The sequence below is a fragment of the Geotrypetes seraphini genome, chromosome 8 (genome assembly GCF_902459505.1).
Source record: "Geotrypetes seraphini chromosome 8, aGeoSer1.1, whole genome shotgun sequence".
Taxonomy (NCBI): domain Eukaryota; kingdom Metazoa; phylum Chordata; class Amphibia; order Gymnophiona; family Dermophiidae; genus Geotrypetes; species Geotrypetes seraphini.
The window spans coordinates 48,634,880-48,779,058 of NC_047091.1; the positions used below are offsets into that span (position 1 = coordinate 48,634,880).

The following is a 144,179-nucleotide window of genomic DNA, read 5'->3' on the forward strand; positions in this document are numbered from 1 at the left end:
TACCAAAGTATGGTTAAATGTGCCAAGAAAGTGATTCCATGAAAGAAAAGAGTTTTTGTTTGGTGGCCATAAGAAAGTATTGGAGCAGAGCCTGGAACAGAAGCTGTTTCGCATTACAATCCGGTTTTGTGTTGCCAATTTTGAAACTGTTGAAAAGCAAAGATTTGCCCAAATAAAAACACTTGTTGAGAGAGTACTTGTGCCATTAAAACTTCTAAATGTTACGGTATTATACTCTCTGTCACCTCCAGACATCCGCTCGGTTTGGCATATGAGCTGGGCAAAACAACTCAGCCTCACGCCCGGTCACAGTATTCATCAAGTGGTTTAAGGTGAAACGCCTTGGTATTTGACTCAAACTTTGAGGAAATACGTACCAAGCCAATGTTTGCGATCTCAGTTGGTTATGAGACTATCTATTGCAGTGATCATCACTCATTTTTAAGTGGGGGTCACTTTGGATCCAAATAAGCTGAAGGAGAGCCACCAAATATCTTCCAATGTGAGGCCACATGACTGCTGACAAGTGTGTGTCAATGACATCCGCCCCACCAGCCCGCCTTCAAAACCTTTTGCTGGGTGTATTGTCAAGGTGGTAGGCATTTCCAGATGCATTCCCTTCACCTATTGAGAAATGCCTTGTCCATCAAGCAAGTGGCTCTTCCTTCATCCAATTCCCCCTTTCTGTCATGAACTTAAATAGAGAGGCAAGGAATGGCAAAAGAAAAAGCCAGAATATTGCCGAGGGCCACCCCAGAGGTCTCCAGGGGCCGCCATTGGCTCCTGGGTTTTGCATTGAAGAGCACTGGTCTACTGAATTAGCGAGTGAGGTGCACTATGTGAAACACTGCTGTAGACCAAGTTATCGCAAACCATGTGCCACGGCGAGATTCCGGGTGTGCCACGAGACACTGGCGAGGAGGAGAGGTGCCAGCGCTGGCTGACTGCTTGCAGGACGTTCCTCTCACGCCGAGAGGCACTATCTGTAGGCAATCAGCCAGGGCTGGCACCTCTCCTCCTCCAACCCCCCCCCCCCCCCCCCCTGACCCTGCTTAGTGATAGCAGGCACAGGGCCCTGTCTGGAGGGCATTGATGTCCGTGCATTTCTGGATGTCCTCTAGCTGCAGCCCCAAGTTTACACTTCTCCCTCTGTATTTGTGGTGGATGCGGGCAGAACATAGCCGCGAATATGGAAAAACTGCAAATAACTTTTCAACTGTTATTCGTGGTTTTTGAAAACGGCCACTATTATTAATATTGAAATTTGCAATTTTGGTGGAATAACAATATTTATTGAACAACAATACAGTGGTGTACAGCTTTTAGGGCTTTTAGCAGGCAAACAGCGATTCCCAGTGATTTTCTGGGTAATAGCGGTTTTCTCCATGCATGCTGGGAAGCAGCCTTTCTCTCTATGGATGATGTGAAGCAGCGTTTTTCTCTGTCAACGCTGGGAAACAGCAATTTTCAGGGTGAAAGATTTGAAGCATCGATTTTGTTGGAGAAAGCATGGAAGCAGCGATTTTCAGAGTGAATGTTGGTAAACGTTAAACTTTTTTAGGAACAGTATAAGAAAAGGAACTTTAATCATGATGTAATATTGGGGGGGCGGAGTCAGCATGTAAAAAAATCGCAAATAAGTGAAACCGCGAATGCAGAAACCACAAATACGGAGGGAGAAGTGTAGTGTGCCACAGCTTCAAAACATTTGCGGACACTGGTCTACAGCTGAAGAATGCTTTGCCAGTGTCTTTAATATAATGTAATAATGTGAGAACATTTAAAACACTGTTTGTTAAAGCTTTCCACTAGAATAGATTGCTCTTAAAGCAGGTTTTTTGAGCTGTAAGTATATTATCTGCTTAAAAGGATGTTTTGAGTAGTCCTTTCAGTTAACAAATTTTCTGGAAAGTTCTCTTGAAGTAATAACTGAAAGGCTACTCTTATTGTATCATTTGCCTTAGAGTTTGACAGGGATTTGATTTTTAAAACATATTTCCAACTTATGAATGAAACTTTTTGGGGCTTAATAATTCGTATATTTCCTGATATATCTTGAGAGACGCAGAAGAGAAGAAAAGACTTTTTGGTTTATATACCTAGAGTAATTGCTCTGGGTGCTTCCTTTGTGTTTGAATTTCCTGCTAAGTGCTGTATCTCATTAGAAGGAAAATCCTTTCTATTTTTTGAACCCAAACAGTTGTTGCAATTTGTTGTGGCCAAGGAAGGGGTGGGGGGAGTAACCATAGGACCAATGGTGACTCCTATAGTCTACTCTAGAGAACCAGAAGCCCAAAGTGGTCTCTCTTACTTCTATTGTGTCCAGATAAATGAGTTTTGTAATTTCCTTTTGTTTTTTATTTGCTTAGTTCTTGGATCATTGTGGACGAAATAATGAATATTATGTTTTTCTTGTATTTTGATTCCAATCCATATTCAAGTTAAAATGCTTATTTAAAATGTAAAATCTGAATAAAAATGAAATTATAAAATATATATTTTTTTTTAAAAGGATGTTTTTGACAGCTAACATGGTTGGCCTGTAATGCTTGTATTGCTATACAGTATATTTGATGATGTCTTGATATATTTGGGATTTTGTAATCTGCTTAGTTTTAAACAGAACAGAAGTTTTAAAAATAAATGCATTTATAAAGAAGTTTATCAGTTAAATAAGACTGCAGAAAAGAGAGTCACTTATGTGGTTAAGTGCTGTATATTGCACTTAACTTCATAAGAGAGTTGGCTGCATAAACCTGGATATTCAGCGCCAGTTCCCAGACATGGCCCAGCATTGACTATCCGGGAATAATGACAATGACAGCTACTAAAAACCTGCTTACTGCCGCCAGCTGAATATCGACCCTAATATTGGTTTATTAAAAGTCAACAGAAATTCAGGCTGCAACAGTGAAGGCAGCTGTCTTTGCAGTGGAAGACGCCTGCTTTGTGATCTCAGCAAACATTTGGTTCCCTGATTGAAGCACAAAGATGGCGGGTTCTGCGAGGCCTACTGACACGTCATCAGCTGGTGTTCAGCAGCCTCTTAGCCCTGGGAAGTGAGCTGAGCAAGTCTCCTTGCTTTGCTGCAAAGTTCTTGAGTGCTCTTCTTTGCCAATACTCTTTGCTCTTTTTTGAAAGTGAAAGTACAACATGTACTTTCACTTTGCAGAGCGACAAAGAGCAAAGTGTGGGCTTTTTCGGGAAGTACGTTTTCAAACCAAAACAATGTGCATAGTTTTGAAAAGGCGAAATGCTCTGTTGCAATTCTGGGCTGGGGAACTTCTTGACTCAGGGCAGGTAAGAATGTACAATATGGGAAATGATGTGCATGCGTTATAGGCCCACAGCAAAGGCCGTTTTCAGATAGCTCAGGATTGCCCTCAGAATTATTACCATTTAAAGGGGGAGCTATCAAGCTGTGTTAGGGCTTTAAGTTGCCTTATTTACCCCTTAACAAAACTTAAAGGTCTCTAACACAACTTGCCACGCCCTACCATGGTGATATTTAGGTCACCGTTTGTTATGTAGTAATGAGATGAGCTGCTTTACATGTATTTGCATATTTTGCATTCTATTTAAATACTATACTGTGGCTTGCGGAGTGCCTCTGAATGCACACTGTAAGCTGCAGTATAACCTGTAAAATAATTAATCATAGCTTTTAGCTGGGGTTATTTTACTGCACAAGAGCACTGTGTCTCAAAGCCCTGGCTTGATGCTCTTGGCCACTGCTTACAGGGCCATTCAACTGGCAACTCCAACCCGATCCTTAAGCCTCTTACCTCCCAATCTTCACCTGATTCTCAATCCCACTCCACTGACCTTCATGCAACCCCCTTGATCCTCAACCCTCCCATTTTCTGACCCTTCACTCCAGAGTAGAGAATGACACAGTGGCAGTTACCCACGGGTAGCCGCAGGTAACCCACCGAAACGGTGGGGGGGGGGGAGGAAGTGCTCACTGCGGGCACAGGGACAAGGCCATCCACCACCCCGTGGAGCGGTGAATGGCCTTGTCCCCGCAGTTAAGGGAGGGAAGGCGCGCGGTCACCTCCCTACCTCCAGCCAAATCTATCTCCCTCCGCGGTGCTTTAGAAAAAATAACTGAAGCTGGCGAAGCCTGCCTGTGCCGCCCAGCAGTCGCGTGTGTGTGGGCGGAAGCTTCTCCTCTGACGCAACTTCCGGTTCCATCAGAGAAGAAGCTTCTGCCCACACACACGCGACTGCAGGTGGCACAGGCAGGCTTCGCCGGCTTCAGTTTCTTTTCTAAAGCGCCACAAAGGTAAGAGGGAGGGAGATTTGGCTGGAGGGAGGGAGGGAGGGAAGGGGCCGTGTGCGATTGGTGACCGTGCGCTTTCCCTCCCTTAAGTTTCTTTACGCTGTGAAGGTAAGGGGGAGGGAGGGAGATTCTCGGGCTACTGAAGGGTGGTGAGGGAAGGGGTGGATGCTGCGGAGACAGCGATGGGGCGGTGAAGGGGACGGTGGTTTGGTGACGGGGACAGATTTTTTTCCCCGTGTCATTCTCTACTCCAGAGGTCCCTCCACCTCTAAGAGGCCTACACCCTGAACTTGATGGCAAGGCTGGCATTTGGTGGTGGTGGAAGGGGCACAAACAGGGCAACTGCCTTGGGCCTCACAGCTCCAGGGGGCACCCATGGGCCAGGATATCCTTCCGTTCTACCCTCCCCATTCCGAAGCCTCCTCACCTTTTTAAAATGCAATTCTCTAGTGCTGCTCGCAGCTTCCTCAGCACTGTTCTAACCAGTAGTGCTGCCTGATTCAGGAAAAAAAATTTTGATTCAATTCGATTCAGCCTATTGAATTGTTTTTTTGATTCGATTCGATTTTCCTGCCCAATTGGGTGTTTTGTTCAAACATCCTGGTGGGTTTATTTTATAGCCTCTTCACCCCCTTTGCCTTCTCCTAACCACACTGGCGCTGTGGTGTAAACAAAATAAACAAACAAAAAAGACTTTTACTCTCTCTGTTAAATCCTAGCTCACCATCCCTTGTGTCCAACTTCACTCCCTTTCTGTTCCTTCCCTCCCTAAATCCCATTTTCTATCATCTCTCTCCCTCGCCTCTATTTTTAGACCCATTATTTCTTCCCCCCCCAAAGTCCGGCATATGCACCTCTCTTTTAACCCCCCCTTCCCTCCCTCCCTCCGTGTACTTCTACACCAGGGCCCCCCTTCCCTGAAGGTCTGTCCCCCCGAAGGCCTGTCCCCCCCTTGAAAGTCTGCCCCCCCCTTGAAGGCTTGTCCCCCCTGAAGGCCTATGCCACCATCCCTGGCCTGTCTCCCCTTTGAAGGCCTATCTCCCCCTTAAAGGCCTGTCGCCCCTTAAAAGCCTGTCCCCCCTTGAAGGCTTGTCCCCCCCCTTAAAAGCTTGTCCTCCCCTGAAGGACTGCCTGTCCCCCCTGAAGGCCCATGCTACCATCCCTGGCCTATCCCCCCTTTGAAGGTCTGTCCCCCCTTAAAGGCCTGTCCCCCCCCTTGAAGGTCTGCACCCCCCCTTGAAGGCCTGCACCCCCCCGAAGGCCTGTCCCACCCCGAAGGACTGCGCAACCCCCCCCCCCCCGGGAAGGCCTCCTTGTTCCCCCTGGCCTCTCCGCACCGTTTACCTTATAGGTGAAGCCTGCAGAGCAGATCGCGGTACTAACGTCTTTGCAAACAGCTTTGAGCTGTTTCCTCTGCTGCGGTCCTGCCCCTCCTCTGATGTCAGAGGCAGGATCGCAGTGGAGGAAACAGCCTTGAAGCAGTTTGCAAAGACACTAGTACTGCGATCTGCTCTGCAGGCTTCACCTAGAAGATAAACGGTGCGGGGAGGCCAGGGGAGAAGCGGGAGGCCAGGGGGGGAACCGGATGCTGGGGGGGGAAGCCAACAGCAGCACTTCACGACTGACCCTCCCTCCTCGCCCTCTAAAGCAGGTGCGGCAGCGGTGAGCCAGCAAGAGCAGCGCTGCCGCTCCTGCTTTAGGGGGTTAGGGGGGAGGGTCCGAATCGGGAAGCTGATTTTTGGGTGTTTTAAATCGATTCGAATCGATTCACCTGAAGTGAATCGGTGAACTGATTCGAATCATGAATCAGGCAGCACTACTAACCAGTCAGTAAAGATGAGGCAAACCAGCTTCCAAGACATTTATTGCCAGTTGGATTAATATGGCAATTTCACCGACATACGTTGCCTATGGCATGGATGTATGGAGAGTTTTACTCCACTATTTGAAACAGACCACTGACTGTTGTCTTTCTGACCATCTTTATGTTCTAACCAGTCAGTAAAGATGAGGCAAACCAGCTTCCAAGACATCTATTGCCATTTGGATTCATATGGCAATTTCATCGACATACATCGCCTGTGGCAAACAGCCACTTATTTCTCTCAAAGCTCATTTGACTAGAAGTATGATGGCTTCCCAGGCGTAGACCATGGCATTGCCAACTAAAGAAATCTGTAGAGCAGCTACTTGGTCTACTCTCCATACTTTTACAAGATTCTAGCCACTTGGGAGGATGCCGCTTTTGGATCCTCGGGTTTTGTGGGCAGGCTCATCTGTCCCACCCTAGGCATCTGCCACTGCTTTGGTACATCACCTACAGTACAGACTCCTATGTCCTTGCTACAGAATGGAAGATTAGATTCATTCCTGGATAATCTTTTTTCTGTTAAAGGACATAGGAGTCTGTACGGCCCACTCTGTCAATTTTCAATGTGCCTGTTTCCTACCTCAAATATATGATCCAGAGCTGGAGTTTTTATCCTGTCAGTTGGAAGAACATGTAATCATTTATGGTTAATAAAGCAATACATTGTTGCGTTCCTGAGCTCCATGTGTGTTTGTGTTTGTGTTGCACACAGCAGAGTGGTTCCCTGGTGCACCTATGTTATTAGTTCATGCTAATTATTGTTCTTTCTATGAGTTACAGAGCAGAATAGAAATGTACTGTTTTTTTTCAGGGAAGTTCCCCATGTCTTTCATTCTGCTTTCTTCTGTTAAGGTAGATATCGGTTGCTTTGGTACAAACTGAAGAGGGCACTATACTCCACTGGTGACGGAGGAGTTGCTGAAAGATGTGATTGACATCCTTCTGTAAGCAGCTCACAACCAGAGGTAGTTCACCTAGAGCAGGGCTGCCCAAGTCCGGTCCTCGAGATCTACTGGCAGGCCAGGTTTTCAGGATATCCATAATGAATATGCATGAGAGAGATTTGCTTGCACTGCCTTCTTGGTATGCAAATCTCTCTCATTCATGCTCATTGTGGATATCCTGAAAACCTGGCCTGCCAGTAGATCTCAAGGACTGGACTTGGGCAGCCCTCATCTAGAGTATACAGACTACTATGTCCTTTAACAGAAAGATTATCCAGGTAAGAACCTAATCTTCCATTATCATTTGATGACGTTCCTTAAAGTGGGCTGATGCTCAGTACTCCAGAGCTATAGCGAAAAGCGCCTGGGAATAGTGCTGAAAAATAGCTCCCTGATATTCCACACTAAATGCATGCAAATAATATGCTTGCTGTGAGACAGAGAGTAAGAGGGAGGAATGTGCCCGGTGTATGCGCACATTTTCATGGTAAGCGCGACTCTTCTATGCATATAGCAGGCTAACCCAAAAGTGAATCATACATTGGTGCTGTTCCTCTGCATCTTTAAATAGTGTATAAGCTTTTCAGTGAAGGTTTATATTAAGCACAGAAAACAGGTGCCAATGTGTGCTTTCATTTTCAGCTTTGCTCAGACTTGCACACATGTTTTATCCCAGGACAAGCAGGCATGATATTCTCACATGTGGGTGACGTCATCTACGGAGCCCCGATGCGGAAGCATTTTCAAGCAAACTTGATTGAAGATTTAAGTTTGCTCTGCTGCTCCACGCATGCGTGCCTTCCTGCTCCACTAGGGGGCGCATCCCCTCGTGGTCTCCAGTTCAAAATTTTCCGCTGAGCCTAGAAGTTGTGTTTTTCAGGCTCTGCCCCAACTGCCTTCTAGCACTGCAATTTTTTCTTGTTTTTTTCTCGATTAAGTCGCTGTGCGCGAATTCTTTACTTTTCAACTTGATTCCTGCTCGTTTTTGACGACCCGGAGGCTTCCGGGTCCCCGTGGCCGCGTGGCTACTCGAGCCGCGGCTACTTTCGATTCTATGTCCCGGCCTTTGACCGGCTTTAAAAAGTGCACCCGGTGTGAGCGGCTCCTTTCCATCACAGACCCGCATCGCGGGTGCATCCTCTGCCTGGGGGCGGCTCATCCAACCGACTCCTGCCCCCAGTGCGCTACTTTCCAGAACCGGGCCCTCCGTCGAAGAAAAGCCCGCATGGCGGACCTTTTCGCCCCGGACCAACCCTCTACCTCGGCCTCGAGGTCGGCCCCGGCCTCGGCCCCGGCCTTGACCTCGGCCCTGAACACCTCGGCATCGCAGCAGAAAGCTTCGGCCCCGGGTAAGTCCCCTCTTCCTCCTTCAGGTTCCGTAACATCGAAGAAGCCAGCCTCGGGGACACCGTCGACGCATGGCGGAAGCCCCATGCTTACAGCCCCGGCTAAGCCCTCCAAGCCTTCGGGCCGTGCCTCCACCACACGGGAATACTCTGATACGAGGTCGCCCCCGGTGGAGTGCACCGAGGCAGTGGACATGCCTTCGATGCTGTCCGTGCCCGTCTTCCAGGACCTACTCCGAGCGATGATCTCGTCGGAGCTGTCCGCTGCAATGGCCCAGTTACAATCGGCCTCGACCTCGACCCCGCAGGTGCCAGACCAGCCTAAGCCTCGCATCGAGCAACCTCGGGGAAAAGTGCGCAAGCTTCGCCGCATCCCATCCTCCTTGGACTCCTCGCCGAGGCGCCCGAGACGCTCTCCCTCCGCAGACCGCCGCGGGGCAAAACGTCGTGCTAAAACGACAGAAACCTCGATCAGCCGTACCTCCAAGAAGGCCCGAGGTTCACCAACTCTACGAGGCCGTTCTCCTACACCTCGTACGGGACCACTAAGGGTGGCTGAGTTATCACTCTCCAACCCGCGCATCCTCCGAACTCCCCCTCGGACCGGGAACCCGACCCGAGGTTGCAGGTACTTTCCGAGGGAGTCCGGGTCGAGGTCACCGATTCGACATCGATCGGTACCCCGAACCCCGGCATCGTCTCCGAGGGGCTCCTCGAGACGCCGAAGATCGACGACACCGGAACACTCTCACAGTGCTTCCCCGGTCTCGGAGCGTGGATCGGAGCAGGAACCTCGATACTCGAGGGAAGCCTCCCCATCCTTCTCCACCCGAAGGAGGTCCCGTTCACCGACCCCGCACGGGGCCCCGGGAACATCCCGCCCATCCTTCACTCGCTTTGTCCAGGACATGGGCCACGCTTTGGACTTAGACCTCCAGTCCGACTCCAAATACTCTAAGGAGTACCTAGCGGAGCTGGATATGCCATCACTGCCCAGAGAGTCCCTTCGCTTACCACCTAACCCGGTACTCCAACAGGCCTTCTTCAGGAACCTGGAGCCCCCCTACATGGTCACAGCCATACCCTCCAAAATGGAGGCCAAGTACCGCACAGTACCCTACCCGGGATTCGAACAACCACAGCTCTCCCACCAGTCGCTGCTAGTAGAATCCTCCTTGAAAAAGGCTCACCCATCCCGGGTCTCAGCTGCGGTCCCCCCAGGCCGAGAAGGCCGAACCCTGGACAAGTTCGGCAGGAGACTATATCAAAATGCAATGATGGCCTCTAGGGTGCAAAGCTACACTTTCACCTTCACATCCTACCTCAAACACCTCATTGGACTATTGAGAGCCTTTGAGACTGACCTACCGGCCTCCCGGCAAGGAGCATTTGGCCTGCTTTTAGAGTCCCTCTCCAACCTGCGCCTCCATCTATTCCACGCGGCCTACGATGGCTTCGAACTCTCCTCCAGAGAGGCAGCCTTTGCTATCGCTATGCGACGACTAGCTTGGCTGCGCCTGGTCGACATGGACCCCAACTTGCAGGACCGGTTGGCTAACCTCCCCTGCGTGGGAAAAGAACTGTTCAATGACACTATCGAGGCGGCTACAAAACGCCTCTCCGAACACGAACGCTCGTTTGCCTCCCTCGTCCAGCAAAAGCCTAAACCGACCGCGTCCAGGCTGTTCAGGGCCCCTCCGCGCCGATACCCACAAAAATCCACTCCTGCCTTCTCGCGGCCTCCACCCAGGCGCCCGCAGGCCCACCATCGGGCTCTACCCAAGTCCCAACCGCCTGCGACTACCAAACCATCCCCGTCCTTTTGACGGGATACGCGGAAGGGGGCGGGCCCCCTCCGCCGTAGTCCCAGGCCTCCTTCCCATCGGGGGTCGCCTCAAAGCCTTTTACCCTCGCTGGGAACAAGTCACGTCGGACGCATGGGTCCTTGGCGTGATCTCATCAGGATACTCTCTCAACTTTCGGGCCATTCCTCCAGACAACCCTCCAAGGAATTGCCCTCCCAACCGGACGCAGCTACCCCTGCTCCTCTCCGAAGCTCGAGACCTGCTTCGCCTGAGAGCAGTGGAGGAGGTTCCCCCCGATCAACGGGGGAAAGGCTTCTACTCCCGTTACTTCCTGGTACCGAAAAAAAGGGAGACCTACGCCCAATACTAGACTTGAGACGCCTCAACAAATTTCTGGTACGGGAAAAATTTCGGATGCTTTCCCTAATGACCTTCTACCCCCTGATCGACGAGGGCGACTGGCTCTGCTCCCTCGATCTGAAGGAGGCGTACACACATGTCCCGGTGCACCCCGCCCACCGCAAGTTCTTGCGTTTTCAGGAAGGGGACTGGCACCTACAATACCGTGTCCTCCCCTTCGGCCTAGCATCGTCACCTCGAGTCTTCACCAAGTGCCTCGTGGTGATCGCTGCTACCTTACGCTCCCAGGGCCTTCAGGTATTCCCCTACCTGGACGACTGGCTGATCAAAGCCCCGTCCAGGGAAGGGGTTATCTCAGCGACCCAACAGACTATTATCTACCTACAGAGGCTGGGGTTCGAAATAAACTTCCCAAAATCCCAACTACGCCCCTCGCAGTCCCTACAGTTCATCGGGGCCACGCTGGACACGGTTCGCCTCCGTTCCTTCCTCCCCCCCCGCGCCTAGAGGCGTTAGTAAGTCTGAGTCGAAGGATCTCCCTGCTGACCTCGGTATCAGCTCGACAGATGATGACTCTCCTGGGCCACATGGCCTCCACCGTCCATGTCACACCCTTCGCCCGCCTCCATCTGAGAATCCCTCAATGGACCCTGGCCGCTCAATGGCGTCAAGACCGGGACCCGATCGACCGTCCCATGACAGTGACTCCTTCATTGCAACGATCACTCCGCTGGTGGGCCGACTCTTCAAATCTTTCCAAAGGTTTGCTCTTCCTCGCCCCACCCCACAGCAAGGTACTCACCACGGACTCGTCGGAGTACGCTTGGGGAGCCCATCTGGACGGCCTACGCACTCAAGGGATATGGTCAGCAGAGGACCGTCGCTGCCACATCAACGTGCTAGAGCTTCGGGCCATCTATCTCGTAGCTGTAGCTTGTCAACATCTGCTCCACGACCAGGTGGTTCTCATCCGAACCGACAACCAGGTAGCGATGTACTACGTAAACAAACAGGGGGGGACAGGGTCTTGGTCCCTTTGTCGGGAAGCCCTGCGCCTCTGGAAATGGGCAATCTCCAACAACACCTTCCTTCGAGCGGTGTACATACAAGGAGAACAAAACTGTCTGGCGGACAGACTCAGCCGCCTCCTCCAGCCACACGAGTGATCACTACACTCTCAGACCCTACGACGGGTGTTCGAACAGTGGGGGACGCCTCAAATAGATCTGTTCGCATCCCCCCACAACCACAAGCTGCCTCTCTTCTGCTCCCGGATGTACTCCCCGGACCGGCTCGAGGCCGACGCCTTCCTCCTCGACTGGGAGGGAAGGCTTCTGTACGCGTTTCCGCCGTTTCCCCTGATACTGCGGACGCTGGTCCACCTAAAAACGGTGCAAGCCACCCTGATCCTGATTGCTCCTCGCTGGCCACGCCAGCCTTGGTTTTCCCTTCTGCTCCAACTCAGCGTCAGAGATCCACTACCTCTGCCTCAGTTTCCCTCTCTACTATCACAGGGTCACTGTTACATCCTAATCTTCAATCTCTTCATCTGAATGCTTGGTTTCTTTCCCCCTGATTTCTCTCCCCATGTCCCAGTCAGTCAAGGAGATACTGGAGGCCTCTAGAAAGACCTCGACGAGAACCTGCTACGCCCAAAAGTGGACCAGATTCTCAGCCTGGTGCTCCTCTCACAGCCAGGACCCGGTGTCGGTCCCTATCCCTCTGGTCCTGGACTACTTACTTCAATTATCTCATTCTGGCCTAAAGACCAATTCCATTCGAGTATACCTCAGTGCGATCGCGGCCTTTCATCAGCCCCTGGAAGGGAAAGCCCTCTCGCTCCATCCCTTAGTCTCTCGCTTCATGAAGGGTCTTCTGAATGTCCACCCCCCTCTCAAACCTCCTCCAGTGGTTTGGGACCTTAACGTGGTTCTGGCTCAACTAATGAAACCTCCATTTGAGCCCCTAGACAAATGCCATCCAAAATTCCTCACTTGGAAGGTGATTTTCCTGCTCGCGCTCACTTCCGCCCGGCGGGTTAGTGAACTACAAGCTCTGGTAGCGGACCCACCCTTCACTGTATTCCATCATGACAAGGTGGTACTTTGTCACTCATCCAAAGTTCCTGCCTAAAGTAGTGTCTGATTTTCATCTCAATCAGTCCATAGTCTTACCTGTGTTTTTTCCCAAGCCCCACTCTCACCCCGGAGAGGTGGCGCTCCACACTCTTGACTGCAAGAGAGCGTTGGCCTTTTACCTCCAACGCACTCAACCACACCGGAAAGTCCCACAATTGTTTTTGTCTTTCGACCCAAACCGGTTAGGTCACCCAGTTTCCAAGCGCACCTTGTCCAACTGGTTGGCCGATTGCATCTCCTTTTGCTATGCTCAGACTGGTCTCGCGCTGCATGGTCGAGTAACGGGACACAAGGTCCGAGCGATGGCAGCCTCCGTAGCATTCCTCAGGTCCACACCTATTGAGGAAATCTGCAAGGCTGCCACGTGGTCTTTGGTTCATACCTTCACCTCCCACTACTGTCTGGACTCACTGTCCAGAAGCGATGGCCGGTTCGGCCAATCGGTATTGCGAAATCTATTTGCTTAAATTGCCAACTTCCCTCCATCCCTTTTCAGTTAGCTTGGAGGTCACCCACATGTGAGAATATCATGCCTGCTTGTCCTGGGATAAAGCACAGTTACTTACCGTAACAGGTGTTATCCAGGGACAGCAGGCATATATTCTCACAACCCGCCCACCTCCCCGAGGTTGGCTTCTTTGCTAGTTAAGTGAACTGGAGACCACGAGGGGATGCGCCCCCTAGTGGAGCAGGAAGGCACGCATGCGTGGAGCAGCAGAGCAAACTTAAATCTTCAATCAAGTTTGCTTGAAAATGCTTCCGCATCGGGACTCCGTAGATGACGTCACCCACATGTGAGAATATATGCCTGCTGTCCCTGGATAACACCTGTTACGGTAAGTAACTGTGCTTTTTCACTCGCAGCACTTAGAGGCTTCTAGAGGCTTCCTTCTGCTTCCAAATTCAATCAAAACCAGTAGATTTTAAGGAAAAAAATCATGGGACATCTTCTCTTCAAATACCCTTACACCAGCTCCAAGCTGGCATTAGGTTTCCAGCAGTAAGGGTAGCTTGGTTTTGTTTGCTGTTCTCCGAGTATTGGGGAGGGAGTAGGAAATGACCTGTTTAACATCCATTTGATTACATTTAAATAATATTTGTGCTAATCATTGGTGCACATGTTATTTCTAGTTTTTCAAGTTTCAAGTTTTATTTAAAATTTTATTAATCTCTTAATCTTACTTCTAAGCGATGTACAAAAAAATAAAAAGTTTAAAAACACAGGGAGGTACAATATATGCGACATGGACTTAACATACAAGACTTACAGTGCCAGTGGGGAAGGGAGGTGAGAAATGCAATAGGAAATAGGAAAGAAACAAATATGGGAAAACCATAAGGTAGGGATTTGAGAAAGGAAAAGGAGAAATATAAAAAAGAAGAAGAAAAAGGTTATGAAATAGAGAGAAGATTGGAAAGAAGCTTATCCTAGCTTAAAGAGTCAGAGATTGAAGGCATCCTAAAAAAGAAAACATTTAAGATTGCTCTTGAACCTGTTGAGAAGGCATTCCTCTCTTAAATAAGTGGTGTTTGAGGTGCAGTGACTTCCTTGTCACTTTTTTTGTTTTGTTAATTTTTCTTTTGTAAGTTAATTATGGTGTTCCCCTCAAGATGCTGGTGGTAGTTTTTTTGTTCCCTTCTTTATTGTTTTTATCAGATTGCTGCTTTAAGTATGATTTACTTTTATTATTTTTATTTATTATGGGTTCCATTTTTTTTGTTCTTCTTTTTTCTATATTTACACTTATTTGGTCTCTCTTGCATTTTTCTTTAAGCATTATTACTTAGCCCTGTACTAACAAGGGCTTGTCTTCTGTGGTTTATTTTTATTATTTTTTTATTTGTTTACCTAACTGTTTATATTCATGATTCTCTGTTCTATCATCACTGGTTCTGTCCTTATTCATTTTTCTGGCTCTTTGGTTTCTCCTATCTGTTTTACTAATGTTATTATTTTTATTGCTATATTTAATGATTTAATGCCTTTATTATGTTTTTATGTTAGTGACCCCGATGCAGGCGTTTTGATTCGCTGAAACACAGTGCTGTGTCGGGTCCACAGTTATATATGTCCTTTTATTGGAATAAATAAGACTCTTACATCAGTGATCCTACGTGGAATGTTCATTGTCCGTTCCCACTGTTTCTTATGTGCTTTTATACCCGTGGGTTTTTGTCCTGTTGGACTTTTGTTGTTTGTCTGAAAAAATATGCTGCCATCTTGTACTAATGATTTTGAGAGAGGGGACTAGAGCCCTCTGAACATTCTGTGCAGATTAACACAGGCACTAGTCCAGCACTAAACTCTAGTGTCAGTATTAGGTTCTGGATGAATATTACAATTTTGTGTGATCTTTATAAATCATTTATCATTTGACATATCATCTTTTTGGATCATCGGAAACTAGCGCAGTAATCCTTCATATCTCTTTACAGAAATACTGCTTAAATCGTCATCGATCCTCTATTTATTTTCCTTTCCTTTTTTATATTTATTTAGCTTAATTCTTTAAAAAGTTTTTACTAAAGCACTTATCTTTCGCAACTGCCGATTTTGAGCAAAGGGAGAACATGAAGTTATGTTATTCATAGAGAGGACAACCTGTCCATGTCATGTCCTCCCTTTGCTCAGAACCGGCAGCAGTATGTGTTCAGCCAAAAGAAGGTAAAAGTTAACCTCGTATAATAAGATATATGTTTGAAGTTTTTGTTTAGAGGAATTACTAATGTTTACATGTCCTTATTTCTTAGCGTTGCTAAAAATATTTTCCCTGACGCAGCAGAGATGTAATGTGTCCCGCGAAACGCAGGCCGCATTGGATGATTATAAGTAACAAGCAAGGGCCTTGGTTATGTAGAGCAGGAATCATGCACTTTAAGCTTTACAAGCAGCAATGAATTAAAGAAGTTTATAGCACGAATGCACTTTCTAATACAGCACTTCTAAAGCACCAGCGCACTTTTTCAAGATAAGTACTTTTTCTGTCAGTTCTGTGTTCCAAAATGAGCTGTTAGGTTATTGAATAATGAATTTAATATGAACTAGAAGATTTACATATAGTTTTATGGAATTTTAAATTAGATAAAATAATGAATTAAAGTATTGAAGTATTAATTGAGTTAAAAGGTAGGTAGGATGGGCTCAAGCCAGTGATGTAAGTAGGAGTAAAGAGAACAAGTTGGTTGTCTCTTTAAAAAAACCCTGAATGGGTGTAACTCCATTATCTGAGGCTTGTTCCCTTATTTATTGAACCCTCTCAGCATTATTTTGTCCTATAATATAAGCACCAGAACCAAAGCTAGGAAGTTCTTCTTCACCCAAAGGGTGGTGGACACCTGGAATGCCCTTCCAGAGGGTGTGATAGGACAGAGTACGGTATTGGGGTTCAAGAAGGGATTAGATGATTTCCTGAAGGAAAAGGGGATTGAAGGGTATAGATAGAGGATTACTATACAGGTCCTGGACCTGATGGGCCGCCACGTGAGCAGACTGCTGGGCATGATGGACTCTGGTCTGACCCAACAGAGGAAATGCTTATGTTCTTATGTTCACCTATCTCTTGTTAATCACACTTAGGCGCATATTACAGAATCGTGCCTAACTTAAAACTTAGGCGCCTGTAATGTAGGCCAGGGTTTTAAAGGCCTACATTATAGGCGCCTAAGTCCTTTAGAGCAGTGGTTCCCAACCCTGTCCTGGAGGACCACCAGGCCAGTCGGGTTTTTGAGATAGCCCTAATGAATATGCATGAGAGAGATTTGCATATAATGGAGGTGACAGGCATGCAAATCTGCCCCATGCATATTCATTAGGACTGTCCCAAAAACCTGACTGGCCTAGTGGTCCTCTAGGACAGGGTTGGGAACCACTGCTTTAGAGAATCGTACCTAGTAGCGCTTAACTCCTTCTCCGTCCCTAAACACGCCTACTTTGGAGTTAGGCGCTGCTAGGTGCCATGCAATAGGCACCTGCCTTTTATAAAATAGCACCTAAGATAGATGCCCAGGGCGCTAAATGCTCCAACACTCATAGAAATTTAGCACTCTGGGCACCTATCTTTGAAGCAATTCTGCAATAGATAGGCGCCTGCCACATGGCGCCTAGCGATTCCTCTACCGCGGCATAGTAAAAAGTGTGTGTGTGTGTGTGTGGGGGGGGGGGGGTAAGATTGTTCTAGTAGAAGCCAATATAAAAAGATTTTGCAAAAACACCAGTATGTCATTCAGACATATCCAATATTGCACAAGAATTTGATTGTAACATTCATCAGAGTATGACTAAAGACAAGGTGCCTCTTCTAGCAAACTGCGCTAGCAGTTTGTGGCGGGGAGCCGTGCTGAATGGCCTGCGCTGCTCCCGGCGCTCATAGAGTTCCTATGAGCGTCGGGAGCAGCGCGGGCCATTCAGCGCGGCTCTCTGCCCTAAGAACTGCTAGCGCAGTTTGATAGAAGAGGCCCTAGGACTTGGAACGTAGCAGCATTTTATGGGGCTCTTTTTACCAAACTGCAGTAAAAAGTGGCCTTAGTGTGCCCTTCCACAGGTAATTCCTGCGTGCTAAAACCATTTTTACTGCAAGGGTAAAATGGATAAATTTCCTGTCTTTTGTATTAATGGCTATATATTAATATTTCTAAAACTCGTATCAACAACAACAAAAAAAACCCACTCTGTATTTCATGTATTTCACAACTGGAGTAGGTAAAGCTTCCGAGAAAAGGGCCATTCAGACTTCAATCATCAGCATAAAAACCTCCCCTAGTCCTCCTTCCTTATTTTATTTCTCAATAATCTTTTTTTTTTTTTCTCAACAAACAATTTTTCATTTACAGTTTTCTTTGTGTATATATATGTAAACTAATTTCTCTTCTGCATTTGCTTCTTCAGATAACAAATACCATTTCAATTTAAAAGCAACACTGGTCCTCTCCAGATCAGTAAAAGGAAAACCCACTTATCTTTCTCATCAGCAGTTTCTTCCACTGCTACCAATCATTCCACTGCTACCAATCATCTCTTCTGTATGCTTCAACGCGGCCAGCGTTTTGCGGCAACACTGCTGCTACGTCAGGGAACGCTATCATCGGCTTCCCTTATTGGAGGAGTGTATGGCGCAGTGGTTGAAGCTACAGCCTCATCACCCTGGGGTTGTGGGTTCAAATCAGGGCTGTGGAGTCGGTAGATAAATGTTCCGACTCCGACTCCTCAGTTTTTTGGACTTCAGACTCCGACTCCAGGTACCCGAAATTTCCTCCGACTCCGACTCCTCGACTCCGACTCCACAGCACTGGTTAATTTTCAGATCGTTAAAATGGAATGTCAAGTTGAGAGAAATGAGCATTTTCGACACCACCTTCTTTTTGCTTTTAATCAAGGTTCTAAGGCCGCAGAAGCTGCTCGCAACATTGGTGCTGTGTATATAGTGGGTGCTATAGCTGAAAGAATCGCTCGTGATTGGTATGCCAAGTTCAAAAATGGAGTCGGTAGATAAATGTTCCGACTCCAACTCCTCAGTTTTTTGTACTTCTGACTCCGACTCCGACTCCAGGTACCCGAAATTTCCTCCAACTCCGACTCCATAGCCCTGGTTCAAATCCCACGCTGCTCCTTGTGACTCTGGGCAAGTCACTTAATTCTCCATAGCCCCAGGTATGTTAGATAGATGGTGAGCCCACCGGGACAGATAGGGAAAATGCTTGAGTACCTGATTGTAAAAACTGCTTAGATAACCTTGATAGGCGGTATATAAAATCCTAATAAAAGTATTCAGCACAAATTCAAAGGCGTTCATCGATGCCAATCCACAGAGGGCTTTTTTTTGGTTGATGTACCAGTATAGGGCTAGATTCACAAAGCAAACCGATCGTGTACCGATCGGTTTGCGACCCCGGCCCGATTCACTCACCTGTCTTCCGACCATCCTCTGATTCGTGCATGCAAATGAGGGCAACGGCATGCAAAATAGGCAGGGACGCGATTCACTAAAGAAAACCCTGCAACACCAACTGAGCTGGCCGATCAAAAAAAAGCGACTGCTGAGGACCAGTCGCTGAAGCCCTTTCCGGCTGCCCTGCCTTCTGCCGCCCTGCTCTCTGCCCTGTCAGCCCCTATCCTGCAGCCCCAAACATGCTGCCTGCCTGCCCCAAACCTGAACACTCTGCCTGCCCTGAACTTTCCCACCCTTCCCCACACTGCAAACCCGTGGTTTTAACCCACAGGCTTAAGCGAGTTAAAACCAAAAGTTCCTCGATCCCCTATTAGTTCCTCGATTCGCCTAGTTCCCCTATTTCCTTGATCGCTCAAAAAAATAGAAGAAAAACAACTCCGACGACCCGGAGGTCCCACGCATGCTCAGACCATCTACAGATCCGTGCCTGCAGATGAGGGCGTTCCTCCAATCACCCTCATCTGCATGTTGGAGTTTGATGAATTCGTCGGACCTGCCCGGATTGATGAATCCTGGCCATAGTTAGATGTTTTTCTGACTACTACTCTGCTATAATTTATAGTGATTCTTCACCGAAGCATGTGTTAATAGTGCCATTAACGCATGGCCATTAAAACAGATTACCACATCTTAGTAAAAGGGCCCTTTTATTTTTAATAGTGTTCTGATCATTAGTTTATTGTGGCTTCTGTTTTCACTAAAATATCTGTAGCTCTGCTCTCTTCTTTACTGACATGGTTTGATGTGACTGGCAGCTGTATGCCTGCCTGTATCTTATTCTGAATACACCTCGTTTACAGACTTTGGGAATCCCCGCATTCAGCCTTGGAACTGAATGTATTTTGTTGTGTCGAAAACAAGATAGCACTGCCAGACCCAACTGAGGAATCCAAATTCCAGGGAGTGCGGCTTATAGCCCAGTATGGATGTCTGGTACCTCAGACATGTGGGTGTCAGTTGTCTCTGGCACCATTTCCCATTCCATCTGTGACATGACAGATGCAGTATACTCAATTCAGGTTTTCAGGATACCTGTAATGAATATGCATGAGAGAGAATTTTATGCACTATCTCCATTGTAAGCAAATTTATCTCATGCATATTCATTGCGGGTATCCTAAAAACCTAGGTGTGTCCCTAGGATGGGTTGAAAACTCCTGTTCTAAAGTGTGTTACCTGTAACAACAATTCTTATGAATATGTTGGGTAAAGTGTGGTTGCCATAATAGTCGGAGATATTCCCAGGTTTGAGACACAGTTAAAAACACACTTGTTCTCACAAGTCTTCTTCCTTTGGGAGTAAGCCAGTAAATATTGCAGGACAAACTGATGATATGATGTTTTTATTGGAATAAAGAGCGAGTTCTTCTTTTGATGTTTGTTAGTTTGTGTTTTGGGGACTGTGTAAGTTTCTGTTGTAATCCATCTAGGTGATAGGCACATAGAAGTAGACTGAAAAAATAAATAATAAAAAAGGAAAATAAGTGACTAACTTAATACATTTTTTGTATTAAGGTCAGAGCCTTCTTCCTTAGGTCAAGAATGAGCAATAAGTCAGTCCCCCCCCCAAAAAAAATATACATTTTGTTTCTCTTTTTTTTTTTTTTTGTTATTTAAGCATGTAGATCAAAAATCATAGAATCAGAGGGATACATATATAGCTGTCGGCAGGATTGTCTCTTACATGTTTAACGTACAGCGCTGTGTACATCTCATAAGAACATAAGAATAGCCTTACTGGGTCAGACCAATGGTCTTTCAAGCCCAATAGCCCATTCTCACGGTGGCCAATCCAGGTCACTAGTACCTGGCCAAAACCCAAGGAGTAGCAATATTCCATGCTACCGATCCAGGGCAAGCAGTGGCTTCCCCCATGTCTTTCTCAATAACAAACTATGGACTTTTCCTCCAGGAACATGTCCTAACCTTTCTTAAAACCAGCTACGCTATCCACTCTTACCACATCCTCTGGCAACGTGTTCCAGAGCTTAACTATTCTCTGAGTGAAAAAAAATTTCCTCCTATTGGTTTTAAGAGTATTTCCCTGTAACTTCATTGAGTGTCCCCTAGTCTTTGTAATTTTTGATGGAGTGAAAAATCGATCCAGTTGTACCCGTTCTACTCCACTCAGGATTTTGTAGACTTCAATCATATCTCCCCTCAACTGTCTCTTTTCCAAGCTCAAGAGCCCTAACCATTTTAGTCTTTCCTCATACGAGAGGAGTTCCATCCCCTTTACCATCTTGTTCGCTCATCTTTGAACCTTTTCTAGCGCCACTATATCTTTCTTGAGCTAAGGAGACCAGAATTGAATGCAGCACTATAGAAATAATAAGTAATAGTAGCATAGTAGTATGTCCCAGTATTCAATGCCAGGCCTTGTTCAGGCGCCAACACTGAATATCCAGTTTTGTACGTCCAGCTATCTGTTATGTTATTAGGTGTGATATTCAGCACTTAATTAGGGTTACCAGATTTTATGTATGTAAAATCCGTACCCATAGACCCGCCCCCAGGCCCATCCAGGTCCACCCAGGTCCCAGGCCTTGCCCCCTAGCCCCGCCCCCTCAGCCTGCTCTTGTCAGTCAGGAGGGCATCTGCGCATGCACATATGCAACGCAATGACATCACAAGCATGTTGCATGTGCATGCCCCTCCAGACGCAATCTGCTTTTCAAAACCCAGACAAAGTGCTGGATTTTGAAAAGCCGTCAGGATGCCCGGACATGCCCTGTAAAAAGAGGACATGTCTGGGTACATCCGGACATCTGATAACCCTACATTTAATGACTTAAATGAAACTGGATAAAAATAGGAGTGAGTTTTATGCGGTCTGATTTATCCAGTTCACTTAAGTCAGTTAAGTGTTGAATAGTGACACTTAACTGTGTGCAAACTCTACCTGTGTCTCTTGTGCTATTTATTTTGTGGGCTGTCCAGGGGCAATCTGCAGTACAGGATACAGAAGGACAGACCAGAAGAGCATACAAACTAGTTAGCGCTATTGCATAAAATGCCTGACGTGGTCATGTTTCACTGGCGGCTGCATCGGAGGCAAAGACAAAGAGTATGCAACCTTTCAAAAAGGCAACACTTACTTCTTACAGAAGGCACAGCCAAAATGAATTTGAAACCATTTCAGAGAGGTGAACAGCAACATGTGCTTCTCTCTGAACTAACAAAGACAAGTAAAACAGTGCAGCTTCCAACTCTTTACAGCATTTAATGAACCAATCGTCTGAATATGGGTGCACCTGAATCCCAGCTTTGTGGAGGTGCGCTGCTATCACTACCATCACCTTGGTGAAGGTGCAAGATGCCGTGACCAGGCCGAACGGGAGTGCGGAGGACTAGAAATGCTGCTCCAGCACATGAAATCACAAGTACCTCCTGTGGGCCAGGAAAATGGGAATGTGAAGATAGGCCTCCGTCAGATTGAGAGAGGCTAGAAATTCCCCCAGCACCACTGCCACTATGACTGACTGAATGGTCTCCATGCGGAAGTGTACCTTCAGAGCTACATTGACCCACTAGAGGTCTAGAATAGGTCTGCAGTCATCTGAGCCTTTCTTTGGCACGATGAAGCATATGGAGTCTCTGCCCAAGCCCAAGTCTGCATCCGGAACCGGCTCTATGGCCCAAAGAGCCAGTAGCCTTTTTACCTAGCCCGAAGTTTGAGGGCTTTCTCCAGCCAGCCAGCTGAAGAAGTTACAAAGTGGTCTGGCAGGTGCGGGAGGGAGGGGGGCACAGAACTCTATTTTGTACCCCTCCCAGATTATGTCTAGAACCCAGCGGTCTGCACCAATCTGAGACCAGACCAACCAAAAGGCTGACAGTCTGCCCCCTGTCTGGTGGAGCTTGGCGCCTGGCCTGGTGTCATTGTGTTTTTTAGTGGCTAATGAGGAGTGAGACCCCAAGGCTTATTGTCTCCTGCCCCCGATGAATCTCTGACACGATCCCTGAAAGGGTCTTTGCGCTGTTCGGCCTCCCAAATACATATGGAATCTTCGGTAGGCCAAATTGCCCTGTCCTGAACTCTGGGTCATCTGGGATCTGCTGTCTGGTAAGGACTAGGGGTGACGGTCTGTCACACTAGCCATCAGGTCATATTTTGCCAAATAACATCTGCCCCTGAAAGGGAAGCCTGCTTAATGTAGCTTTAGAAGTAGCATCTCCTGCCACTGTCTGATCCAGAGCATCTGTTAGGCAGAGATAGCATAGGCCGAGACCTTGCTCATAGCTCTGATAAGCATAAAGAGCATCTGCAATATAAATCACCCTATAGAGGAGCATTTAGGAATTTGCACCATCTATTGTGTCCGAGGACTGAGACAGGCAAGTGTGACAATCATGTGCCAGAAAGGAAGTCGCGGCTGTCACCTTAATCCTTAGGGCCAAGGCCTCAAATTGTCACTAGAAGAGCAAGTCCACTTTACGGTCCTGAGTATCCTTTAACATCACCCTCCACTAGGCAGGGAGGCTCATTTAATGACCTGCACCACTAGCAAATCCACTTTCGGCTGAACAAACAACTGCTTGAAATCTGGCGCCATCGGATACAGCTTGGCCATAGTTTTAGCCACTTGAAGGGATCCCTCTGATGACTCCCAGTGGTCAGTGACCAGCTTAGTGATATTCAGATATGAGGAATAAACACAGTCAAAGCCACAGAACTGCTCATAACTGAGCATTGAGAAAAGGAAGCTGACTAGACTTCCAGCTGTAACTCCTGTAGCGAGGTAAAAATAATGCTTGAAAATGCAGAGGCCCTGAACAGCTGACAAACTCTGGGCCAGATTAACCAATAAGCCCAGTAGGTACGTGTCTAGGGCCCAAAATGGTCAGGGGGGCCTGATGAAGGAGGGCATCAACATTGTTTTTTCCAAACGGCGATGGGCCCCTCCAGCATCGATCAGCAACGCGCCCTCCCCCCATCGACGGAAAGTAAGACAAGCAAGCAATGCGGGTAAGAAAGGCAACAGGAACTGTAATTTTGCAAGTGGTGCTGTTTGCCCAAAGCTTCCCTCTGACGCAGCTTCCTGTTTCCGTCTGGGTGCGTCAGAGGGAAGCTTTGGGCAAGCAGCACCGCTTGCAAAATTACAGTTCCTATTGCCTTTCTTACCAGCGTTGCTTGCTTGTCATACTTTCTATCGATGGGGAGGAGGTCCGTCGCCAATCGGTCTGTCGATAGGAGAGGTCCCGCGTTGCCAATTGATGCTTGGGGTGGGGGGGTGTCGCCGTTCAAAAAAAAAAAAAAAAAAAATCGCAGTGAAACATCAGTGGTGAGATGGGCCTGGGGTGGAGGGAGAGAGAGAAACGGGCAAGGCAGAGCAGGGCAGATGATGGAATTGGGAAGAAAGGGGCAGGGCAGATGATGGAAGTGGGAAGAACTTGTGCCCAGCCCTCACCTCCTCACCACTGCTACTGCTTTCCCACATGCTGGATGGGGGAAGAAGATAGCGAGATAGTGGAGGGGTGAAGGAAAGGGGTGGCAAGCTGTGAGTAGACACAGCGAAAAAAGGGAAATTGAGGGCTGAATAGTAAGAAATAATTTAATTTAGACAGAGGCAGAAAATAGAGAAGGTGTCAGGAAAGGGAAGAGAGAGGAGAGAGATGCCAAAGAACAGGGAAGGACACAGAGATATCAGATCTGAGTGGAGGAAATGAGTAGAGAGAGATGCTAAAAACCACAGGGGTAGGGAAGGAGAAAAATGCCAGACAATGAGGGGAACAGAGGGAAGATGAATGCCAGACCAAGGGATGGGGGATTGGGGGGGCAGGAGGAGAGATGACAGAGGGAGGCAGACATTTTCTGGAAGGGGCAGACAGTGGATGGAAGAAAGAAAATGACAAGAAGATGAGGAAAGCAGAAACCACATGACAAAAGAAGAAAAAATTCTTTTTTTTTTTTTTTGCTTTAGGATAAAGTAGTATTGTAGCTGTGTTGATAAATGTTTAGAAATAGAAATAGTGATCCTTCTATTGGACTAATTTTTATACATTTTTGATTAACTTTCAGAGACCAAATTCTTCTTCAGGTCAGGACAGGATACTGTAACAGCAGTATACTTTACTGAACTAAGGAAAGAGGTTTTGACCTCTGAAAGCTAATTTTAAAAATGTATTAGTTCGATAAAATGGTATCACTTGTTTTCCATTTTTTGTTTTATTTTTCTTTGTTAATTTGTAAAGTGATTTGTTATTTCTCTTTTTTCAAATTTATATCTGCTATCCTTATATTTTGTTCAGTATTGGGGGATATGCACCATTGTTTCTTCACCCCCCTAAACTGTACTATTTCTTTGGTTTGTAGCACAAGCCAGCATGCTGAATGTTCTGCACTGCGCCAATGGTCATAGAATTCTTATGACCGTCAGAACAGCGCAGAACATTCAGCCTGCCAGCCAGCGCTAAAAACCTCTTCTGTGCTTTTGTAAAAAAGGGTTTAGTTTATGGGTGGGGGCAGGGCTAGGGGGCCCAGTGTACTTGTGTGTCTAGGAGCCCTCGAAGAATTAATCCTGCCCTGGACGCACTGTGGGGTCTTCCCCCAATCTAGAGTCACCATCACCTTCATCTCTTGAACACCGTCCTCCTGCATGGAAGCAGACTCTACCAGGAAGACTTCATCCTGAGATAAAAGTGGCATGGAATCAGACTTGCCATCCTCCCAGTCTGTGATAAACTGAACCTCCTGATTCAAGTCTGCATCCTCATCTGGTCGGAGTCCCTGCTGAGGGGAGAACCCCTGTGCCGTTGCCAATGGTGCACTGCTAACAGATGCTGGGGACTCTCAGCATTCCATATAAGGCTCACAAAATCCAGGGTGAAACCTTATACTGGGGGTCTCGCCGACCCTGGCAGGTAGCCCCTGCCAATCCTCCTGGGCTCCACAGCCCCCATGCAACTGCACTTGGCCAATACAGTTTTAGAGGGTCCTGGGAAGGATCTCTTCCCCTGGGAATGCACCTCCTGCGGTGTCTAAATGTTAGAACATAAAGACATACTGGGACAGATCGAAGGTTCACCAAGCCCTGTATCCTGTTTCGAATGGTGTCCAAACCAGTTCACAAGTACCTGGGAAGATCCCAAAGATTTTATGTTGCTTATCCTAGAAATAATAATAATAATAACGGTTTATATACCACAGAACCGTGAAGTTCTATGCGGTTTACAATGATTATAAAAAATGTTACAAATTGAGTAGAATTGACATAGTTAATATCTATTGTTTAGCAGTTCTAGAGATATTGAGAGAGAGATTGTGCGAATCAGTTTCCTATGTACTTTAGGAACAGATATGTTTTCAGTTGTCTCCTAAACTCCCTACATGTATTGGCAAGCGTAAGTAGTTGTTTCAGATCGTTGCCCTATAATGCTGCTTGATAAGAGAGAAGATGGTGATAAATTTTGAATTTACATCCTCTAACGGGGGGGGGGGGGGGGGGAACAAAATTCAAGTTTGAGCTTCTTTTATGTCTATTGGTTGAAAAGGAGAATAGGTTGGTTATGTATTTGGGGACTAGACCGAATAGAACCTTGAAGCAAAAGCAGCCGAACCTAAACCTCACACGCGCCTCCATTGGCAACCAATGCAGGAGTCGGTAGGCGGGAGTTATGTGATTGAACTTCTTCAACCCGAAGATCAGCCTGACTGCTGCATTCTGCACCAGTTGCAATCGCCACATATTCTTCTGGGAAATTGGCAGATAGGCAATGTTGCAGTAATCCAGTTGGCTCAGTATGAGGGATTGTACCAGGATTGTAAATGGTGGTGTGTCAAAATATGCTCTAATGCAGTGGTTCCCAACCCTGTCCTGGAGGAACACCAGGCCAATTGGGTTTTCAGGCTAGCCCTAATGAATATGCATGAAGCAAATTTGCATGCCTATCACTTCCATCATATGCAAATCTCTCTCATGCATATTCATTAGGGCTAGCCTGAAAACCCGATTGGCCTGGTGTTCCTCCAGGACAGGGTTGGGAATCACTGCTCTAATGGACCGAAGATTCCAGAGAGTAAAAAAAACTTGTTTGACCAAGGAGTCTATCTGGTCTTTCATGGTTAGGCCCTGGTCCAGCGTTACGCCCAGAACCTTCAGAGTGGGTTGAATGGGGTAACTAAGGTTGTTGATGCGTAGTGGAGTTGTAGTATCTAGTGGGTGTGGCGAAGCTATGAAGAATTTTGTTTTTTATGAATTGAGCTTCAGTCAAAATTTAGTCATCCATTGTTCCATCGAGTTTTGTGCTTCTGTTGCATGGGAGTAACTTCTGAGAGAGAGGTGGCGAATGGGATGATGATCGTAAAGTCGTCTGCATAACTGAATAATTTTATTCCTAGTTGGGACAGTTGTGCACCTAATGTTGACATGTAAACATTGAAAAGTAATGGGGATAGTGGTGACCCCTGTGGGACGCCAGATGGGTTACTCCAGGTGTCCGAAAGATTGTAATCAAAACGAACTTGATAGGTACGGGATATAAGGAAGCCTCGGAACCAGTCTAACACCTCTCCTCTGATACCAATTGCATCTAAGCATTGTAGCAATTTCCCATGGTCTACTAAGTCAAAGATGGAACTCATATCAAATTGCATAATCAGGGCATTGAGGCCTCTACTAAACAAGGAGCGTAAGTTATCTAATATGGCTGCAATTACTGTCTCAGTGCTAAATAAAGGTCTGAAACCAGATTGGGTTTCATGTAGGAGAGAGAACTGGTCAAGATATTCCATCAATTGGGTGTACACTAATCCTTCCATGATTTTTACAAACAATGGAATGGAAGCTACCGGTCTGTAGTTGGTTACTAATGCTAGTGATTCTTTACGATTTTTTGGAATTGGGGTTATTATAATGTGACCATTATTCATAGGGGCTGTTTTCATAATTTCTGGGGGACAGGAGTCCAAAACGCAGTACAATTTTGTATACTTGTTGTATACTTTGATGTAATTATTCCATTCTAAATTTTGAAAGGAGCTCCAGATCATATCCACTGGTATTTCATTTCCTTGTCTGTTAACTATTTGATGTTCATGTATGTTGTTTGCTGAGCAGTTATTCCTTAAGTTTTTAATTTTTGAGTGAAAGTGTTGTGCTAGATCGTTTGCTGAAGGTAACTTAATGTTTTGCATGGGTTGAGTGTGGCGTGTGGTATCAAATAAATTTGTAACCAAGTTGAATAATTCTTTTGTATTGGATCCTGTTGAGTTAGTATTGGATGGGTCAATTTTGGATGAGTAGAATGCTTTGCGTTTATCTTTTATCGATTGTTTGTAACTTTTTATGTTGGATCTCCAGATATTCCGGTCTGACAGTTTTTCTGATTTTTTCCAGATCCTTTCAAGACGTCTTACTACTTGTTTCATTTTCAAAAGTTCAGCGTCGAACCATTTATTATGTTTATTTGGGCGGCGTTTACTATTACGTTTAGGGGCAATATTGTCTGGTGTCTAAATGTTAGAACATAAAGACATACTGGGACAGATCGAAGGTCCACCAAGCCCTGTATCCTGTTTCGAACGGTGTCCAATCCAGTTCACAAGTACCTGGGAAGATCCCAAAGACTAAAATAGATTTTATGTTGCTTATCCTAGAAATAAGCAGTGAATTTCCCTATGTTCTTCATAATACCACTTAGGTTTTAGGTGGTATATAAATTTTTAAATAAATAAAGGAAATTATCAGACCTTGTTTAAGCTGCTTTTACCACAATCTCTGGCAATGTATTCCAGAGTTTAATTACACATTGAGTGAAGAAATATATTCTCCAATTTGTTTTAAATTTATACTTAGTAGGTTCATTAAGTGCCCCCTAGTCCTTGTATTTTTGGAAAGAGTAAACAAGCAACCCATTCTGTTCCACTCAGTATTTTATAGACCTTTATCATATCTCCCCTGAGCTGTTTCTTCTCCAAGCTGAAGAGCCCGAGCCACGTCAGCCTTTCCTCATAGGGAAGTTGTCCCATCCCCTTTATCATTTTCATTGCCCTTTTCTGTTCTCACACGTAACTGCAAAGGGGGTGTTGACCCGGCCAGGAAGGGCATGGATTTTCCCACTATTCTAGTGCACGCTGTGTGTAATTCTTGCATTTACACGCGCAACCGCAGCTTTTAAGCACAACCATTTACACCAGCCTAAAGTTCAAGTTTCAAGTTTAATAAAATTTTGATTTGATCGCAAAATCTTGCTTAAGTGCGATTTACAAAAATGTTACAAATTAGGGTGACATAAAAACGAATAACATTTTGCTAAGATAATGATTCACACAACTATATTTCCAATCAAACACGAGGAAAAAATAAAATGGATTAAATACAATTATAAAGTAAATATAATAGGGTAGGAATTTGAAACAAAAGGAAGGGTAAAAGATTACCTGCTCGATTTTACTTATAACTCTTTCTAAAGAAAAGAAAGTCTAGGGGGAATTTAAAATGCATATAGCTTAATTAAAAGCTTCCTTAAAAAGCCAACTTTTTAATAGGTTTTTAAATTCGCCAAGTGATTTTTCATCCCTTATATTAGCTGGATATTTCAATGGGTAATTATTTTAGTATTCTATAAGTTTCCAAGTCTCTTCAGAGCTTGTTATCCTGCACATCAAAATAATTGTCCGAGCGGCTTGTACAATCACTAGATAGTAAGAGATAGAGGTAAAGGAGCATAAAGAGTAAGTGTGACAAGAAGGTAGGAGAAATATGAATTACAATTACTGACAGGACATGAAGGCCAGTATAAAGGAATTGGAGGAAGTGCATCCACAAACCCCTAACAGGGGGAAAACAGAACTAATAAAGCTAATATTAATACAGTAAAGTACTAGTATCATGCCAGAGAAAATACACTATTAAAAAAGGTTTTAAGTGGGATGAAAGAAATTCCTTAAGGTGAGGCCAACAACAGAGAAAATTGTATTCTGGGTATAGTCATATATACGAGTCTGTCTAGGGCAGTGGTTCCCAAACCTGTCCTGGGGGACCCCCAGCCAGTCAGGTTTTCAAGATATCCCTAATGAATATGCATGAGAGAGATTTGCCTACCTGTCACTTCCATTATATGCAAATCTCTCTCATGCATATTCATTAGGGATATCTTGAAAACCTGACTGGCTGGGGGTCCCCCAGGACAGGTTTGGGAACCACTGGTCTAGGAGATGGAACTGTTAAAGTATTCTGTAAGAGATTTGGTGCACAAATTTACAGTTACATAGTACTAGCTGAGCCCCCACATTTGTTAAGCTTAAGTTTTAGTACCCTGTGGAGTAGCCTAGTGATTAGTGCAACAGCCTGAGAAGCTAGGGAACTGGCTCTTTAGGGAACTGGGTTTTATTCCTGCTGCAGTTCTTTGTGACTTACTCTGGGTAGGTCACTTAAGAATATAAGAATAGCCTTAGTGGGTCAGACCAATGGTCCATCAAGCCCAGTAACCCATTCTCACGGTGGCCAATCCAGGTCCCTAGTACCTGGCCAAAACCCAGAGAGTAGCAGCATTCCATGCTACCGATCCAGGGCAAACAGTGGCTTCCCCCGTGTCTTTTTAAATAACAGACTATGGACTTTTCCTCCAGGAACTTGTCCAAACTCTTCTTAAAATCAGCTCTGCCATCCGCTCTTTCCACATCCTCTGGCAACGCGTTCCAGAGCTTAACTTTTCTTTGAGTGAAAAAAAATCTCCTCCTATTGGTTTTAAGAGTATTTCCCTGCAGTTTCATCGAGTGTCCCCTAGTCTTTGTAATTTGTGGCGGAGTGAAAAATCGATCCACTTGTACCCGTTCTACTCCATTCAGGATTTTGTAGCCTTCAATCATATCTCCCCTCAGCCGCCTCTTTTCCAAGCTGAAGAGTCCTAATCTTTTTAGTCTTTCCTCATACGAGAGGAGTTCCATCCCCTTTTTCATCGTGGTCGCTCTTAACATGCCGTTGCCCCAGATACAAAATAAGGCCCGGATTCTCTAAACAGTGTCATTGTCAGCAACGAAGGCACCGTTTAGAGCATCGCACCTCTGGAAATGTAGACCAGGGTTTTTAAGGCCTACATTTCCAGCACCTACCTTTGACGTGAATCGCACCTAAACAGGCACTTTATGGTGCCTAGTGCCACTTCTGGCATTAGCCATGCCTACAGTGGTGTTAGGCGCTGTAAAGTGACTCCGGAGGTGCAATTTCAGTGCGGATTTTCTAGGGGCTAGGGTCTTTTAGGTCCTTTTTTAAATGGCATTTTTGGCCTAAGTTAAGACGCCGTGTAGAGAATATGGGCCTAAGTACCTGTATATAATATGCAAACCACATTGATTGTAACCACAAAAAGGTGGTATATCAAGTACCGTTCCCTTGAATTGACCCCGTAATGCACATTTACCACCCCTCCCCCTTCTTACAAAACCACACAAGAGATTTTTAGCGCCGGCTGGTGCGCTGAATGCTCTGTGCTGCTCTGACGGTCATAGAGTTCCTATGAGCGTCGGAGCAGCACAGAGCATTCAGTGTGCCGACCAGTGCTAAGAACCTCTTGCAAAGGGGGGAGGGCAGGGCCGGATTTTCCTATAGGCTAACTAGGCTTCAGCCTAGGGTCTCAAGATCAAGAGGGGCCTATATTCAAATTGTTAGCAAAATTAAAATTACACTTTTCTAAAAACAGTGAACACTAAAACACTGAACCGAAAATAAGGAGAAATTCTACGCTTCGGGATCGGAACCGGCTCCAGCCGCAACGGGGCGCCGACTCGGCTTCTCCCTTTCTTTTTCTCGCCCTGGGAGGAGGATCGGGGAGGGAAAGACGTCAGTCCGGAAATAGCTGGGCAAAGCCCAGCCCCGCGGGGAGAGAGGCAAAACGTGGATCTGTCAGGATAGGGCGGCCCAGACTGACATCGGGGGTGGGGATGGGGTGGGGGATTTCAGTGGAAGGGGGATGGGAGGCAGGCAGGCTGGCATCGGAGTGGGGGGAGTGGGGGGGTTTAATGGAAGGCAGGCAGGCAGGATGGCATGGGGGGTGTTCAATGGAAGGGGGATGGGAGGCAGGCAGGCATTGGAGGGGGGGGTGAGGTGAGGAAGGACGCACTGGTGGCACTATGGACATAGGAAGGGACAATGTTGTGTGTTATGTTTGATTAGTTATTGTTACAAGTACTATATATGGTGCTGAGAATAAATGTCCAAATAAGTGTTCTCGACTTTTTTTTATTTATTATCCATGTCACATTTTTTTATGAAGGTTAGTACCAATAACAACATGATGTAATGATGTATTTTATTATCTCTCATGTAATTTACAAACTTAAAAATGGGAGGTGAAAGGGCCTCAGAAGTGGAATAGCCTAGGGCCTCTTTTCATCTAAATCCGGCCCTGGGGGAGGGGTTAATTAGCTTCTTTAAGTAGGGGTAGGGAGTGTTTCAGGTGCTCTCTATAACTGTGCTGCTGTGGAAAAGGTGTTCAATTTGAAAGATGAAAATTAAGATTCCCGCATAGGACCTCTGATATTTCTTCTGGTGCCAGCTACAGCTTTCTCCCTCCCTGATGATTCATAAGAGTCCAAAATTGTCCAAACAAGTTCGTAGAGGCTCAGACCTGGAGAAAGCGCCAGTTGGGAAGGAGAGGATTAGGGGGAATCTTTGACAGAGGCAGCCACAGATTGTGAGAACAGAGCCCTGGTAAGGAGCCAGCTAACTCTTGTGACTTTCTATCACCCTTTTGTTTACAGGTTTGGGGGTCGGAGAAAAATTTGCAGGAGAAAATCATTCAGCTGTTTGATGAATACAGACAGTCACGCTCCGCAGTCAGGAAAATAATGCTTAACTCAGCAGCTGTGCCCAGCTCATGAGAAGCAAATAAGCCTCTGTACATATTTTGTTTTAACGCCTGAAGCATTAGCATATCATTAACTTACTATATTGGGCATTAAGATATTTTTGTGATCTGTGAGCAAATGGAAAATCTGTTCTAAAAATTTGGGGCTTGATATTGAATATGATTTAGGGGGGCAGTTATCAAGCAGTATTAGGGCTTTTTAAGTCATGTTATTTGCCTCTTCACTTGACTTAAAGGGCCCTAACAGTGCTTGAATTAATTTCCCTTGGTGTCATTTAAGTTGCCACAAGCTACATAGTAATGAGATGCAAAACATGCATATTTTGTATCTCATTACTATGCAAATAGCATAATGTGACTTGTGGCAATACACCTCAAGTTGCATTAGGGCCAAAAAAGCATGTTTTAAAAAAACAGCTTTATGCCGGGATTATTTCATTGCAGTCAAATCGGACCACATAAAAGTCAGTCTTTATGCGTTGTTGCTTAGGTGGTTACGTTTTGAATAGTGCACTTAATTGCATTGAATATATGAGAATAATGCCACCAGCTCTGGCCAAAATAACGCTCATCGCCGCCAGCTGAATATTGACTTCTGTACTCACATTTTATTACACTGGGGCCATTGTAAGGAAATAGCTAAGAAAGTTACGTGGTAGCAGGCAGTGGATATTCTAAAACACCTGCCACAGAAACCCAAATAAAAATCTGAGCTAACGTTGATGCCTATTTTTACCTCATGAGAGTGTATTTGAAATCGTAATAAATTTGACATCTTTGGCCTGACATTCAGTGACTTGTGGTTAGTGTTTTGTACTTCTCTGAACACTGTAGGCAGAATTAGGCCCAGAGATAGTCAGTGACAGCATTTATTGAATTAGGCCTAGGAATATTTAATGACAGCAGCTATCCATGTATTCCATGGTGCCCGGCTATGTGGGTTTAGTATATACCTCGTAGCTGTCCAGGCATAGTTAGAACTGCTTTATATGTGTAGGGTTACAATATTTTGGGCTGCAAATAAATAAAAGTTTAGTTGTGACATTCTCTACTTTCAATAAACATACGTTTAAAAAAAAAAAAAAAGGTTGAACTAGCAGAAGTCCCACAATATTTCACAATTCCCCTTCCCAAAATATACTCTTTTCCCTACCCCAAACTACTGGTATAACAGCCAACTACCTTCTCTAACATAAGGAAGATAGTTTCCAAGTTTATTAAAATTTTGATATACCGCCTTATCAGAATTCAAAGCGGTTTTTACAAAATTAAAATTATATTAAGAAAATATACAGGATAAAGCCATTAAACGAAGACAAACGAATATACATGACATACTGGAACGAGAGGAGATGGGGAGGAACTACAATGTTTGGATAGTAAAGAACAAAAAACGGGAAAAACGAAAGGAGGAGAAAACGAAATAGAAGGGCCAGAATGGCCAGACTAGTATAAAATTCAAAACATCCTTAAAAGGATGATCAAACTTCCAAAGCATCTTTGAAAATAAATGTTTTTAAATTGGATTTGAATTTATCTATCTCTTAAGTAGCTGGGAGCTGAATTCCAAAGTGAGGGGGCCGTAACTGAGAAGATATTGGTTCTCACGGTATTGAAATACTTTAACGAGGGGATTGAAAGCAGATTTTGGTTAGAGGATCGGAGGGAACGCTGGGAGGAATGCGGAATCGGGATGACCTGCTCTAGTTTGAAATATCAACAGCATGATCTTATAGGTGATTCGGTGTTCGATGGGAAGCCAGTGTGCTTTAACTAAGAGTGGGGTGACATGATCAAATTTTCGTGCATTAAAGATGATTTTTATTGCAATATTTTGAATAATTTGTAAGCGCCTGATTTTTTTCTTGATACCTTTGTAAAGGATGTTACTATAGTCCAGACAAAAGATGACTAATGAATGAACTAGGGTGTTTAAAGAATGGTCAAGCAACTTGGCAAGTGAACGAATCATATGAAGTCGGACAAAACATTTCCTAACCACAAGGGGGCGTACACTTTGGCGAAGTATAGGTGGGCCTTGAGTGTATTTCTCACTTATGCATGTAGGCATCTTATGTGGAGTTTGGAGGATTTGATTAAGCACAGGTGGGGTATATAAAACTTAATTGAAGTAGTATTTAAATAGTAAAGGGAGGTAACTGCCATCTACAGCATAGTCATTTCCTGTATCAGGACAGAGAGTTAAGGCAGTGGCGTACCTAGCATATGTGACACCTGGGGCCCATCATTTTTTGACACCCACCCCCATCTGTATGAAAAATATGATTTTTTGTAACAATCCACACGACACACATGAATATCTAGGAAAAGGCAGCATCTTACATACTGCGGTGAGCAGTACATCAATAAACCCACTGTAAAACTAAACAAGCCAGACTAGTACAGATCAATCCTACACAGTCAATCCTAACAGAAAACCATGTCTTTTCGAACACACAGAACACAGAAAACACCTTCGCCTAGTATGTAATCACAAACTAACTCCTCCCCCTTTTACAAAACTGTAGTGTGGTTTTTAGCCACGTTGATAACAGCTCAGATGCCAACGCTAAAAAATGCTCTACAGTTTGTAAATGGGGAGATAGAATAAAAATACGTAGACAAAGGTTAAACTGAAGCACCAAGAAGCTGGACTCTGCATACAATGCAACATCACAGAAACAGCAATGCATCTCACCTAAAGCAAAAAATAAATAGAAGTTTTTTCTACCTTGTCTTCTCTGGTTTCTGCTTTCCTTATCTTTTTGTCACTCTCTTCCTTTCATCCACTGTCTACCCTCTCTCTGCCCCTTCTATATGGCATCTTCTCTCTTTCTATTCCCGTTCTAGAAACTTTATGCATCCCCCTTCCATTTCTCCCTTCACCTCCTTAGTCTGGCATCCATCTTCCTCCCTTCCCTCCTCCAATGGTCTGGCATCTCTCCTCTCCTCTTCTTCCCTTCCCTCTCCCACACCCACATGGTCTGGCATTTCACTCTCTCCTCTCGCTTCCCCCCACTTCCATCAGCATCTGCCCCTTTCTCTCCCTCCAACCCAGTTCCATGCAGTATCCTTCCCCCTTATGTCTCTTTCCCTGCAATTCCATCAGCATCTGCCCCTTTCTCTCCCTCCACCACGCTTCCATACCACCCTGACCCCTGTTCTCACCCTTCACCATGATTCCATACCACCCTGACCCCCTTTCTCACCCATCATGATCCCATACCACCCTGATCCCCTTTGTCACCCTTCACCATGATTCCATACCACCCTGACCCTCCTTTGTCACCCTTCAACATGATTCCATACCACCCTGACCCCCCTTTGTCACCCTTCACCATGATTTCATACCACCCTGACCCCCTTTGTCACCCTTCACCATGATTCCATACCACCCTGACCCCCCTTTGTCACCCTTCAGCATGATTCCATAAAACCCTGACTCCCTTTCTCACCCTCCACACCCTTCCATGCCACCCTGACCTCCTTTCACCACCCTACTATGCTCCTTTCTTTCTGCATCCCAAAGGTCCCACGATGACTGCTTCTGCTCCGGATGGAAGAGGTAAGTGACGTCGGAGGGGGCTGGGCCGGCAGACGCAGTTAGTTGCGGCAAGATCCCGCGATGAATGCGGCTGCCGGTCCACCCCCTTCCACCCCCCCGATGTCACTTACTTCTTCCAGAACAGAGGCGGTAGACGGCGCAGTCTTCGCGGGACCTTCGTTCACTTCAGCGCAGCTGCCGACTCTGCTCTAAGTACGTCAGCCGTGCTGAGGTGCCATTTGGAGCAGCGCGGGAGGTTCCGGATCTGGCCGGCTGTGCACCCCCTTGGAGCATGCACCCGGGGCGGACCCCCCCCGCCTCCCCCTGTTGGTACACCACTGAGTTAAGGAAGCATGAAAGGACGTTAATACCTACCCTGGACAACTACGAATGAAAGGTGAATTTAGATATAATAGAATTAATAAATAGTTACAAGATATATTTAAGGTTTTAGGTTTATTGAAACTATTTTTGTGAATGTTTAGATGAGACTGGGAGCCCCTTCCAGTTTTAGCTCCTGAAGACACTTTTTAGCAAAACACAGCTCAGTTAAGAGGAATAAGACTGACATGGCATTCAAACATTGAAGATCTAGAGGATTATTGTTGAATTTAGAATTCTGAACGGATTCAAATAAAGACGGACTGTAAGAGCAGTATGACATGAGAATCAGCAACACTGATTTAGTGGTTACTGTATAGTTAATTGAATTTCGAAGGGGATTTCCATTGTAAAATAAGAAAGTTTCACATTTATTAAAGATTTTAAGCATTAAATTATATAAAAGTAATTCATTTGGAATTAAAATAGAATGAGACAAGACAAATAGCTTATTTTAGTTAATGTTTTAAATTGTACTATAAGTCGCCTTGAACCTATTTTGGCCTGGTCCTACTCATAAATCCAAGATTAGATTAGATTTATATAAAGATCAACTATCAAGCCAAGGAACTAATATTTTGGCAGTCACATTTCAGAGGGGCCACTATTGTTTAGTTTGCATGCTTTTGAAACGTCACACAGAACATGGTGGGCATGGTTGACTTTCATAAAACAGGACTTGCCCAAGTGTCGTGGTTTAGAGTTAAAAACATTGTAGTAAAAGCAAGACATTCTTGGAAAACATTGTGTGATTAGCCAACTCCTGTATAAACTAGGGAGGAAATGATTTGTTGGGGGATGATGCATGAGGATTAAGAAAACATTTTATTGTAAGCTTGGGGAATTTATACATTTTGCTTTTTTAAAAGTCTTTTTCAGATTATAGCTTATGCTGTCTATTAAGATGTTTTATGTTGTACTGGGCTGACACTGGAAGTAGCATGCTATCAAGCTATAATGTGGACTATTATTTGAAAAAAATTTTTGTGCTGACAAAGTCTATTGCTTATGTCCAGATTGTTCTTGCTAAATACCACCCTGGATGAACTTCTGCAAAAAGGCAGCAAATAAATCCTAATAAATAAATACAAGAACAAAATCTTGAATTAAAGAAAAGACTAATAAGCTTACTTATATATATAAATCCCAATATAAACTCAATGGTCTGCCTTTGTAATGATAATCAGAATGTTAAAAGAGCATAATAGGATCTAATCCAAGGAATAGAAAAGGTGCTAAGACAATGTATATAACAATAAGGTGGTCGATATTCAGTGGGACTTATCCAGATAGGAGACGCTCCTACCTGCATAAGTCCCATTTGCTGGGTCATCACCAGATTTTCAGATGCATTTGCCACTTAATCTAGTCGGACCACCTTGGCACTATCTGGTTGATGCAACAGAAAAAGAGCAGACTAGCATGGAGTGACTATAATCCAGATATTTTCGCCACAAGCAACTAAAAGAATAAAAATAACCTCTCTAAAACATTAGAGTTACCATATTGGGAAAGACTTAAGGTTTATTCAGCCCAATATCCTGTTTCCAAGGTCACAAGCACTTGACAAGATCCCAAAGAGTAAAACTAATCTTATGCTACTTATCCTAGGATTTTGCCAAGTCCATCTTAATAATGGCTTATAGACTTTTCTTTTAGGAAGTTATGCAAACCTTTTTTTAAACCCTGCTAAACTAACTGCTTTCACCTCATTCTCTGGCAAAAGTGGAAGTCTGAATTCTGTAATAAGTAAAATAGAAAGGCTTTTAAAACAGAGAATAGTGAAGTTTCAGGAATCCAATGGATCCAGGATGCCAGCCAACATGGTTTCACTTAGAGATAGTCTTGTTAAACAAATCTGATCAATTTCTTTGACTGGGTGATGAGAGAGGGAGAGCGCTAGATGCAATATACTGAGTATCTTCGGTAAGGGCCTCAGTGACAGACTGGGTTAGGACCTGGTTGAATGGATGGTGACAGAGTATAGTGGTAAATGGGGCTCACTCTGAGGAAAGGGAAGTTACCAGTGGTATGCCTCAAGGTTCAGTTCTTGGAGGCCTAGTTTTTAAAAACATTTTTGTAAGTGATATTGCCAAAGGACAGTCTGGTAAGGTTTGCCTCTTTTCAGATGATACCAAAATCTGCAAAGCTTGAAGAATGGTCTGGAATTTGGCAGCTAATATTTATTGCTAAGAAATGCAGAGTAATGCATTTGGGCTGCAAAATCCTGAAGTACAGTTTATGGGATGAAGAACTTTTGTGCATGAAAGAGGAGTGGGACTTGGGTATGATCATAAATGGTAATCTTAAGGTGGCCAAACAGGTAGAAAACAGCAATGGTGAAAGCAGAAGGATGCTTGCATGCATAGGTAGAGGAATGGCCAGTAGGAAAAAGGAGGTAGTGATGCCCCTGTATAAGACTGGTGAGACCTCATTTACATATTGTGTACATAGTGAGGGTGTGCAATCTGCCGCCATTTTGTTCAAGAGATGGAATTAGAGTTCTTCTTTTCGATAAAGCTGGAGCGAAACACGATCGGTGTTGAAGAAGAGGGCTGGACTATGCTTGAGTTCTAATTGAAGTGGATTGTGGACTTTGATTTGAACTTTTTCTTGGATTATCTTTATAAATTTTGTTGTGGTGAGACAAGATGGCATCGTAGGGGAGAGGACACTGTGAGTTGTGCTCCCGCCGATAATCATATTACCTCTTTTGTTGTTCCTCGTGGTTACAATCAGTAATGCCGAAAAGAAGAGGCAGACTGGCTGCTTCATCCCAACAACCTGAATCTGCCATGATGAGGCAGGGAGTGATTACAAGCTTCTTTTCATCTTCGCCTAGGGGCGCTCCTGCTGAGCTGACTGTGAAGGAAACTTTGGCATCGGGAAGTGAGATTTCGCTAAGCCCCAAGGGACCTGAGCCTCCTTTGCAGCCAAAGGAAAGAGGGCAACGCAGGATGAGGAGCACCCTGCTGAGCCATCGGGCTTGCTGGCCTCCCAGATTCCTGCGACCGGGATATCTTCATCAAAGAAGGCATTAGGAGTCTTAGCAGAGGGAGGGGAATTTCCATCTATCCAGCCCCCTTCCTCCCTCCCTTCTGTGTCCCATATTCATGCCACCTCCTTTCCTTCTGAGTTGAGTTTATGCCCCCCTCTCTCTCTCTCTGCCTTTCAGCTGTCCCAGAATCGTGCCCCTCCAATGTGCTCCTTCCCCCCCCCTTTCTCCCAGAAAGATTATGTCCCCTTACTTGTTCGAGCCGCACTCGCTCGATCAGCCTTCAGCAGCTTGGGAGGATGCACAGGCAGTGTTTCGCACGCTGCATGTGGATGACCCACAAACCTTCCCTCCATCATCAGCTCTGACATCGGAGAGAAGGTTTCAGGGTCCAGCATCTCTCTTGGACTTTCAAGCACCACCACCCTTCCTGTGTACCTATTTAAAGTTTTACTTCTGGAGGTTGACAGCAGTGGACAGTGAACTGCATATGCTTTCTCTCTGATGTGGTTTCACCTAGGATTACCAGACATCCAGATTTACCCAACGTCTGGATAGGTTTTCAAAACCCGGCACTTTGTCCGGGTTTTGAAAACCATTGAGCTTGGGGCCACGTCTGGAAAGCATCTGTGATGTCACAAGCATGCACAAGACATCATAGCATCCGAAGAGGTGAGGTTTGTGTGGGGCTAGGGTTGGGGAGCGGAATGGGGCAGGGCCATGGGCGAAGCGGGGTGAGGCACAATGGGGCGGGGTCACGCGTCCTCTTCTGACAAAATCTGGCAACCCTAGTTTCACCTATGCAGAAAAACTTGCATAAGAGGGCAGGCTCTGGGGCCATCATGAAGAAGGTATGTGAGTCACTGTTTGCTGCTAGCAACCTCTAGAAGCAAAGTTTTTAAAAGGTAAATGGGGGAGGGGTTTGAGAGACCAGGAGAGATGCTGGATTACCAGCAGGTGACGGGAGGGAGAAATGTTGGATCACCAGCAGAGGAGGGGAGAAAGATACTAGATCACAGGCAGGAGTGGAGAGTGGGGACCAAAGAAAATTTCATGCCCATCCACTTTGGGCCTAGGCCCAACTAAAATTAAATATCTGGCTACACCACTGTTAACCTGTAGATAATCTATATTAGAGGTCTTTGATTTGGAATGGGACCATTCAGTGCGGCCATTTTCAGAGCAGCCAGTTCAGCGTGGCTCGTTCATCACCACCATTTCTGCGCCACCCTTTTATTGTGGCCATTTCATCGTGGTTCCATTCTTTGCAGCCATTTCTGCTGGAGCCCATTCATAACACAGAATGATTATCTCACATTGTCCTTAAAATTTGCCTTTTGTCAAAACAGTTTGTTCTGCATTAACTGCAGAATTAACATACTGACATAACTTTCAAATCCCCTCTTTCTGCACCAGTGGGAGAGTGAGGGGGGCAATGCCCCCACCTCTTTAAAACCTCAAAGCTGCTGTGTAGCTTTTGTTTCAGCACAAGAGCACCAGTGGGGCGGGCACTGTCTCTTTAAGAGTGCATGAAGCTTTGTGTAGCTGTCTCTTTAACTGGTGGGATGTGTTGTGTGTAGCTGTCCCCTCTTTCTGCACCAGTGGGAGGGCAAAGAGGGCAATGTCCCCCCCCCTTTCAAATTTCAAAACTGTTGTGTAGCTGTCAATTTTTTCAAACCTCAAAGCTGTTGTGTAGTTGTTTCAGTGCGTGTGCACCAGTAGGGGGACACTGTCTCTTTAAGAGCACACAAAGCTATGTGTAGCTGCCTCTTTAACTGGAGGGGGGGATGTGCTGTGTGCAGCTGTTGTCCTGTGGTTGGTTCAGGTCAGGGAGTCCTATAGTCTGACCCCATGTGATTGTAGGAGCAGCTCTCGATCTGTGTCATGCAATAAGTTTGTTTACATCTTGCACTTTGCAGTAGATAAACCAAATTACATTTTTTTCACCGCAGGATCCCATTTGCCTGGTATTTTTTTATTGTTATTAATCTGCAGTTTAACGCATAGAGCTCCCTTAGGTGAGGGCACAAGTCATGGCCATGTTTCAAACAAAGTAATTTCTTCAGCTCTGGAGCTGACTGCTGTACTTTAACGCTGAAATGGCCCAGTGAAACAGGTGCTCTGAACTAGGCTTGCTGAATTGACTGTACCGAACTGGCTGCAATGAAATTGACCTATTTCAATTTTTTAATAGTTAAACGCGTGGAGGGGCATAATCGAAAGGAACGTCTAAGTCCATTTTCGTCTAGGTCGCAAGTCGTCCAAAGTAAAAAAAAAGCTTAGGAAAACATTTTTGATAAATACGTCCATATTTTTTTTCATTTCGAAAATCCTCTAAGTATACGTCCTGCTAATCTGATCGTCCAAGTCACCAGATCAACCATCTTCATACCACATTTTCATCCAACTTTTTGTCCAAGTCAAAAATGCCTAGAACAAGCCCTGTTGGACGTGGGAGGGGTCTGCAAAGTGATGGACTGAACACCCAGACATGACAGCTAAGTAGTGGGGTACTTTACAAGGCACTGCTGTGAACTTCACAAAAAGGGTGCCATGCCTTCATCTCACCACAGCTCCCTTATAGGTCATGGTGAGCTCCCAAAACCACCTCCAGAATCTCCTAGACCCACTTATCTACCACCCCAATAGCCCTTTGCTGCAGGAGCCACTTATATGCCAGTAAAAAAGGGTTTTGGGGGTATATAGGGGAGTGCATATGTTTCAATATCAATGCAGTGATTACAGGGGCTTATGGGCATGGGTCCTCCTCTCCTTGGGTCCCTAACCCACCCCCAAGACGGCTTAAGACGCCTCTGTTCAGCACGACAAGGCTTTCCTATGCCAGGCTGCCAGGTGATGATGTTCTGGAGGCACAATTTTCAAGTTCTGATTAATATTTTTTGTGGGGATGGGGGTGGGGGAGAGTCGGTGAACACTGGGGTAGTGTGTGGGGCTCTGTAGTTTGTGTTTGGAGTGCTTATCTGGTGATTTTAGGTAGGTTTTTGTGACTTAGACCATGTTTTAAATGTCACAACGTCCAAGTTCCGTCGATCCTGTGCTGTATAACTTATACATGCAGTACGGCTAAATCTAAGCCTGCCCACGTCCCACCCAAATCCCGCCCTCGACAGTCCTCCTGAAATGCCTCGTTTAGCTCTGGTCATTTAGCGGCACTGTGAAGGCCTAGGTCGTTTTCAAATACGTCCAAAACCTGTTTCGATTATCGGCACTTGGACATATTTGACTTATGATTGTCCAAGTGCCAACTTAGGCCAATTTTTGGATGTTTTTTTCTTTCGATTATAAGCTCCTTAGAATTTATGATTAGTGTTTCATCAAATTTTAATAAACTTGAAACCTAGACCCTCTTTGATCTGGGGACAGGGATATAGTTACCATTAAGTGAACCTGGCAAAATGGCCAGAAATGCCCAATGGCAGGTGAAGCTGCTTCACCTGCAGGTCCAGCATCTCTTCCTTCCTCTCTCCCTCTCCCTCTCCTTCTCATCTCCTCCCCACCCCCACCCCACCCCACCCCACCCCCCTCCAGCTTCCAGTCTGGCATCGCTCTATCCCTCTCTGGCTTGCTGTGGCACGTGATCGACAGTGGCAGAGGCAGCCCTGAAAGTTGGTTGTATGTAGCCGTAGGGGCTTTTCCTCTGCTATGTCCTGCCCACAGGACCCTGCAAAGGAAAAACCCCACAGGCCAGAGACAGCCAGTTTTCAGGGCTGCCTCTGCTGCTGTCAGCCACCTACCACAGCACTGAGGAGAAGCCAGAGAGATTGGGGGTGGGGGGGGGGGTAATTGAGGGCAGGACAGATGTTGGCTGAGCAGAAAGAGAGATGGAGTTTTGTGTTGGTTTCCAGCTATCTGACTTCTTAAATGAGGTAGATGGGTTCTTAGATCCATGCGCAGTACAGAATCTATTGTTGCTAGAACTGACATCAATGACCAAATCTTATCTAAGCAAAGGCACACAATCTATACTTCTACAGATTGACATCTCAGCTGCATTTGATGCAGTGGACCACTCTCTGTTATTTTGTAGATTAAGTGAACTAGGTTTACAGAGTATGGCAATGAGTTTGTGGAGTTCCTGACCAACAGAACATATGAGGTAAGGAAGGGCAATGACAAATCTCAAGCCTGGAGAGCCTTTTATGGCATGCCACAAGGCTCACTGTTGTTTAATATATACCTCAGAGGAAATTCTCACTTCCACAAATCCACATATTCTCCTATGCAGACAATATTTTCTTGTGTCCAATTAAGGACACCTTTGAGGCCACCACCCAATATATAGGAAGGGTTGTTGAAGATCTCAGTGTATGAACAAAGAGAAACTTTCTAAAATTCAACAAACTGAAAACCAAGGTCCTCTGGTTTGGAAACTATGGGCTAGATTCACTAACCTTTTATCCGTGTCCGTTTGCATGCAGGCCAACAAATTCATGCCCCCCACCGACCACACGGATCGCTAGACATCGATCCTTGAGCATGCGCAGACCATCTTCCTTGCCTGTAGATGGTCTGCGCATGCTCTCAGCAGGAAACTTTTTTTAATTGCAAGCCCATGGTTTTAATCTGCTTTAAGCCTGCGGGTTAAAACTTCGGGCTTGCACTGCAGGGAAGAGCAGGAGAGTCGGGGCGGCAGGAGAGATTCAGGGCGAGAGCAGGAGATCGGGGCAGGCAGGAGATCGGGGCTGAGAGCAGGAGATTGGGGCAGACAGAAAATTGGGGCTTAAGGTAGGGCAGTCGGAAAAGATCTGAACGACTGGTCCTCAGCAGTCGCTTATTTTGGATCGGTCAGCCCAGTCGGTGTCCCTCTTTTTTTTTTTTTTTTTTTAGTGAATCGTGGCCCTGCCTACTTTGCATGCCGTTTCCCCTCATTTGCATGCACGGATCGGAATCGGATCGGTACACAGGTTAGTGAATCAGGTCGGAGGGAAATTGGGTCGCAAACCGATCGGTACACGATCAGTTTGCTTAGTGAATCTAGCCCTATAACTCCTTGCCTTATACAGAATTGGAGTTGGTAACCGGAGAAAAACTCAGGATCAAGAGAACATCAAAGGCCTTACCTTTGCTGATCAGATTAATTCCTTTGTTAGAAAATTTTTCTTCCGACTCAGACAATTAAGAACAATTAGATCTGCTCTGAGTGAAGCTAGCTTCAGGACAGTAGCACAAGTGGTCCTGCTCTCTTATTAGACTATTGTAATTCCTTGTATTGTGGTATTACTGAAAAAGAATATGTGAGATTACAACTACTCCAAAATACGACTGCCAGACTAATCTTCCAAGAAAGCCAATTTGAGAGAGTTACCCAGCTCTTAAGGGAATTACACTGGCTATCCATAAGAAAGAGAATTCAATATAAAATTGCATACATGGTCCACAAAGCCATTTATGGGAAGAATTCCATAGGACTGAACTCAGACATCGTTGTTACAAACTCTTTTTTCAACTTGAGATTGATGCAATGCTGTAAACTATCTTTCTTTTCATGTTCGCATGTACACCAAAAGAAGCTATACAGATCTACCTTCGCATTCCAAGGCCCCAAAATTAGGAATGACCTCCCCACAACACCTGCATCAAGTGAACACATATTACAACTTTAGAAGAATAAGAAAGGCACATCTCTTCTCTTCAAACCTGTAATTTAAAATGCAAAGGCATTTCTACTTCTTCAAACTTGTAATTCATTTTTCTCGACCACTGCTAAGAAATCTTGCTGTAAACCATACTGAATCTTTGTCAAAACTTGCGGTCTAGAAGAAAATGTATGGTATGGTATAGGGGAATATGAAAGAGGGGGGTGTACTGCTGGAAGGGGACAGATGGAAGAGTAAACGAGAGACCTGGACCAAAAAGGACAGAGAAGAGAGGGGGTAGATGCAGGACCTGGGGAGGGGATGGAGAACTGATGGAAGAGACAGACAGACAGACAGAGACCTGGACCAAAGGGGATGGAAAAGAAAGAGAGATGATGCTGGATGGGGGGTGGGGAATGAAGAAAGGGGATGGATAAGAGAGGGGGCAGATGCTGGACTGGGGAGAGAAAAGAGAGAGAAACTGAACTAGAGAAGAGAGTTAGAGACACTCGACCAACAGAGGGAGACAGAGAGAGTTGCTACGCAAAAAAGGATGGGGGTGCAGGAAATAGGAGAGAGGAAAGAAGCAGGGATACAGAAGAAATGTTGGCTGTGGAGGAAGCATAAGAACAGGGACACAGAGGGGCAATACTGGACCACAAGGGTAAGGGTAAGAATACAAAGGAGAGATGCTGAACATGGAGAGATGACAGAGGGGAAACACAGATAGGATGGATTGAGGCACACAGGAAAGATGTATGGTAGACATAGAGAGAGATCCTAGAGAGAGTTAAGAAAACACCCTCAGAAAAAAGCAGAACTGAGATACTAGAATGAAAACCTAGTTCAGACAACCAAGATAGAAAAAAAAATATGTTTGTCTTAATTTGGGACATGTGCATCCCAACCTCCCCACTATTTAGGAAGTGATGGTGTTATAAGGGGTCCACCTCAATTTTTCTGCCCAGGACACATTCATTCCTAAGTATGCCATTGTCTGGGATGAAAAGCCTGCCTGGCTCAGCGTGTCCATGTGGGTTGCCATCTGTTTCCAGATTTCCATGAATCCAGTCTTGATTTTACCCCATTGCATGGAGAGGCTTGTAGTTCTGATTCCCTAGCACATTGTCTAAGAAAAACAAGGTTACAGGTCCAGACAAACAGTGCTGCAAAACCAGATCAGTGGGTTCTAAAAAATGTGGAGCTTGTTGGAAATCCAAAAATAGGCTAGGAGCCAGTTGGCGACACTAGGCAGATGAATGTCTTGCTTTATCCTGTTTTTACTTCTTTCTAATTGAGATAAAAGGCTCAATGTGAGTCATCCTGTAGGAAGCAGCTGTTCCCGGACTGGCAATAGGTCTTGCTGCTGAATTCCTCTACGGGTCAGGTGTGGGAGGGCAGGAGAGATGATGGGGTTTTGTACAAGCAAAACCCGTGAGCATGTTAAACAGGGAGGCCATCCAATGTCACTGTGCCCTGGTGCAGAGGCAGCCTGTGCCCCACAGCTATTAATCTAGCAGGCTTGGAACCCTATTCAAGACTGATTGAGCAGGGCCTGGGAATGAATAGTCCAAAAATAATTTGGTGCGCGATAGAAACCTGGGCACCAGCTATGATTTATTTGGATACATTGCCATGTGTTTATTATATATGTGAACATTAATAGCCATGCATTGATTGGAATTCAGAAATGTGTTTGTTTTTTAAAAGCAAAACTGTTCATTTTGAAATGAAAAGCATCAGACTTAGAACATAAGACATAAGAAATGGCTTCGCTGGATCAGACCTTAGGTCCATCTAGTCCGGCGACCCGCACTCGCGGAGGCCAAGCCAGGTGTTCCCTGCTGAGAAACCTTGTTTACTCGTATCCTTCAATGTGATTTGCGAGAAGGTGTGCATCCAACTTGCCCTTGAATGGTGGTCTCCATCACGACCTCCTCTGGGAGAGCGTTCCAAGTGTCCACCACTCGTTGTGTGAAACAGAACTTCCTGATATTTGTCCTGGGCCTGGTGCCCCTCAGTTTCAGTCCATGACCTCTTGTCCGAGTCACATTTGAAAATGTGAATAACGATGTTTCTTGCTCTATTTTGTCGAATCCTTTTAGTATTTTAAAAGTCTCTATCATGTCCCCTCGCAGTCTTCTCTTCTCGAGGGTGAACAATCCCAGTTTTCCGAGGCGTTCTTTGTAACTCAAATTCTCGAAACCTTTAACTAGCTTCGTGGCTCGCCTTTGCACCCTCTCCAGCAGGGTTATATCCTTCTTTAGGTAGGGAGACCAGTGTTGGACACAGTATTCCAAGTGTGGTCTGACCATTGCTCTGTAAAGCGGCATTATGATGTCCGCCGATCTACTCGTGATTCCCTTCTTTATCATGCCCAACATCCTGTTTGCTTTCTTTGCTGCTGCTGCGCATTGAGCCGACGGCTTCAGGGTCCTGTCTATCAGTACCCCCAGGTCCCTTTCTTGTTCGCTCTTGCCCAATGTTACACCTAACATTTTATATTCATGTTCCTTGTTTTTCTTACCCAGTTTCACTTTGCATTTTTCTATGTTAAACTTCATCTGCCACTTTTCTGCCCATTTCTCTAGCTGGTTCAAATCTCTCTGAAATTCTTCTCTGTCCTTTTGTGACCCAACTACCCGACATAGTTTTGTGTCGTCTGCAAACTTGATTAAATTACTTGTTGTTTCATCTTCTAGGTCGTTTATGAAGATATTGAACAAGATGGGCCCAAGAACCGAACCCTGGGGTACACCGCTCGTCACCTTCTCCCAGTCTGAGAACTTCCCATTTATGCCCACTCTCTGCAATCTGTTTTCCAGCCATTTGCCTATCCATCTTAGTATATCTCCTTCTATTCCATGGCTTTGTAGTTTCTTCAGAAGCCTTGGGTGTGGAACCTTGTCGAACGCTTTCTGGAAGTCCAAATCCAAGTATATTATATCCACCGGTTCACCGCTATCGATTTGTTTGTTCACCTCCTCAAAAAATTAAAGTAAATTTGTGAAACATGACTTCCCTTTCCTGAAGCTGTGTTGGCTAGCTTTCATCAGGTCGTGAATTTCCAGGTGTTGCACTATGCTATCCTTTATTAGTGCTTCAACCAAATTCCCAGGAACCGACGTAAGACTCACCAGGTTCTCCTCTCGATCCTTTTTTGAAGATTGGGATGACATTCGCTATCTTCCAGTCGTCTGGTATCATTTCATTTTGTTTCAAAGCAAAACAAAAAGAATGCACTAAAATTTATGGTGAATTTTGTTTTATATGGCTTTGTTTTTAATATGTGCTAAAACCAAAAGTGAAAACCCCAAATTCCCCCCAAAACCTCTGAAGAAAAAAAAAGGTGTACACAGCCCTAATATATCTATGAAAGAGAGATACATCTCTCTTTTTCTCTTGCTCACTTTATATATGCAGTCAATATTGAAAGGGCAATGCATTTTTTTGTACATACAAAATTAGCTGGGATATGTATAATTAGATTTGTAGTTATCAATGTGGGCTACCATTAAGACAAGCTATTTTACTGTTAACTAGGTCTCATTACATAAAATGCAACCTGTGAAAAAATAACATATCATAACAGTAGCCTACATTGATAACATCTCCTCTTTATTGTGAAGAGTTTCAGTCTCTGGTAATCAGATCTGATATTGTGATGTCATAATGCCTCATTCCACCAGTTCCTAAGAGTCATCCTCATGAGTGATGTCACAATGCCTTGATTGCCCTACACTAGGCTCATTTTGTTACATATAGTTGTTCAGTGACATAGCCCTGGGTGGGCCCAGGCCTATCCATTCTTGGCTCAGGTCCACCCAGTCTAGTGGCACGTGAGACCCCAAAACACCTCTGTTGTGGCACCTCATTCCCTTCTTTCTGTCTTATCCATCCACAGCCCAACATATGTCTGTCTCTTTCTGAGCCACACCCCTAGTCCATCTCGTAGGAATCGCTGCCAGCAACATCTTTAGACAACCTGTGCTGGCTCTACAGGTGTCAGATCCTTCTCCAGCACCAAAGCTCAAATAAGTCAATCTTCTTTCTGTCTTGTTTCTGTAGTCTCCAGTTTTCGGTGTCAGGTCAAAAGTGCGCCGGGACAAAGGCGCGAGCAGACAACTGAGCGCAGCACGAAGGCGCGCGCTGAAGAAAAAGACTGTTTTTAGGGGCTACGACGGGGGGTGTGGGGGGAACCCCCCACTTTACTTAATACAGATCGCGCCACGTTCTGGGGGCGTTGTGGGGGGTTGTAACCCCCCACATTTTACTGAAAACTTAACTTTTTCCCTGTTTTTAGGGAAAAAGTTACGTTTTCACTAAAATGTGGGGTGTTACAACCCCCCAAATCCCCCACAATGCCGCCGCGATATGTATTAAGTAAAGTGGGGGGGGCTCCCCAACAAAACCCCCGTCGCAGCTCCTAAAAACAGTCTTTTTCTTCGGCGCGCGCCTCCATCTTGCGCTCAGTTGTCGGCGCGCACCTTTGTCTTCCACGTTACTGTCTATGAACCCCAGTTTTCGCATCCGTTACTGACCACTGAGAAAATGAGTTTGTGGACAAGTCTGATCTTCGTTTGGAGTGTTACCTCCTTGCCTTTGAGTACTTTGTCGAGAGCTTTCATTGAAGAGCAACCAAGTGCTATTCTGAGGAGTGTTGCACCTTTTTTGTGTATATATATAGATCTACGTTGAGGTTTTTTTTTATAGCAAAAAAAAGGGTGCTGGAACGCACATGTAGGGCTGTCCTTAAAGAGTGGGGTGACAACAGATAGACTTGCCCCCTGCAACCAACCACAGAATCTTTTTTAAAAATCTTTATTGATTTTCAAACTTTGATAGTGCAATACAGTTGATTGAATATATAAAACTGCATAAAATGCACTATTACCTACACAGATAGTACATTAAACATTCATTTTCTCCCATTCATATCTCAATTATTAGTACAACAATGCATATAATGTAATTACAATATTAATCTATTTTTAAAAAAAATAGTATTACAAATATTACACCAGATCTTAAAACAAGCAGGACTGCTATAAATCCCTACAATGAAACTAAATGCTCACAATATACCTAACCTTGGTGTGTGTACAGGTCAAGAAGTCCAGGAATGGGGACCAAGTTTGAAGAAACTGGGTTTTCTTAACACCTTTACCTAAGATGGATAGGTGCTCCATTCTTAAAAGATGGTGCATCTGGTTACGCCACAAGGAGAGTCTTTTTGTTGGAGGGTCTTTTTGTTTCCAATGTAAGAATATATACTTTTTGGCCATCAGACATACCTTTCTAATATATAGACATTGTTCATCTGTCTCATTATCTAAGTTATCATCCAAACCCAATAAACACAACTTAACACTTTTCGGTATAGAAAGTCCAGGCATCGGTTCCAAGTGTTGCCATAGTTGATCCCAAAAGTCAGAAATGAATGGACAGACACACCAACAATGGTAATATATCCCCGCTACATCACCACATTTCACACAATTAGGGAACATTCAGCCCATGTTTCTCCACCGGTTAGAGGATGTAAATTTAAAAAACATCATCATCTTTTCTCACATCAGGCAGCATTATGGGGTAAAGATCTGGAACATTTGCTTATGCCTACTACTTATGGGGAATTTAGGAAACACCTAAAAACATATCTGTTCCTGAACTATTTAGGTAACTGACCTGTACAATCTTATTCTACAATAACTGATCTCTAGAGCTGTTAAGCTCTAGCTATTAACTTTGTTAATACTACTCAATTTGTAGCATCTTTTAATCTCTGTAAACCACATAGAACTTCACGGTCCTGCCGTATATAAACTGTTATTATTATTTACCCAAGTTTGGTACAAGTAAATATATATAAGCACTTTGTACTAGAGAATGACATGGTAATAAAATTCATCACTGTTCCTATCCCTGTGGATAACTGCAAGAAACAATCCCATGTCATTCTTTAGTGTCTATCTCAACCTCAGACCTTCTACACCAGTATTCTTCAGTGCAAGGCTTGAGGGTCAGTGGCTGAGCCCATTCATACTCTGATTCTTATGTGAGCCAAGTATAAGATAATGAAGCCATTGTGACATCACTAATAAGCTTGGCTCTTATTGGTGGAATGAGACATTATGACATCACAATATCTGCTCTGGATACCGGAAACTGTCATTCTCTAGTGTCTATCTCAACCTTAGTCATTCTACACCAGCATTCTTCAGTGGGTCAGTGGTTGTGCCCATTCATACTTTGATTCTATCCTCTCTCCTTAAAGAATGACATGGAGATGGTTTCCTGCGGTTATCCGCGGGGACGGGTCCATTGATGAGCTCTGTCACCGTGACATTCTCTATTAAGCAAAACACATTCAGATAATTCCACTCTTCCTTTTATGCCCTCCTTAAATTCACCTAATATATAGTTCGGCAGCCAGAAGTTTCACCCCTAATATTTCACCCCCAGGTACATTTCACCTCCAGAATAATCACCCCTACATCTTTTGCCCCCAGGATGTTTCATCCCTCACATCACTTTCGATTCCGTATTTCCTGAACTGTCACTCCACTTTGTCCAGCTGACATACGTTTTATCTATAATAATAAAATGCTAAGCGCGCATGCGCACTTTCACTGCGTGCTTCCCTGATCCCTGTTCTCTCGGGCTGTGGCGGTAGGAGTGTGCATGCGCGCCAGACAAGCCTCCCTGCTCTCCACCTCTCCACTTCATGGCTGCAGAAACGGACCCACACTCGCGGCTTCAGGCTCATCCAGCTCCAGCACAGCAGAGAGTCGGCAGTACAGACAAATCAGTTTCTCCTTCCTTCCCGCAATCCGACCGGCTCACTTAGGCTCTTCCTGCCCCCCCCCCCTTCCCTTCCCGCGGTCCCGACTCCAGCAGCTTGCAGCACTGTACACACGCTGCTTCGGGGCCTTCTACTGCCCTGATTTACTCTGGCACGTCCCTGATGACATCATCAGAGACGCGGCAGAGCAAATCAGGGCAGTAGAAGGCCCCGAAGCAGCATGTGTACAGTGCTGCAGATGCTGCTGGAGTTGCAGGTTTGTCAGGACCGCGGGAAGGGAAGGGGGGGCGGAAAGGGACTATGGGAGCCGGCCAGACCGCGGGAAGGGAAAGGGGGGTAGGGGAAATGCTGCTGCTGCACAGGGAAGTAGTGTGGGGGGAGGGAAATGGAGGGGAAATAATTCAAACAACTTACTCTGTGAAACTTCCGTTATTACACAAAAAAAAGGTAGATGACAAATATGATATCTCCATACACACACTGAGAGAGAGACACACAGGGAAAAAAAAAATATCCTTAAAGACAAGGGGCAATAGAGAAAGACTGAAAGAAACAAACAAATAAAAAACAGTGGACAAGGAGAGAGAGACACAGAAGAAAAAAAAATCCACATACAGCAGCCAAAGAGACAAACACCAAAACAAACACAGACAGAGAGACCAAAAGTAAGAAATACAGACAGCAGCCAAGGAGATAGACAGAAGGTGACAGTCAAAAACCCACACAGAAGAACAGGGGTTTAAAGAGACAGATTTAAAGAAAAAAAAACTTTGGACAAGGAGAGAGAGACAAACAGAAAAAAAAGACAGGGGCTACAGAGATAGATTAAAAGAGACAGACACCAAAACAAAGACAGACAGACATACAGCGTCCAAGGAGACAGACAGCAAAAAAAGACAGACAGACATACAGCGGCCAAGGAGAGAGAGACAGAAAGAAAGACAGACACACAAACCAAAGTAATACACTGTTCAACATTTGGCGTTCCATATCCTCCAAACACGATTCCGCCACACCCCTCTCCTCTCCATCTGCCGATGAACTAGCAAAATTCTTCAATGAGAAAGTCACCACCTTACGATGCTCCTTCCCTCCAACACCCTCTTACAACTCCCTGGTGCTCGCCGTCTCCAACCCCAATCTAACCGATGCCAACCATATCCCAGCCGATAGATCCTGGACCACCTTCGATCTCGTCTCCGATTCCCAGGTCTCCAAACTCTGCCTCAAGTTAAAATCCTGCAACTGCACCTTGGATCCTTTCCCCTCCTACTTATACGAAAATATTCCCACACAAGCCATCTCATTTCTCACCAAACTTATAAATTCTGCTTTACTCTCAGGCCTATTTTCTGCAGAAATGGGAATCATTGCCTTATCCCCTCTTTTGAAAAAAGCTGATCTAAACCCCTCCACACCGTCCAGCTATCGCCCAATAGCTAACATTCCTCTCCTGACCAAGATGCTGGAGTCCATCATAGCCACCCAACTCTCATCCTATCTTGAGAGATTCTCCATTCTACTACCCTACCAACATGGCTTCAGACCCAACTTTAGCACTGAATCCCTTTTGGCCTCTTTAATTTCAAAAGTCCAACATCTTCACTCTTGCAACAAGTTCGCTGTCCTTCTTCAATTTGATCTTTCTGCAGCCTTCGACATTGTCCATCATGACATACTAATCCTTCAACTTTCTGAAATTGGCATAAACTCCACAGTCTTAGATTGGTTCTCAAAATTCCTACGTTCTCGCTCCTACTTCGTTAACATGAACGGTATCTCATCCTCCCCTTGGAAACCGATTTGCGGAGTTCCTCAGGGTTCACCTCTATCCCCGATTCTTTTCAACATTTATATGTCCTCTCTGAAACTCCTCAAACTTTCCCCCTTTGAGACACTCTACACCTACGCCGACGACATTCTTGTCCTCCTCGAGACCGACTCCAACCTCACCAACCTCTCTGACAACATCTCTTCTTGTATAACGAATCTCCAATCCTGGGCTCTCACCGTTCAAATGAAACTTAATGAGACCAAAACAAAACTTCTTTGGCTAGGCCCAAAATTAGATCAGCTGCCCACCCTCATCCCACTATCCTCAGGCACCAAACTGCCGCTTGAGCACTCAAACAAAGTTCTGGGAATCATCATTGACTCTACACTGTCCTTCAACGATCACCTCAACTCCTTAGTAAAAAAATGCTTTTTCAACCTTCACATGCTAAGGAAAGTCAGATCCTGCTTCCACCAACAACACTTCGCTGTCCTCGTTCAATCCATTATTCTATCTAGACTGGATTACTGCAACTCCATCTACCTAAGCCTAACAAAGAAAAGTCTTCTCAGACTCCAGCGGATTCAGAATACCGCGGCTAAATTAATTTTCGCAAAAAGCAAATTTGACCACGTCTCCCCGCTTCTGTCTAAGCTTCACTGGCTCCCAGTTCTCCTCAGGGTCCACTACAAATGCGCCTGCCTAACCTTCAAGTCTCTACACGGCATCCTTCCTCCCCTGTTTCCACTATCCTGGCTCTCCGCAAATCCCAACTCCACCAGATCCTCTCAGAAATTCATACTATCATTCCCCTCTTTAAAAGGCATATCCCATACAGGAAAACTTGGAACATCCCTCCTCTTCAAGATCACCGAGCTGTGGACAGCTTATCTGCCCCTCTCCGGAGTGCGACCTCCCTCCAACGCTTCAGAAAACATTTGAAAACTTGGCTTTTCTCTAAAATGTAACCACTCCCTCCCTCTCCTCTACACTTAATCCCTTCTCTCTCCCCTTTTTACCAAGCTCTTCTTCTTCCCATTGGAGTTCCTTTCTTTTGTAATTCCTGTAAACCGTGTCAAGCTCTACTTCTGTGGAGATGATGCGGTATACAAACTTAAGGTTTAGTTTAGTTTAGTTTATTCTAGCACCCGTTAATATAACGGGCTTAAAGACTAGTGTTTTATATTTTGTTTATTACACTTTTACCTCTAGAATCAGTTACAAGGCTTAGAATATATGTGATGCATATTTCATAATAAAGAGTCAGACTCCTGAGACATGCCATCATGGCCAAAACACGAGGGTGTCAAGTCTTGATCACAATCAAGGAACTGTCTTTCTTGTACATCCAAATAAATGTCTAAAACTCAAACAGCATGCAGCCAGTAGGGCTTCAGTACCCTCTTTAGGAGTGGAGTAGTAGCCTAATGGTTAGAGCAATGGGTGGAAAATCAGGCAAGCCAGTTTCAAATCCTGCTGTTGCTCTTTGTAATTTTAGGCAAGTCACTTAACCTTCACTGCCTCGGGTACAAACTCAGATTGTAAGTCCTCCAGGAACAAGGCAATAACCAGTGTGCTGGAATGCAACTCACCTTGATCTGCTACATGTAAATTAATAAAAAGAAATTGAAATGGATACACCGTTGATTCAAAAGAGAAACCTAAGAGTTCCTTATTCAATCACTAGTACTATCTTGGTTGGACTACTGCAATATACTCTACATAGGATGCAAAGTAGAGATACATACAGTATAATCCCGTTATAATGGACTCGCTTATAACGGAACCTCGCCTATAGCGGACAAGGTCCGCTGGTTCCAGCCGAGCGCCATTATAAACATAAAGAAAATCATCGGATATAGCGGACTCGCATATAACAGACTTTCAGATATAACAGACAACTATTTTGGTCCCGAGAGCCACTTTTAGCTGTAATTTTCTCCGGCTATAACAGACATGCAGGCTCCACTTACAAGGTGCGTGGCATACTGGTGATATAGTATCAAAATGCAGCCCAGAAGAAAATGACAGAGTAATTTTCTTTCCAGTACAGTACGACATAATACTTTAGAACAGGGGTGCCCAACGCGTCGATCGCGATCGACAGGTCGCTCGCTCAGGTGACCCCAGTCGATCGCGGAACGGGTTCCCTTCTTCCCTTCTCTTTTTTCCCCTCCTGACTGGCCCGCTCCTGAATTCTGCTGCTGCCTCCGCTGCTCAACATTTAAAAAAAAAAACAAAAAAAGGCTTGGAGAACTTATGCTCCGGGGGCTAACATGTGCTTGTACCGGCTTCCCTCTGAAACCGGAAGTTATGTCCGGGGAGGGGGTAAGAAGGGAAGCCGGCACGCACATGTTAGAGCCCTGTTCGCGGGCTAAAGCGGGAGACAGGTCAGTGAAGCTTGAGATTTGCTCTTCTTGCTGCCAGGTCCTGCCTACTTTCTGTTTCCTCAAAGGCAGGACCCGGCAGCATTTTTCCCAAAATGTCGATCTTGGGCCGATCAGCCTTCCTCTTCCCGACCTCAATTGTGCCGTCGGAGAGGAAGTTCTGGCCAGCGGAACTTCCTCTCCGACGGCAAAATTGACGTCGGGGAGAGGAATGCTGGTGGGCCCGAAGCAAGGAGAGCTTGGCCGGCGGTGGGCGGCTTTGGGGTCCTGTTATCCGATGGCAGCGGCAGAAGCAGTGGCTTGTGGGTGGGCAGGGAGGGAGAAAGAGGGCAGGCAGGGAGACAGAAGGAAAGAAGAGAAACAGAAAAAAAGAATGGGGGCATGAAGAGAGAAAGAAAGAGAGGGCAAGGAGAGAAGAAGAAAACATTGGGGGGGGGGAATGAGGTCAGGAAGAGAGGAAGCATACAGGCTAAAAGAAGGGAAGAAAGATTGGATGCACAGTCAGAAGAAGAAAGTGCAACCAGAGACTCATGAAATCACCAGACAAGGTAGAAAAAATGATTTTATTTTAAATTTAGTGATCAAAATGTGTCTGAATTTATATCTGCTCTCTATATTTTACAATATGGTCCCCTTTTACTAAACCGCAATAGAGGTTTTTAGCGCAGGGAGCCTATGAGCGTCGAGAGCAGCGCTGGGCATTCAGCGCAGCTCCCTGCGCTAAAAACTGCTATTGTGGTTTAGTAAAAAGGGAGGGGGTGGGTATTTGTCTATTTTTGTATGGTTGTTACTGAGGTGACAGTGCATAGAGTCATCTCCTTTGACCTCTTTGAAAAAACCCCAGAATAGGAATGATAATTAACAATTTTATGCGTACAGTGTGCGTTGTGTTTTTTTTTTAAATTTTATTGTTGGTAGATCATTTTGACTTGGTCATTTTAAAAGTAGCTCGCAAGCCCAAAAAGTGTGGGCACCCCTGCTTTAGAACATCTTTTAGTGTTCTGGTTTTGCAATCATTTCGTGTCATACCAATGTTTGCTGAGTTTTGTTCTTGATGTTGCTGATATGGTTGTACAGTGACTGTTGTTCATTGATTGAACGTTGTTTCAAGTTGACCTAAATAAAGGTTTTTAAAAATGCAACTCTGGATATAACGGACTCTGGATATAATGGACCGTTTTTCTAGGTCCCTTGAAGTCCGTTATAACGAGATTATACTGTAAAAAAAATTACAAACCCTCCAGAATGTAGCAGTAAGACAAATATTCTCAGCAACAAGATATGGGAAAGTGTCACCTCTATGTCTCAAACTATACTGGCTCCCCATAGAAGCAAGATGCCTCTTTAAACTATGCACAATAATCTACCTAATCTTCCATGGCGAAGACCCCAAATACATGAAGAACATTGTAGCATTATCACCACACAGGAACTACAGCCTACTCTCCCGTATGTACTGAACTGCATGGTAAGCATGTGCAATTCACATTGCTGTACCTGGCAAAATTGAAACCTGATAAGCAACCACCTACGGACTGAGATTCCCCAGCCCCAAGGGTATTAAATATTACACAATACATTCGATCTTACCATACCAAACAGCAAAATGGTAGAACTCTTTCTCGAACCAAATAAGAGCCTCCCCCACTTACGTGCTCTTACATAAAAAACTAAAAACCTATCTATTCAGGAAATGCCTAACACAAGGAAAAGACCCATTTTAACACAGAAAGAAACACTAAACTCTGTTCTCACGTATCATGATGCCTCGACCCCTAGGTAAAGATCGTAACCCCTAAAAAAGCACCAAAGGTAACAATGTAATCTCCTGAATAGGCCCTATATCTTTTTTTCATGTAAATCGCATGGAACTCCTTAAGGAGAATTTTAGTGATCCATAAATACCAATGTAATGTTATTGCTGTATCATCCACATTTGGATTGTGTGGCATTATTTGGATGACCCTGGTATGTTATGGTTGTGGATAAGATATTTCTCATTTCCTGACAAATGAACAAAAGTTCCAGATGGAATACTGCCGGATAGTAAAAACTGAAGAAAATCATTTTAATTCAGCTCATCTATATTAGTGACACAAACCTGTTGGCAGGGCCTAGAAGTCCCATTAAAGTGAATAATCACTGGGTAGTAGGAGATACTTAAAAGCTTATATCACTACCAAATACAATCACTTTATCTTCCTGTTCTTCAGCTTGAATCCCCAGCTCTGTCCCTGACTCTCCACATGAAGCATCAGTGACTGAGCCGGAGATTAGAGTTGAAGCTTAGGGCAATGGAGTGATCTGCTGTCAGATTACATAGAGAGAGAAAGTGGCAGAGCTAGAATTTTGGAGTATTGGGGGGGGGGGGGGGAGATAAAAACATTTAGTCTGAGGTTACAGAAAGGCTGTGATATACTGCTGTGTTTAAATTTATTTATTTATTTATTTTTTTGCAAAAGCTGCCTTTTACTAAGGCGCGCTAAACGCTAATGTGTCCATTATAGTCTATGGACGCATTAGCATTTAGCTCATGCTAAAATGGCTAGCGTGCCTTAGGAATGGACCCCACAATAAGCAGCACAAAACAGTCTTGCAGGATATATGTGTGCAACCATACTAATGTTTTATGATTTTTAATGCATGGAGTCCTTTCTGTAAAAAAAAGAAAAAAAGGGAGAGGGGTTGCAAAAAGGGCTATCTTGGGAGCTATAGTAGATGATAATAATAATAATAACTTTATTCTTCTATACCGCCACAATCTTGCGACTTCTAGGCGATTTACAATCAAGAGTGCTGGACATTCAGCGAAATACAATAAGTAGATAGTCAGAGGAAATACAGAGATCAGAGACCTCAGGAGGCAATAGTATAGAAACACAATTTGCTGAGCGAAAATGTAATATGTACATTTTAGTAGGTAATGTCCGACAGGACCTGTTGGGGATAAATAGCAACGTAAAGTTACGATAAGATGAAGATAACAGATTATATTTATAACAGTGCTGTAAGTTCAGGTAGAATAGGGAGGGGGGGAGGGAGAGGGAGAGCGGGTCAATTGTTTAGGTATTTCTGGAACAGGTATGTTTTTAGGCGTTTCCTGAATTCCCCGTATGTAGTGGGCGAAAGCAGTTGGTCTAGGTCTTTGCCCCATAGGACTGCTTGGTGGGAGAGAAGGTGTTCGTGGTGTTTTTTCATTTTGCAGCCTCTAACTGGAGGGGAAATGAGTTTTGGGTGTGTGTTTCTCTTGAGTTTGTTATTAGAAAATGCGAAAAGGTCCGTTATGTACTTGGGGGTCAGGCCGTATAGTACTTTGTAGCAGAGGCAGGCAAATTTAAACCTTACTCGGGCTTCCGTTGGTAGCCAGTGCAGCTGCCGATAGTAGGGTGTCACGTGGTCGAATTTCTGCTTACAATGCAAGTGCAGGTGAATAAAAAACTAGGGCTCCTTTTACTAAGCAGCCTAAGAGCATTTTACCGCAGGCCGGCGAGGTAAATGTTCCGATGCTCGTTCCATTCCTGTGAGTGTCGGAGCATTCGCCCCGCCGGCCCGCTTCTAAAACCCAGCGCTATCGTCCACTGTTTTTTTCTTGCACATGTTGATTATTGTAATGCTTATCTGGGATGTTCAAAGGCCCTATTTGAAAAGCTGCAAAATGGGGTAAAACGTGGCGGCTAGATTGATTTTTCTGAACTCATACATAACAGACTCTGCTTTTTTATAAACCGCACTGGACACTAATTGAGGCTGGAATGGAATTAAAGCTTGTGTGGTTGCTTACAAAATTTTGCAAAGTGAGGCCCCTGCTTATTTGGTTGCCCTTTCTAGTTTATTGAAGAGAAGTGAGGTTTATGATTTAAGAATCAGATGGTGTCCTTTCCTACCAAAGTTAAATTGAAGACATTTTCTTTGTCTTTGATTTCGTTTCAAGGGGTTAAGATTTAGCACTCACTTCCATCTAATGTTAGGTCATTGCGTAGTTATAGTTCATTCAGCAAGGCGGTAAAAAAAACCTTTTTATTTCAAAATAACTTCTTTTTACAGTGCTAATTTTAGATATATTGTGGCCCTTTTTTACTAAACCACAGTAAAGGTTTCTACCGCAGCCTGAAGCGTTAAATGTTGATAAGAATTCTATGAGCGTCAGAGCAGCGGAACATTTAGCGCTCTGGGCTGTGGCCCAGTAAAGATTTCTTTCATGGCCTGGGGGGGGGGTTATGATTAGAATAGTTATCATTTACATTGTAGTATCTTGGTCATTGTTCATGTCTATTTATATAGTGATGCACACAGAACGTATTACTGGATGTTTGCAAAATATAAGAATTTTTATAATGCAATATAAAGTAAATTGTGAACAAGTTTTGGACAAATTGCACATCATGAGCTGCTGTGAATCAAATGCATGTAAAGCAGCTTATTCATGTTCAGTTTTGAAAAAGCTTTATGGTCCCATCTGCACACACACACAAAAAAACTACACCTAAAGAGGGGTGGTTCTTTATCAAATGACCCAGGGTAGGGGGGAATTTGTGTGGTGGTGGTGGATCAAAAATCTGTATTTGACAAATTGGCTCTAATGTCCCATTCTGACTTACCTTACTTCTAGAAGTTCTCAAGATGGCTGCCATGGAACAGGAATGAATGGTAGACTGTTTCTGCCCTTTACCAGAACCACCCATTTGGGCAGTATCAGGACTTTCGGGGAAGTGGGATAACTCAGGGGTCCTTGAGGTAAGGCTTGAATGAGAAAGTTTGGCTTCTGATTTTTGGAATACTTGGGGGTTGAGAGCACCAGGTGGCCATGGAATTAAAGCTCCTCTAGGATCGTAGCTTCAGATATCAGGACCAGTGGCATCTTTGAGCAACTGTCATCACCATCCAACAAGATCTTTTTTGTTTTCATTTCCATGGTCTGCTATGGCTAGGAATGTAAAATGTCCTGGTTGTGGCAACACAGGCAAAATTTCTCATGAAATATATCTATGGTTTGAAAATGAGCCAAAGAGCTCATTTCTATCCAGTAGCAAAAGTTTGCAAAAAAGAAAAGTAGCCACTAACCCACAAAATATTTTGTAGGTTAGTACAAAGGCCTCAGAAAGTTAGTTAGTGTTAGAGTAGGGTTTGCAAATATAGACGTATAACTAAAGAGTACCTCTGACTGCAACCCCATCCCTTCCCTGGCCGAATAAGATATAGGATCTAAATGTCAGTGTGAAGCTTGCCAATTGATAAAGATGAAGACAAAGTTGCCCGGATGACTGGTAAACATCTCATAAAGAGTTCTCCTTGGACAAGGTAAGAGGGCACATAATTCCCACAGGAAAAGGGGATCTGGAGAGGTGCCCTGAAACGGTAAAATGAAACTCCAATACTTTGCAGCTAATACGTCACATTATCTGGGAAAAAAAGGTCCTGCCAAGCTGAGAATGAAATCTGTAGGAGGGCTAAGAATTGGCATTCTCTCTGTTATTTTGGCTTTTAGTTATGACAAAAAACAGATCTCCTGTTCTGTGCCCACTGACCACGTTTTCCCAGGTGCATCACCACTGCTTTATCTCTCAGGCACTGTGATGAACATCCTTGATAGGTTAGAGAGGCCTCTAAGAGGTGCCAGGCAGGGATTCAGCTAACCTTGTGAGTGGTTGACATCAGCTGGTAGCACAGCAGCAGCTGGACTCTCACCAGTTAGCCCCAATGAACATTTTCAAGGTGCTGCAGAGCCAGGTGGGGGTCTTAGAGGTATATTTTCCAAAGATTTAGCCTACTTTGGTAAAAGGCTGGTTAAACTTTTAGTACAAGAAAAATCCTGCTTAAACTTGCAAAATCAAGTTAAACTTTTCACATGTGCATTTCGGTTTAATATTCCACAAATAATCTAAAAGATTTACAGTAAATAAAAAACACGAGAGATAAGAAGAGAAGATAAGGAGCCTACATTACAATTCAACTTTAATAAAAGTAGGTAATCAGAGAAAGATAATTAATTCTAGAATACAGTAGGAGGGGAGGAAATGAAAAGAGACAAGACATTCAAATTCACATTCATCCTTCATCATAAATCAAATAATATAAACAATGAAACTTTAAGAACATAAGAATTGCCGCTGCTGGGTCAGACCAGCGGTCCATCATGCCCAACAGTCTGCTCACGTGGCGGCCCTCTGGTCAAATACTAGCACCCTAACTGAGACTAGCCCTACCAGCGCACGTTCTTGTTCAGCAGAAACTTGTCTAACTTTGTCTTGAATCCCTGAAGGGTGTTTCCCCCTATGACAGACTCCGGAAGAGTGTTCCAGTTTTCTACCATTCTCTGGGTAAAGAACTTACTTACGTTTGTACGGAATCTATCCCCTTTCAACTTTAGAGAGTGCTCTCTCGTTCTCCCTACCTTGGAGAGTGTGAACAGTCTGTCTTTATCTACTAAGTCTATCCCCTTCAGTACCTTGAATGTTTCGATCATGTCCCCTCTCAATCTCCTTTGTTCGTAGAAGAGGCCCAGTTTTTCTAATCTTTCGCTGAACGGCAGCTCCTCCAACCCCTTAACCATCTTAGTCGCTCTTCTCTGGACCCTTTCGAGTAGTACCGTGTCCTTCTTCATGTATGGCAACCAGTGCTGTATGCAATACTCCAGGTGAGGGCACACCATGGCCCAGTACAGCGGCATGATAACCTTCTCCAATCTGTTCGTGATCCCCTTCTTGATCATTCCTAGCATTCTGTTCGCCCTTTTCGCCGCCACCGCACATTGCATGGACGGCTTCATCAACTTGTTGATCAGAACTCCCAAGTCCCTTTACTGGGAGGTCTCTCCAAGTACCGCTCCAGACATCCTGTATTCATGCATGAGATTTTTGTTACCGACATGCATCACTTTATACTTATCCACGTTGAACCTCATCTGCCATGTCGATGCCCATTCCTTGAGACATTATGTCACGTTGCAAATCTTCACAATCCCCCTGCGTCTTCACTACTCTGAATAATTTTGTATCGCCCACAAATTTAATCACCTCGCTCGTCATACCTATGTCCAGATCATTTATAAAGATGTTGAAGAGCACGGGTCCAAGCGCCGAGCCCTGTGGCACCCCACTGGTGATGCTCTTCCAGTTCGAGTATTGTCCATTTACCCCCACTCTCTGTTTCCTATGCTCCAGCCAGTTTTTAATCCACGTGAGTATTTCACCCTCGATTTGATAGCTCGCAATTTTCTGAAGTAGTCGTTCATGCGGAACCTTGTCGAATTCCTTCTGAAAGTCCAGATATACAATGTCGACCGGGTCGCCCTTTTCTTCTGCCTGTTTACTCCCTCGAAGAAGTGCAGCAAGTTTGTCAAACAAGATCTGCCTTTGCTGAAACTGTGCTGGCTGGTCCTCATCAAACCATGTCCATCAAGGTGATCAATGATGCAGTCCTTTATCAGCGCCTCTACCATCTTACCTGGTACCGAGGTCAGACTTACCGGTCTGTAGTTTCCCGGGTCTCCCCTCGAACCTTTTTTGAAGATCGGCGTAACATTCGCCACCTTCCAGTCCTCCAGAATCTTTCCCGATTCGATCGACAGATTGACTATTAGTTGAAGCAGTTCAGCTATGATCCCTTTCAGTTCCTTGATGACCCTCGGATGGATGCCATCCAGTCCTGGGGATTTATCGCTCTTAAGCCTATCAGTCTGCCTGCATACCTCTTCTAGAATGACCGTTAACCCTGTCAGTTTCCCGTTTTCACTTCCAGCATATGGTCTGATGGGTTCCGGTATGCTGTATATATCCTCTTTGGTAAATACAGATGAAAAAAACGTGTTAAGTCTGTCGGCGATTGCTTTGTCCCCCTTTAGTGCTCCCTTTATTCCTTGTCCTATACGTACAAGTCCCTGTTTTTTTCTCAATCCAATTGTGTCACACTTTGTCTTTGTTAGTATTTCATTAACACCGGATACAGTTACACTCAATCTTACACAGTGGTACCTTGGATTACGAGCATAATCCGTTCCAGGAGCATGCTCGTAATCCAAAATGCTCGTTTATCAAAGCGAGTTTCCCCATAGGAAATAATGGAAACTCGCTTTGATACGTTCCCCCACCGATAACCGCCATCGCTCCCCCCTGCTCGCAAAGGTCCCCTCGCTCCAACTGCCACCCCCTGCGCGAACTGGACCCCCCGCCCGAACAACATAAACTTAACACACACACCCCCACACCCCCGTCTGGTACCGGCACGCAGGCACAGATCGTGCCGGTGCCTAGAAGATCTTCTGGTTTCTGCCTGCCTTGAGCATGCATCTGCGCATGCTCAAGGACTTCTAATTCTCCCTCTCGCCGAGATTCTCGGGTCAGACCAGTTGTCCTTCCTGCCCAGCAGTCCGCTCACGCGGCGGCCCTCAGGTCAAAGACTAGTGCTCTAAATGAGTCCCGCCTCACCTGTGTACATTCCAGTTTAGCAGGAACTTGTCCAACTTTGTTTTGAAACCCTGGAGGGTGTTTTCCCCTATAACAGACTCCGGAAGAGTATTCCAGTTTTCCACCACTCTCTGGGTGAAGAAGAATTTCCTTACGTTTGTACGGAATCTATCCCCTTTCAACTTTAGAGAGTGCCCTCTCATTCTCCCTACCTTAGAGAGGATGAACAGTCTGTCTTTATCTACTACGTCTATCCCCCTCAGTATTTTGAACGTTTCGGTCAAGTCCCCTCTCAGTCTCTTCTTTTCAAGGGAGAAGAGGCCCAGTTTCTCCAATCTCATTGTACGGCAACTCCTCCAGCCCCTTAACCATTTTAGTCACTCTTCTCTGGACCCTTTCGAGTAGTACCGTGTCCTTCTTCATGTACGGCGACCAGTGCTGTACGCAGTACTCCAGGTGAGGGCTCACCATGGCCTGGTACAGCGGCATGATAACCCTCTCCAATCTGTTCGTGATACCCATTTATATCATTCCTAGCATTCTGTTCACCCTTTTTGCCACCGCCGCACATTGTGCAGACGGCTTCATCAACTTGTCGATCAGAACTCCCAAATCTCTTTCCTGGGAGATCTCTCCAAGTACAACCCCGGACATCCTGTATTCGTGCATGAGATTTTTGTTACCGACATGCATCAATTTACACTTATCTACGTTGAACTTCATTTGCCATGTTGATGCCCCAGTTCCTGGAGTAGCCTAGTAGTCATTGTAGTTAACCATAGAGATGGGGACTTAGGCCCATATCCCACTCTAAATACTACACTTATGGTGGAATATATGAGCCTTCCAAAACCCACCCTAATCTCACTGTACCTATAAGTAGGCGACACCTGCAGGCATAAGCACTATTGGCGTGGGGTACCGTTGGGTTCAGTAAGTTTGTGGTGAGTTTTGGAGGGCTCACCATTCACTATAAAGGGGTTATGGTAAGACATATGCCTGGACCTTTTTATGTGAAGTTTACTACAGAGTTACCCTCCGCCCTCTTCTGACTCTACTGCTTGAGCATGTGGCGTGGTGGTTGGAGCTACAGCCTCAGCACCCTGGGGTTGTGGGTTCATACCCCACGCTGCTCCTTGTGACCTTGGGCAAGTTACTCCAAGTCCTCCATAGCCCCAGGTACATTAGAAAGATTGTGAGCCCACCGGGACAGATAGGGAAAATGCTTGGGTACCTGACTGTAAAACCGCTTAGATAATCTTGATAGGCAGTATATAAACACCTAATAAACTTGAAACAATGATGATGGCCCAGCCTCCTCACAACAGCTGGCCCATGAAGCCACATCCTGCCTCGACCAGGCAGCAGTGTCAGAGGAGGGCAGAGTGAACTTGTCAAGGGGTGGGTATAATCAGGGAATGATCATGGAACTTGGCAGGGTATGGGTGGGGCACCCTAATCTCTTGAGCTGGACCTGGCGTAATGCATGAAATATAATTTGTTTGAAGATTAGCACTATATCTTTATGTAATCGCTCTTGTGCAAGCAAAACTCTGTATATTGGCTGGGGGATATAAACAAGAGGAGTGAAAAAGCCGCGGCCATCTTTGTTTAAAGGACTTGGTGGTTGTATAAGACGGCGAAAGCTTGTAGAAGTAAGGAACTTTGATATTTAAAATACTTTGTTGCCATTTTTATATCTGTTACAAGGCTTCTATTGTCTGTTTAATATATAGGGATATGAGCCTTGAAAAAACCCGTTGGGTGAAACATGTCGGCATAGATGTCCCTACAAACTGACCACCTGAAGGCAAAAAGTTAAAAGCTAAGTACCTTTCTTAGAAATGGTTGTTTACAAAATGTTTAAAAATAACTTTAAATACAATTCAACTAAGACAGTTAGAAAAGTTGGACCCAGTGAAGATATAGTGTGTGAAGCCAGAAACAGTGAAATGTTTTGAGTATCGTGGTGGCACTTCTGAGGGTTGGTGAATATTGAAGAAACTTTTGACAAGTGTGAGTCTATAGAAAGGGGTGTGGAAGTGACATTCGTTTCACATTTTCAATATGAAATATAATTTAGGCATGAGCACTCGTAAGTCAACCATAAACTGGAGTATAAATGCTTGAGTACCTGATTGTAAAAACTGCTTAGAAAATCTTGATAGGCAGTATATAAAAAAAAACCTAATAATAATACTTAAAAACAGGAGACAAATGTCCTGCCTAGACTCTGGCTACCTAGGTGCATATTAACAGAACAGCGCTTAGATGGAATTTAGAAAGTTTCATATGTACATGTGCACACGTACTTAAGTATATCACTTGGGTGCATATTTGACACATAAATGTTAGTCCCCAAGTTATTGAGTTACCCCCTAAAACCTCTGAAGCATGTTTAAAAAAAAAAAAAATTATGCTTATTGGTATTTGGATATACCACTGAGAGCTTCGTTTACTAAGGTGCGCTAGGGCTTTTAATGCACGGAATATCACGCGCTACATTGCCACGCACGCTAGACCTTAATGCCAGCATTGAGCTGGCGTTAGTTCTAGAAGCGTAGCACGCGGTATAGCCTGCGGTAATTTCCTGCGTGCGCTAAAAACGCAGGAAATTAAAAGGAGCCCTGAGTGTACGCTTTTCTTTATCAGGTACTCTTAAGTATTTTCCTTATCTGTCCAAATGGGTTCACAATCTAACTATGGTCCCTGGGGCAACAGAGGATCAGGTGGCTTGCCCGGAGTCACAAGAAGTTACAACTGGATTGAACTCACAACCGTAGAAACATAGAAACATAGAAAGATGACGGCAGAAAAGGGCCAAGGCCCATCAAGTCTGCCCACTCTATAGACCCTCCCCTTAATATTATACAATGTTTTACCCTGACCCACTTAGGGATCCCACATGGGCGTCCCATTTATTCTTAAAATCTGGCACGCTGCTGGCCTCGATTACCTGTACTGGAAGCTTGTTCCATTGATCAATCACTCGCTCCGTGAAGAAATACTTCCTGGTGTCGCCGTGAAATTTTCCGCCCTTGAGTTTGAGCGGGTGCCCCCTTGTGGTTGAGGGGCCTCTGAGAAGGAAAATGTTATCTTCCACCGTAGGGCGCTGAGGCAGCAGCTCTAACGACGAGGCCCACCAATATGCATGAAACCTGAGAAGAAAAGAGCCAAATTTTCCCAAAATGAACCAAACCCTTTTTTTGTGCCGGGGGAGGGGGGAAGGGAAGAGTTGTAGAAAACTGGTGTTCGTTTGTCAGTGAGGAATAACTTCAAACAAGCAGACTGCACGACTAATCACCTTATTTTTCTTTTGTTTGTATTTCTGTTTTATTTCTATTTATTACTGTTGCCCTACTTTAATGGCATCCTAGTCCCAGTAGAGGGCAGCTGAAAGCCCAAAGGAGCTACAAAAAATAGATAAAGCAAAGCGGTTCTTAACAAGCACAGAGCTGCATCACTATGTACATAGTCAAAGAGCTCAGTTTCATGTTGTTATATAGTAGGAGAGTTCACGGATTAATTTCAGACCCCCCTAGCAACAAAGTATGTGTCTTTGGTCTAGAAATTACTCATCGCGTGTATTTTTTTCTCTCCAGTAAGAAGAGCGATTACATCAGCACCAGAAGGCCTCTGGGGGACGGCTGCCTGTGAGTTCACAGGAAGAGAATGATGTGAGCCGGCTCCTTTCAGCAAATGACTCATCCTTTTTCAAAGCGGGGGGGGGGGGGGGTTTACTGAAGCGAATCATAGTCAACATTCGCCTTCCCAAAGGGAAAGAAAAGGACGGCACCGAAGAGGGAGTATGACCTGGTTTTTTACCTTCTCTGTGAAACAAGAATCACAGAATGGGGGTGCTTTTGCTGCCCATCTTTTTTTTTTTCCTTTTGTGTGCCACATTCATTTACCTAATTTTCACAGGGAAAGGTGGATCCAGTCCTGGCTTTTACCCTTCTGACTTTTGCATGGATTTGTACTTCTGATTTCGTTAAAAAAAAAAAAACCAAAACAACAACCCAAAAACAGGAGTTTGTGCAGGGCATGCATTTTTTTTTTTTTAAAGACAATTACTTGCCTCCTCTGAAAAGAAGAGTCTATTGATCACTCCAGACTCTGCTGGTTAATCCATGGCGTATATACTGTTATATGCTGGTTCAGTGCTGTTTTTACCTCTTCCTTGTCAATCTTTTCATGCCCTAGGGATAAAATCAGACCCCCAGCTCTAGTCATGACTGAGAAATTCTTTCCTGGGGTTGTTAACCAGTTGAGTTCAGATCCTTGAGAGCTCCAAACCAGTCTAGTTTTCATGCTCTCTCTAATGAATATGCATGAGTTGTGTTTGCATTATTGTTTACATATTCTTCAGGATACCCTGAAAAACCAGATCAATTTGCAAGCTAGGACTGTAGTGTGATACCCCTAATCTATTTCAGGGTCTTGGGGATTAAAAATCCCCCTTAATTCCAGTGCTGAACTGTGATTTTTCTCCCTATCTTTCGGCTAGGCGTAGTCCAGTCCTAGTTTTACCTTCAGCTGTTTACATGGATTTTCATTTCATATCTAGGAGTCCATGCATGCAAAGATGGGGATGTACAACAATACAATACAATTTAATGTGATTTCTTATTCGACACAACTGCAGGAAGTAGTTCTGTGTGAAATACTGAAAAAGAGGCTAGACACAACTAGGAATAACAATAAATAATTACAAATTATAGACCAATTACCTTTTTTTCAGTTCAAATATTTTTTATTGCAAAAGTTTCACACACACCCCTTTTACAAAACTGTAGTGCCGGCCACGGCAGTACCAGCTCCGATGCTCATAGAATTCCTTTGAGCATCAGAGCTGTTACCGCTACGACCGGCGCTAAAAACCACACTACAGTTTTGTAAAAAAAAAAAAAGGAGGGGAGGGTTAATTAAACCAGGGAAAGAGATAAGAAAATTCTGTTGCTGTTGTTAGGTGCCATTGGCTCGTGTTCGAGTCCTAGCACCTTGATGAATTTTTCAGTTAGCCATTTCATTTCTCAGTGGAAAACAAACAAAACCAAATTGTTTAATTTTCTAGAATAAGCCCTCTTTTACTAAGGTGCGCACCTTAGTTAAAGAGGGGGTAAGTTTGTTTTCTCAGCATACAGAACAACATCTTATCTACATCTAGTTATAAATATGAGCAGTTATTATCTCACAATTTTCTTAAACAAGTCTTCAGTCATTTACAAAATAACATATGATCGACTATAATCTAAATTATTCTAGTCTTTTAGACTTGATAAGAAAAAACTAAATTAAAAATCTTTTTGTATCTTAATCCTTTGGGTGTGGGAAAATGTAGAAATAACTGCTTCCCAGTGTTCCTCCTATCAGCAATAGATGGAAACATAACTAATTGACTCATCTAAGTGGGCCCTTCACCATAAATTATCATGTGAACCACATAAGAGTTTGAAAATTGCTCATCCACTGGTAACTGAAGAAGTTCCTATACATTTAGGAGCACCTCACAACAATCTTTGAGTGTTTTGGACAGCTTGCAACCTTTTCTTTATTCCTTCTGAGCATCTAAGACCTGAATGCCTATACAAGGTGGAGGAGTGGCCTAGTGGCTAGGGCTGCAGCCTTAGCACCTTGAGGTTGCAGGCTCAGGCCCAGCACTGCTCCTTGTGACCCTGGGCAATTCACTTAACATTCCATTACTCTAAGTACTCAAAACTCACCATGCCTTCAACAATTGACACTAAACCAGTTTTAACCAGTTTAGCATCGAAGTATGTCAGCTATCGATGCCCAATATGGCTAATCGCGGTCTTTTCCGTGGTTTGTAGCAGTCTCCAATAATTGTATGTAAATGGATGACAACGAACTGATCAATATTAAAATGAACACTCTAATTGATGCACAAATTGAAGTGCCAGCTTTTAATGATCCAAAATTAGCAACCGGTCAGGAGGAGCCGGTAGCGTTATGTGTGTGTTAGAAGCATATACCAGCAAGTCTGGGCCACTGATTGCATGTGGAAGTTCATAAAAATACTTTTTATGGGATTGAGGACCATATAATATATGTATGTGTAAAGAGCATGTCTCGTGCATGTGTGTTAAAAGTACATCTCATGCATGTGCATTAAAGTTGTGTCATGCGTGTCCATTAAGAGAATATACTGGCTGGTCTGGGGTTGCCGATTGCATACGTCCTGAGGAAGCAGTGTAGGAAAGAGCATATATACCGGTATCTTGCGTTTTCACATATGCATGGTTTGTTAGTTCTCTACCCTTCCCCTCTTAAGACATGCATCAGTGATGCGCTGCAAAAAGGCAAACCTATAAATGATGCTCATGTGTCCCTTCAACGTAGCTATTCTGCGCATGTGTCCGTCGTTTTCTCCTACAACTGATGAGATTATGGTGGACTTCCACAAAACTCATTTGCCTGCAAAATTGTTTGAACATCGATGATCACTGTTTTCAAATTGGACAATTTACCAGTACCAGAGCGATCCACAGGATTTTAACAGTGACTTTAGAGAGCATCTGGCTCTTAATCAGATTGTGAGCCCATCAGGACAGATAAGGAGAAATACTCAAGTACTTGAATGTAAACCACTTAGGCTAAGTGGTCTACAAATACTAAATAAATAAAATCTAAGCTTGTACAAATTCAAAAATTTATAAATTAACTTTAAAAATACATTTTTAATTACTGTAGTAATGTAATTTATATGTCCAAGGACAGTGTAGAATCTAAATTACCCTTAAAATTCTTAAAGATAATTCTAGGGGAAAATTGATCCCACTAATCCTCAGATCTGCCTGTCCTGTAAATAGAGAACCAGCAGATCACCCAAGCTAGGACTGGCATTTCTGTTTAAAAGTGTAAGGGTGATTAAAACATTACATTCATGTCAGCAGCAGGCTCAGAAGGCTTTATCTACCAGTATTCATTAGGCATAAGGTCTTTTGCTTTTCCTCTTGTTAACCCTGTTAGAGGTACAAAGAATATTTTATCGCCTTTGCAGTACAGAGCTATCATGGCCATCACATGGGGGAGGGGAGTGAGAGAAAGCCCAGTGCTGAGGCATTCCAGGGCACTCACACATGACCTCTGACCCCTGCCTCTTCCCACAACCCACCCCTTCTGTGTCTAAGCAGGGCAGGAACATGCAAGCTAAGCCAATCACTGAGAGAACAATGGAATATCCCTACCCTCTCTCCTGAAAAGAAAAGTGCCCTAGAGTGTTGTAAATAGAGGGCTGTGATTTGTGTTTGCATAACAGTTCTCAAACTGATCCTACAGGCTTCTACAAATAAGCAGAATCAGTAAACCTTGCGGATTATTACAGTGTGTTTCACTACAGTTCAGCACCAAAGTCTGGACAGCTCCCATGACAGACGGACAGATGCCCATATCACAATTGACAGCACTTTAGCAATGTTTTTCAATTTTCTGAAAACAAATAGAGATGATCCAAAGAGATGTTGTAGTACCTCCCTCTTTTTTTTTTTTTTCCATCCTGACAAATCTCCTTTGGGTTTCAAACGGATGCCTTGATGCTCAAGGCTAACCGAGCTTGGAACAGATTTTAGCCAGTTTAGTGTGCAGGTTATTATGCACCTAATGGGGGGGGGGGGAGGGGGGAAGGTTTTGTTGCTGTTATTACCATTCAAGGAAGCAGTCACTGAATATTCTATGCAAATGAGCTTGCTAGTGTTAAAATGTGCTGTAAATGAGACTATTTGTGATTCCTTCCAATGCTCCCAAAACTCCCTGACAGACAACTCTCAGCATGCTAGGGCGAGTAGTGTGCAGAGGAGTCCCCTGAGAGAAGACAGAGTAATGGGGGCAGCTGATCTTTGCCATAGTTCCCAGTAGAGGCATGTAGAGTGACAGAAAGTTTTTCTTGTGTGCATAGTCTTGTTTGTAAATTTATGGTTAATTTAGTCCATCTGTCATTGGTACTGACACCATTCAAGTTTCAAGTTTATTATTTTTTGATATCCCGCAAATCAAATCATGTCTAAGTGGCTTACACTATAAATTGATATTTAAACATGTAAAAATCTAATAAAAACATCACATAACACAAAAGGGTATAGAGGAAGAACTGCAATTTATGATAGAAAAGAAAAAGGGGAATGGATATCACAAAATGTCAAAAGGTCAGGTCTATGATGCAAAAGCATCAGTGAATAAAAACGTTTTAAGATCTTTCTTAAAAATATTAAGATAAGTTTGAAGTCTAAGATGATTAGGAAACAACTTCCATAGTTCTGGTCCCTGCGCAGAGAAAATAGAATTACGAATAGAATCTAAAAATCTCTCTGCGCTGCTCCCAATGCTCATAGGAACTCTATGAGCATCAGGAGCAGCGCAGAGCATTCAGCACAACTCCCTGCGCTAATAACCACCATCGTAGTTTAGTAAAAAAGGGAGGGGGTAAATGTAGGAGCTATTAAGTGATATTGATTGGGAGATCTAAGTGTTCAAGGCAGACAAGACTTTTTGCCTTCATTTTAGAATACTGTGAGGTAAGTTGGAAAAAATTTAGACCAGAGAGATGGAGGTCTGTTAACAGATCAGGAATAGACATAGGACTTTGGAATAATTAAGTTTCAAGCTTATTACAATTTGATAAAACGCGTGTAAGCGTTTAACAATTAAAAAATTAAAACAGGGAACAACTAACATACTTGCTAATGACAAGACATAACTTACATGAAAACAAAAGGACAGTAGGGGAAATACAATTTAAAAAAAGAAAAGAGTACAATTAAGGTTAAAAACAAGAAGGCAAGGGGAGAAATCATCAATAAGCATCTTTGAAGAGGAAACTTTTAAGGTTTCCCTTAAATTTATCTAAATTTTTCTCAGATCTTAAATGTGAAGGTAACGAGTTCCAAATTGTAGGTGCTATAGTTGCAAATGAAGAAGCTCTACGTTAACTAATGATTTTTAAAGATGGATTGTGAAGAAGATGCTGAGATGCTGATCTTAAGGTTCTCAAAGGGGAAGGGGTAAAACGCGGACCTCACGGACCTGACCGACCTTGCGGATCTAAACCCGCACGTCCTTAAAAATCTGAGGTCCGTGCCACTTGTAGTTAGTTTCTGACTTTGACAGACCTCGGTGATAATTTAGTTCTGACGGATCCGTCTCAGCATAGGGAGGGAAAAGTATTAGGATCCGTCAGAGCTAAATTGTCATCGAGGTCTGTCAGAGCCAGAGACTACCTTTTTGGGGATGGGAGAGCTTTGCCGTCCAGGAGTGACGTCTCCGGGCTTTGGTGCAGGTTGGAATTGGGATATGACACGTTGCAGGGTCAGAGTGAATCAGCCCAAACAGTTCTGCAGCTTTTAATTGAAATATTCTCAGACATTGTAGCAGGCACACCTATTTCTGGCGATCTGTCTTCCCATCCCTGAATAACTTACACTGACTGATTACTTATTCTGGCAAGCCTCTGGTTCCTTGGGCGCGGGAAAGACATTTTAGCTCCAATGGATCCTAATACTTTTCCCTCCCTATGCTGAGATGGATCCGTCAGAGCTAAATTGTCACCGAAGTCTGTCAGAGCCAGAAACTAACTACAAGTGGCAGGGACCTCAGATTTTTAAAGACGTGCGGGTTTAGATCCGTTAGGTCCGTCAGGTCTGCGTTTTACCCTTCCCCCTTCTCAAGGGATCATGAGGGATGAGCAGCTTATGAATGAAGGCAGGTTCTTTGGGGTTCATGGTTTTAAAGGAAATTAAAGCAATTTTATATGTAATTCGATGAAGGATTGGTAACCAGTGTGCACTCTTTAGCAAGGGGGTTTGTAAAGGTGGCATATTATTAAGCAAGAAGCAGCTGCGCTTATCACAAGCACACCAACCAAACCATCCCTCTGCAAACTTTTACAAAATTAACAGAAGTGTTCTATGTACTATTTTAACTTCTTACCTCTCTGTTCCCTCGTAACACAGCTCTTGTGGGCATGCACCAGGCATGTTTCTCCCCCTTTAACTTCCAATACTCAACACTAATAGTGTGCATATAATTAATTGCATGTTGTTTGTGTGGAACATTGTGTATTAATATTTTTTTGTGTTTGGACTGGTGTTTTCCAGCTCTATTCCCTACAGTGCCAGAGATCAGGGCTTTAATTTGACTCCAGCAACCAGGGCTTTCCTTTGCATATGTACAAGGGTTTATGTTTTGTATATCCCTTCCCAACTACAGTGGCAGTCCTTAGGTAGGGGCCACACCCCAGTGCTCTTTCCAGATCGCTGTACTCATGAGATCTTCATCTGATCACTAGGTAACACTGTTCTGCATCATGCCCAACTCCAGTCACTCTGAGGAATGTTAGATCTGACCAATAGCAAAATGCAACTTTGAGTGCAAACAGGACAACTAAAATATGTAATATTTGCACCCCTTATACAGCACAATTGTAATAGGAGAAAAGGACCACCGAGACTTTTTTTAAACTGCTGCACCAATTAATGGAGAGACAAGTCATGTCTCAATCACTGGTCCAAAAACTCCTTATTGTTTGTGAATTAAACTCAAATTTAAATGGTGCCTTGTGAACAAACTATGAGCGTCGGGAGCAGCGCTGGCCATTCAGCGCGGCTTTCTGCGCTAAAAACTGCTAGCGCAGTTTAATAGAAGAGGGGGTTAGATACAACTCCCAATCTTCATGCCACACAAGTCACAATATTGGAACTCGCAACTGAGGCTTTGATCTGGCAGCTTTTAACCCTATGCCCTATTGTTTTAGCTCTTCTTATTCTTCTTTACTATAATAATTTGTAGTTCTACCCCTCCTTCCCTGAGCCTCAAGTTAGTAAAAATCGATGTCTGGTTTTATATGTTCTCTTTTTCCCCGTTTTTATTATGGAAATCGCTTAGAAATTTTATAAGCGTTGTATCAAATTTTTAATACAACTTGAAACTTGAAGCTTTAATAATAAACCCCTCAACATTTAGGCAGGAGAATGTGAAAAAATATGCACAGATGTAAATACTTTAGCAAAACACTGCAGTACTGATTTCTCAAAGAACAGTAGTGTTATATCTACATGTGTGCAATGGGGTAAAACCAGGATTGGATTAACAGGTTTGGGAAGATCTGAATCACTCAGGAAAGGACTGTAATGTTGTGAAACACAAGTGAGACATCTTGAAAAATACTGGGGTTGTGAACACCCTTAGGAAGAGAAATGTGGCCTTCTAGGCATTGACATGGCTATTATTGGCCGCAGGCAACTGTTGCCTTGGCTGCCCTCCCCAAGGGACAAAATGTACCTAAAGATATGAAGGAAAACATGGACCTGACCTGAAATCAACTTGCAAGTTGCATACACTTAGTGGTATGATTTTTTTCTGCCATTAGGAACACAATACAGCACCTCATGTGAACTTGAAAGAGCTTGACAAAGTCAAAGTGGAAGACAACAGTCTCCCCTTGGGATTTCCACTGTAAACAAACTCTTCTGAAGACTGCTGCTCCAGTTGATATGAAAGATGCACTAATTAAAGATCAAAATAATAATTCTTTTCAGTTTTGGTTGCATTTTTTAGCCAGCTGAATTTCCTTTGTGCTCTTTAGGTATGGGCAGCAGAAAATGTTTCGTTTCTTGTCATTTCCCCATGTTGGTTTGGGGAATGATCGTTTTGTTCAGGAATACCCACAATCTCATGTGATCATGGTAGACAACACAAAATGAGCATTTTCTGACTCTCCCCTGCACTATCCAAGTCTCCCTTCTCCTAGCCTACCTCCCTGGTGGTCTAGCAGGGTTTATTGGGGGCAAGAACAATATTGTTGAAATTTCTTCAGTCATTGTAAATGACTTCCCATCTTTAGTGCTTTTCAGAAAGTTTCCAAGTTTTATTTAAAATTTAATAATCCGCTTATCAGTTTTCTAAGCGGCGTACATAGCTAAACTAATTAGGAATACGTTTAAAAAGACACATGGATGTACATGAAATGTAGGGAGAGAGGGAAGAACTGCATCGGAGATAGGAAAGGAAGACAAAAAGGGTCAAAACATAAGGGGTAAGCCAAATCTATAAAAAAGCATCATTAAATAAAAATATTTTTAGATTAGATTTAAATCGTTCTAGTACGGTTTCCTCACATAATTGAGTAAGCATAGCATTCCAGAGTATTGGAGCTGTAACTGTGAAGATGATAGAACGTATCATACTTAGTTGTCTCAGTGAGGGAAAAGATAACAATGTTGATTATTTGAGTGTAGGATTCTTGTATGGGTGTACGGAATTAGGAGTCTGTTAATGAATTTTGGAAGATTTGTTGTATGGCCCTGGGGGAGAAGCTGAGGAGGATGGATGCGCAGGTAGTCTTCTCCTCGATTCTCCCAGTGAGGGGCAAGGGCAGAGCCAGAGAGGATCGAATACAAAGGGCGAACGACTGGCTGCGAGGATGGTGCAAGGAGATGAACTTCGGGTTTCTGCACCATGGAGAAGCATTGCAAGGACTACAGGGACACGACGGGCTACACCTAACCAGAAGAGGGAAGAATGTCCTTGGACACCGCCTAGTCCGCCTACTCCACAGGGCTTTAAACTAGGTAAGTCGGGGGAGGGTACAGGCACAAACAATATACCAGGCGAACTAAAATGCCAATACATTTATGAGGCTGAGGAAAGTAGACACCGAAATTCTGGGTCAGGGGTGAATGCACACACTTTTGAGTCGGGAGTAGGGTCACATCATATTTATGGGTCACATTGTAATTCCGGGTCTAGGGGGAGTACACACTGTAGTTCTGGGTATATGGGGAGTACACATTGTGGTTCTGAGCCTCAGGAAAGCACAAATAACACAAACAATGCTAAAGGTGTTCAAATAGCTCAAACAGGAATATCCCCACTGAGACATAACAAAAATATAACATGGAGGGCTATGTACATCAACGCACACAGTTTAGGAAACAAGATCCTGGAATTGGAAACAGAAATAAGGAATGCCGACCTGGATGTGGTGGCGATATCCGAAACCTGGCTCACAGACTCCCACGGGTGGGACATGGTCATACCGGGTTACAACTTGCTTCGCCGGGACAGAGAGGGTAGGATGGGAGGGGGTGTAGCATTATATACTAAAGATGACATTAAGGTCACGAGAATCTCAGATGTCCAGTATACTGGGGAATCCCTTTGGGTTAATTTGGCCAGAGGGAAGGACAAATGCTTGTATCTTGGCGTAATTTACAGACCCCCAAGACAACAGGATGACCTGGATATGGAAATAATCGAAGATATAGAAAATATCACCTTGCGTGGGGACACAGTATTGCTAGGTGACTTCAACATGCCTGATGTGGATTGGGTTACACTTACCTCTGCTTCCGGCAGCAGCAGGAGGCTATTAAACTCTATGAAAGGAGCAAGCCTCAGGCAACTGGTGTTGGAACCGACAAGGGATCAGGCAATACTGGACCTGATACTTACCAATGGAGAAAGTGTCACAGAGGTCTCGGTGGGCGACACATTGGCCTCCAGTGACCACAACATGGTATGGTTCAATATCAGGAAAGGTTTCACTAAATCTACTACACTAACCAAAGTCCTCAAATTCAAGGACACAAATTTCAAAGAAATGGGAGACTTCGTTCACCAGGCGCTACAAAGCCAAGAAGAAACCGATAACGTGGAAGACATGTGGTCAACTTTGAAAGCAACCATACAAGAAGCAACAAACCGCTATGTAAAATCAGTAAGTAAACGGCGAAGGAACAATAAGCCACAGTGGTTTACTGCGGAGATCTCAGACCTGATCAAGGAGAAGAAAAAAGCATTCATCTCTTACAAACAATCAGGGAAGCAGGACTCTAGAGCAGACTACCTGGCCAAATCAAAAGCCGTCAAAACAGCAGTCAGGGAGGCTAAATTCCTCATGGAGGAGTCTCTAGCAAAGAACATCCAGAAGGGAGATAAATCCTTCTTCAGGTATATCAGTGATAGAAGAAAAAACTCAGGCGGGATTATACGTCTTAGGAAACCAGACGGAGACTATGTGGAAAAGGATTCGGAAAAAGCCCAACTATTAAATGAATACTTCTGCTCAGTCTTCACCCGAGAAGCGCCAGGGCTCGGCCCTCAGCTACAGACAAGGGTTGGCTCAGTTGACCCGTTTAGTAACTTTGAATTTATGCCCAGCAGTGTCTACGGTGAGCTGTCAAAGCTCAAGGTTAACAAAGCAATGGGGCCGGACAACCTGCACCCCAGGGTGCTTAGGGAGCTGAGTGATGTCTTGGCGGAGCCACTGTCCGCGCTCTTCAACCTCTCCCTTAGTACAGGCAGCGTCCCGTTGGACTGGAGGACGGCTAACGTCATTCCACTCCACAAGAAAGGCTCAAAGATGGAGACAGCAAACTACAGACCAGTGAGTCTAACATCGATAGTGAGCAAACTAATGGAAACTCTAATCAAACACCAATTAGATAAGATCCTGGATGAGGAGAATCTACGGGATCCCCGACAACATGGATTTACTAAGGGGAGATCCTGCCAATCCAACCTGATCAGCTTCTTTGACTGGGTGACGGGGAAGCTGGATATTGGGGAGTCCCTGGACATCGTGTACCTGGACTTTAGCAAAGCATTCGATAGCGTACCACACCGCAGGTTACTGAGCAAGATGAGTTCTATAGGATTAGGTAACACATTGACGAAATGGGTTGGGAGCTGGCTTGGAGGTAGGCTCCAAAGGGTGTTGGTGAACGGCACCCCCTCCGAAATGACGGAGGTGATTAGTGGAGTACCTCAGGGCTCAGTCTTGGGCCCAATCCTATTCAACATCTTTATAAGAGACTTGGCAGAAGGGCTTCGAGGTAAAATAACATTATTCGCCGATGACGCCAAACTGAGTAATGTAGTGGGCAAATGCACAACAGACGAAGATTCAGTGCCCGACAACATGATGCACGACCTACTCCTACTGGAGCGATGGTCTAGGACATGGCAACTCAACTTCAATGCCAAAAAATGCAAAGTTATGCACCTGGGCAGCCAGAATCCATGCAAGTCTTATACCCTTAATGGCGAGATCCTAGCAAAAACGGTAGCAGAACGAGACTTGGGGGTAATCGTCAGTGAGGACATGAAGTCTGCCAATCAAGTGGAGCAGGCTTCGTCCAAGGCAAGACAAATCATGGGCTGCATACGAAGGGGTTTCGTCAGTCGTAAGGCGGAAGTCATTATGCCATTGTATAGATCCATGGTGCAAAGAATGGCCACCCGGATGGTCTCGGGACTCAAGGATCTACCATACGAAAAACGGCTTGACAAATTACAGCTATACTCGCTCGAGGAGCGCAGAGAGAGGGGGGACATGATCGAGACGTTCAAGTATCTTACGGGCCGCATCGAGGCGGAGGAAGATATCTTCTTTATCAAGGGACCCACGACAACAAGAGGGCATCCGTTGAAAATCAGGGGCGGGAAACTACGAGGTGACACCAGGAAATTCTTTTTCACTGAAAGAGTGGTTGATCGCTGGAATAGTCTTCCACTACAGGTGATTGAGGCAAGCAGCGTGCCTGATTTTAAGGCAAAATGGGATCGGCACATGGGATCTATTCACAGGGCAAAGGTAGGGGAGGGACATTAAGGTGGGCAGACTGGATGGGCCGTGGGCCCTTATCTGCCGTCTATTTCTATGTTTCTATGTTTCTATGTGCTTTAAAGATCAGTAACAGGATCTTATAAGTGACTCGATGGGAAATCGGGAACCAATGATCATGGCAAAATATGATCATATTTCCTGGCATTTGCAATGAGCTTTATCATGGTGTTTTTGATTATTTGAAGACGTCTAAGCTCTTTTTGAGTTAAACCTTTATATAAAGAGTTACAATAATTGAGCTGGGAGATGACAAGTGAATGTACCAATATGCTCAATGAAGATGGTTTGAGTAGTTTTGTAAGTGATCATATCATACATAATGTATAGAAACTCTTTTGAACAACATCACTGATTTGCTATTGATAAGTTAGTTTGCAATCAAGGATTATGCCCAATAGTTTCATAGAAGAAACTATTTGAAATGTTGAGGAGTCAAGGCAGATGGGGGGGGGGTCTGTAAGAAGATTTCATCTTTACAGGGAAAAAGCAGATAAAGACTATGGGCCCTGTTATTTAGTGCTGTTTAAACTGCTGGGAACAGCTCTTAGCCATCTAAATAGTACATAACTAGCTATCCACCAATATTCAGTGGAGGGATAGTCAGCTATCTCACACTGAATATCCCAGTCTCTACATTGGCTGGTGACCAGCTATGTCATGTGACATAGCCAGTCACCACCAATATTCAGCATCTTGCCAATTAAGAATGGTGGCCAAAGACAACCGCCTACAAGGGTGATATATCTTTGGCCATTGAGATTTAGCTGGCTAGCCGCTGAATATTGTCACAACTGGCTATGTCTCAGTTGGTCAAAACTAGATCAGAAATTCAGTGCTGGTGGCTGGATATGTCGCTGGCATTGAATTTCTGGTATTGCTACAGACTACGGGAGATTATCAGTGATCTCCTATGGTCTGAATATGAGCTAGTACTAGGGTTCTTCAAAAAGTTTCTGCATTTTCATGGGAAATGATTGGGGCAGGAGAAGTGGTAAGAAGGCGTATTGTAGAAAGTCATGTGATTTGTCAGTCAGACAAACTGGCTCACCATGCAGGTAGTGATGTAATTTGCATTTGAGATATTTAATAAATAGTGTTTAAAAAATAAAAGTGCAGAAATCTTTTGAAGATCCCTCGTATATGGCCTATCAAGTCTGCCCAATCATACTGTCTATTATCCCTTCACGTCCTTCAGAGATCCTCAGTGCTTGTCCCATGCTTTCTTGAATTCAGATAGTCTTTGTCTCCACCACTTCCTCTGGGAGGCCATTCTATACATCCAATGATTTTCCAGTAAAGAAATATTTCCTTAGATTACTCTCCTATCACTTTCATCCTATACCCCCTCATTCCAGAGCTTCCTTTTAATTGAGACTTGCCTTCTGTGCATTTTTGCCATGGAGGTATTTAAAAGTCTATCATATCATCCCTCGGGTACCTTTCTTCCATAGTATATGTCACGCCCATCTTCAAGAAGGGTTCAAGGGGTGACCCGGGAAACTACAGGCCGGTGAGCTTGACCTCGGTCCCGGGAAAGATGATGGAAGCACTGATTAAGGACAGCATCTCTGAACACATCGAAAACAATGGACAGCTAAAGTTGAGTCAGCACGGCTTCTGCAAGGGTAGGTCATGCCTCACAAACTTATTGTACTTCTTTGAGGGGGTATACAGCCAGGTGGATAAGGGGGAATCCATAGACATCATTTACCTTGACTTCCAAAAAGCCTTTGAGAAGGTACCACACGAACGACCGCTTAAGAAGCTGTGGAAACACGGGGTGCAAGTGGAGGTCCACCGATGGATCATAAACTGGCTGGCAGGCAGGAAACAGAGGGTTGGAGTAAAGGGCCATTACTCAGACTGGCAATGGGTCACGAGTGGAGTTCCGCAGGGGTCGGTGCTGGGACCGCTGCTGTTCAATATATTTATTAACGACCTGGAGGCGGGAACAAAATGTGAGATTATTAAATTTGCGGATGACACTAAACTCTACAGCAGGGTTAAAACCACGGAAGACTGCGAAGATCTCCAAAGGGACCTAGCGACACTGGAAGAGTGGGCCAAAAGTGGCAAATGAGCTTTAACATAGGGAAATGCAAGGTCATGCATGTAGAGAAAAAGAACCCGATGTTCACCTACAAAATGGGGGGATCACTGCTAGGGGTAAGTAACCTTGAAAGAGACCTGGGAGTGATGGTAGACACAACATTGAAGGTGTCGGCACAGTGCGCCACAGCCTCAAGGAAAGCAAACAAAATGTTGGGTATCATTAAGAAGGGTATCACGACCAGGACGAAGGAAGTCATCCTGCCACTGTATCGTGCAATGGTGTGCCCGCACCTGGAGTACTGTGTCCAGTACTGGTCGCTGTACCTCAAGAAGGACATGGCAGTACTTGAGGGAGTCCAGAGAAGAGCAACTAAGCTGATACAGGGTATGGAAAATCTCTCATATACTGACAGACTGAAAAAGCTGGGGCTGTTCTGCCTGGAAAAGCGGAAACTTAGAGGAGACATGATAGAAACCTTCAAGATCCTGAAGGGCATAGAAAAGGTAGACAGGGACAGATTTTTCAAGTTATGGGGAACCACAAGTACAAGGGGGCACTCGGAGAAATTAAAAGGGGATAGGTTTAGAACAAAACTAGGAAGTTCTTTTTCACCCAGAGGGTGGTGGATACATGGAACGCGCTTCCAGAGGCTGTGATAGGCAGGAGCACGTTACAGGGCTTCAAAGAAGGTTTGGATAGGTTCCTAGAGGACAAAGGGATTGAGGGGTACAGATAGGAGTAGAAGTAGGTTATAGGGATAGCAGTAGAGTTAGGTTATAGGAATAGTCAAGGACCACTGCACAGGGAATGGGCCTGATGGGCCGCCGCGGGAGCGGACCGCTGGGCGAGATGGACCTCTGGTTTGCCTCAGCGGAGGCAACTTCTTATGTTCTTATGTTCTTATATAGCCAGAGTATAATAAGTCTGTCCCTATATGCTCTAGGAGAAAAACCACTGACCATTGTAGTAGCTGTCCTCTCCTGTTTATGTCTTTGAAAGTGTGTTCTCCAGAATTGCACAGATACTCTAAATAGGGTCTCATTTGGGAACCACGGAAATACATATTTTTCAGTTGTGGGCCTGTTCCTGGGGCTTGGTCTATATGAGAACACACTGAAGGGTGAGAGAAGATAAAGGGACAGAGACAGGGCCAGCCCAAGGATATCTGCTGCCCTAGACAAAACAACAGCCCTGCCCCACCCATAGTCCAGCATCTCCCCTTACCTTCCCTAGCTCCCTGCCTCCCCAATCTACAGCATCTCTTCTTCCCCATCCCCTCTTCAATGTCCACCATTTTTTTCCTTCTCCCTCTCTGGGGTGTAAATCATCTCTTACTTTTCCCTACCTTATATCCACTACCTCCCCCGCTTCCACTCCCCCTGCTATTCAGTAGTTCCAAGTTTCCAAGTTTATTTACAAATATCTGGATGGTTTACAATTTCTAAAATTGGAGTTTTATAAATAAATTTTTAAAAAAAAGTAAAATAGGGCAACATAAGGACAGGACAGACTTTTTTGGATAAGACTTTTGCATTTCATGCGGGTAAACAGCAGTCCTGGTTGGGTAAATGCATTGGTGAAGCTATGTTGTCTTATGGTACATTTCGGAAAGAAATTAAGTCAGCGCTGTTTGACAAATTTATTTCCTAAATGTGGGTACTATTGTTAGTAAAACTCTACACTGAGTATATTTAAGAAACTTGTATTTTTAACTATTTGTATTTCGCTGATTGTCCAGCCTTCTTCTGTGTAAATCGCCTAGAAATCGTTTGGTTATGGCGGTATAGAAGAATAAAGTTATGTTATGTTATGCATATGGGAGGGGGGTTGCTTCTTAAAAGCGGTTCTCTTTAACCTTTAAAAATGGATGAAAAAAGTATCTCATCTTGAATTTTGTTATGCGTCTTGAAATAAAAAGGTTTTTAGTTTGATTTTGAATTTGAGAAGTGAGTTTTCCGATCGAAGGTGTGATGGCATTGCATTTCAGAGGGAGGGGGCTGTGACGGAGAAGATAGTGTTTCGAGTGTAGAAGACTTCTTTGAGTGACGGAACAGTCAGCAGATTCTGATCAGCGGATCTTAGGGCCCGAAGAGAAGCATATGGAATGAGATGATTATCAAGGAATGGAGAGCGTACGAGTTTGATCTTAAATACGAGTAGGAGAATTTTATAAGTTATTTGATGCGGAACAGGGAGCCAATGTGCTTCACGTAGTAGCGGAGTGACGTGATCATATTTTTGTTACTGCCACCAGAGCCAAGCCAGGAGCCTAACCTGCTGTGATGGAGAGATGAGATGGACTATAAAAATGGTAATATATACCCCTGAAGCATAAATTTAAAAAAACATTTTGGAGGCAGGAATGTATCAATAGTAAAGAGGACTATAGGTAAAAGAACAGATTTGAAAGATAAACATGATCAGATTAACATTAGAAATAACCCTAGTACCATTAGAGAGAAAAAAGGCTATGAAGTGATTCAGAAGAGGTTTCAATCTCTCTGTATCACTGTATACCACACCACCTTGCACCAATATAAATAATCAGGTTTTTCAACTAAGCTCTAGAAACAGAAATCCACAACAGAGTCCCCAATTAGGGAATCAGAGAGGAACTTTTCTCAACAGAGGAAGAGGCAGGGGGAGAGAAAGAGGGAGACCCCTTCAGTATAGAACAAAATACAATCCAAAAAGAAGATAACTAATAGACTTTACAATATCTCAAAAAAGAGTTGGCTGAGCTTGAGACTAAGGTTCTGAATAAGAGCCTCACTTTTGTCCCACCCCCCTACCTACAAGGCATTTAATATTTGAGTTGAACTTTTTTAAAGTTTGGTAGTCAGAGCCTTAGGCTCCTCCCTCTTTTATCCTAGGAAACAAGGGGGAGGAGCCTAAGACCCTACTTGGCTCCCCCTTGTATTCCATGATACAGAGGGAGGAGCCTAAAGCCCTGATTGGCTCAGGTGCCTAAGGCCCCTCTCCTGGAAGGGACATTATGTGGGCTCAAATGCCTAAGGCCCCTCCCAGGAGAGGGGACTTAGACATCCGAGTCAAGCAGGGCCTTTGGCCCCTCCCTGTGCATCCCAGGATGCACTGGGAAGGGGAAGACCTGCCATTTTGCAGTGGTGAGCCTGGAGAACAGTAGAGACTGGGCATCCCTTCTGCTGTCATTTATTTTTAAGGTACAGGGGATGCTTGGAGGTGTGAGGGGAGGTCAGGGGTATCTGGTGGCAGGAGGTAGCGGGCATTCCTCCTGCCAAATTTTTATTTATGAAGGGGAGTGGGGGAAGGGTCATTTGAGGAGGCATGGTGAGGGGGGTCAGTTTGGGGGGTTTGCTTCGGGGCAGCAGAAGGAAGTGGGTATCCTTCCTGCTGATTTTGGGCTGGTGTGTGGGGGTTCATGGTGAGTTGTCGGGGAGGGCTGTCATCAGAAGGGGGCCAGCACATCATTTTATTTTTATGGGCCAGATATTGTGCGTGTGTTACACACACACAACATCTGTGTCCATAGAAAAAAAAAACAGAAAGTAAAAACCTGGCAAAGTAGCAGCCACTGACAGGTCCTACACCTATCAGTTTTTTTGGATCACTAGAGGTGATTGCTATTATTTGTGCATGGTGAACTGATGTTAGAGCATTGATCAGTCAGCTAGTTTGCATGGCGTTTTAATAATAATGACCTTATTTGCAAGGCCGAATCGGAAAAACACACGGTGAGCTGTTTTGTGCATTGGATCGGCAAATACGATCGGTTGCTAAACCATTCAACCCAATTTAGCGACGATCGTTAGATGATCGGAGGCTTTAGTGCGTCTAGCCCTGAGGCTGCTGGTCATGTGTTCAATCAGAAAACGAGGTCAACGGGGAGCTCAGAGCCGAAACAGAAGCAAACAAGATATGGACTAATTGCAGGATTTTGTTAAACAACAATAAATTAACTACATAAATGACGTTTTAAAAACAATTACTGTACATGGTTATAGATGTAGTTCAGGTTATCTGTATGTTCAAATAAATATTACTTAATTTCTACATATTTCAATTGTGACTTGAGCATTGAGCAAGTGACAATTGTCACTTTAAGCATTTTCTGAAGACAGATTTAGATTTAGCATGCAACACTACATAGATTGTTTACTCGTAGCATGTAAATTTCGAAATGATGTGGCTACGGACGTAGTCCAGACTGTACATTCAAATAAACATTACTTAATTTCTACATATTTCAAACCGTGATTTAATGTAGATAAGACTCACTCTACGCAGTTTCTGAAGATAGTTTTAGATTCAGCATGAAAAACATAATTTGGTCACTAATGGTTTGTAAAGTTTGAAAAAATAAAAAATCTACCCCTAAAATTGACACACCCTACTGACTGTCACAATAATAGAGTACCACATCTGCTATTCAAGTATAAGTTGAATTGTATATGTATAATCTGACTAAGGGCTCCTTTTACAAAACCGCAGTAGCGATTTGATGCGCATAATAGCATGCGCTAAACCGCCAGATGCGCTAGCCGCTACCGCCTCCTCTTGAGCAGGTGGTAGTTTTTTGGCTAGCGCGGGGGTACTGTGTGATTAAAAGTCGCACAATTTAAAGCCGCTACCGCGGCTTTGTAAAAGGAGCCCTAAGAGTAGTGGTTGTGTAAGGATTTACATCTACCGTGAACTGTTAACTGTGAATACTGAAAGTTGTTTCTGTGGTATCTTAGTGTTAAATATTATCGAACACTGGTATTTTACTACCCATTATCCAGTTAGAATACATGTATTATGAGTTCCTTTTTTAATTTATTTGTTAAGCCCATTTTATTTTGTATAATAAATATCATATTTTTCTCCTTGTCAGACCTCTTGGTCAAGAGGAGTTTATTTGAGGAACATCTTGGGCTGAGACAGTTTTTGTAAGTATGTTATACACTACTCTACCACTAGTGGGTTTATAGTAAGAATCATGGTACATAAAAGTGCTATCAAGAAGCAAATTAAAGATAAACTGCGATATTTGGCATGGAAATGAGAGCAAAAAGTCAGATTTCAGCGAATAACAATAAGTTATTACTTATAATGACTGGTGTTGCCATTCAGCAAATCACATTTAATTGGAAGGATTGGAGAAGATTAAATTACAACTTCTGGTGGAACTCTTTATGCCATATCTATAAAATGGAAAGGTTTATTGCATTACAACGGGGTTATTTTAAGAAGTTTCAGGATGTGTATAAACCATTAATGAAGTATTGTAAAGATTAATTTAAAATTGTTTCCCTTATATTTTTCAATTTAGGGTGTAGGGAGGGGAGGATTTTATTATTACACGTTTTATATGATAATGGATTATATGGGAAGGAGGGTTGGGTTTGGGGAGGGGATAAGAATTTATGAAATGTATCAATGATTGTTTATAAGTGATGTATTTATTGTTAATGTGAAGGAATAGTTCATAACACTTAATGTAATTTTGAAAATGAATAAAGAGTATTAAAAAAAAAAGATAAACTGCTGGTGAACTACACTCTCCAAGCTGGCCACTCTTTATAAGATTTTAGTTTCTGTCTATTTGCCGTTCCAAGGAAAACATGAGAGATCTAGATAACCTACTGATAAGGATTGAGCAGATAGTCATCTCCTGATTCCTGAAGAATTTCATTTGGACATGGACCTATTGGTATTTCTCTAACTGTACATATAACTTTTATATCTTCTTGGAGCCTTCAGACATGTTCCTTGCTTTGAATTAGGACATATTTAAGGACACGTTTAAACGGCACTATTTCTTATATATTTTTTGATGTTGAATCTTCCTTTTTATATATTTTTTATTCTTTTAGACCAGGGGTGTCCAATGTCGGTCCTCGAGGGCCGCAATCCAGTCGGGTTTTCAGGATTTCCCCAATAAATATGCATGAGATCTATATACATGCACTGCTTTCAATGCATATTCAATGGGGAAATCCTAAAAACCCGACTGGATTGCGGCCCTCAAGGACCGACATTGGACACCCCTGTTTTAGACGAAGGGACGCTGAAACGTTCTCATACAATCCAAGAAGAGAATGATATGGAGCAATGGAACTTACAAGTTATTCCACACTTTTCTTGACACTTTTCATTTCAACGATATGATATGAAATGAAACAAAAAGTGTCAAGAAAAGTGTGGAATAACTTGTATGTTCCATTGCTCCATATTATTCTCTTCTTGATTGGGCTGAGAACTTTTCAGTGTCTCCTAGTATGCAATTAAGAAGGTTCATAAAAAAATAGAAGATGCTTCTTTCAGCTGTTGCATGCTTTTGCAAGGAAATCTTTTGCAAAAACTTTTCACCCAGGGAGATTGCATCCTGCTTCATCGACAGGAATTGTTTTCTTCTTTCTTGAGGTTTTTTGTTTTGTTTTGTTTTTTTTTACATACATCTAGAAACATATGTAATTTAGATCCAAGAAAATCAGCTTCCTGAAAACGGAAATAGCAATGCAAGGCTGAGTTTGTCCTCTGCAAAAAAACAAAGGATTTCAAAGTACTGTAGTTTGGTAACAAAGTCCCCAGAAGCTTCCAGTAAACCAGTAACATCTTAGATTGATTGAATCATTTTGTCCAGGTTTATCCTGCTTTTTCGGTGCAATATCATAAATTGAATTCAAAGGAGGCAACATATTTTCTGGAAACTTCAACACATCCTTTAAGTAACGATAAGTCCTTAGCAGACACTGAATAAACTGGTGGAAAATTCAATGCTCTAAGATACATAGTTCTGGCTGAATTCTCAATATTTTGCAATTTTTTATGTATCATCGTCTTATCTAAGATCAAAGATGCTTGAACTTCTCTAAAAACCTTGACTTCTTCTTCTAATTTTTCTACCCCCTGTTTATATTTAGCTGACTCCAACTCAGCAGCCTGTGACTTTAGAGGTAATTAATGTTAAATCCAAATAAACCTTATTTACGTATAAACGCTATTGCCAGCCGCACATCATTGAGGGTAATCGCTGCAGGCTTAATCAAAGGAGGAACATACAACAAAGTAGAGATTAGGTCCTCTCCAACTAGGATTACCAGACGTCTGGATTTCCCTGGACATGTCCAGAGGTCTGGATGGCTTTTCAAATCCTGGCACTTTGTCCAGGTTTTGAAAAGAAATCACATTGGGAGGGGGCATCAGCGCAGTGACATAATGCAGAGAACATAGAAACATAGAAAGATGACGGCAGAAAAGGGCTATAGCCCATCAAGTCTGCCCACTCTACTGTTCCACCCCATTAAGTCAGAGTGCTGCTCGACCCACGTAGAGATCCCACTGGATGTCCCATTTATTCTTAAAGTCGAGCACGCTAGTGGCCTCGATCACCTGCACCGGTAGTTTGTTCCAGTGATCCACCACCCTTTCTCTTCCGTTTCTGTAAAGAAATACTTCCTGGTGTCACCACCAAATCTCCCTCCTCTGAATTTGAGCGGGTGCCCCCTTGTGACTGAAGGTCCCTTAGGAAAGAATATGTCGTTTTCCATCTCGACACGACCTGTGACGTACTTAAATGTCTCAATCATGTCATCCCTCTCTCTGCGCTCCTCTAGAGAGTAGAGCTGCAATTTGCCCAGTCTTTCCTCGTATGAGAGACCCTTTAGTCCGGAGACCATCCTAGTGGCCATTCGCTGGACTGACTCAGCTTGAAGTACATCTTTACGGTAATGTGGCCTCCAGAATTGCACACAGTACTCCAGATGAGGTCTCACCATGGCTCTGTACAGTGGCATTATGACTTCAAGTTTACGGCTGACGAATGCGTGCAACATCATCATGTTGTATCCGCACATGCGCGGATGCCTTCCTGCCCGATGAACAGGCAGTAGGGGTGGGGGTGGGGCTGGGGCGGAGCTGAGGACAGAACTGGGGCAGGATGGGTGGAATTGGGTGGTCCTGCGGGGTGGGTCTAGGGGGTCCAGATTTAATGGCGTAAGATCTGGTAACCCTATCTCCAACGCTACTCACAACCTCCATGTTGGCTCCCATACCAGGACTAAGGGCTGAAATGCCCTCCTCCATTGCACCTACTGCAGTGCCAAAGATTGTGGTAAGAGCGGATAGCATAGCTGGTTTTAAGAAGGGTTTGGACAATTTCCAGGAGGAAAAGTCCATAGTCTGTTATTGAGACAGACATAGGGGAAGCCATTGCTTGCCCTGGATCGGTAGCATGGAATGTCGCTACTCTTTGGGCTCCTTTTACAAAGGGGCGCTAGCTGTTTTAGCAGGCACTAGCCACTGTCGCCTCCTTTTAAGCAGGCTGGCGCGCTATAGCGCATGCTAATCTTGTGCGTGCACTAAAAACGCTAGCGCACCTTTGTAAAAGGAGCCCTTTGGGTTTTGGCCAGGTACTAGTGACCTGGATTGGCCACCGTGCGAACGGGCTATTGGGCTTGATGGACTGTTGGCCTGACCCAGTAAGGCCATTCTTAAGTTCCTATGTTCTTATGAAGTTCCCCTTCATCAATTCCTTATTTTTATTATTATTTATTTATCAATTTTACATAACATTAACAAGCATAATACATCTTGTACAGAAAGATAGCTAAAATAAAGAAAATAATTTTTTTTTTAATATCATGTTAATTGAGACAGGAGGCAACTGAATAGCAAGAGTCAACCACAAAGCAGCAGAACGTATAGGGTATCATACAGTGTCAGAATGGTGCAAGGTACAATATACAATACAGGTCACGAGATATACACAAGATATGCAGGGGATACCACAGGACAATAACATAGGAAAGGTGGAAACAACTCGCAACCCAGCGCCCCCCCTAAGAAAATAATTTTATACACTTAACCAAATTAAACAAAAGGAAAAAGAAAGGAGAGATATATAATCTATTCCCACATATCAAATTTAAGCAATCACTAGTCCACAACATCCATATCTATGATCTAAGACAGGGGTCTCAAAGTGCCTCCTTGAGGGCCGCAATCCAGTCAGGTTTTCAGGATTTCCTCAATGAATATGCATGAGATCTATGTGCATGCACTGCTTTCAATGCATATTCATTGGGGAAATCCTGAAAACCCAACTGGATTGCGGCCCTCAAGGAGGGACTTTGAGACCCCTGATCTAAGACCTTCAAAGAGTGATATCTAACAATTACAGGGAATCAATATAAAAGAAAAAAATAAGTGACTGAAAGCTGTGCCTGGGAGTAACATCTTATAGCCATTAAATCTCAGTTGTCCCATCTTTCTCAAGCCGTTTCAAAGCTATGAAATTAGTTAGGTGCCTAGGGTCAAAGAAAACATATTTGTTAGAACCATAATGCACAATATACTTACAAGGAAACCTGAGAAAAAACATGCCCCTCACTGAAGTTAACAGTTACCAACAAAGTTGCTGGTTTTACCAGATCTTTTATTGAAGTTTCCAATAAAGTGGTAACATCTAATTGGGGTTCCTGTTGCACTTGATCCACTTGATTTGGTGCTCTGAAATTCTAGCAGGCAGATAATATGCTTGAGTGAATGGTGGAATTAACTCCTCGGAAACTGCCAAGATTTCTAGGAAATATTTCTTTAACATTTCCCTAGGGGATATAGAAAAAAAAACCCTAGGGAAATTTAGGAACCTCAAATTGTTGGCTCGATAGCCATTTTCAATCATCTCCAGCTTCCGCCTTATATTAACAAATCTTTAACAATAACTTCTTGTACTTGTTTGACCCCTTATGTTTCAACTTCATTTTTTCCCAACTTAGGTCATTTGAGGTCATTTCCAAATTTATCTCTTTCAAGTCTTGCTCTTGTTTATTTAACTTCTTTTCCACCTCTTTAATTTGTGGAGTCAAAGAATTTCCTAATTTATTTTTTTTTTAGTTCAAAAAGTTTTATTAGTTATATAATGGAAACAGCAGATAATACAGAAAAAACAATTGCACAGCAGAAGGCATACAAAGAAATACCGCATCAAGAGGTACACTGCACACAAGTTACAAAGGTGCAATTATCAGAATTAACAGTTCATGTAAGTGGGATATAGACATATCCAAAACTATAATTTAGGGAATATAAACAATATGAGATTAATGATACCAAAGGACCAATCAATATACTATATTACAATGTGTAAATAAAGGTTCCCATGTATCATTATATGAGCTGAGAGAGTTTGATTTTCAGCAATAGCCTTTTCATATTTAGCAGTTAAACATAATGGGGCTCATAATCGAAAGAGAAAAACGTCCAAAAACCGGCCTAAGTCAGCACTTAGATGAACATTGTCAAAATAAAAGTGCCGATAATGAAAATGGGTTTTGGACGTATTTCTAAACGACCTATGCCTTCATAGTGCCGCTGAACGACCAAAGCTAAACGGGGCGTTTCAGGAGGAGTGTCGAGGGCGGGAGTTGGGCAGGACGTGGGCCGGCTTAGACTTAGTCATACATTATGTATAACCGAAAGTTATACAGCCCAGCATAGACAAAACTTGGATGTTGTGACTTAGACCATTTAAAACATGGTTTAAGTCACAAAAACCCACCTAAAGTCACCAGATAAGCACTGCAAACACATAATTCAGACCCCCACACACTACCCCAGTGATCACCGATCCCCCCTCCCCAACCCCATAAAAATCGTAATCACACCTTTAGAATTCAGCCTCCAGACCATCATCACCTGGCAGCCTGGCATAGGAAAGCCTAGTCGTCCAGCACAGAGGCAGCTTAAGCCATCTTGGGGGTGGGTTAGGGACCTATGGAGAGGAGGACCCATGCCCATAAGCCCCTTGTAATCACTGCATTGATACTTAAACATGTGCACTCCCTTATACATCCCCATACCCTTTTGTACTGCCATATAAGTGGCTCCTGCAGCCATAAGTGCTATTGGGGTAGTAAATAAGTGGGTTTAGGGGATTCTGGAGGTGGTTTGGAGGGCTCACCATGACCTATAATGGAGCTGTAATGAGATGATGACATGGCACCCTTTTTGTGAAGTTCACAGCAGTGCCCTGTAAGGTACCCCACTATTTAGGTGCCATGTCTGGGTATTCAGTCCTTCACTTTGCAGACACCTCCCATATCCAACAGGGCTTGTTCTAGGCATTTTTGACTTGGACAAAAAGTTGGACGAAAATGTGGTATAAAGATGAACGATTTAGCGACTTGGACAATCAGATCAGTAGGATGTATACTTAGACGATTTTTGAAACAAAAAAACTTTTGGACGTATTTTTTGAAAATGTGTCCTAGGCTGTTTTTTACTTTGGACGACTTGCGACTTAGACGAAAACATACTTAGACGTTCCTTTCGATTATGCCCCTCCACGTGTTCCACCAGATATTATAGTCTGTATTGGCATGGTTCTTCCAATTGTGTAATACATTTTGTAAAGCAAGAGTACACATAATACAAAAAAGGCCACCATGTGAATGAGTGAATTTTGTTGAGTTGAAAAGCACATCTGAATAACTAGGTCCCATAGAGACTCCATGGTGATTTCAGCGGGCTTTCAACAATAAAAGAACTAGCGTGTTTTGTAAGCAAAGCCTCACCTCCCAAATTTCTAGTTTGTTGGTCTTGCTGTTCCTCCCTCTTCTTCGATGTTCTAGCCGCAATATCACTCTCAAGACTCAAAAAGTCTTTCGGGATATCCGTCTCCAAACTCCCAGATAAACAAGCCTCCCTGTCTACAGACGCTGTCTCGTTGGACGTGCCTGGTTTCTGCAGTGAGCTGGTACGTTGAGGTTAGGGGGGAATGTCTCTAGCTTCAGGGCTCAGCATGACCTCTAGCCCTGAGACTTCCTTAGCAGCGTCACTCCACGCCATTGGATCCAGCAGGCGATTCCCTGATATCGCTGACTCCCGCTGAAGGTGGTTCAGGAGCTGCTCAATTGTTACTGAAGGGGGATTATTTGGTCGCTGCGAGGCTCCTGCAGCACTTCTCCCCCTCCTCTTCGGCACTGAGGTAAGTCTCAGTCAAAACTGAGAAATAAAAAAGCAGGTAAATTTTCAATATTGTAACAAGTGCTCCGGAGTAGCCTTCCTGCGTTCAGCCACTAGCTGCCATCTAGGATTCAAATCTCTATAGTCTGCTGTTTACACAGACATGGGGCCCCTTCGTCAATTCCAGCATGGTTGTCACCAAAAAGGGAGTAACTTCCCTTGCCTCCTAGATAGCTGGTGGTAGGTTGGGTGATAACGGACTTAGTGAAGACTCGCTGCCATGGGGGGGAACCATTCCCTGACCAGCTCTCCTCAGTGGAAATGAGAGGCTAGAGAAACTGGGCCTCTTCTCCCTTGAAAAGAGAAGACTGAGAGGGGACATGATCGAAGCATTCAAGATATTGAAGGGAATTGTTCACCCTCTCTAAGGTGAAGAGATTGAGAGGGCACTCGCTAAAGTTAGAAGGGAAAAGATTCCATACAAATGTAAGGAAGTTCTTCTTCACCCAGAGAGTGGTAGAAATCTGGAATGCTCTTCTGGAGGCTGTTATAGGGGAAAGCTCCCTTCAGGGATTCAAGACAAGGTTGGATAAGTTCCTACTGGAACAGAACATACTCAGGTAAGGCTAGACTCAAATAGGGCACTGGTCTTTGACCTAAGGGCCGCCGCGTGAGCGGACTGCTGGGCACGATGGACCACTGGTCTGACCCAGCAGCGGCAAATCTTATGTTCTTATGTTCTTATCTGTGTACTGACAAAGTCCAAAATTGAACACTGAGTCACCGAAGATGCTAGAGTCGATGTGGGGATGGAAATTCTTATTTTCCTCTTCCTCTTCGTCATTTCAATTCTTTAAGGTAAAAAAAAAGTAAAACATTGGCGTTCAAACGGAGCTCTGTTCAGCATAGCTGTACCAGGGCCATCTTGCCCCCTTGGATCTTACTTTTACTTTGTTTTAAGATTTTTGCATTCTGGTGTAAGAATCGTTTATTGGCTCTTGCATTATTCAAGCATTTTAATACGTGGCTCATTTGGCCTTATTTATTGGTTTTATAGCATTTTGGCTAAGTAAGGCCCCTCTTTATCAAACCATGGTAGAGCTTTTTACCTCAGGCCGGCAAGGTAAATGCTCTGTCCCTCATAGGAATTGAATGAGTGTTGGAGCATTTACCTTGCCGGCCATAATTGATGCAACTGAAAAACATCTCTTGAGTATGTTGGCTGTCTATGTCACCTCATTTTATGATCGTAAATGCATATTATAGGTCAGTATGATTTTTATTGTGCTTATTATGGATAATTTTATTTATGCATGTTATATGATTTTAATTATGTATGATTAAACAGATTTGCATATGAGTGGTATTAGATTATACTTTTATTCATTATTTTGTACAGTCGTTGTAGTATTTAACAAAATTTTAATTTTTTTCCATTATGATTTCACTAACATTTTACTAAACCGCACTAGTGATTTCCACACAGCAAATGCGTTGAAGCCCATTGGAAGTAAACGGGCTTTGTCACATGTGCTGCATGGGAACTGCTAGCACGGCTTTGTAAATGGAACCCATTGTGTTTTATGTACTTCTTAACAGTCACTATTTACCCCTGACTCAGCCCTTAGAGGAGGGTGAACATGGCAGTGTCGGCTGTTTTAGTATTTTGATTTTGTTGTAGTGAATAAACTTGTGGTGATGGACCTTCTACATTGTTCTTTTGTTTCTTGGTGACAGATATCCTCTATTGATTTGCTGTTTGTTGCTGCCATTTTGGATCTTGCGGATCTTGTCTTGTTGCTTCTTAGGGTCCTCTTGTCAGTGCTTCTGCCTATGATTTGTGCTTCATGTTCTATACCTACTCATGGACTCCTGCAAAGGGGTGGGAGAAGAGAACTTGCCCATTGTACTATAGTGCTGTATGTATTTAATATGTGTATTATGAAGCTAGTGAAGATTAAACTGCCTTTGGACCTGCTGTGGTGTGCACTGCTTACTACTAGGGGGCCAACCTCCTGTGGACAGTTCTCCTCACAGGAATAAAACTAAGCAAAATTGAATTGAAGAACCTATTGTATAGCATTGCATTGCATAATAGACATGTTTGTTGATTTGAAATGCTTTATGATTGATTGAATATCATCGTCCAGCGTCGGCAGTATTAACAAGAAGAAGAAGCTGCTGCTCAAACATGAGCAGGAATGGATTTACCAGTTGCAATCAGAGGAACATATCAGTCGTAATGCTAAACTAGAATGGCAGTATTTTTACTAGCCAAGCCCCCTTTCCAATTTGATTGGATCAAGTTGGGCTTGATGTCACACGCTGAGTTCTGAAGTGAAAACAGTTTGTGGCAGCCATGTTTTGGGAGCATGAGAAGTTGAGCGAGTATAAGTGTGGTTTTTGATTTATAAATTATATTGAAATGCTATCCTTTGAAGTTCAATTGGGAGTTGAGAATGTTTTTCTTTTCACAGCATATGGTCCTAAATGCCCTAAAGCAGCTTGTTTGGCGAAACACTGACCACCATCAGTGGGACTACTGTTTATAGAACTTAATAGATAATAGATAAACCAAACTCCAAAATAAGGCCCTGTTTTACTAAGGTGTGCTAACCGATTAGCGTGTGCTAATTGATTTAGGGCGCTAAATGCTAACGCGTGCATGTTAGTCTATGGATGCGCTTGTGTTTAACGCACGCTAATCGGTTAGCGCACCTTAGTAAAACAGCGGGTAAGTGTTTTGGATACAAATAAGTACGGTATATTTATTGTTAAAAGATTTTTGAGAAAGAAATTTTGGCCCGGATTCTGAAAGTGGCGCTGTAATCAGCAGGCATCCGAAAAAATGGCGCCAATCGTGTGTCACTCTGATTACGGCACTGTTTCTAGAATCGCAGCCTGAGCTGAAGGCAAGCGGATTATACAGGCCTACATTTCCAGTGCCTACCTTCAATGCAGAATCATGCTTAGCGGCGCCAAACATCAATCCCACCCATAACTACACCTCTTTTGAGGTTCAACGCTCCTACGCATCTGCTTAGATGCAATTCCAGCACCATGTTTTGTAGGAGCTCATGAAGCCTACTTTTTTTTTTCTTTTAATTTGTTTTTAATGGTGCGGTCAATTTCCACATTGCTAATAGCTAATTAAAACAATCAAGCATGGGTAGAGCACCTAACGGTGTCAGTTTTAGAATCGGGGTCTTTATGTGGGAGGATTATATGCGAATGAGGGTACACCCATGGTGTCTATGAGAAGTTCAGTAATTCCGGACTGGGAACTGAGGCTTTTCCTCCCACATACCTATATTTATTTAAAATTTATTTAAAACCATTTGTTTATATTGAATTGTTTATTTTGCACTCATGTGTTACGTTTTAAAGTATACCCACACTTTACAGCACGTTGATTAACAACTGAAGGGTGGTAGATGCATGGAATAGTCTCTCGGTAGAGGTGGTGGAGACAAAGACTGTGTCTGAATTCAAAAAAGCACGTGGGATCTCTTAGGAAGAGGAGAAGATAGTGGATGCTGTGAATAGGCCATTTGGCCTTTATCTGTATCATGTTTCTATGTTTCTATATCACAGTCACTGATCATCGCAAAACATGGAAACATAATAATAAAACATACCTCTGTTATTGTGTTTTAAGTTGGAATCTGATAGAACGATGGTTCCATTACAGCAGGTGCTAGAGACGGTGAACATGCTATGATGGTCTCTAATAAAACTGGCTCCATGAAATATCACTAGAGTTTCAGTTGTGGGTCTAAGTGTTCACTTTAAAGCATTCAAAAAAAAAAATTTGGGGGTGTGTTTTATTATTATGTTTCCATGTTTTGCGATGATCAGTGACTGAGATATTTGTTATCACCTCAGTTAATAAGATTTTCCTTTGCATATAGTGTCTGTGTTTCTATAGCTATAAAGCTCTTTTGCTCTTATGTTCTCTATGACCTCACAATGCAAGTGTTAAGAACCGTGGAGGGGCATGATCAAAAGAAACGTCTAAATCCGTTTTGGGCTTAAGTCGCAAGTTGCCCAAAGTTGGACATGGGAAAAGGTCCATTTTCGAAAAATACGTCCAGCATATTTTTTCCCCCAAAATCGTCCAACTGTATGTCCAGCCATCTGATCACCCAGACCAATCGTCCAACTGTACGTCCATCTGTATACCCTATTTTCGTCCAAAAATTCATCCAAGTCACAAACGCCTAGAAAAAGACCTTTTGGACATGGAAGGGGCCAGAAAAGTGATGGACTGGACACCTAGACAGGGCACCAGAGTAGTGGGGTACCTTACAGAGCACTGCTGTGAACAAAAAGGGTCCTACATAAACATCTCACTACAGCTCCCTTATAGGTCATGGTGAGCCCCCTCCAAAACACCCCCAGAATCTACTAGACCCACCTATCTACCACCCCAATAGCCCATATGGGTGCAGGAGCCACTTATGGCAGTACAAAAGGGTTTTGGGTTTTTTTTGGGGTGTGCATGTTTTTCAACATGAATGCAGTGATTAGAGTGGCTTAAGGGCCTGGGACCTTTTCTCCATGGTTCACTAACCCACGCCCCAGACCACTTAAGCCATCTCAGTGCAGCTCTACTAGGTATTCCCATGCCAGGCTGCCAGGTGCTGATGTTCTGGAGGCAGATATGGAAAGTTGTGTGGGGTCTGTACTTATCTGTGCTTATCTGGTCACTTCGAATACCTTCTGTGGACTTGGACCTGGTTTTAGATGGCCTAAGTCACAACGTCCAAGTTCCGTCTTGGCAGTGTTGTAAAACTTTCGGTTATACATGCATAAGGTGACCATACGTCCCGTTTTCAACAGGACAGTCCTGTTATTGGACCGACCGTCCCGTTATCCCGAGCCACCACTTCGGGATACCGAAATGTCCCATTTTCAGGGACAGCATCCCGAAGCTGTGCGCGGGGACAAGGGGACGGTCGGTCCAGCACCAAACCCCTGCAGTGTTCTCTGCGCCTGGCTAATCCTGCTGCTGCCGCCGATGCTCCTTCCCGGGCTGACTTCAGAATGCAAACTGAACCCATGCTCTGAGCTCTAACGTGTGCATCCCTTCTCTTCCCTCCAAAACCGGAAGTTATGTACCGGGGGGAGGAGAAGAGAAGGGAAGGCGGCACACACACATTAGAGCCTCGGAGCAGGAGTTCACTAAGGGCAGCGACGGAGAGAAGCTAAGCGAGACACAGAGGGAAGCTTACAACTTGCTTCGGGCCTTCCTCGCTGCTGGGTCTGACTCCTGTCTACTTTCTGTTTCCGTGAAGGCAGGACCCGGCAACGATGAAGGCCCGAAGCAAGTTGTAAGCTTCCCTCCATCGCTGACCTATGGAAGATAGGTTAGCGATGGTGGGAAGCTTGTGACTCTGCCGATGGGAGGGATGGGAAGAGAAATGATGCTGCTGTACCCAAGGGGGGGAGGGGGGAATAGAAAACATGCTGCTGCTGCACCCAAGGGGGGGAGGGGAAATAGAAAAGCTGCTGCTGCTGCTGCACCCAAGGGGGGAAGGGGGGAATAGAAAAGCTGCTGCTGCTGCACCCAAGGGGAGGGAGGGGGAATAGAAAAGCTGCTACTGCACCCAATTGGGGAGGGGATAGGGGAAGAGAAGTGCTGCTGCTGCTGCACCCAACTGGGAAGAGAGAGGGGAAAAGGAAGACCAGGGAAGGGAGAGGAGAGGAAAGAGATGCCAAGACCATGGGAGGGAGGGAAAGGAAAGGAGCTACCAGACCATGGAGGGGGGAGAGATGTCAGGGTATATGGGGGGAGGGGGAGGAGACAGATACCAGACCGGGAGGAAGGAAGGAGAGAAAGGAAGAAGAGATGCCAGATAATGGTGTGGGAGGGAGAGATGGAAGGAGAGGAGAGAGATCGGAAGGAGATAGAGACCATGGGGTGGAGTGGGAAGGAAGGAAGGAAAGGAGAAGAGAGAGATGCCAGAGCATAGGGGAGGGGGTGGAGACAAAGACTGAAAGGCAGTGATGGGGACATAGGAAGCAGGAACCGAGGACACTAAGGATATAGGATAGGAAGGGGCACTAAGGACATAGGAAGGAGGCACTGGGGGCACTAAGGACACAGGAAGGGGCAGTAAGGACATAGGAAGGAAGCACTGAGGACATAGGAAGGAAGGAGGGAGGGAATAGAAAGCGACAATTGTTGGGTCTGAGTGCAGAAAAAAAGAAATGAAAGAAAAGATGCACATTCAGAAGGAAATGCAACAAGAGACTCATGAAATCACCAGACAGCAAAGGTAGGAAAAATGATTTTATTTTCAATTTAGTGATCAAAATGCAGGGCCGCCATCAGGGCAGTACCACCAGTCCTGCATTCAGGGGCCCGGAGCTGACAGGGGGCCCGGGCTCCCCCAGGGTCCTAGGCCACGGTCTAGGGGGAGGGGAGGTCCGCCCCACGTGGACAGGAGAGAGCTGGACGGGGGACCAGCGGAGTTCAATACATCTCGAGCCGCGAGGCTCGTCTTCTGTTCCTGCTTGCCCTGCCGCTCACATATAGCCGATCGCAAGTGTTCCCCGATGTCAGCGCTGACGTCGGAGGGAGGGCTTAAGCAAAGCCTGCCCTCCGACGTCAGCGCTGATGTCGGAGAATACTTCCGGTCGGCTATTTGTGCGCGGCAGGGCAGGCAGGAACAGAAGACGAGCCTCGCGGCTCGAGATATATTGAACTCCGCGGGTCCCCGTCCAGCTCTCTCCTGTCCATGTGGGGCGGACCTCCCCTCCCCCTAGACTGTGGCCTAGGACCCTGGGGGAGCCCGGGCCCCCTGTCAGCTCCGGGCAGGAAACAGAAGACAAGCCTCGCGGCTTGAGCTTCGTTTTGCTGAGAAAGTTGCAAAGATGGGCTGGGAGGCAAACGCGGAACACAAAAGGGGGGAGGGAGTGCGTTTTGGACACAAGGCATGAACTTGGGAGAGAGGAAGGGAGGGAAAGAGATGCTGAGGTGGGGGAGAGAATGGGTTTTTGGACACAAGGCATGAACTTGGGAGAGAGGAAGGGAGGGAAAGAGATGCTGAGGTGGGGGAGAGAATGGGTTTTTGGACACAGAAGGCATGGACTTGGGAGAGAGGAAGGGAGGGAAAGAGATACTGAGGTGGGGGAGGGAATGAGTTTTTGGACACAGAAGGCATGGACTTGGGAGAGAGGAAGGGAGGGAAAGAGATGGTTGTGTACACGGGGAATAGAAGAAAGGAGAATTTTTGGTCTATGGGAGGGAGTGAGGTACAGAAAGTGGCATACCAGGGGGGGGCGGTCCGCCCCTCCCCAGGTTTACGTCCCAAGGGGGTGCACAGCTGGCCACCCTCCAGTGTTCTCCCTAGGCCGGCAAACTGCGGCTCTTTAGTCACTTGAGTGCCACCGCCGCCATCGGGAACAGGCCGGCGCCAAGTTCTCCCTGCTTTTCCCTGTGGGGCCGGCCAACTCTCGCCACTCGCGTCAATTCTGACGTCGGAGAGGACGTTCTGGGCCAGCCAATCGCTGCCTGGCTGGCCTAGAATGTCCTCTCCGACGTTAGAATTGACGTCGGGTAGCGAGAGTTGGTCGGCCCCGTGGGGAAGAGAAGCAGGGCGAACTCGGCGCTGGCCTGTTCCCGATGGCGGCAGTGGCAGCCTATTCCCCAGTGGCGGTGGCAGCATTTTCCCAATGGTGGTGGCATAGGGGAGGGCAGGGAGAAAGAAAGAAAGGGGGGACAGGAAGCCAGAAAGAAAGAAAGGGGGCAGGGTGAAACAAAGAAAAATGGGGCACGGAAAGAGAGAGAGAGAAAGACAGACATACAGAACGAAAGAGGGTGTGGAGAAAGAAAGAAGGGGGCAGGGTGAGAGAGAGAAAAACAGACATACAGAAAGAAAGGGGGTATGGAGAGAGAGAAAAAGAAAGAAGGGGCAGGGTGAAACAAAGAAAAAGTTTGGGGAGGGAATGAGGTCTGGAGGAGAGGAAGCATACAGGAGGCTGAAAGAAGGGAAGAAATATTGGATGCACAGTTAGAAGAATAAAGTGCAACCAGAGACTGATGAAATTACCAAAGGTAGGAAAAATGGTTTTATTTTCAATTTAGTGATCAAAATGTGTCTGCTTTGAGAATTTATATATGCTGTCTATATTTTGCACTATGGCCCCCTTTTACTAAACCGCAATAGCGTTTTTTAGCGCAGGGAGCCTATGAGCGTTGAGAGCAGCATGGGGCATTCAACACAGCTCCCTGCGCTAAAAACCGCTATCGCGTTTTATTAAAAAGGGAGGGAGAATATTTGTCTATTTTTGTATAGTTGTTACTGAGGTGACATTGCATAAAGTCATCTGCCTTGACCTCTTTGAAAACCCGCGGAATATAAATGATAATTAACATTTTCTCTGCGTACAGCGTGCTTTGTGTTTTTAAAATTTTATTGTTGGTAGATCATTTTGACTTGGCCACAAAGGTAAGGGAGAGGGAGGGAGGGGAACTGCTGAAAGACATCTAGTAATCCTTGAAGGCTTGACTGTGCAGGGAATTTAATCATGTTTTGTTATGTGACTGGCATTATTTAGACTTTAATTTCTATGAATGAATAGAATGAAAATGATATAAATTACTTGCTTGTTTTTATGTGCGTGTGCTGAAGGAAAGTGGAGAGAGAGTGGGCTGAGGACGCTGAAGGGAAATGGGGAAGAGAGAATGGGGAGAAGACGCTGATTTATAAATTGACAATTGTACAGAATATTGTTTCTTTTTTATATTCATCCATAGCTGCATGTTAATGATGTGCTCATATGCACTTATTTATCATCATAACATATACATCATCATTAACATGCAGCTGTGGATGTGTAAGGACAGGCTGAGGAGGATGGATGGGAAGGAAGGAAGGTGCACATATCAACATATCATACATTTTTAACATGCATGATGCAGCTATAGGCAAGCAGAGGAGGATGGGATCATACAGATGTGTATGTTCAGATATGCGCTCAGATGTGTAGTTTTTTCTGATATATTTATTAAGCTTACAGTATTTATAAAAACACATTTAATACTTGTTACAAAAAATATTGTGCAATTGTGATCTACTTCTGGCCTACAAAGGTCAAAAGAAATCCTTAACTGAGATTTTACATTCAAAAGTGAATTATAGCTACTAGCACTATTATTTATTAGTTATTTATTATGCAGATGTTTGTTAGTTTGTTATTAGTTCAGTATTAGACATATGTTAGTTTAGAATAGATAGGTATAGATTAGTTTAGTTTAGGTTAGGTTAGGGCCCTGCTGAAAGAGTCTACCTTGACGTGGTTGCAGGCTTACAAATCTTTTGGTCAAAGAGTGCGGCGACAGAGAAAAGTATGTGTGTATTCGGCCCATGGAAGAAGGGGGGGGTCGGGGGGGAAGGGGTGCGTGGGGGGCCCAATAGGATTGCTCAGTAAGGGGCCCAGAAATTTCTGATGGCGGCCCTGTCAAAATGTGTCAGTTTTGAGAATATATATCTGCTGTCTATATTTTGCACTATATTTATCTATTTTTCTATAGTTACTGAGGTGACTGCATATTTTAAAGGAATTGAGGGGTACAGATAAGAGTAGCGGTAGGTTATAGGGATAGTCTGGGACCATTGCTCAGGCAATGGGCCTGATGGGCCGCCACGGGAGCGGACCGCTGGGCGAGATGGACCTCTGGTCTGCCTCAGCGGAGGCAACTTCTTATGTTCTTATGTTCTTATTTGCCTTGACATCTTTGAAACCCCCCAAATATAAATGATAATTAACATTTTATCTGCGTATAGTGTGCTTTGTAGTTTTTTTAATTTTAAGGTTACCATTGTGAATTAATATGAAGATATAATGTGTACATGAAAAATGAATGGAAGAAATTGGGGGCGGGATTGGGGGCGAGGCTAGGGTGGGATTGGGGCGGGGCTAGGGCGGGATTGGGGGCAGGACTGAGAATTAATAGATGTCCCCTTTTGATGAAAAAAATAAATGGTCACCTTATACATGCAGTACAACTAAGTCTAGGACGGTCCACGTCCCACCCAAATCCAGCCCTCGACACTCCTCCTCCTCCTTTTAGCTCTGGTCATTCAGCAGCACTGTGAAGGCCTAAGTCATTTTTAGATACGTCTACAACCTGGTTCGATTATCAGCACTTGGATGACTTTAGCTACTGATTGTCCAAGTGCCAATTTAGGCCTGTTTTTAGATGTTTTTCTGTTTCAATTATGAACCCCTTAGCTTATAACAATAATGCTGTATGATCTCACAATGCAGGTGTAAAGAGCCTTAGCTTATAGGGAGAGGAGGAGATAGTGGATACTGTGGATGGGGAGACTGGATGGGCCATTTGGCCTTTATCTGCCATCATGTTTCTATGTTTCTAGTTAAATGATTATATGGATTACACTGATTCCGTGGTTTCTGCAGTATAGAAAATTTGAATCACCCCAAGGTCACATCTACAGAGCCAGAGGTGAAACTAAGGACTGTACAAAGTGAACTACTGACCCATAATGTAAGCATGAAGGCCCAAACTGTAAACAGTGCCTGCAGTTAAGTACCTAGATCAGCGCCTAACTTAATTATTTAAAAAGCTTAATTGGTGCCGATAATGAGCTCATAATTGACAAAAATTAAAATTAATTGCGTGGTAGACCCCTGCGAATTTCAAGTAGATGCCTAGTCCAAGGTGCCTACCAGAAAGGCATGGTTAGGGGCAGATCACAGACAGATCATGGGCATGTTTTGCATTTAGGCACCTAAACTGGACTTAGGTGCCGATATTTAGGCCAAGGATTCCCTGGCATAAATAGGAGGCACCTAAGGATTTGACGACTACTGGCGCAGTTAGGTGCAATTCTATAAACGGTGCCAAACTCATGATTAACATGCACTATGCACTTCATTTCTTGGTACCTGTGTTATAGGCACAATTTATAGAACGAGGACCTTGTAGGTATGAAGTTGTATGTTCCATGATGGCCTACTCAAGGTTAGCTAAGCAAGATATAAATGCTGTGAAATAAAATAAAAATGAAAACCACAGCACTAACTGGCACTGATGAAAAAGAAATGCTGGATTCAGCCCTGTACTTCCTACATTTGAGACGCATAAATGATCAGCTCAGGTCCTCAAAAGTTCAAGGACCATGAAACCCAAACAAAGACTGAAGTCTGGTCTCACTGTTATGTATCAACACAACACCTCAGTGAAAGAGAAGCCATGCCTGCAGCCCCGGGTGTGTCCTGAGAATCACCTCTGTTATTGTATGCACACATCCTCACAGCATCTACCCAAGACATCATATGTAAGAGTTCCATGGGAACTCGTACCAAGTCAGACTGAAAGACTTATGGCTCTGTTTACTAAGCTGCAGCAATTGCAGATTAAAAAGGCTTACCGTGGGATGCTCTAAGAAGACACCCGCAATAAATTCCAAATGTGCATACACAAACCATGTGCTGAAAAATATTTTTATAATTTTTCACCAAGGGGACATGGCTGGGGAGCGGAGATGCATACCACCTGTCATTCCTTTGAGGCATTCCATATATCAAAGACGAAGGTGGCGCATGTTAGAGGATGCTGAGCTGATATGGACCGGATCTGCGTGTCGGCAGGGATCTAGTGCTTCTCTCCTCTCTCCTCGGCCTGCTATCTTCAGCCTCCTGTGCCGTGTTTCCTGGGGACTGAGTCAACTGAAAGTGATTTGAACATCGAGATCTGTGCTGCACTAAGGGGAATGGACTGATATTATTATTAATTTATTTTATTTTGTTAGATTAATATGTTAATAAATGTTTAATATGGTGCTTTAGTTAGATTGTGAGCCTTTTTGGACAGATAGGGAAGTTTTAAGCACCTAATGTTAACCGCCTTGATCTAACAATAATTGTAAAGTAAAGCGGTATATCAAATAAATTAAACATGCATACATACTTATTAGTTTATTACTATCTGCATTTTTGCAAGCCTTTGATACTAAAATATTATACAACTAGTCTTTAAGCCCGTTACATTAACGGGTGCTAGAGATGTCTGTTTGTCTGGGTTTTTTTCTTTGTCTCTCTCTTCTTCCTCTGTTATGATCTTCCATCTCTCTGTTCTTCCTCAGGGTCTCCCCCCCTGTCTGCACCTCTCATAGTCCAGCATCTGCCTCCTGTCTTTCCCCTTTGGTCCAGACCTTTCTGTGTTTCTTCTGCTTACAACCCCCACCCCTTCTCTGCCTCTCTCTCCTTCCTTCCTCCCAATGTCCCCCTTACTGTCTTTCAGCCATTGTCCCACCCCTCCCCTGAAGCCAGCCTGCCTGCGTCCCTCCTGCGCCCAAGCCTGGCCTATCTGCTGGCGATACTTCCTCCCCCCGGTCTGCTGCCACTCGCCGCCCTTGGCCGCCTTCCTGCCTCCTCCCAAGCAGACATTGACTCCGGCGTCACCCCGCCCTCTGGCGAGAAATCGACGGCTCGGCGATCGACCGCCACGAGACTTGAGCCCTCCGCCATTTTAGGCGGGGACGACAGGGGGCGGCACTTGGGCAGCGTTAACTCTTCATTTGTCCACGCGGAGCCTGGTTACGGCGGCGAAGCCCTTTTATTTATGTTTACTAAGCGGTGGACTTGGCTGCGCCACAGCACTTGCGCCAGCTGAGAGGCTAAGGTGGGAAGACGCAGCCCGTCGCGAGCGCCGAATCCCCCTGTGGAGACGAAACTTTTTTGTCTTTCTCGCCTTGAGAGGACGATTGAGCCAGGAGGGAGGAGTCGCTGGTACACGTGCCTCCAGCTAGCACAGGCGCCATGAGGACTGGCATAGAAGCACACCTCACGGCGCCAGGAATCACGAAATTTGAACAGCGCATGTGCGCTCTAGGGTTTTATTATTATAGATATAATGAGGAAAACACACTATCAAAAATGAAAACACCCATACTCTAGGATCATATCTAGAGCTCACAGTATGGCAACATACGGCCTCTTTTACAAAGCTGCGCTAGCGGCTGCACTGCGCTAACGGCTTCGAAGTCCATAGAGATTTAAAGGGCTTCGGGGCTGTTGCCGCGTGGCTTTGTAAAAGAGGCCGATAGTATGCATTAATCTGATATGCTTGAAACATGGATTATTGAGGGCTTGCCATCAGCTGATCGCAGCACAGGAATTTCCATCGGCTGAGCTGGCAGGAATCTCCGAAACTGGCTCAGTTGATGGCGATTCTCTGCAGTGATCAGACAAGGAAACTGGGTACGTTGCTTTTGTGCATTTTTCATGGGAATGTTTTTATTTTTGAAAATGGCCAAAAAAGATAGACATCCTAAGGACCAAAACTTATACCTAGGTCATTTTCATCTGGCAGCTTTGAAAACGGACATTTTTTTCTCCTGGGTTTGTAGACATCCTGCCCAAAACGTCCAACCTCAGACTTATACATCTTATCAAAAATACCCCTCTTAAGCACTATTGTATACCTTGCTTCCTAAGTATTCTATTTATTTAAAAAATTATTATACCGTTTAAACCTAAACGGTTTACATATCTTTAAACACATATTTCAATAAAACAAATAAGATCAGACAAACATAAGCAAATACATAACATAAGCAAATACAAACATAAGCAAATCCTCAGAAAATCATACGGAAATTATTCAGCAAAAACAATCATGAAAAATCAGTATCTAATTAAATGCATTTACAAATAGCTGCAAATATTCTAGCGTGCGACTGCCAAAGGGGTGATTACATAGGAGAAGCATGGGCAGGTCATGGGGATTCTGACTATTTATGAATACTTTATTAAATCAGGCGCCTACCTGATGAATTTAGCTACACCCATTTATACCTGCCACAGAGGAAGTGTAAGCGGTGGTACCTAATTGCAGAGTTATGTTAGTATTGATTGTTACAGTTATTCAGGTCTCGCCGCACCTGGGTAGATATAAGCAACATTTCAGCCATCATGCTGTGGCTTTCTTCAGGATGTGCCCCCCCCCTGTCCAACAGCACTGGAAAGTCCCCTGATCCAGACCTACCCAAAATAAGTCCCCATCAAAGTAAGGCCCCCTCAAATGTAATCTCTTCCACTCCATACCCCAACCCTTCCTCCTACTCTCCTCACCCATAGGAATTATCCAGGGGGTCTTCTTAGAGGTCTAGTGGACCAGGGCAGCTGTGGGTCAGAATAAGTCTACCACTAGGGGGTCATAGCCACCATTTTGCACCTCAGCAGCTCCAGGGTGAAAGCAAAAGGGTACTCTTTCCTCCTTGTTCCATTAGACTACCAGGGAGCCTCCTAGCTGGTCAGGATATGGTGTGTGTATTGGGGGTATGTTTGGGAGGGCTTATATTTAGGAAGGAGGAGGAAGGTCTTGATCAAGGAGGCTTATTTTGGGGGAGTCTTGATCAGGGTAGGGTTTTATCTTGTGGTATCTGATCAAGGAGGTGTTTGTGGGGGGGAGATACTGATCAAGGGAGGTAAGCAGAGTTGCGATACCACAACATCATTATTTATTTACATTTTTTTACACTAGGGCCCCCATTCCATGCCTTAGAAAGTAAGGCCCATATTCTATAAACGGCACCTTAAATTAGGCAACCAGCGCCTAAGTTAAGTGCAAAATGCTACTTAAAATCACTTTTAAAAAAATTTTCAAGGCGCCAACAAGCACCTAGAAAAACAGCGCCAGAATTGCACCTATGGAAGCATTTTTATGATGCCTAATGCCACTGTAGGCTAATGCCAGAAGTGACGTTAGACATCATAAAGTGCCTCTGTAGTTGCAATTCACATCAAAGGTAGGCACTGGAAATGTATGCCTTGAAAACCCTGGCCTTCATTTCCGGCATCTACCTTTCCCGAAGACATGATTCTCTAAACGGCACCATCACATAATTGACACATGATCAGCAATCTCTTTTAAGGTGGCCACCAACAACAGTGCTGTTTAGAGAATCCAGCCCTAAGTATATAAGGGTTGCCATATTGGGACAGTCTAAAGATCCATTAAGCGGGAAGGAGCAGGGGGCGCAGGGGAGGGCGCCACCTACCCTTACTACGTCACTGCTCTACACACCCAGTAATAACCATCACCCTGCCCCCTTCTATAATCTCTCTCCCCATGTCTTCTCTACCTACAGTATAACTATCATTCTGCCCCTTTCAATCACTTCCTACCCTAGTTCCTCTACAGTCTGGGTGAGCTACTGGGGCTATGACCAGCCACTTGATCCCAACATCAGCAACTAGAGAGCTGTGGGTGAGATGGAGATTGTTTTTTTGACTCCTGTAACCAAAAGGTTTTCTGCTGTCCCTCTGATCAAGGAGGATGATGCTTCTCTCTTAAAAAGGAAGACCAATCAACTTGGTATTAGTAAATACAAAAAGCTGTTATTTTATGAGTGAAACTTTAAGAGGGGTAGCAGAAACTTTAAGAAGGGTAGCTGGTAGAGGACTTTCAGGTGACAGGATGGTCTGTGATAGGAAGCTAGTGTTGGTGGATCCTTTGTGGAAAACACAGCATATAAAAGGAAATATGTCCTTCTGTTTTGTGTTGGTCTTCTGGTAATGTGTTTGTAGTGATTGTTAGCTCTCTGTTGTGTGGGCGGATGGTCTGAGACATCCCTAGAAACTCACACCATACAAACAATATCTCTAAGTGATGTCACTTGGAGCCCTAATGCTAAGGCTACCACAGAGATTAGAATTTACTTTTCTGTTCCAGGGAGACTTATTGATTCCAGTAAAGAGACAATTGATTAAAATTACATCCTTGGATGTTGCTGGCTGAAAGCTAGAAATTCCATGGGGGAAGTGACACAGGAGGGGAGGAGTTAAGGAAGCAGCTGCCAGGAAATGCAGTATAAGCAAAGCCTTTGGCAGTGTTCCACACAGGCATCTAATAAATAAACTGAGTGCCCTCGAGATGGGCCCCAAAGTGATGGACTGTGTCAGGAACTGGAAGGCAACAGAGGGTAGTGGTCAATGGAGATCTCTCTGAGGAATGGGATCTTACCAGTGGTGTGCCTCAAGATTCGGTTCTTGGGCCTGTTCTTTTTAACATTTTTGTAAGCGATAGTGAGTTTTGCTTCTTTGTGGATGATACCAAAATCAGCAATAGAGTAGAAACCCCTGATGGTATGAATAACATGAGGAAGGACCTAGCGAATCTTAAAGAATGGTCTGAAATTTGGCATCTAAGATTTCGTGCTAAGAAATGCAAAGTCATATATTTGGGCTGCAAAAACAAGAGGGTGCACGAAAGAGGAATGGGACTTGGGTTTGATACATAGTATGTGATGATCTAAAGGTGACAAACTCCTCCAGATACTGTGGGGCAGATTCTGTCCGATGATTTAGTCTGCCACAATAAAGTTTGTGCGAAAGCGGGTTAGGTACAGGCATTGGCAATGCTGACATTAGACTGTAAGAGCTTGTGAACCCCTGAGGAAGCTACGGATAGTGAAACGGTAGAGCTTCCGTTGGGTTAAGCTAAGTGCTTTTTTCTTAAGTCTGATTATTTTGATGTTTTCAGCATATCACTTTAAATAAGCCTATTTTGAGTCCTCTGTGAATTAGTGATGATATTCATACCCCATTAGGTATCTGCCAGTCTGGGTGTTTGAAATTCACAGGTTCCTTGAAGAGTGATATCAGAGTGTAACTCTGGATCAATGCCTAACCATGAAAGACCAAGTAGACTCCTTAATCAGAAAGGGTTTTTTTCACTCTCTGGAAACTTCGATCCATTAAAGCATATTTTGATATGTCAGCATTCAGAATTCTGGTACAATCCCTCATACTGAGTCAACTTCGGATTCCTGAATCACGGAGACACTCTACAGGGACTACAGGGACCAGACGGACTCCACCTGACCAACAGAGGTAAGAACGTATTCGGACACCGACTAGCCAGCCTACTTCGAAGAGCTTTAAACTAGGTAAGTCGGGGGAGGGTACCCACTTTTACACTGGAGCAGAAAGTAACAATCCTGATGTGGCGACCAAAAACTTTGATTCTAGGTCCAAGGTAAGTACCCCTATTGCAAAAGATTTGCCAGGAGACACTTTAACTCAAATGGGTGGCTCTCTACAGGAGCTTAGTAAACACAAAGTGTGGAGAGCTATGTATGTTAACGCACGCAGCCTAGGGAACAAACTTCTAGAACTGGAAACAGAAATAGTTAATGCAGACCTAGACGTAGTGGCTATATCCGAAACGTGGTTTACAGACTCTCACGGGTGGGATACTACTATACCAGGATACAACCTGCTTCGCAAAGACAGAGAGGGTAAGTTAGGAGGAGGGGTAGCACTATACATCAAAGAGAACATCAAGACAACCAGGATCACGGATGTCAAGTATACTGGGGAATCCATCTGGGTAAACCTGGCCAGAGGTGGAGAAAAATGCCTGTACCTTGGTGTGGTATACAGACCTCCAAGGCAATCGGAGGACATGGACAAAGAATTAATTGAAGACATTGAGAACATCACGTTACGGGGGGACGTTGTTCTGTTAGGAGACTTCAACATGCCTGATGTAGACTGGAACACACTCTCAGCGACAACTTGTGATAGTAGGAGGATATTAACGTCCATGAAGGGAGTACGGCTCAAGCAAATGGTACTAGAGCCCACTAGGGCCCAGGCCATCCTGGACCTGGTACTTACGAACGGAGAAAGCGTCTCGGAGGTCTCGGTGGGAGCAACGCTAGCCACCAGTGACCATAACATGGTATGGTTTAACCTTAGGAAAGGCTTCCCTAGATCACACACTAAAACGAGGGTACTCAATTTCAGGGGCACTAACTTCGCATGCATGGGAGATTTCGTCCATCAGACTCTGCAGGTTCAAGAAGTAACTGATAATGTGGAAGCCATGTGGTCAACCTTGAAATCGACTCTTCATGAGGCAACTATCCGCTACATAAAATCAGTGAATAAACAACAAAGAAAAAAGAAACCCCAATGGTTCACTGATGAGGTCTCGTACCTCGTCAAGGAGAAGAAAAGAGCATTTCTCTCATACAAACGCACCGGGGAAAAAGAAGCAAACATTGAATACAGGACAAAGTCTGCAGCGATCAAAACAGCAGTCAAGGAGGCCAAACTTCGAATGGAAGAAACTCTAGCAAAGAACATTAAGAAAGGGGACAAATCCTTTTTCAAGTACATTAGCGACAGGAAAAGGAACGCAAACGGGATAGTACTCCTTAGAATGCCAGTCGGAAATTATGTGGAAACAGATTCCGATAAAGCCAAACTACTGAATGATTACTTCTGCTCAGTCTTTACCTGCGAGGCACCAGGACACGGGCCACGGCTGGAAACAAAGCAAAGTATGGAAGACCCATTTCAGAAACTCGAGTTCACACCTGCTGATGTTTACAGTGAACTGTCAAGACTTAAGGTGAACAAAGCCATGGGACCTGACAATTTGCACCCAAGAGTGCTCAGAGAGCTAAGCGATGTTCTGGCGAAACCGTTAGCAGTACTCTTCAATCTCTCCCTAAGTATGGGGAGAGTCCCCCTGGACTGGAAAACAGCCAACGTCATTCCTCTGCACAAAAAAGGTTGCAGAGCAGAGGCTGCAAATTACAGACCAGTAAGTCTCACATCAGTAGTATGGAAACTCATGGAAACTTTACTTAAAGGTAAACTAGACACGATTTTGGACGAGGGGAACATAAGGGATCCCTGTCAACATGGATTCACTAGGGGTAGGTCATGCCAATCCAATCTGATCAGCTTCTTTGATTGGGTGACGGGAAAGTTAGACTTGGGAGAGTCTCTGGACATAGTGTACTTGGATTTCAGTAAAGCTTTTGACAGTGTCCCACACCGCAGACTATTGCACAAGATGAAGTCGATGGGGTTAGGTGAGAAACTAACTGCATGGGTCAACGATTGGTTGAGTGGAAGACTTCAGAGGGTGGTGGTCAACGGCACCCTCTCTGAGACATCGGAAGTGACTAGCGGAGTGCCGCAGGGCTCGGTCCTGGGACCATCCCTTTTCAACATATTCATAAGTGACTTGACCCGAGGGCTTCAGGGTAAAGTAGCACTGTTCGCCGACGACGCCAAACTGTGTAATATAGTAAGTGAAAGCATTCTCAAGGATAATATGACGCAGGATCTGATCACGTTGGAAAACTGGTCCTCAACGTGGCAGCTGGTCTTCAACGCTAAGAAATGTAAGGTCATGCATCTTGGTACTAGAAATCCATGCAGAACTTATACCTTGAATGGAGAAACACTGGCTAAGACTTCAGAAGAACGGGACTTAGGAGTAATCATCAGTGCAGACATGAAGGCTGCCAAACAAGTTGAGAAGGCCTCATCTAAGGCAAGGCAAATGATGGGATGCATCAAAAGAAGTTTCATTAGCCGCAAACCTGAAGTCATAATGCCACTCTACAGAACCATGGTGAGACCTCACCTGGAATACTGTGTGCAATTCTGGAGGCCACATTACCGTAAAGATGTGCTTCGGGCTGAGTCGGTCCAGTGGATGGCCACTAGGATGGTCTCCGGACTCAAGGGTCTCTCATACGAAGAAAGACTGGGCAAGTTGCAGCTTTACACTCTAGAGGAGCGTAGGGAAAGGGGTGACATGATTGAGACGTTTAAGTACATCACAGGTCGTGTCGAAGTGGAAAATGACTTATTCTTTCCCAAAGGACCCTCGGCCACAAGGGGGCACCCGCTCAAACTCAGAGGAGGGAAATTTAATGGCGACACCAGGAAGTATTTTTTCACAGAAAGGGTGGTAGATCACTGGAACAGACTTCCAGTGCAGGTGGTCGAGGCCACCAACGTGCTCAACTTCAAGAATAAATGGGACATCCACGTGGGATCCCTACGAGAGTTAAGAAACTAGGTCATCAGCATCCAGATCTAATGGGGTGGGTAAGTGGGGTGGGCAGACTTGATGGGCTGTGGCCCTTTTCTGCCGTCATCTTTCTATGTTTCTATGTTTCTAACTTGATTACTGTAACATCGCCTATTTAGCAATTTCCCAAAAGAATATGCGACGTTTACAATTAATGCAAAATGCAGCGGTTAGACTAATTTTCGGGCTGAAGAAGTTTGATCACGTGACACCTTACTACCAGAAGCTGCACTGGTTACTGAAGGAAGCACGCGTAAAGTTTAAGTTTGCCTGCCTCTGCTTTAAAGTACTGTACGGACTAGCCCCTAAATACATAACTGACCTTTTCTCCTTCTCAGCCAACAGACACAAGAGAAGCTCATATTCGAACTTCGTTTCCCCCACAGTTAGAGGATGTAAACTCAAAAAACACCATCAACACCTTCTCTCACATCAGGCAGAATTATGGGGTAAAGATCTAGAACAATTGCTTTCGCCCACTACTTATGTGGAATTCAGGAAGCGCCTAAAAACATATCTGTTCCTGAAGTATCTAGACAACTGACCCTTACAACTCTTTCTCTTCAATAACAGTTCTCTTGACCTATTAACCACTTTCTTTCACCTCTTTTAAGTTCAATCAATTTGTACCATCTTTTAATCTTTTGTAAACCGCATAGAACTTCACGGTCCTGTGGTATATAAACTGTTATTATTATATCTGGTTTTACTCAACTTGTCTCAGCACATGTATATCTCTGATATCAGAACTGAGCAAGTATGTCTTCTGATTTGCCTACATTTGATAATCAGTTCAGAGCAAGTGGACATGTCTGATGCACAATCTTGACATCATTGTGATATCATCAATATGCACCTAGATGGCATATTGTCACTAATAAAAATAAGAATATGTGCTGAGGTTCCTGACCATACTTGGGATTTGAACCCACCACCTTGGGAAAATGAAAGAAGTGTCCTTAACCACTGAGTCACAGGAGGTTTCTTTTAGACAGGGGTTCCTGCCATGTGAGATGATACCTTAGGAGATCATAGCCATCTCAGGGAAAAAATAAGTTTCCCTCTGGATCCTGGAAATGACAGAGTGCAAATGTAAATGGCAAAGTCCACAACCCATACTCTCTTATGAGATCAAAAAGAAGCTGTTAAGGTACCGGGGGGGAGGGGTTGTGGGGATTTGAACCTATGACCTGTGGAAGATGGAAGAAGTACCTTTAACCACTGAGCTACAGGAGCTTTCATTTAGGCAGGAGTTCCTATTAATTTTTTTTGTGACATTCTGTCATCTAGGTACATACTGATGATGTCACAATAATGTCAAGATTGTGCATCAGACATGCCCACTTGCTCTGAACCACAGCCATTGTGAGCAGGGATTCTCTTCTTATTTTCTTAGCCTTTTGGGAATGAGGTTTAGTATGCTATATATATTTCATGTGCTTTGCTTGAGTAATGCATTATTAAATATCCTTTTCTATTATTATCAAAGAGGAGTCCTCTTTACCCCCCAAAATAGGTTTAGTATGCAATATATATATTTTTCCATGTGCTTGCTTAAAATGGTTCATTCAAATATAAGGGTGGCTTAATATTCAAGTGCCCTGCCTTGTCAGGCTCTGCACTCAACTCCCTTTCTGCCAGGCACTGCACCCAGCACCCTTCCCTCCCTCCCCTATCAAACTCTGCACCCAGCATCCCTTCCCTCTCTCCCTCCCTCCCTCCCCTGTCAGAATTCACGAGAGCCATTAAGGAAGCCGCTCAGCACTGAGCAGCAGCGCCAAACTGCGCGCCTGCTCGTGCTTCTCAGCAACCGAAGACACTCACAACAGCCAGTTAACAGCGGGGCAGGAACTTGGAAAGTTCGCTCCTGCCTGCTGCACCTCCACCGGGGATCGGCAGTAGAGGTATGAGGCTAGGACAGGAAGAGGGGGCAGGGTGCAGAACCTTGCAGTGGTGGCAGCCTGCAATAATTTTGGAAGGGGGTGTATTGGCTCAAATATAAACTGGGACCAGTTTTTTGGCCCAAAAATCCCAGTTTATATTCGAGTATATACCGTAGTTGTTTTAACTTCTTTAACCCATCCAAGAAAAATTATTTTGGGTGTGCTGCATACCACTCATCCACAGCCAATGTGGCATCCTTAATGTTTGAAAATTTTCTTCTCTTGAGGTGTTTCTTGAAGTTAGGAAAGAGGTAGTAGTCCGAAGGGGCTAAATCAGGTGAGTAGACCGGGTATTTCAGAACTTCAGAGTGAAGATCTGCCAGTTTCTGCTGTGTAATAGCCACCTTGTGAGGAGTGGCATTGTCTTGAAGAAACAAGATTCCTTTTGAAAGCTTGTCTTGACTTTTAGAGACCAGTTGATGCTTCAGTTTGTCAAGAAGTGCAATGTAGTACTTTGCCGTGATGGTTGCACCCTTTTTCAGGTAATCTATAAGCAAAATTCCATCTTTGTCCCAGAGACGCCAACACCTTGCTTGACGACTTCCATGTCTTGAACTTCTTGGGACGTAGGAAATAATGTCTCTCCATTCCTTGGATTGTTCTTTTCTCTCTGAATCATATATATTTATCCAAGTTTCATCCATAGTTATGAGACAGTTCAGAAATCCCAAAGGATCCCACCAAAATCAGTCCAAAATGGATTGTGAGGCAACCACTCGATCACACTTCTGGTAGGCATTGAGACATTTGGGAACCCATTTGGCTGAGAGCTTTCTCACATCTAAAATCTCATGAATAATATAGCCAACTCATTCTCAGGATATTTCCAGGATCTCTGCTATCATTTCAGTGGATATTCTTCTGTCGTTCAGGATCATGGAATGAATGGCATTCACATTTTCTGGAATTCTCACATGAGTTGGTCTCCCAGAACGTTCTTTGTCTTCTGTGCTCCAATGTCATGTTCGAAATGCAGCAACCCAGTTCTTGACTGTGGATAGGAAGGACACTTATCCCCTAATGTAACTGACATATCATCATAAATTTATTTGGCTGAGTTCTCTTTCAGGAAAAGGTATTTCATCATTGCTTGGCACTCTTTTGCAGTAAAATCTCCATTGTTTTGTGCCATTTTCAATTCAGATCTGAAAAAAAAAAATTAAGTAATCAGGCTAAAGTTATGAAATTTAGGTCAGACACATATGAAACAATAAACTTTGATTATGTTGAAAGTATTATTAGTCTAAAAGTAGGTAAAATAGGAAAACCCAAAGACTTATTGGAACCCCCGGTACAGGGGGCAGGGGAGAATGCATTTTTAAGAAATCCTCCCCCCAGCGGGATGATGCTGGGTGTTTCCATTCCCGGTGCCACTGCCCCCTTACTATGCCACTGGTTAGGCAGAGTGTTTCCTAAAATAACCTGCAGAAGTGCATATGTATTTGCCAGCACATACAGTGAGAACAGACACTGGCGTAGCAAGGGTGGGAGGTACCTGGGGTGGTGGCGCCCCACCTTGGTTTCACCCTATTCCTTTCCCTCTTGCCATTTGGGTACCTGCCCCTTCCCTTCCCCTGTTTAGCTTCCCTAGAGCAAGAAGCATCTCCATCGGCTCTCCCTCTGGCATCACTTCCTAGTTGCGGGACCCGTTTACGGGACCCGTAAGTAACGTCAGAAGGGAACGCTGAGGCTGGTGCAAGCAGCAGGTTGGAGCTGATTATAGGCTCCAGTGAAGAGCTAGAGGTACTGTGTGGGTGGAAGTGAAAGCGCACACGCGGTGGGAGAGGTGTGGGAAAGAGCTGAGAGCGGAGAAGAGGAGAGGTGCCAGTGCCCCCACCAAGATGGCACTCAGGACGGTCCACCCTCTTGCCCCCCCCCCCCCTCCACCTCTTACTATGCCACTGAGAGCAGACATTTTACAGACATGGATAAAATGAATAGCATGAACCCAGCAGCAGCTTCCACACATAACTGCCCCATTTTATATTACTAATCATGCAAAGGTACATTTACAACATGTATATACAGTATATATCTCATGCATATCATACAAAACATCCTCAGTAAACCATGCTGCCAGTTATATGGTGAGGCTGCAGTTTTAATTGGCTTCGTTTTGAAGGAGGTAGTAAAGGGGTATTAAGGAGTAATGACTCCCTTAAATCTTCATGTAAAATCCAAACACTTTTTTTACAATCTGTGTATAGCGCTGAGCTGGTTTAAATCCTTAAGGGATATATTTTTGCCCATAGACGTGTATTCACTTTGTAAAATAGGGAACAGCTCTCCTTCCTCACCACCACATAGCGGCCTGCACTTTATCCGCAATGCTGGCCTGCAAAGATGACATCACCAGGCCTTTGGAAGAAGCTGGAACAGGGGCCTCAGAAGCTGCAGGGAGAACATAAGAACATAAGAATTGCCACTGCTGGGTCAGATCAGTGGTCCATCGTGCCCAGCAGTCTGCTCTCGCAGCGGCCCTTAGGTCAAAGACCAGTGCCCTAATTGAGTCTAGCCTTACCTGTGTACATTCTGGTTCAGCAGGAACTTGTCTAACTTTGTTTTGAATCCCTGGAGGGTGTTTTCCCCTATAACAGCCTCCAGAAGAGCGTTCCAGATTTCTACCACTCTCTGGATGAAGAAGAACTTCCTTACGTTTGTACGGAATCTTTTCCCTTCTAACTTTAGGGAGTGCCCTCTCGTTCTCTTCACCTTGGAGAGGGTGAACAAGCTCTCTTTCTCTACTAAGTCAATTCCCTTTAATATCTTGAATGTTTCGATCATGTTCCCTCTCAGTCTCCTCTTTTCAAGGGAGAAGAGGCCCAGTTTCTCTAATTTCTCACTGTATGGCAACTCCTCCAGACCCTTAACCATTTTAATTGCTCTTTTCTGGACCCTTTCGAGTAGTACCATGTCCTTCTTCATGTATGGCGACTAGTGATGGATGCAGTACTTCAGGTGAGGGCGTACCATGGCCCGGTACAGCAGCATGATAACCTTCCTCCTTCCTCATCACCAGGTAGCAGCACTCCTCCTCTTCCACACATTGTTTTAAAAATAATGCAAACAGCCATAGGAAGCCAAAATACGAGAGTAGTACAGGAGTAATATGGTCATATTTCTTACTTCCAGTTATCAATCTGGCTGTGATATTCTGCACTAACTGAAGATGTTGAAGGTTGGTTTTACTTAATCCATTAAAAAGTGAATTACAGTAACCTAATCTGCTAGTGACAAGAACATGCACTATTTTACCTAGATTGTACTCAGTCAAGACCGGTTCTAATGACGTCTCATTTGAAGATGAAATAAATAAGATTTTTAAAAGTTTCCAATTTGTAGATTTGACTTCCACCTGGTATCCTGTGGTTTTCTGTGGGGAGGATGAATTTTAAGAAAATGCTGAAAACTCAAATTGTTTGCCAATGCCGTCTTATGCTAAGATGTATTTCAGTTGATAATCGCCTTCTAGAATTTTTCTGACATCAATGCATGATTTAAAGCTTGTTTGTACTTCAGAACTGATCGAATTTGTGCTCTATCCCTATTATAACAGGGATGATTAACAATGTTGTCTTGACATGTCTATATTATATGTGATAATCGGAGGGAAACAAGATTCTATGTATGTGATATGGAAATTGCATAGTTGTATGCATAGTTGTATGCGGTCTATAAATTTTTTAATAAATAAATAACTAGACTTTGTGTCGGTGACAAAGGTCTGCAAAATATCTCTGGCAGTACACAAAGAATATGCTGTTTGTGAGAGATCCATTCCATATTACGAAGGATTTCTCTACATTCAGAATCAAATCCCTCGCTGGTCAGTATCATACATTGCCGATGATGTGACTGCAGTTAATGTCACATCAGCCCCATATATGGAAGGATGACCACTAGTGATAGTACCAAGAGACAGCCTCTAGAGGTCAGGATGGCCATTTTGAAACCTTGTGCCACATGATATGGGAGCAGAGAGAGACTGCTCCTGCCTTATGCCAGTACCAGGGACCCAGTTCCAGGGGACGTTCAAGCCATGGCAATGGGGAGGAGAGAGATTCTCTGGGTTGGGGGCAAAACTGTCTAGGGGGTGGGTGCTGAAGTGTTGGGAGGGGGGATCAAGCATACAGGAGTTCTGAGCTCTCCTCGAAGAACGGTATAGAAAATTGAAAAAATAAATAAATAAATAAGTGCCATGGGAGATTGGGAGGAGGGGAAACTACCGTTACAGATCTTCTTCTTTTTTTTTAATTGAGCACTAGGGCCCAGGTTCTAAAGCTGAGCAGGTAGCACCCACCACCTGTGTAGCAAGTGTCTGTCCTGTATCTTAAATCAAGGGTAGGCACTGGCAGTTTCAATCCTTGTGAGTCTCATACAGGCCAAGTTTTCAGGATGATCAGGTTTTCAGAATATCCACAATGAATATGCATAAGATAGATTTGCATATCAAGGAGGCAGTGTATGCAAATCTATCTCCTGCTTATTCATTGTGGATATTCTGAAAACCTGATCATCCTGGTGTTCAAGGCCTGGAACTGCCTACCATTGTGTTAAATGCTGGACAGATGCTAGGCCGGCCCCCTGCATTTACCTCACAGGCTTTTGGACTTACTGAACCTTGGCTTTTGCAGTAAGGATACAATAAACCCAGAAATGTAACACATTTTAGTATAAGCGCTTTACAGTTATTTTACCAAATCATTTGTTTTAAATACTTAGAAAACATCATATAAATTTGATTTCATAATTTTATAGATAAGCAAACACATGCATAGGCTATTATGCTATTTTATAGGGAATAACACCAAACTAAAACACCACAAGTGAAAGCTCAAAACAAGATGGGGGAGGGGGGCAATTCTATATCTGGGTGCCTCCACTTAAGCACCTGAAAATGGGCAGTAGAAGCTGGTTTAAGTGTGGTCACCTAAATGCAGCAAGGATTATTGTATTTTAGGTAACGTGACACTAACCATTTATGTGTACCTACCTTTTATGTTGTGACAACTAGTTTATGAGGATTATATTGTTGTTCAAGGCATTTCTTGTCCCTTTCTGTTTCTCCTGTATAAAGTTCTTGTTTTGTCTACTTACCCCTGAGTTAGATGTTTCTGTTTTCCTTACTATAATTAATATTATTAACCTCTTTGATATTGCCATTGAAAGGGAGTATAAAAACAAACTTGAAATAAATATACATTAATAAATAAATTGCTTCCAATATTTTCAGGGCCAGCCCAAGGGTACTTGACGTCCTAAGCAAGCCTTCACTGTTCTGCGCTCCCTGCTGTGCACCCCTCATAGTAAATAGTCCCTCATTGTGCACCTCCCCCTCCCCACAGTGAGCCCCCAACCACTTCCTTTACTTCTCCAATCAGTTTTTGGAAATTAATATTAAAAGGTCTGTAGTTATAGAAAATGGTATAATGTCCTGACCTGAGGAAGGAGGTTTTGGCCTTTGAAAACTAGTCAAAACATATATATAGGTCAATAAAATGGTATTACCTTAATTTTTCCATTTTTTTAAAGTTATTTGTAACACTGTTACAACATTAGTTTATCCTAAATTTTAAAAAATTGTCTGTAATGTAGCAGTGCAAAGCGATGGTTCAAACTTGGGGGTAGGGAGAGGTGGGGATGAAAATCACAAATTCAATAATGTGTTTTGCATTCCTGGTGAGTTCATTGCTACGTTGTGTTGGGAGAGGTTTACTAACATTGTATGTAATTTGAAGTGTGATATTTGGAGCATTTTGTTATATTGCATCTTAGTTTGCATTGTGAAACCTCAGACCTCATTACTATAAAAAGATTTTAAAATAAAAATACATTTTTTAATATCTTTGTTGTCTGGTCATTTAGGGCTCCTTTTACTAAACCACAAAAGAGCTTCTTAACGCAGGCCAGCAAGGTAAATACTCTGATGCTCATTCAGTTCCTATGAGCGTCTGAGCATTTACCTTACCGGCCCACGATATGAAGCTCTTCTGCAGTTTAGTAAAACCCAGTGTTAATTTTTCTAATTGTGTTGGTCCTAGTCTCTGGTTTCTGTTTTTCTCTGTCTTCTCTCAACTCTCTTGCCAGGGATTTCTATCCATTTGTAATTTTTCTCTCTCCTCTTCTTCACTTCCTCCACTATATCCTTCTCCAATGTTGATCTTTCCTTTCAGCTTTCATTGATTTATTTTTCTGCCTCGCAGTTCAGATTTCATTCATTCTTAATATCCAATTTCCCTCTTTTTACTGCATCTACCTACAGCTTTCTATCTCTTTCCCTCACCTCAGCTCTTCGATTTCCTTTCTTTTTATTCCCTTTTTGCTAACTTTATTTTCTTCTTCCTTCCAACCAGCTTCTTTCCTCTCTGTCCCTCCCCTTGCCATCTACCATCTTTTCTTTCTCTCTCCCCAACTTCCATCCAGTGTCTCCCTTTCCCCTTCCATTTAACCATCTCCCCTCTCTCTCTCCTCTCTTTCATCCAGCATCTTCTCTCATCTTTCCATGTAGTCATCTCTCCTCTTTCTTTCCCCATTTCTATCCATCATCTTTTCTCCCTTTTCTATCCAGCTATCTTTTCTCTCTCTTATCTCGCATCTCTCCTCTTTTATCTAGCCATATCCCGTCTCTCTCTCTCTCTCCCGTCCAGTTAACATCTTCCCTCTGTCTCTTCCATCCAACATCTTATTCCAATATCTCTTCCATCCAGCTGCTCTCCTTTCTCTTTTCCCTTCCATCAAGCATCTCCCATCTGTCCTCCCTTCTCACAAAGTTCTTTCTATCATACCTTCTCTTCCCATCTTTGGTATCTTCTGTTTGCCTTGGGATCAGCAGCCACAAAACAGGAAACAGTCACAATCTCCAGCCTAATGCTCATAACTACAACTCTGTCAGAGCTGACCCTTCTCAAAAAGGAAGTGAACCTCAGAAGGGGCAGCTATGTGTATAAAAGGTGAAGCCCCACAACTGTATTCTGTTGTTTTGCTGTGGAGATTAGAAGAAGCAATGGGAATGGCAGTAGAAGGGAAGTGGGGAATACCCAGGGCAGGATTAACCAATAGGTCAAGTAGGCACGTGCCTAGGGCCTGAAATTGTCAGGGGGGCCTGATGAAGAACAGCATCAATATTGTTATTCCAAACAGCGATGGGCCCCTCCAGCATCGATCAGCAACGTGGACCCCCCCCCGATCAGCAACACGGGCCCCCCCCGATCAGCAACGCGGGCCCCTCCCATTGACGGAAAGTAAGACAAGCAAGCAACGCAGGTAAGAAAGGCAACGGGAACTGTAATATTGCAAGTGGTGCTGCTTGCCCAAAGCTTCCCTCTGATGTAGCTTCCTGTTTCCGCCTGGGCGCATGGTGGGGTGGGGCAGGGCAGGGGGCCCAGTGTACTTGTGTGCCTAGGGGCCCTCGATAAATTAATCCTGCCCTGGGAATACCATGGCTGGGGCGAATGAGTACTTATGTTGTTACCCCAACAATTGTGCCTCCCTAGGTGACTGTCCAGTTTACCTAGTTCTAAGGCTGGCCTGAATATTCTATGAGTAGTGCAAGAGCCACACCTTTGTTGCACCCATGCTCCACCCATGTGTATGCTTCCTTGCATATATGTGCTATGTAAAACAGTAATGAATGTACAAAATAGTGCTTAAGTAGCATACTGACATGTGTACACACTCACACACATACTCCATATGTTAGTATTCTATGCATTTTGGCACATAACGTGTAAATGTGAACACTTAACCACCACCCTGATATTCAACCAGCTAGACCTTTTCAGCAACCGGCATTGAAGACTGACCGCTATCTCCTGCTGATGGCGGAGAAACCAGAAGTGCAATGCTGGCACTGTATCTGGCCACCAGCAATACATTTCTGGGAGTTTATTGGTCGGCTGATACATAAACCAGTTAAGCCAATATTTATCAGCTGACCAGCTAAGTCCTTGCAGTCAAAGATAGACCTGGTTATCTGGCCACTGAACTGAGCCAACGAGCTGATGAATATTGGTGGAGACTGGCTATGTCATGCAACATAGCCAATCATCAGCCAATCCACCAAATGATATATTCAGCGGGAGATGGCTAGCCATCTTCCACTGAATAACATAACATAACATTGAATATCAGTGGTTAGCAAACTATGTTCTATTTGGCCAGCCAAGAGCAGTTCCTGGTCAGCCAAATAGAACTGAATATTGGTTGATATATATTTTATGAGTTACATGCAGGGCAGGATTAACAAATAGGCCCAGTAGGCACGTGCCTAGGGCCCAAAATGGTCAGGGGGGCCCGATGAAAGAGGGTATTTTTTTTTTTTCAAACGGCGATGGCCCCCCCAGCATCAATCGGCAACGCAAGCCCCCCTCCCCCCATCAACGGACCGATTGGCAATGGACCTCCCCTCCCCCATCGATGGAAAGTAAGATGAGCAAGGAACACGGGTAAGAAAGGCAACACCAACTGTAATTTTCCAAGCGGTGCTGCTTGCCCAAAGCTTCCTCTGACGCAGCTTCCTGTTTCCGCCGGGACGCGTCAGAACGGGGAAGGGGACCCAGGGTACTTGTGTGCCTAGGGGCCCTCGAAGAATTAATCCTGCCCTGGCTACATGCATAACTGGGAGACACACTCATGGCCCAACCATTCTCCACCCACACATACATCCCATTGCAGTTAGATGCTGTGGAATATGGATACTACCTTATAGAATACCACTTAGCACACATAGGTGCCTGTCAATTTTTTGCCAGACACAATAAGTTTTACCTAATGCGCTTACCTCCCCTTCTGTTCTTTAAATAATTCTAATCTCCTTTTAACCTTTCTTATATGTAATATGTGACTTTATGCTATCATTTTTAGTTTGATTTTGGATTGTAAGCCACCCAGAAGGTTTTACCCATAGTGCGGGATACTAAGATCTGAATAAACTTGGAACTTGGAATTTAATGGCACCGCATTATAGGATTGCCACATATGTAATTTAAGAAGATATTTGCAGATAGAAGGCTGGTGACACACTAGCACAGGGATCTTAAAGTCCCTCCTTGAGGGCCGCAATCCAGTCGGGTTTTCAGGATTTCCCCAATGAATATGCATTGAAAGCAGTGCATGCACATAGATCTCATGCATATTCATTGGGAAAATCCTGAAAACCCGACTGGATTGCGGCCCTCAAGGAGGGACTCTGAGACCCCTGCACTAGCATATACGTGCATAAGTGCACACCCATCCGTGTGTGTACAGAGTGGGCCCTTAAGTGTTAGCACCTAGTTTATAAATTGTCCATTTTTACTGTAATGTGAGGGCTACTCCCGTAATGATACTGCAATTATACCACTATACAGCAGGGGGGTGCTGGCTCACAGAGTGGAAGAGTAAGCCACCTTAGTGTAGGTGGGGAAACCCTGCTGAGTCATGAGGGCGGGACTCAGATAAGGAAGAGTTCATATGCCCTAGAGTGGAGTCAGTCAGAGAGGTCCTAGCACAAGAGACTTCCCCAGAGGGAGAACCCTTCCCTAGCTGTAGACTGAGGAGAAACCCTGGGAAGGAATGGAGTTGGGAGGAAAACTGTCAAGGTGAGGTGGTTGTTATCTGCTTGGCTAAGGTAAGCCAACCTTTCATGCTGAATAAACTGTTGCAACTGATGTTTGAAGCGTGGCAATCATTAACCATAAAGAGTATATTGGGATCTGTGTAATCCACATGATATTTAAAGACTTATGAAGTGGAACTAGACTGACAACTTGAAAGAAGAGACTATTTTTTCCTTCCCTGAGCTTATGAAGTAACAGGTTCAGGTTTGTCAATCAATAAAGAGTTGTTGTTATACCTTCAGTGTGTGTCCAGGCTGTATGTGACAGGTTTTACTTCAAAGAAGCAGCTCAGGCTCTTACATGTAATGACTTAAGAAATGTTCATAAAGCAACTCTAGCTAATATTACAAATGTTCCCTGACTAAATCCATATTCAGTCTGTACTGGATGCCAGGAAATGTTCCTTCAATGTCCATCAATTGTGCAAGATGTTTAAATCCTTAATTTTGATGAGCAAATGCCACTATATCTGGAAAACCTGAGACCATAAGAATAACCATTCTGGGTCAGACCAATGGTCCATCTAGCCCAGTTCCTGTTTCCACATTGACCAATCCAGGTCACAAGTACCTGACAGAAACCCAAATAGTAGCAAATTTCTACTGTTCCTTCCAGGGAAAGCTACATATGGACTAAGGATCATTTTGCTTTTGATTGTTGCTGCTAATGCAAGCTATAACAGGGATCTCAAAGTCCCTCCTTAAGGGCCGCAATCCAGTTGGGTTTTTAGGATTTCCCCAATGAATATACATTGAAAGCAGTGCATGCACATAGATCTCATGCATACTCATTGGGGAAATCCTGAAAACCCGACTGGACTGCGGCCCTCAAGGAGGGACTTTGAGATCCCTGGATTATAACAATATAATTGGCAACAAATTCTCTCTGCCAGATATTCATCTCATAGTATATCAAGTCTAGGGTTACCATATTTTACTACGGAGAAACCCAGACACATGGCCCTGCTTTGTTCTGTCCCCAGCTCCACCCTGTTCTGCCTCCAACCCCACCCCATTCCGCCTCCAGCCTCGATCCCTAAAGGCCTTGTCACCTTTTCCTGACCCCCAGGCCGCGTCTGGAGGGCCTCCAGCATGCACGGACACATGTGACGTCATCCACGCATGCTTGTTGAAAACTCTCCAGACGCGGCCAGAGCTTGGGGCTTTCCAAAACCCTGACAAACTGCTGGGTTTTGGAAAGTCCAGACAGTCCTCTAAAAAGAGGACATGCCCAGGTTTTTTCTGACGTCTGGTAACCCTAATCAAGTTCCATCCCCCTTTCCTCCCGTTCCCTAACCCCAATGCCCCTAAACTCACTTTGAGCTCCGTGTACAAAGCTGTGGCAAGTACTAGCATGCGCTTACTGCAGGACATGCTGAGCATCCCATGGTAATTTAGCAATCTGTGCATGCAAACTACGTGCTATAAAGTACTTTTTAAAAAAATTTATTTTAAAAATTTCTATACCGTCCTAAACCAGTGGTCCCCAACCCTGTCCTGGAGGACCACCAAGCCAATCAGGTTTTCAGGCTAGCCCTAATGAATATGCATGTCACTTTCATTATATGCAAATCTCTCTCATGCATATTCATTAGGGCTAGCCTGAAAACCCGATTGACCTGGTGGTCCTCCAGGACAGGGTTGAGGACCACTGGCCTAAACGATTTATATGATGTTACATACATAAATTTGTAAAACAAAATAAAAACAGAGAGGGCGAGTCTGGAGGGCGGAGAATGGGCATTTCTGCACTGATCTAGAGGAAAGGAGAGACAGGGGAGATATGATTCAGACGTTCAATACTTGAAGGGTATTAACGTAGAACAAAATCTTTTCCAGAGAAAGGAAAATGGTAAAACCAGAGGACATAATGTGAGGTTGAGGGGTGGTAGATTCAGGGGCAATGTTAGGAAATTCTACTTTACGGAGAGGGTAGTGGATGCCTGGAATGCGCTCCTGAGAGAGGTGGTGGAGAATAAAACTGTGACTGAATTCAAAGAAGCGTGGGATGAACATAGAGGATCTAGAATCAGAAACTAATATTAAATATTGAACTAAGGCCAGTACTGGGCAGACTTGCACGGTCTGTGTCTGTATATGGCCGCTTGGTGGAGGATGGGCTGGGGAGGGCTTCAATGGCTGGGAGGGTGTAGATGGGCTGGAGTAAGTCTTATCAGAGATTTCGGCAGTTGGAACCCAAGCACAGTACAGGGTAAAGCTTTGGATTCTTGCCCAGAAATAGCTAAGAAGAAAAAATTAAAAAATTTAAATTGAATCAGGTTGGGCAGACTGGATGGACCATTCGGGTCTTTATCTGCCGTCATCTACTATGTTACTATGTTATTATGATCTGTTAGTGTAGTTTTATTATTATCATGTGCTAAGTGATTAGCACATGAGCTCATACTGCCTACAAAATAGGTGTCAATGATGGTTCACCTGCTAATTTTTGATACTGGCAATATCAGCGAATGGCCATTCATTCAGAAAATGGAAAATCAGCCATTTTCCGGCTGCAGTAGAAATGGCCTTGGTGCACAGGAGATGGGGAATTATTTGGGGGGGAAACTTAAAAGGAACAAAATTGCAAAGTTCTGTGAATGATTGTTTTTCAAGAAAAATAAGTTCACTTACATCCTTACCGACGCCACTGCAAAACAATGAGCTTAACCCTTCCATACCTCCTCAGACCTGGCCATCAGGTTCCTGCAATGTGCTTGCCTTCAGGGCTGGTGTTAGACATATTGGGCCTCCAATTCCTCTCCTCCCTGACCCTCCCCTGATTTTCCAACCCATTAAATGCCCTCCCATTCAGGATCTCTCCCTTACCCCTCCTTCCTTCCCTCACTCTCACCCCCTTCCCCCCACCCCCCAGGTTCATCACATGCCCTCCCATCCAGCATCCCTTCCTTCATTAAAAATTCAGACGGTCCCCATGGGCCAGGATGTCCTTCCCTTCTCCCCACTCTGTTCCATAGCCCCCCTCACCTTTTAAAATTCAAAGAGGTCACCAGTGTGGCAGCGATTCTCTAGTGCTGCTCGTGGTTTCCTCAGCACTGTTCTCCTGCCGCGGTCCACCCCCCTGATGCAAATTCCTGTTTCTGCTTGGGCGGACCATGGCAGGGGAACAGCGCTGAAAAATCTGTGATTAGCACTAGAGAATCGCTACCACACCGGCAACAACTTTGCATTTTAAAAGGTGACGGGGACTTCGGAACAGGGTGGGGGGAAGGGAAGGATAGCCCGGCCCACGAGGGCCCCCTGGAGCTGTGGGGCCCAAGGCAGTTTTTTGTTGTTTTTTTTAAATTATGTTTATTGAGGAGTCAACAAGAGAAACCAATAAAGTACAAGAAGAGAATAAAACAATTGTCATCAAGGAGACAGTGATCTCAAACAAAAGCGTAAAACACAACCAGAGAGACCTCCACAGGGATCCAAATGCAAGAACGATGTGTCTCTCAGGGCAACCCCAACATTTTTTCTATACAAAACAAACCCGTTCCAGAAATCCCCTACACAGAGAACTTCATATCCGCCCAGTCAGTCACACCATCCACTCCAACAAACATACCCCTCACCCACACCCCCATCAACCAGGACACCCCCCCCTGAACCCCCCAAGCTGGAAACTAGAGGTAGTTGCAAGAACACCCGCCACAGGGCCAAATAGGCCAGCACCTCAGGGTTGGTAGAATGTTTATAATAGCCAAGCTCAAAGCGGGCCAGCTCAATCATTTGATGGATCCAACAATCCAATGGGATAGCCCCCACTTGAGTCCAATATTGTAAGATCAAACGTTTAACCGTCAGCAACGTCAGGTAGATAAAGCGCCTCTGAGGAATCGCAAGACCCTGCTCTTCCAACAGAGTCTGGTCACCAAGCAACAACGTCTTATAATCCCACTCAATAGTACGCTGTAGAACCAAACGAAGCTGCCCAAAGGAGGAGCTCCATAAAGAAAGCTCAGGGCACTCCAAAAAGGAATGGAGGAATGTCCCAGGTGCCCCTCTGCACTTAATACACGTAGGTTCCTCCCACAAACCCATCCGAGCACCCCGTGCTGTAGTAATGTAAGCTCTATGGAGGACTTTAAATTGGGTCTCCTGCCAGGCTGCGGATTTCGCAAAAACATATAGGGTGTGAAGGGGCCCAAGGCAGTTATCCTGTTTGCCCCCTCTAATGCCAGCCCTACTTGCCTTATTCTGTGCACTTCTCTGCATTGAGGTAGAACAGCTTATTAGCATGGATTTTAATATGTTGTACACTGGTCTTTAACATGAGGTTTTATAAAGGATTAACTTCACCACAAACCTCTTTTCTGCATTACCCATGCAGAAAACTGAGAGCAGATATCATGTGAACCATGCACATCCATATGTGCTAGCTTTCTTAATTAGCCCCTGGTAACACCTTCAAACTTTTGTGCTACAGGCAGCTGACCATCAGTGACTGAGCCAAATCTCAGAAATTTGCTCTTTCTTGGTCACTAGGCCACAGCATTTTCCTCATCCCACACCCCAAAACATAAACTGCTGGTGACAGGCAGGCGCATATGAGAGCAGCTGAGGTTTAGGGGATGATGTAATAGATTTCATATTATTGCAGTCTTACACGCTGGCAGCCACCCATTGTTTGAGGGATGAAGTAACAACTTTTAAAACAGAAGCAGACGTCCCAAGCTTGGCTGGGACAGGAAACCCAGCCTCTTTAATTTGTATGTTAAACACCTTCAGGGTGACAGAATCTACAAGAATGCTGCACACAGAAGACAATTTGGGATAAAGAAAGTCCGCCTTGCGCCTGCCTGGCAATGCATCCAAAACAAGGAAACGAGAGAAAATCTTTGTAGGGAGAGGGGAGATTGTTTTGTTGCGTTTAATAAAACCAGTAGCTCTGTTACTTCCGCTTTTTTTATTTCATCTTGAATTCCTTTCTAATACATTTCATAGAATTTTACACTCTCATTTTTTGGGAGGGGGGGAGGAGGAAAAAGTAAAAATCCTTCTATTATGATCATATGTATTATTTTTAGAAAATCTCCTCCCCGAAGTCCTACTTTCCTATTACTACTATTTATCATTTCTGTAACGCTGAAAGGCGTACACACTACATACCTCGGTATATATGGGGCCCAACACTGAACTATGTCAATATTTAAATTTTATCAAATCTGTATTTTATATCTTTTCTATTTTGTTCTTGTCTCTACTGTTATTGATCGCTTTAAATTGTAAACCATTTTGAATGAAATTTTTCCATAATATATAAAAATAAAGATTTATATGTTCTGGTGCATGGGTTCTGATGAAAATTCACATTTCATCAGTCCATGCTGTATTCATTCTTTACATGTATGCCTACAGTATGTGGGTGTGTGATAGGGTCTCTTCGGGTCTCTGTGCTGTATTCACATTTTACATGCTTCAGTCTGCATGGAAGCTGGAGATTTTTGATGATGGTCAGTACAGCAAGAGCCCCTAAAACACTGAAATTGACTCGGGAACAAAACAAAAGTCAGAACAGAAAGGGGGAAATTCTATAAATGGTGCCTAGGTTAGACAGCTCTAGAGGCTCTTATCGGGAACACCTAGCGACACCTAACTAAATTCCATGCAAAACTTAGGGGTCCTTTTAGGGGCGCGATAATCATTAGTGCGTGCTAAATCAGTTAGTGCGCCGTACTAAAAGGAACCCTTAGTTGGTTCAATTGGCATGGTAATTGACCATGCCATTAAAAGCTGATTTAAAATTTTTTTTAAAATAAATAAAAGTTTGACACAGAATACCACATGCCTATTGAGGTGTTTACCGGCATCTAACCCCTCCTATCTGAAAAGTAGGCATGGTTAGGGGTCGGAGAATAGGCGCAGTTGACTTAGAGTTCACTAGGTGTCTGTGTTAGGCACCGGAAAATTAGACCAGGAAAACCCTGGCCTAACATAACAGAGCCTACCACTAGGACACCTAAAAACGCCCAGTGGCGTAATAACATGGGTGCAAGGGAGGGAGGAGCAGTCCACCCTAGGCGCGATCCTCCTTGGTGCGCTGGCACCCCTCCTGTTCTCTGACCTCCCTTCCCACATGCACGTGCCCCTTCCCTTCCCCCCTGAACCTGTTTGACTTTGGCGTGAGCAGCCATGAACTTGCGTCGGCTTCGGCACGCTCTCTGACATCACTTCCGGGACCCGTGCCTAGGAAGTGATGTCAGAGAGAGCGTCAAAGTCGACGCAAGCAACAAGTTCATGGCTGCTCACACGCTAAAGATAAAAAGGTACGGGGAAGGGGGGCAGGGGAGAGGGGCGCCAGCGCCCTGGATGCCGCTCATCCCTGCCTAAGTCCATGATTCTATAAACAGTGCTATGTGGTTGATTGACAACCATATCAACCGATGCCTACTATTTGGGTTTTTGCCAGGTATTTGTGACTTGGATTGGCCTCCTTGAAGATGGGGTACTGGGCTAGATGGACCATTGGTCTGATCCAGTAAGGCAATTCTTATGTTCTTATGTTTATAGAAATCAGGATTTTATGTGCTCAACATGCTGCATTAATCAGTAATGCATCTCTTGCTTTGACTTTTCAGTTTTATTTGCCCTGTTTTGAAAACAAGCACTTGCTCTGTGCTTTGACTCTGACAGGAGGCGTCATCACTAAAATCAGAAGGAAAAAGTCATGAATGAAACCACAGCTCGGCAATGAATAAAGTTCCTTCATAGTATTATTAATTTCTGTAATAGAGTCAGCTGTTAACAGCAGCCCAGCATAGAACTCTGAAGAGCTAAACCTTATGCAGATCCTTCCCATGCGCTAAGGCCATTTTTACCACTGGGTTGGAATTTCTCAATAATGGCCATATGCTATTGGCACATGGCCATTAGCACATGAGCCCCTAGTGCTCGCTAATTTGTAGGCAGTAGGGACTCATGTGCTAAATCTGCGCTAATTGGTTAGCACACGGCAACGTAACCGTGTTAATCGATTGAAGATTTTTTTTTTTAGCACGGGGGTAGCACGCGCACATGGCAAAATTACCTGTGGTTCGCCTTTTGCTACAGTATGCACACTTCAGTGCTTACCACAGCTTTGTAAGAGGGCCCCTAAGAGTCAAAACCCAGGTTCTAATTCCTCCATGCAGAACACGCATTAGGTAACATTCAAGAGCTAACTCACCCTCCTGGGTTCTTCAGGCCAAGCAATGAATTGCCACCGTATAGTGTCATGTGCACTCCAAAAGCACCACACACCATAGGAATTAAAAAGTCAAATTGAATAATAAATACAATGCTTTCAATCTTATTCCACAGACTCCTTCCTTCTTTATGCCTTTAGGATGCTGCACTTTTGCCAGGTTGAGCGGGGATGTCTGTGGCAGGTCTGTTCATGTGCCAATCTGCTGGGGTGAGGACCTGTAGACCAGTGCTCTCAAACTCAAACCCTTTGGATTTGTAGGTACTTGGAGGGCCTCAGAAAAAAATAGTTAATGTCTTATTAAAGAAATGAGAAAACCAAAAAAACTCTGTGGAGTGACGATGTTCCCAAATGGACTTTATTTGAAAGTATCAAAGTTCCAAAGGTACACTAAAATCATCCACATAAAATAATTCCATCCACATAAAAGTAAATCATCCACATAAGAGCCTTAAAGGACCTAGTCCGCTAGGGATACAGGACCCAACATGGTCCGCGTTTCAACAAAAAGTCTTCTTCAGGGGTCCCTGGGGGGTCCTATAAAGGTGTGTACGTGGGAAACAATTGTGTGGCGAACCGGAAGTGAGACACTGCTTGCATTTGCAATGGACTAAAGAAATGACAATTTTGCATGAGGTAAAACTGTTTATAAATCTTTCCTTTTGGCTAAGTCTTAATAATAATATTGTAATTTATAGCTAAAGAGACATATCATCAAGAAACTGTTTTATTTTACTTTTGTGATTATGATAAACCTATCGAGGGCCTCAAAATAGTACCTGGCGGGCCGCGGGTTTTAGACCACTGCTATAGACCATTCTATATTTGACTTTCAATATGGATGTGTGTTTGGTATGAATGTTCTCAATTCATGTGTGCTTTGCTGTCCTATCAAACAATGGATCTAATATGGATGTTTCCAAAAGTCTTGAAGAATATATAAAAAGGCCTACCACAGGCTAACTTGAGTGTGTCTATCTTCAATATTAGCTGTTCCCATATAGAATAAAATAAGATACTATCTTTGTCTAAAGAGTAGGTTTACTTGCAGTAAGAGACAGGTGTATCATAATCATGGGTGATCAGATCATTAGACCTCTTATAATTTCCATATTATTTCAGGTCCACATCCTGACTCCAAATTTTAATCACCTACGCCTGTCCCATCCTACCTGCCTCATCTATTTTGTGTTAAAAAAAACACCAAACTACAGAACTATATCTGCAGGTGTGTGCTTCATGAGCTGTGTCATCAAAATATATTATATAATAATGAAAAAAAATCAAAAAACCACTAATCACAAAAATAGTAAATATAAACCCTCAAATCATGTGTGAAGAGGGAAAACAACACTCAACTCAAACGGTATAAGCCATGAACCAGCGCTGGTTGAGAATGTACAACTCCCAACGCCCTGTGCCATATGTCATTATGGGTAGCATGATTATACAATAAGGAAGCCCTTTTCTTGGTTCTCCTATCAAACAATGGCATTCTTTTCTAGGGTTTTTATTGTTGAATTTTTTTTTTTTTTTTTTTTGTAAGCCACTGTGACCTGTGCATAAGAGCAGGGGTTAGACATAGCACCCAGCCTTAAGGGCCAATGCTCAGAACCTAATGCCAGCGCTAGAGGCGATTAGCACTGGGCAAGCGCTGGCAGAATGTTCATAAGAACATAAGAATTGCCCCTGCTGGGTCAGACTAGTGGTCCATCGTGCCCAGCAGTCCGCTCATGCGGCAGCCCTTAGGTGAAAGACCAGTGCCCTGAGTCTAGCCTTATCTGCATACGTTCTGGTTCAGCAGGAACTTGTTAACTTTGTCTTGAATCCCTGGAGGGTGTTTTCCCCTATAACAGCCTCTGGAAGAGCGTTCCAGTTTTCTACCACTCTCTGGGTGAAGAAGAACTTCCTTACGTTTGTACGGAATCAATCCCCTTTTAACTTTAGAGCGTGCCCTCTCGTTCTCTCTATCTTGGAGAGGGTGAACAACCTGTCTTTATCTACTAAGTCTATTCATTTCATTATCTTGAATGTTCAATCATGTCCCCTCTCAGTCTCCGCTTTTCAAGGGAGAAGAAGCCCAGTTTCTCTAATCTCTCACTGTACGGCAACTCCTCCAGCCCCTTAACCATTTTAGTCGCTCTTCTCTGGACCCTCTTGAGTAGTACCATGTCCTACTTCATGTACGCACTATTCCAGGTGGGGGCGTTCCATGGCCCAGTACAACGGCATGATAACCTTCTCCAATCTGTTCGTGATCCACTTCTTAATCATTCCTAGCATTCTGTTCTCCCTTTTTGCCGCCACCGCACATTGCGCAGACGGCTTCATTGATTTGTCAACCAGTACTCCCAAGTCTCTTTCCTGAAGGGGTCTCTCCAAGTACTGCACCAGACATCCTGTATTCGTGTATAAGATTTTTCTTACCGATATGCATCACCTTACACTTATCCACGTTAAACCTCATTTGCCTTGTCGCTGCCCTTTCCTCGAGCGTGAATATGTCACATTGCAGGTCTTCGCAATCCGTCTGCGTCCTCACTACTCTGAATAACTTTGTATCATCTGCAAATTTTATTTATTTAGATTTTTATCCCGTCCTCTCAGCTCAGAAAGGCCTACAAGCAAACATTCACAGTGGAGTACATTTGGACAATTCAAAGACTATACAGTAGTTTAAGTACAAGGACTATACGACAATTTAAGTTATTTAATCACCTCACTTGTTGTACCAATTTCCAGGTTGTTTATAAATATGTTGAAGAGCGCAGGTCCAAGCACCGAACCCTGTGGCACTCCACTCGTGACACTTTTCCAGTCTGAGTATTGTCCATTTACCCCCACTCTCTGTTTCCTATCCGTCAACCAGTTTTTAATCCACGTATTTTACCCTCAATTCCATGGCTCGCAATTTTTCGAAATAGTCATTCATGTGGGACCTTGTCGAACGCCTTCTGAAAATCCAGATATACAATGTCAACCCTTGTCTATCTGCCTGTTTACTCCCTTGAAGAAGTGCAGCAAGTTTGGCAAGCAAGATCTTCCTTTGCTGAAGCCGTGCTGGCTGGTCCTCATCAGATTGTGTCCGTCTAGGTGATCAATGATGCAGTCCTTTATCAGTGTCTCTACCATCTTTCCCAATACTGAGATCAGACTCTCCGGTCTGTAGTTTCCCGGTTTTCCCCTCAAACCTTCATGAAGATTGGCGTAACATTCGCCACTTTCCAGTCTTCCGGAATCCTTCCCGATTTGATTGACAGATTGGCTATTAGTTGGAGCAGTTCAGCTATAGCCCCTTTCAGTTCCTTGATTACCCTCTGATGGATGCCATCCGGTCCTGGGGATTTATCAATTTTAAGCCTATCAGTCTGCCTGCATCCCTCTACTAGACTAACCTTCAACCCTGTCAGTTTCCCGTCTTCACTTCCTGCGTATAGCCTGTTGGATTCCGGTATGTTGCGTATATCCTCTTCAGTAAATACAGACGCAAAAAATGTGTTTAGTTTATCGGCGATGGCTTTGTCCTCCTTTAGCACTCCCTTTATTCCATGGTCATCCAACAGCACCACCGCTTCCTACACGGGTTGTTTCCCCTTAATATATCGAAAAAACAGCTTGAAGCTTTTTGCCTCCTTGGCTATTTTTTTCTCGTAGTCTCTTTTGGCCCGTCTTACCGCCTTATGGCACCTGCTTTGATGTTGTTTGTGCTTTTTCAAGTTTTCGTCAGTTTTTGACCTTTTCCATTCCTTAAATGAAGTCTTCTTGTCTCTGATTGCTTCATTCACCGCTACAATGAGCCATTGTTGATACGCGGTATATATAGATTTTGCGCTTCGGTGACTGTGTCCTTAAAAAGAGACCATGCTTGCTCTAGCAATTTTACAGTGCTTATCCTCCTCAGAGGGCTCTAGCGTGAGAAAACATCTGCCAAAGATTACTGCAAATAGTATTTTTATCCCAGGACAAGCAGGCAGCATATTCTTTACGCATGGGTGACGTCACCGACGGAGCCCACCGTACGGACCTTTTTACTAGAAAGTTCTAGTTGGCCGCACCGCGCGTGCGCGAGTGCCTTCCCGCCCGACGGAGGAGAGCGTGGTCCCCAGTTTCTTCGTTTCCGCGGAGCGAAGAAGACGTGCGTTTTTCAACTCCGATTGAAATCCTCTTTTTGCCTTCCCGCTCGCGTTCTTTTTTCGTTTTATTTACCTTCGGGTTCTTTTTTCTTTCATTTCCAAAAAAAAAAAAAAAAAAAAATATTTTCTTTTTGTTTCGTTTTTTGTCCTTGCCCCGGCGGGGCCTGTTGTCACGATCCAGGCCTCGGGGTTTGATTTTGCGGAGGCCGTGTTTCCATTCATGCCCCCGCAGCCCGGTTTTAAGAAGTGCCAGCGGTGTGCACGCCCGATCTCCCTCACTGACCCACACAATTGGTGTTTACAGTGTTTGGGACCGGAGCATCGGGCGGACTCGTGCACCCGCTGTGCCACTCTTAAAAAACGCACTTTGAAGAATCGCCAAATCCAGCAAAGTCTGCTGTTCGGCACCGGCCCGACTATGGACTCGACTTCTTCAACTGCGGCACCATCGAAGTCGGCACCGACCACCTCGACACCGCCTGACATTACATCGGCGCCACCGGCGCCAGGTAAGCCGGCTAAGAAGCCTTCCACCCTTGAGCGCCCTCCCACCTCGGTGGCGACACCGGCTCTTTCGGCTCCACGCCGAACTAAAAAGCGCTCCGCTCCGATATCGGTGAGTGCCTCGTCATCGGCCTCCTCATCGCCGGAGCGTAGAGCGGCACCCATGGAACCAAAGCAGAAAAAAGTGGTTCCGGTGCCACCCCTGGATGACCGCATTGCGGCCATCCTCCAGGATAAGTTGCAGGAACAACTCCAAAAGCAACTTAAACAGCTCTTGCCCTCTATCCTGGCACCGCTGCTTTCGGTACCAGACCGGCCCGAGCCCCACACCGTCCAACCGGTATCCACGCCATCGGTACCTATGGACCCCTCCATGCCCATTCTCTCGGCACCGCATATCCATGCCCATGCCGAGGCCGTCGCTCTGACGACATCCGATCCTCCTCGGGACCGAGCGGAACACCGGTCTTCCCGCGAACCTGACCGGCACCGTTCTTCCCGGGACCGAGACAGACACAGGTCTTCATCCCCCGGTACCGTCTCGGTACGCTCAGGCAAGTCTCGGTCTAAAGCTCATCATACCGAGCCTTCCACTCCAGTCTCTCGGCACGCACACACCGATGTCAGAGACCCGGACCTCTGGGAGGAATCTCCCCTCGGTACCGAGGAGGATGCATCGTCGTCGGACGAAGAGCCCTCGGCCCCCGATACCACATCTAAACCTGAGCAATCTTCTTTTTCAAAATTCCTCAGGGAGTTATCGGGGGCCTTATCTTTGCCTCTGGAATCTGACTCCAAGAAGTCACAAGCTTTCCTGGAGGCATTAGATTTCGATCAACCTCCTAAGGAGTTCCTGAAGTTACCCGTGCATGACATCCTACGGGAAACTTTTTATAAAAATTGGGAAAATCCATTAACTGTCCCTGGGGCACCCCGTAAACTGGATAGCCTTTACAGGGTTATTCCAATCCCGGGATTCGATAAACCCCAGCTGCCCCATGAATCTCTCCTGGTTGAGTCCACTTTAAAAAAGACTCAAGGCTCCAGTGTATATGCCTCTACCCCTCCTGGCAGGGAGGGCAAAACTATGGACAAGTTTGGCAAGCGGCTCTACCAGAATGCCATGCTTGCCAACAGGGCAAACAATTACTCTTTCCACTTTTCATTCTACCTGAAACATCTGGTAATGCAACTCTCCGCCATGCAAAAGTACATGCCGGAGCACAAGGTTCCACTATTCCAGCAGCACATCTCCAGCCTGCTTCAACTTAGAAAATTTATGGTGCGCTCCATCTATGACTCCTTTGAGCTCACCTCTCGTGCATCTGCCATCGCTGTGGCCATGCGCCGCCTGGCCTGGCTCAGGGTCTCTGATCTGGATGTCAACCATCAGGACCGACTAGCCAACGCCCCATGTATGGGAGACGAATTGTTCGGAGAGTCTCTGGATACCACCACACAAAAACTCTCCGCCCATGAGACCAGATGGGATACTCTCATTAAACCAAAGAAGAAGGCCCCTCCTGCTCGGCCTTACAAACCACAGTCTTCATACCAGCGCAGGTTCTCCGCTAGGCCGCTTAACCCACCTTCACAGCAACCTAGGCGGGCTCGCCAACAACACCACAACCAGGCTCGTGCACAGTCTAATCAACCTGCCAAGCCTCTTCCTCCTGCCAAACCTTCTCAGCCCTTTTGACTCCTCTCTCCAGGGCTTAGCCAGTCTTCCACCCTCATTGCCTCTCCCTCAACCAATCGGAGGCAGGCTCCGCATTTTTCTCATCCGTTGGGAGGTCATCACATCAGACCAGTGGGTCCTCAACATCATCCGCCACGGCTACTCTCTCAACTTCCAGACTCTTCCACCAGACAATCCTCCCGTAGAGTCTGCTTCTCTTTCAACTCAAACCCCCCTCCTCCTGAGGGAGGTCCAATCCCTCCTTCTCCTCAATGCCATCGAAGAAGTACCTCTGGAGCAAAGGGGCCGGGGATTCTACTCCCGTTACTTTCTGGTTCCAAAAAAGACAGGAGACCTACGTCCCATTCTCGATCTCAGGGACCTCAACAAATGTCTTGTCAAGGAGAAGTTCAGAATGCTCTCCCTTGCCACGCTTTACCCTCATCTCTCTCAGAACGACTGGCTATGTTCCCTGGACCTCAAAGAGGCCTACACTCACATACCAATCAATCCAGCTTCACGTCGCTACCTAAGATTCCAGGTGCACCATCGCCATTATCAGTACAAAGTGCTACCTTTTGGCCTCGCTTCATCACCCAGGGTGTTCACCAAATGCCTCATTGTGGCGGCGGCCTTCCTCAGGTCTCACAACCTCCAGGTGTTTCCCTACTTGGACGATTGGTTGGTGAAAGCACCTACGTCTCCACTTGTGCTACAAGCCACTCATCATACCATCTCTCTCCTCCACCTCCTGGGGTTCGAGATCAACTACCCCAAGTCGCATCTGCTTCCCACGCAGCGCCTTCAGTTCATTGGAGCAGTTCTCGACACCACACTAATGAGGGCGTTTCTCCCCTCCGACCGTCAGCGGAACCTGCTCCGCCTGTGTCGTCAGGTGCTCCTTCATCACTCCATTTCTGCCAGACAGATGATGGTCCTCCTGGGCCACATGGCCTCGACGGTGCATGTGCTTCCCCTGGCACGACTCCACCTCAGGACACCTCAATGGACTCTGGCCAACCAATGGTCGCAGACCTCGAATCTTCTTTCTCATCCCATCTCTGTGACATCGTCTCTTCAGCAATCTCTACAATGGTGGTTGAACTCCTCAAATCTTTCCAGGGGCCTTCTTTTTCATCTGCCCCCGCATTCCATGACCATCACCACGGATGCCTCCCCTTATGCATGGGGAGCTCACCTGGGAGACCTACGCACCCAAGGTCTTTGGACCCCGCAGGAGCGTCTTCATCACATCAATTTCCTGGAACTACGAGCCATGTTCTATGCTCTCAAGGCCTTCCAGCACCTTCTTTGCCCTCAGGTTCTGCTCCTGTGCACGGACAACCAAGTTGCCATGTACTACATCAACAAACAGGGCGGCACCGGATCTCGCCTCCTTTGTCAGGAGGCTCTTCGCATTTGGACCTGGGCCACGGCCCGCAGTCTCTTCCTCAAGGCTGTCTACATCCAGGGCGAACAGAACTCCCTGGCCGACAATCTCAGCCGCATCCTTCAACCTCACGAGTGGACTTTGGATCCTCCCACGCTCCACTCCATCTTTGCTCGCTGGGGCACTCCGCAGGTGGACCTATTCGCAGCTCCTCACAACCATCAGCTGCCCCAGTTCTGCTCCAGACTCTTCTCTCCTCATCGTCTGGCCCCGGATGCATTCCTTCTCGACTGGACGGATCGGTTCCTCTATGCCTTTCCTCCTCTACCTCTGATGTTGCGGACTTTATCCAAACTCCGCAGGGACGGAGCCACCATGATCCTCATAGCTCCCCGGTGGCCTCGTCAACACTGGTTCTCCCTCCTGCTTCAGCTCAGCTCCAGGGATCCCATTCCTCTGCCTGTGTTTCCTACTCTACTTACACAGCAACATCAGTCTCTACTACATCCCAATCTGTCTTCGCTCCACCTGACAGCTTGGTTTCTCTCGGGCTGACCTCTTCAGGAAATCTGTCTCAGCCTGTCCGTCTCATTTTGGACGCCTCCAGGAAACCGGCCACCCTCCAATGTTACCATCAGAAGTGGACCAGGTTCTCCTCTTGGTGCCTCCGTCATCATCACAATCCCACCTCTTTAGCGGTGGAAACTGTTCTGGACTACTTGCTCTCCCTGTCCAACGCAAGCCTCAAGTCTACCTCTATCAGAGTCCATCTCAGTGCCATCACGGCATTTCATGAACCTGTCTTAGGAAAACCTCTCACGGCTCACCCTCTGGTTTCCCGATTCATGAGGGGCCTCTTCAACATCAAACCACCTCTGAAGCCTCCTCCGGTCGTCTGGGACCTGAATGTGGTTTTATCTGCCCTCATGAAACCTCCCTTTGAGCCGCTTGCCACAACTTCGCTCAAATTTCTGACATGGAAGGTTATTTTCCTCATTGCCATCACCTCTGCCAGGAGGGTTAGTGAGCTTCATGCACTGGTTGCCGATCCACCGTTCACTATTTTTCACCATGACAAGGTGGTTCTGCGCACCCATCCAAAGTTCCTTCCAAAGGTGGTCTCAGCTTTTCACCTCAACCAGTCCATTGTGTTGCCTGTTTTCTTCCCGAAACCTCATTCACATCCCGGAGAACAGGCATTGCACAGTCTTGACTGCAAGCGTGCCCTGGCTTACTATCTTGATCGTACAAGGGCTCACCGCTTGTCCCCTCAGCTCTTCCTGACCTTCGACCCAAATCGTTTGGGTCGACCGGTCTCTAAACGGACGCTATCCAACTGGCTTGCAGCTTGCATCGCGTTCTGTTACGCTCGGGCCGGTCTGTCACTAGACGGTGCTGTCACGGCCCACAGGGTAAGAGCTATGGCCGCTTCTGTTGCTTTCCTCCGTTCCACACCCATTGAGGAAATCTGCAAGGCGGCCACCTGGTCCTCAGTTCACACATTCACTACTCACTACTGTCTGGATGCTTTCTCCAGACGGGATGGGCACTTCGGCCAATCTGTACTTCAGAATTTATTTTCCTAATGGCCAACCATCCCTCCTCCCTCTTTGTTAGCTTGGAGGTCACCCATGCGTAAAGAATATGCTGCCTGCTTGTCCTGGGATAAAGCACAGTTACTTACCGTAACAGGTGTTATCCAGGGACAGCAGGCAGATATTCTTACGTCCCACCCTCCTCCCCGGGTTGGCTTCTTAGCTGGCTTATACTAACTGGGGACCACGCTCTCCTCCGTCGGGCGGGAAGGCACTCGCGCACGCGCGGTGCGGCCAACTAGAACTTTCTAGTAAAAAGGTCCGTACCGTGGGCTCCGTCGGTGACGTCACCCATGCGTAAAGAATATCTGCCTGCTGTCCCTGGATAACACCTGTTACGGTAAGTAACTGTGCTAAATGTAATCAAATGTATGTTAATGAGTCCATTTCCTAGTCCTTCCCAATGCTCAGAGAACAGCACGCAAAACAAAGCTGCCCTTGCAGCTGGAAACCTAACAGCAGCTTGGAGCTGGCGTTGGGGTGTTTAAAGAAAGGGTTTTCCTCAATTTCTTCTCTATAATGTGATAGTTTTTATTTAATTTGGATGCAGAAGGAAGCTCCTAAGCGCTGGTAATGAGAGATGAATATGAGTGAGTCAGAGCAAACCAGAAAGTGAAAGCACGCATTGTCATCTGTTTTCTACTTTTACAAAACCACGCAAGATGTTTTTAGTGCCAGCTGGCGTGCTGAATGCACTGCGCTGCTCTGATGTTCATACGAACTCTTTGACCGTTGGAGCAGAAGAGAGCATTCAGCGTGCCAACCGGCGCTAAAAACCTCTTGTGCAGTTCTGTAAAAGGGGTGGGGCATTCAAATATAAGATTTTCAGGTGACAAAAATTTTGAAAAGCCTATATTTAAAGAAGCAGAGGAAAGGCGCTAATGTGTGCTTCACTTCTGGGTTTGCCTGAACTTGCGCACAAGAGCTATGCTTACCGTAAAATTCTTCTGTGTGCCAGACTACTGTAACTCCCTATATAATGGAGTCCCACAAAAAGAATACAGCGATCAAACTCATACATAAAGTAGGGAAATATGATCATGTTACTCCTCTCCTGAAAGAAGCCCATTGGTTACCCATCACGCACTGTATCACTTATAAAACCTTAATGTTGGTTTTCAAAATCAAACTCTCACATCTTCCCGACAAACTTATCATCCCTCTCTGTCCTTCACGGACCCTAAGATCAGCAGATCAAAACTTACTGGTCATTCCTTCCATCAAAGAATTCTACTACACTAGGAAAATTAACTTCTCTGTAGTTGCTCCAACCTTATGGAACGCCATGCCAAAATCCGTCATGAAAATCTTCTCGTTAAATTCAAGACCAAACTAAAAACATTCCTATTTCAAGATGCATATCATAACCTCTGTATATAAGAATTAAATTAAAATTAAATTAAATTAAATACCTCCTTCCCCCAAAATCTGTAAAATCATCTCAACCGCTTTTACGAAGCGACCCTATCCCTAATGTCTTATCCCCCCTCCTCCCTTTCTTTTTTAAATTTTATTTTAATAATGTACTTATTGACCCTTCCTTCCCTTTATTACCCTCAAATTCATGTAAGTTCTTGTCTATTGTCTTTTAATGTTCAGAAAATTCTTTGACCAAGCACAATTTAGACTAATCGTCCAATCCCTAGTCTTAGGTCTGCTGGATTATTGCAACTCCCTATATCTTCCTTGTCCAGCCACTATGATAAAACAACTCCAGACCATACAAAACACCGCCCTCAGATTGATCTACTCACTCAAAAAATATGATCACATAACAACTGCCTTCTTAGACTCTCACTGGCTACCCATACAAGCACGAATCCAATTCAAATTCTACTGCCTGATATTCAAAGCATTACACGGCTCTTCCCCCTCCTATCTAAATAACCGCTTAAACCAAATCTCCACCTCAACATAAGAACATAAGAACATAAGAACTGCCATCTCCGGATCAGACCTTCGGTCCATCAAGTCCGGCGATCCGCACACGCGGAGGCCCCGCCAGGTGTACACCTGGCGTAATTTATAGTCCACCATATCTTTATATGCCTCTCTTAAGGAGATATGCATCTAGTTTGCTCTTGAAGCCTAGGACGGTCGATTCCGCAATAATCTCCTCTGGGAGGGCATTCCAGGTGTCAACCACTCTCTGAGTGAAGCAGAACTTCCTGACATTAGTCCTGAACCTGTCCCCCCTTAGCTTCATTCCATGTCCTCTAGTCCGTGTCAAATTGGACAGTGTAAATAATCTTCTCTGCTCTATTTTGT

At 44.5% G+C, this 144,179-nt stretch overlaps 1 long non-coding RNA gene across 2 annotated transcripts; it reads left to right on the plus strand.

Annotated features, from left to right (window-relative positions):
* The first annotated feature begins 3,173 nt into the window (after positions 1-3,173).
* Positions 3,174-66,958, plus strand: LOC117365574. 2 transcript variants are annotated; one of them, XR_004540423.1, is made up of 3 exons: positions 3,174-3,300; positions 60,589-60,713; positions 66,118-66,958. It is a non-coding gene; the product is annotated as an uncharacterized LOC117365574 (long non-coding RNA). The 2 variants fall into 2 exon arrangements; XR_004540424.1 differs by lacking the exon at positions 3,174-3,300 and adding an exon at positions 32,126-32,339.
* The last annotated feature ends 77,221 nt before the right edge of the window (positions 66,959-144,179 follow it).